General features: G+C 44.2%; 3 protein-coding genes across 8 annotated transcripts; 2 read left to right on the top strand and 1 right to left on the bottom strand.

The window, feature by feature from the left end:
- Positions 1 to 8206: 8206 nt before the first annotated feature.
- LOC139317437 (scaffold attachment factor B1-like) lies at positions 8207 to 42843 on the bottom strand. 4 transcript variants are annotated; one of them, XM_070944507.1, is made up of 21 exons: positions 42464 to 42843; positions 38813 to 38900; positions 37077 to 37141; positions 36773 to 36970; positions 35591 to 35653; positions 33264 to 33291; positions 31864 to 32323; positions 30214 to 30260; positions 28992 to 29092; positions 28161 to 28310; positions 27988 to 28067; positions 26296 to 26426; positions 25997 to 26088; positions 24339 to 24451; positions 22000 to 22296; positions 20521 to 20658; positions 18126 to 18168; positions 16299 to 16411; positions 11674 to 11786; positions 9351 to 9402; positions 8207 to 8596 (listed from the first exon to the last, which is right to left on the bottom strand). In XM_070944507.1, exons 1-21 carry the CDS (start codon positions 42707 to 42709, stop codon positions 8485 to 8487), a joined length of 2730 nt encoding a protein of 909 aa, XP_070800608.1. In that variant the 5' UTR covers positions 42710 to 42843; the 3' UTR covers positions 8207 to 8484. The 4 variants fall into 4 exon arrangements, with proteins under 4 accessions (XP_070800608.1, XP_070800601.1, XP_070800619.1 ...); XM_070944500.1 differs by having other exon boundaries at positions 31864 to 32380; XM_070944518.1 differs by lacking the exon at positions 42464 to 42843 and adding an exon at positions 39948 to 39995 and having other exon boundaries at positions 31864 to 32380.
- Positions 42844 to 46230: 3387 nt separating this feature from the next.
- On the top strand, positions 46231 to 103197 carry LOC139317461 (scaffold attachment factor B1-like). 3 transcript variants are annotated; one of them, XM_070944532.1, is made up of 21 exons: positions 46231 to 46614; positions 51621 to 51708; positions 53110 to 53174; positions 53275 to 53553; positions 58598 to 58660; positions 61500 to 61527; positions 62472 to 63051; positions 63624 to 63670; positions 64236 to 64336; positions 66889 to 67038; positions 68422 to 68525; positions 69585 to 69724; positions 70682 to 70773; positions 73178 to 73314; positions 78894 to 79184; positions 84268 to 84405; positions 84963 to 85002; positions 88873 to 88985; positions 90627 to 90730; positions 91478 to 91544; positions 103008 to 103197. In XM_070944532.1, the coding sequence occupies exons 1-21, from the start codon at positions 46417 to 46419 to the stop codon at positions 103045 to 103047; spliced, it is 2865 nt and encodes a 954-aa protein (XP_070800633.1). In that variant the 5' UTR covers positions 46231 to 46416; the 3' UTR covers positions 103048 to 103197. The 3 variants fall into 3 exon arrangements, with proteins under 3 accessions (XP_070800633.1, XP_070800630.1, XP_070800638.1); XM_070944529.1 differs by lacking the exon at positions 103008 to 103197 and adding an exon at positions 94385 to 94785; XM_070944537.1 differs by lacking the exons at positions 53275 to 53553; positions 103008 to 103197 and adding an exon at positions 94385 to 94785.
- Positions 103198 to 118983: 15786 nt separating this feature from the next.
- Positions 118984 to 119301, top strand: TINCR (TINCR ubiquitin domain containing). Its single transcript, XM_070931889.1, has one exon. It carries the CDS (start codon positions 118984 to 118986, stop codon positions 119299 to 119301), a length of 318 nt encoding a protein of 105 aa, XP_070787990.1.
- The last annotated feature ends 24496 nt before the right edge of the window (positions 119302 to 143797 follow it).

Below are 143797 nucleotides of genomic sequence, written 5' to 3' on the forward strand. Positions count from 1 at the left end.
CGAGGTCATGAGTGACCGTATTTAACGAGTCCCGATCCAGAAAGGGACGCAACTGGCGAATCAGGCGAACCTGATGTCTAAGAAGCCTTCATCCAGGGGTGGGATTTCAAAATTTTAGCAATTGGTTCTCGGCCTGGTTGCTGGGTGGGCATGGCCATGGTGGGCGGCCTCCTGCACTATAGTGGGAGGCACATTTTTTGCCCTCCCCAGGCTCCTGGGGTTTTTATCGAACCTCCAGGAGGGTGAAAACTGCCTCCCCTGGGCTCCGGAGGCCCTCTGGAGGCCAGAAATGGGCCCATTACCAGACTTCCAGAACTTCCGGGAGGCCTGTTCCCCCCCCCCCCCGAGCCTCCACTTACCTGGCATCCAAAATGGGCCGCATGGAGACTCCTGGAAGGGGAGGAATGGGGTGGGCCATCCAGTTCTTGCAGCTACTGGTTCGGGGAACCAGACATAATATTAGCATCCGGTTCACTCAAATCAGTCCGAACCGGCTGAATCCCATCCCTGCCTTCATCCTTTCAGAAAGCAAGGGGAGGCAGAGCATTTTGGGTATATAATGGTAAGGGAGGGTGGACTAAATTGGTAGCCCAATGGCAGTAAGTAATTTCAGTTGGTGCAGGGTTTTTCTCATGTCCCCTTGTCCTCCATCCAGCAGGTATAGCCTTAAAATCAAGTATTTTCCAACTTTTAGAGTGCTTTTTTAGATCAGTTTTTGGACTGCTTTCAAACCACGGCATAGGTAGTCCTCACTCAACGACCGCAATTGGGATCGGCACCTCCGTTGATGAGTAGTCATTAAGTGACTGCCCCGGACATCAAATAGAAAACACGGCAGGTTCTTAACCACAACTTCACATAAAGGCGAATTGTATTTTATTGCCAATTTTATTGCCAATTTCTCTGATACTGTGACGCTGCCACGGTCATTAAGTCTGAGGACTGGATTATAAAGCTATCTTTTCCAACATTGTAGTCATCACTAAACAGGGCAGTTATTAACTGAGGACTACGGGTATTACGATCTTGTAAATTGTCCGCTTCTTCATTTCAAATTGTATTTATTTATTTCCCGATTCCAGCAAGCAGCTTCGGCCCAGCCCCTTCGAATCTATAGATTCGCTCTAAATCCCATATATACTTCTGTGGTGAAACCGAAAAGTACATTGTGGATAACATTATGGCTAGGACATTCTAGAAAATAAAAGATGTTTTTGGAAAAATATTGCGATTGTAAAACCACGTTCCCGAAGTTGGAAAAACTAATACCGTGAATAAAATAAAAACGAATACACACAGACCCTAAGAATGACAAGGGAGTTGAAAACAGTGGGTCCTCCATCCTCAATTTACGACCACAATTGAACCCAAAATTTCTGCTGCTAAGTGAAACGGTTCTCAAGTGGGTTTTGCCCCATTTTACGACCTTTCCTGCCACAGTTGGTAAGTGAACCATTGCATTTTATGACTTTCTTGCCGCAGTTGAGTGAATCACTGCAGTTGTTAAGTGAGTCACACGGCTGTTAAGTGAATCTGGCTCCCCCCATTGACTTTGCTTGTGAGAAGGTTGTAAGAGGGGATCATGTGATCCCCGAGTCACTGCAACCATCATGAGTCAGTGGCCAAGCGTCTGAATTTTTATCACAGTCGTGTGAAAAATGGTCCCTTTTTTTCAGTGTCGTCGTAACTTCGGTCACTAAACAAACCGTTATAATTTGAGGACTACCTGTTGCCCTTTCCAACTGTCCATGTTCTCCGTTGCCTGCTCAGATATATTCGGTACCCGTTAAGTCGCTCCAATCTCTCACAACATGACAAATTTAAGCTGATACTGTTGTGGCAGACTGCCAGTCTTGGGGTAGGAGAGGAACTGGGCCCTGTTGGGCCACACCATGCCGTATGAACACAGATGCAGGTAGTCCTCGACTTACGACACCAATCGGTAGCTAAATTTTTGTTCGCAAGCAAGGCAGTTGTTAAGTGAGTCACGTCCAATTTTACCTTTTTTGTCAGTCATTGAGTGAATTTACTGCAGTTGTTAAGTGAATCATGCCATCGTTAAGCGAATCCAATATATTCCCCCCCCCCTCCCCGGTGACTTTGCTTATCGGAAGCTGACTGGGAAGGTCGCAAATGGCGATCACGTGATCCCGGGATGCTGCAGCTCTCGTAAACGCACACGGGTTACAAGGTAGTCCTTGACTTACGACAATTGAGCCCAACATCTCTGTTGTTAAGCCAAACTTTTGGGAAGTGAATTTTGGCCCATGATATGACCTTTCTTGCTGCGATTGTTAAGTGAACCACTGCAGTTGATTTAAGTCAGTAACTCAGTTGTTTAAGTGGATCTGGCTTTCCCATTGACTTTGTCAGGTCGCCAAAGGTGATCACACAGCAACGGTCGTAAGTAGGAACCAGTTGCCAAGCATTTGGATTTTGAATCGCATGATCATGGGGATGCTGCAACGGTCATAGAGTGTGAAAAACAGTCCTAAGTCACTTTTTCCAGTGCTGTTGTAACTTTGAACGGTCACTAAACGAACTGTTGTTAAGTCGAGGACTACCTGTAATTTTGAACCTTTGCTAAAGAATGATTATAAATTGTGGATTACCTGTATGCCTTAAGGACTACCTGACTCCTTAAAAGCCAAATTTATTATCTGTGTGACCAAGGCAATACAGGTAGTCCTCAACTTACGACCACAATCCAGCCCAAAATTTCTGTGGTTGAGCGAGACATTTAAGTGAGTTTTGCCCCATTTTACGACCTTTCTGGCCACGGATGTTAAGTGCAATCACTGCAATGGATAAATTAGTAACCTGATTATTGAGTGAAGCCGACTTTCCCACTGACTTTCCTTGTGAGGTCACAAAGGGGGAATCATGTGACCCCGGGACACAGCAATGGTCGTAAGTGTGAACCAGTTGCCAAGCGTCTGAATTTTGATCACATGATCATGGGGGTGCTACAAAGGTCGTTTTGTGTTAAAAAACGGTCGTAAAAGTCACATTTTTCAAGGCTGCTGTAACTTTGAACAGTCACTGTTGTAAATCGAGGACTACCTGTACCAACTTGCACACCAACTCCATGGCTGCAATCCTGACTGGGACTTCAAGTGCTGTAGCCTCAGTCTGAAAGAAAGCCAGCTCTCCTAAACATTAGAGAACTGACTTGCTTAAGGCAAGAAAAACCAAAGCCAACTACATAGCTGCAGGCTAGGTGGAACCTGGTTTAATGTCAGTAACTATGAGAGGGATCTTGGGAGTCCAGGTGGACAATCCCTTAACTATGAGCCAGCCGTGTGATGCAGCTGCCAAAAAAGCCAACACAATCCTTAGGCTGCAGAAACAAAGAGGGATAGAATCAAGATCACGTGAAGTGTTAAGACCACTTTATAAGGCCTTAAGAAGACCACACCTGGAATACAGCATCAGTTTTGGTCACCACGATGTAAAAAAGATGTGGAGACTCTAGAACCGTGATGGCGAACCTATGGCACACGTGCCACAGGTGGCACACGGAGCCATATCGGTGGGCACGCGAGCTCAGCTCCGGCGTGCATGCACACGCTAGCCAGCTGATTTTCAGGCCTTCTGGGCCCACTGGAAGTAGGAAAATGGGCCGTTTCCGGCCTCCGGAGGGCCTCCAGGGGGGTGGGGAAGGCTATTTTCGCCCTCCACAGGCTCCTAGAAAGGCTCTGGAGCCTGGGGAGAGCAAAAAATGGGCCCACCGTGCCATCGTGGGCACGCACGCACCAAAAGCGGGGGGAGTGCAGGGGGGTCACACACATATGCGTGGGGGGGTGGGACGCATAGAATTATGGGTGTGGGCACACACATGTGCAACCCCCCTGCACTCCCCCGGCTTTTGGCACATGATGGCAAAAAGGTTAGCCATCGCTGCTCTAGAAAGAGTGCAGAGAAAAGCAACAAAGATGATTAGGGGACTGGAGGCTAAAACATATGAAGAACGGTTGCTGGAATTGGGAATGGCTAGTCTGATGAAAAGAAGGACCAGGGGAGACATGATAGCAGTCTTCCAATATCTCAGGGGCTGCCCCAAAGAAGAGGGAGTCAAGCTATTCTCCAAAGCACCTGAAGGCAGGACAAGAAGCAATGGGTGGAAACTAATCAAGCAGAGAAGCAACCTGGAATTAAGGAGAAACTAACTTCCTAAGAGTGAGAAGAATTAACCAGTGGAACAGCTTGCCACCAGAAGTTGCGGGTGCTCCAACAGTGAGATTTTAAAGATGGACAGTCAGTTATCTGAAATGGTACTATAGGGTCTCCTGCTTGAGCGGGGCGGGGGGGGGGGGGTTAGACTAGAAGACCTCCAAGGTCCCTTCCAAATCTATGTTCTATATTCTAATTCTGTTATATTCTTACATCCCAAAGGGGGAAAAAAACCCTGAACCTATTGTGATTCAATGTAATACAGGTATACAAAAGGATGAAGGCTATTGCTGAGCACATTGTAAGCCGCCCTGAGTCTTCGGAGAAGGGCGGCATATAAATCAAATTAAAAAAATAAAAATAAAAAATTGTATGGGATACCATGAAAGCGTACTTGAGAGGAGTAGCGATATCGTATATGGCGTTCAAAAATAAGGAAGAAAGGAAAGTTAGAGAGGCTTATAATAGGAAGCTAGAAGAAGCAGATAGTAAACTACAAAAAAACCCGGGAGACGAGGTGGCCAAACAAAAATGGATGATGGCAAGGCATAATCTCAATATTCTGGATCAGGAGGAGTTGGCGCAAAAAATCAAGAGAATAAAACACTACCACTTTGAGAACGCCAATAAGTCTGGAAGGTGGCTGGCGTACAGATTAAAAAAAGAACAGGAAAAAAAAAATCAAATTCTTACATTAGAAGACTCCAGTGGTGATATTTTGACAAAAGAAGAGGGTAAGTTAGAAAGAGCGAGAGAATTTTATGAAGCCTTATATAAAGAGGAAGCGATCGACCCAGACAAAACTGAACAATACCTGCTGAATCTAGTTCTGATGGGTTTGTTCTATTAAAGAGGCCATTATGTCAAAATTGAAGAGCCCTCTCTCTCAACGGCAGGGGAGGGATACGACATTATCTATCTCCGGTCTACAACACGGTCCTTTCAGCAGTTCCAAAAAGGCTCCACACCCATTTCTACTATTCAGGTGACACAGACAAAAACTCCAAGCAGCCTCAACAACTCTCTAAAAGAGGTCTTCAAACTTAGCAGCTTTAAGACTTCTGGACTTCAACTCCCAGAATTCTCCAGGCAGCTATGCTTGGCTATGAATTCTGGGAGTTGAAGTCCACAAGTCTTAAAGCTGCCACGTTTGAAGACCTCTGGTCTAAAAGGATGCAAAGGACCAGCTTTGTCTGCAAGGAGTATAAATCCTTCCGTTCCCCACCGTCCAGTCAGAGCTGAAGAAGCTCCTTGGCTGAGAAGCGAAACGTCTTCAAAGAAAACCCAGAAAGTCCAGTTGCCTCTTGAAAAAAAAAGCACCTTTGGGATACCTGAAGGTAAATGAATGCACGGAAGATCCTGGGGGTTAGGAGCATTGGGCCACGGGGGGCAATTTGGGGAACAGGGCCCAGTGGTCTTTTTGCGTGGCAGTGGTGGGGCTAGGTTAGTGATTTGGGCTCCTAATCCAGGCCCAACTCCGGTCACGTGCCACAGTTCAGAGTGGCCTAGATTGGAGAAGAAAGAATTTATTTTGCAGGGTCCAATCTGGGTTGGTCATTGAGACCAGAGATTTAGTCTTTTGGACTCATCAGTCAACAGGAGTGCCGATTTACCCGTTTATGAAGTACAGGTAGTCCTCGACTTACAACAGTTTGTTTAGTGACTGGTCGAGGTCACAGCAGCACTGAAAATAGTAACTTATGACTGTTTTTTCACACTTCTGACCACTGCAGCATCCCTGTGGTGACATGATCAAAATTCAGATGATTGGTAACGGATTCATATTTACGACGGCTGCCGTGTCCCAGAGTCACGGGATCCCCTTTTGTGACCTTCTGACAAGCAAAGATAACGAGGAAGTCAGATTCACTTAACAGCCATGTTACCAGCCTAACAACTTCAAGCAATTCACTTAACAACTGTGGCAAGGGAGGTTGTACAACGGGGCAAAATTCACTTAACAACTTTTCACTTAACCACAGGAATTTGGGGCTGAATTGTGGTCGTAACTGAAGGACTTCAGGTAGTCCTTGACTTACAACAGTTCGCTTAGTGACCGTTCGAGGTCGTAACGCCACTGAAAAAAGTGACATCACATTTTTTCACCTACAACACTTAACAACGTCCCCATGGTTACATGATTAAAATTCAAATCAAATTGCCAAGTGGTTCATATTTATGACGGTTGCAGTGTCCTGGGGTCATGCGATTTCCTTCTGCGACCTTCTGGCAAGCAAACTCCATGGGCAAGCCAGATTCACTTAAGGACCGTGATTTGTCCACTTAATGCAATGATTCACTTAACAACTCTGGCAAGGAAAGTCGTAAAATGGGGCAAAACTCGCTTAACGAATGTTTCACCTCACAACATAAAGATTTTGGGCTCAATTGTGGTCGTAACTCGAGGACTACCTGTTATCTGTACTTAGGAGGCGAGGGTTTGACAGCACAAGGAAACAACAGTCAAAGATTTAATAGCAAGCCACCAACACCCCATTTTTCCTCAGCTGAAATAGCTCCCTTCTGCTGCCACGAGAAGGGAAAAAATTAGCGACTGGATCACTGGACACGAGGCATGTCAAGAGCGCATTTTTGTTTCAATCTGCAGAGCAAGAGACCTTTGTGTTCCTCAGCTATACTAGGAGGTTTCCAAAGCAATACAGAAATGCGAACTTCAAAGCTACCTGAGCGGTAACTTGCTCTTAACCGCCAGAGGTGTTCCATTTTGGTGACATTTAAGACTTGTGGACTTCAACTCCCAGAATTCTGGGAATTGAAGGCGGACAGGTCTTGAAAGTGGCCACCGTCTGTACAAATCCCTTTCCTGGGAGTCTGTAGAGATTGTCAGTCATCCAGGCCATGGTTATCCATCCCAAAGGTGCTTTTTTTAGGAGGCAATTGGACTTCCCTGTTTTTCGTTTGAAGATGTTTCGCTTCTCCTCCAAGAAGCTTCTTCAGCTCTGGCAGGATAGTGGGGAAGGGAAGGATTTATATTCCTTGCAGACAGCTTTGTCATTTGCATCTTTTAAAGGGGCGTTGAGGCCACTTGTAGGTTTATCTGTGTCCTCAGGCCAGGGGTGAAATGTAAAATTTCACCCCTGCCCTGCCTGGTGGCTCAGCAGACTGATAGCATTGTGATTAACACCAGCTGTCTGCAATTACTGGAAGTTCGAATCTCACCAGGCTCAAGGTTGACTCAGCCTTCCATCCTTTCTAAGGTAGGTAAATTGAGGACCCAGTTTGTGGGGGCAATAAGCTGACTTTGTATAAATATACAAAAAAGTATGGAGGCTATTGCTTAATGCATTGTAAGCCGCCCTGAGTCTCCGGAGAAGGGCGGCATATAAATCAAATTAAAAAAAAAAATGTTACTGCCGGTTCTGTGGGCGTGGCTTGGTGATGGTGGTGGTTAATGTGACTGAGTGGGCGTGGCCAACTTTTTATTTTTTAACTTTTAAAACCATTTTTTCTACCACTTCTTCGGCCGAAGAGGTTGTTTAAAAAAAAAAATGCTTTTAAAAGCATTTTTTCTACAACCTCTTCGGCCAGAGGTTGTAAAAAAAAAATGCTTTTAAAAATAAATAATCTGATAATCGCGCGGCTCAGCTGGGCATGGTGGTGGTGGTGGGGACGCAGGGATTTTTGCTACTGGTTCTCCGAACCACCCGCCGCCATTGCTATCGGATCGGGTGATCCGGTCAAAACTGGGAGCATTTCATCCCTGCCTCAGGATCAGGAAAAAATTGCAGACTACAGGAACCAGGAACATCACTCAGGTGACCTTGAGGACACATATAAACCTACAAGTGGCCTCAATGACTCTCTCAAAGAATGCAAATGACCAGTATAAATCCTTCCATCCTCCACCATCCAGTCAGAGCTGAAGAAGCTTCTGGGATGAGAAGTGAAACGTCTTCAAAGAAAAAACAAGAAAGTCCAGTTGCCCTCTTTTGAAAAAGCACCTTTGGGACTTTTCCCGGGTGGTGATTTAGGCAGGCCGCTTCCTGAAGAGCCCTCAGAAGCAGTATCCGGGTGATTGTAAATTGTACTTTTTTTTCCTTTATTTATAGAAAATGGAATGCCTCGTAAAAGAAACACGTTTTCTTTGAAAGGATGAGCGTGTGCGGCAGCACCTACAGAAACACGTTACAAAAAAAAAAAAAAAATGAATGGCTTCACATACTGAGCTAGGAAGTGAAACAATGAAGGTTAACTTAAGAGTCACAGTCAGTGGTACACTGAGTCGTAGTGTCGAGTATCTTTGTCCCTCGTCTTGGTTGCCATTTGTACAGTTAAAAACAATAAAAACATTCAATAGTGACAGCTGAACCGGGGATCGTTGGGTCGGTTTCCCCTCTCTTGTCCAGCAAAGCCCTCTCCCTGGGCAGTCTGTTCCTGCCGGCCACCTGGGATGAATCCTTGTCTGGAAAAGAGAGAGACAGAGAGAAAGAGAGACCACCATGAGAAGGGGAGGACCGCAGGCCAGGAGCCCTGTTCCCATCCCCAGCTGCGCTCCATCCTCCTTCCTCTTTTGCAAGGAATTATCCACTCTGGTTGCAGCCCTGAATTGTTCAGGCCAGGTGAACTTTGCTGCACCAGTTTCCTAACCTCGCCAACTTTTAACAGCCAGGATGGGTGGACTTTTAATTCCCAGAAAGGATGTGTGAATTCCCAGAATTCGACAGCCAGAATTGTGTGTGGGCTTCAACTCCCAGAATTTCCCAGATGAGATGAGTGGATGTCAACGCCTAAAATTCTCCAGCTGGGATGTGTGTGTGACTTCAATTCCCTAGCTAGTATCCAACTTGGGGGAATTCTGGGAGTTGAACATCGTTCGGTCCCAAAGTTGAGAAACGTTGGCCTGGACAGTCCCTCCCTTCCCTCCAAGGAAAGGCAAGGAAAAAAATAAAGTGATCCAGGACCCTAAGGTTGAATTGGAAGGAAAACACGGATCTAAAACGTAGAAAAGGGGCCCGTAGGGTGCTCTTAAAAGCGCAGCTAGATAATGCAACATTTAAAAAACCCTCCAAACGGCGTGCTGGGAGAGGAAGGGCCGGTTTGGGAAGCAGAGGGGGAGACTGCTGTATAAAAAAACCATTTAGGTTTGCTATTAGGTCAAATGCATAATGAGAAAAGGTTAACCTTACTCTGAATTCAGAAGGCTGAAGGCTTCTTACCCAGACATTCCACCTCGCGGCATTATGTGGCCACGCCGTTCTCTGCCCCCACCTAGAAAAGATGGGAGTAATTCACACTTGCAGGTCTGAATCGCTCTGAAACTATCTGTCATGTTTCCTCCACTCTAGATTCCTCCATTCTAGATTCGAACAGAAAGGAAAAGGAACTCTTGGAAGGAGAGCAATTCTGAATTTGTGGGGTCCTTGGTGCTCTCTGCCCTTGTAACGGGACTAGGGGGTGACATGATAGCAGTGTTCCAGTATTTGAGGGACTGCCACAAAGGAGAGGGGGTCAAATTATTCTCCAAAGCACCTGAAGGCCAGACAAGGAGCAATGGATAGAAAGTAATGAAGGGAAGAAGCAACTTTGAACTAAGGGGAAATTTCCTAATAGCGCTAACAACTTGCCTCCAGAAATTGTTGGTGCTTCATCACTGGAGGTTTTCAAGAAGACACTGGACAGCCATTTGTCCAGAATGGAATAGGTAGGGCAGTGATGGCTAACCTTTTTGACATTGCGTGTCAAAAGCGAGGAGAGCACTGGGGGCTCACATGCATGCGTGCCCACACCCAAAATTCTATGCGCCTCCCCTGCGCATGCATGTGCACCCGCTTGTGCTCCCCCCACTTTTGGCACGCGATGGCCTGGTGGGCCCGTTTTTCATCCTCCGCAGGCTCCAGAGCCTTCCAGCCTGTGCAGCTGGCACTTGAGTCAGACAATGAGGAGGCTGGAGAAGATGTGGTTCCAGAGGCAGGGATTCAGCCAGGGCCTTCAGAACCTCCAGAAGCTCCTATAAGTGAAGAGGAAGAAGAGGAGGAGCCTCTTCTCGATGCACAGGCACGCAGAGCTGCCAAAAGGCAGGAGTGGCTCCTCAGGAGGAGGTCTCCTCGAGAGTAAGGCTTGGGGCCAATTGGCCACTCCCTTAGCTTATTTAAGGAAGGACGACAACTGAGGCAATTTGCAGGAAACAACTTCGTTCATATTCCTTTGTGTCTGGATCTTAGTGCTCTTATCAGTTTCCTGCAAATGGCTTCTGGGCTTTCTGCCAACCATAGTAAGATTAAGATTATTTATTCTTTGGATTCTGGCAGGCTGTTAAGAAAGTTAATTAACAGCCTTTGTTTTTTAAAAAAAACTCCTGATTTTATTTTAGTAAACTAAGGTTTGTACAGACTGTGTGTGTGCTGCGTTCTTTGGGGTCCGTAGCTGGGGCAGAACAACCTATCAGACTTTGGGAACACAGTTTCTTCCTTCATAAGAACCCATCTAAATAGCAATCCCAAAAGCTGTTTGAGCTGCAGCACCGACTGATCTCTCCTTCTGCCCAAATGGAAGAGCCCTAACATCAACTACAGAAGGAACAGACACAGGGATCTTTCTGTGCCCCCACAACAGGCTTGGCTGCCCTGGGACTGGACAGCTGAAAGGGCAGAATATCTGGACATTAGCCAGGGGACACTAAGCCCTATTCAAACAAGGACACACACACACACACACACACAAAAAGTGGGGGGAAAGATTGGTCAGCTCAACGTTCAAGAAATGACTCTCCATTTCTTCAAATCATCCTTCGTCACTCCATTCGTTTCAAAAACAGTAAGCCTGAAGGAAAGTCCTTAAAAAAAAAAATTGTGGAAATTGTAGGAGACCATACAGGCCGTCCTTGACTTATAACCGTTCGTTTTGTAATGAAGTTACAACAGCCCTGGAAGTTACAACAGCCACTGCAAAATGTGACTTGCGACCGTTTCCCCCCCCCACACATCCCTGTGGTCATGTGATCAAAATCTGGATACTTGGCAACTGGCATGTATTGATGATGGTCGCAGTGCCCCGTGTGTGTGTGTGTGTGTGTGTGTGTGTGTGTGTGTGTGTGTGTGTGTGTGTGTGTGTGACATGATCCCCTTTTGTGACCTTTCCAATAAGCAAAGTCAGTGGGGAAGCCAGATTCACTTCACAACCGGGTTGGTAACTTAAAAACGGCAGTGATTCGCTGAACAGCTGTGGCAAGAAAAGTCATAACAGGAGGCAAAACTCACTCAACAACTGTCTTGCTCATTAATGGAAATTTTGGGCTCAGTTGTGGCTATAATTCGAGGACTACCTGTAATCTGAAGAATGGAGAAAGCTTAGAGCAGGGGTCTAAACCAGAGCAGACCCCTGGCTTAGAGGATAAATAAATAAGTAGACATATAAATATTTTTCTCCCTGGCGTTTCTCTTCTGTACAGAATAGGATCCTAGAAGGTTCAACCTTGTCCTATGTCCTATCCCCAAAGCCCCAAAGGAAAACCACAGCTGTGAAGGGAACAAAATGAATTACCTCGCCATCGCTCATGTTCACGTCCTGGTGGGCCCCCATCATCGTTGCTTGGCCAGGAGCGATCAGGGTGGCCTTCAAATTTTCTAATGTGATCCCCCCAGTCACGTCCATCTCTGAAAGGTAAAGGAGTTTAGGAGGCTGTAAAAACTACCCACAGAAGAGAGAGCTTATATGGTAAATGTTTAAAAATACCGTATTTTTCGGAGTATAAGACGCACCGGGGTATCAGCCGATGTTACCGTATCAAAACATTTATTTGGATGAGCCAAACTCCCCCCCCCCCCATTGTTAGGACTGCTGAACGCTAAAGAAGCAGCTGTCTTCTCTGCAACATTCTCACTGAATTTACAAATGCAAAAAAAAGTGTTGCTTTTCAGAAGGCTGTCCAGAAAAGTTCAGTTGAAATCTCCTGCTGAAGTTCCCATGATGGTCCATGGTGAGGGAGGCCAGCCCTGACTCCCCTGCCTTCTGGTTAAGACCTGGTTCTGCCAACTGGCCTGAAAGGAAGTGTGTGTGTGTGTGTGTGTGTGTGTGTGTGTGTGTGTGTGTGTGTGTAAAAGTGTCATGCTACCCCTGGAGTGGTTGGGGAGTTGAAGGCGCTTCACTCAGCCTTTTAACTGTTCTTTTTAACCCTGTTTTAATCTGGTTTTGAACTTTGTTTTGAATTATGGCCTTTACGACACGTTACTGTTTTATTTGTAAACTCCCCAGAATCAAGGAAATATGATGGGTGATGGAGAAATTTCATTAATACATAAACAAACCAGCAATAGGAAATGTCGCTTAATAGAATAGAACAGAATTCTTTATTGGCCGAGTGTGATTGGATACACAAGGAATTTGTCTTTGGTGCTCTCAGTGTACATAAAAGAAAAGACGTTCGTCAAGAATCATAAGGTACAACACTTAATGATAGTCACAGGGTACAAATAAGCAATCAAATCATACTAGGAAACAGTCAATATAAATTATAAGGATACAAGCAACAAAGTTATAGTTAATGTCCACTTGCTTAGCAACTGTTTGAAGTTTCAACGGACCCTTGAAGAGCTACCGTATTTCTTCAAAAATATGACCAGGTCTTATTTTCTTTTGACCCCCGAAAAAAAGGCTAGGCTTTCTTTTCGAGGGGTGTCTTAATTTCCATCCCACACGCCTGACTTGGCCACTGGTCCGCTTCTTTCGCATCCGAAAAGAGCGAGCGTTGTGACCCATGTGCCTTGCGCACCCTTGCCTACCTGTAACGGTCACTCCAGCTACCGGTAGCAGTCCACCCCAAAAAGCCTGCTGTCGTCCACTCCGGCAAGCCTGGCCGTGCATGCGCTTAAATAGGGCCAACTTTGTGGGGTAGGGTTTAATTTTAACGCATGCGCACAAAACAGTGCTGGGCCTTTTATTTGTGGGCGGGTCGTGTTTTAGGAGAAACACGATATTTTATGACCCGTTTTGGAATTTCAAAGGCTGCATTCAATTCTGTGGTCACATGACTGCATTTTAGGGATTTGGCAAGGCTCACCTTTATTCCCCCGGCTGCAGCATTCTTCAGTCACATGACAGGGACTTACAATGTTTTCTGCCAGTTTCTAGTCTTTTCTAGCAAGAAATGCCCACAGGGAATACATTGATTCACTTAATCACTCCCAACGGTAGTTATGCCTGGTCCTGGGGAGATTGGGCCATCCTACTGCTCCTGTGGTCATATGAACCTACCTGGGTGCTTGGCAACCTGTTTGCACTTAAACCTGTTTGCCAAGTGCAGCCCGCGATCATCGTCTGCTAACTTTCCTGATGGATTCCACAGAAAGTCAATGGGGAAGCCAGCAGGGAAGGTTGTAGATCACTGGGGTAAGTCTCCTCCACTCTCAACCCCCCACCCCCCCGGGGCCCTGAGCACTCACATCACCCTGGAGGGGGTCACCCTATTCTCCGAAGGCAGGACAAGAGGGAACGAGCCTTGGTAATACAGTGGTCTAAAGCACCCTGTTATTAAGACCAGTTGCCTGCAATTACTGCAGGTTCGAATCTCGCCAGGCTCAAGGTTGACTCAGCCTTCCATCCTTTCTAAGGTAGGTAAATTGAGGACCCAGTTTGTGGGGGCAATAAGCTGACTTTGTATAAATATACAAAAGGATGAAGGCTATTGCTTAGCGCATTGTAAGCCGCCCTGAGTCTCTGGAGAAGGGCGGCATATAAATCAAATTAAAAAACAAACAAACAACAGATGGCAATTCCTCAAGGGGCGAATCAATCTAGAATTAAGGAAACATTTCCTGACAGAAAAAACGAGCCTGGATAGCTCTGCAGACAAAGGCACTGTAATTTAACACCAGCTGTCTGCAATTAAAGTAAGTTCGAATCTCACCAGGCTCAAGGTTGACTCAGCCTTCCATCCTTTCTAAGGTAGGTAAATTGAGGACCCAGTTTGTGGGGGCAATAAGCTGACTTTGTATAAATATACAAAAGTCTGAAGGCTATTGCTTAACGCACTGTAAGCTGCCCTGAGTCTCCAGAGAAGGGTGGCATATAAATCAAATAAAAATAAAAAATTAACCAGTGGAACCGCTTGCTCTAGAAGTTGTAGGTAATTCAGCACTGGAGGTTTTCAAGAAAAGATTGGACAGCCATTTGTCTGAAATAGCCTAGGGCAGTGGTGGCAAACCATTTATTTACCAAGTGCCGAAGAACGCGCTTCGCGCGCTGGCGTGCCATCCGCAGTAACGGATGTGCTGCCTGCGCAATCTCACCATCTGCGCATAGCTTTTGTGTGCGCAATGCACGTCCACAAACGCTCTCTGCGCATGCGTGCACCAGTCATAGTGCTCATGCGCAGGAGAGCTCCGGAGACCAGCTGGGTCCCCTGAACTGCGCACCGGAGGCTTGAACACCAGCTGGGGCGCACACGCATATGCAGTTTCAGGTGAGCTTGGCGACGGCTCTGCGTGCCACTTCCGGCACGCGTGCCATAGGTTCGCCAACACGGGTCTAGGGTTTCCTGCCTGTGGAGAAGGTTGGACTAGAACACCTCTAAGGTTCCTTCCAATTCTATTATTCTGTTAAACTCTCACCCACCTTCCTCAACCCCTGCGGGCACCTCTTATGTCCTCCACCAACCCACATGGAACATTTTGTATATCTTCAACAACCCCCCGCCCCCCCAACAGCAGCCACTTACCTATCTGAAGGCCTGGGACTTGCAACTTCCTGTCAGCTTCCTCACTGGCTGTGGGAAACTGGCAGGAAGTTGCCTAACCTAACGACCGAGGGGTTCTGTTAGGATGTGGTTTGAGCCTAACAAGTTGTCCAGGCAATATATGTGTACTGTAACTTTAATCTGTAAATGTATTATGTGGCTTTAAAGTTTTCTTGCTGATTTATTGTAATGCTGAGTCATGCTGTAATTAGGTAATGACTGGTTGTGAGAGTATTTAAGCAAGGTATTGCAACGTGTTCAGTTGCTGCTATGATATGCTGCCATTGTGTATGGAGCTGATGTGATATGCTGCCATAGTGAGGAGTTGCTAACATTCTGCTAATCATCGTTGGATGGATCTGTTACCATCGTGGTTTGTGAACCAGAGTGAGTTTGTTATTCTAACCAACTGCTCTCTGTTTGGTAAGAAGATATCTGTAACTACTGGACTGATTTAACTGGCAAAGACTTGGAATTTGTTTAAAGACTATGAGACTGTTATTTCTACTATAAAAGTAAGCTTTTGATAAACCAGTTTGCATATCTCTTATTCATTGTTCTCAGCAACGTTTCCTTGTGCTGGTTGGTAACACAACAATATCCTTAACAGGTTCAATTAACAAAGGGACTGCAGGGATTGATCCTTTGCTAAATGATACAGTTGTACTTATGACCAGACCGCTTAACAAAGGAAATTCTAGTCTCGACTGCTGTTGTACGTCAAGGACTCCTTGCACCTATATTCTGCTTGTAACTTAATGTTGTGATCCGCCAGCAGCCTGCGGAGCTGGCAGCAGAGTCAGACAGTGAGGAGGCTAGGAGGAACCTGGGCCAGTCCTGGAGTCTGGGGAAGGCCCATATGAGGGCTCTGCGTCGGAGGCAGAGATGGGGCCAGGGCCATCTGGGACTGATGCACGGACTCTGGAGCCCCCAGAGTCAGACAGCAGAGAGGCAGAGGAACAGGAAGAGTCTGTTCCTAGTGCACGCATGCGCAGAGCTGCCAGAAGGCAAGAGCAGCTAAAGCAAAAGGGACAACTCGGGAGTAAGACCAGGAGATGACTGGGCCCTCCCATAAGGCTTAAAAGGGAAACAAAGGCACTTGGGGCCTTTTGCAGGAAAGCAACGTTGCTAACTCTGTTTCCAGTCGGCATCTCTTGTTTGTTTCTGAACTCTGTGGGGCTTTGCCAAGTAAGGCCTTTGGCAGGGTGTCAAAGAAGATAAAGGTTGGTGATTATCCCGATGGACTTCTTCCGAAGGACTTGTTTTGCAACTAATTAGGACTCAGCTGGGAATGAACGTAATTCTTAGCTGTTACAATAGAATAGGTTTGTTTGGGACTAATTGTATCTTGTAATGACTCAGTAAGCCTAGGTCACAATATTTAACTGGTTTCTGGACTCCACCATTTGAATGCAATCACCCGCAAGCCACTCACCGGGACTGTGGAGGTATTCTCCGCCCCTCGTTCATGCGCCTGTCCGACCCATAGCCGCCCCAGCCGTCTCTGGAGTGGCGATCTGGATCCCTGTGGCGTTCCTCTGCATAGTGCTGAAAGAAGGGAAGGAGACAAGAACAGCAATGATCCAACAGGTATATGGAGGTGTCAGAATATTCATGACTGGGAAGACATAGTAACAAGGTCAGCCAATGAACAGGCATGGCAACAGATCAGCCAATGGGAGCTGAATTGGAAACTGAAACTGGAAGGAGCCTGGGCGTGGCTCTGCAGCTTTAAGCTCTGTGCTCTGAGTCTAGCAAACAAATCTGGCCTTGTCTGCCCCTCTGAACTGAACTGAACTAATCTCTCCCCTCTAGAACCACTCTAGGTATTGTACATTTATTCATGTGTTATTATGTATATAAAGAAGTTAATGAATCTTGCTGAATCAAGTTATCTGTGTGTGCTTTCTGGATTTGATTTTTGCAACAAACTCTGACAGGAGGAATACCAGGTGGGGTGCAGCCAAAGATTTTTGAAGCCACGCAGCAAGTTCCTTACTATAAGGAGAAGATAAAAGGCAGGGAAGCGGCACAAAGGCTGTGTAGCAGGTATTTCAACAAGCTTTTTTTTTTGCCTGGTGGCTCATTTGTTCCTAAAGGAAACACGAGAAGCTTACAAGCCACTGAACTAAGAACATAGCCTGAAGCATTGGGACTTTTAAAAAGGTTTTAGAGCTTTCAAAAGCTGCAAAGCACTGCTTTCTCGAAAGTGCTCCAGAGTGTTAAGAAATTCTAGAACCAGATATTTATGTTGGTTCAGAAAATTTTGAAAAATGTGTATAAGATTGAAACTTGAAGCTTTTTTTTTTTTTTTTAAGGAATGACAGATTACACAGAATCATAGGATTCTGGAAAAGACCTCAGAGGTCTTCTAGAACAATCCCCCGTTCAAGGCAGGAGATGTTATACCATCCCAAAATAACAGTATAACAGAGTTGGAAGGGACCTTGGAAGTTTTCCAGACCAACCCCTTCCCCAGTCAAGCAGAAAACCCTATACAATTTCAGACAAATGATTGTCCAATCTCTTCTTAAAAACCTCCATTCCGCACCATCCAGTCAGAGCTGAAGAAGTTTCCTGGATGAGAAGTGAAAAGTGAAATAAGAAAGTCCAGTTGCCTCTCGAAAAAGCGCCTTTGGGACAACCATGATCTGGATGGCTGAGAATCTCCTTAGACATTGAGCTATGCACTTTGAGATGAACACCCTTCGAATGGTGTGGGAGTATGAACGGATTTCCAGAAAAACTGCAGACCAGAGGAGCCATTTGCACTTCAGTTTGAGAGGCAGACAACACAGACTCATCCCCAACAGCCTGCTCCTGTGTTCAATAATGAAGGGACACAGGGCAGAAAACATCTTGCAGAAAGCACAGCTCCACAACACAGTCCTTTCAGCAGTTCCACAGCCATTTGCACTACTCTGGTGACCCTGAGGACACAGATAAACCTCCCAAGTGGCCTCAAAGACTCCCTAAAAGAAGGCACTGCCTGTAAGGAATATAGATCCTTCCATTCCCCACCATCCAGTCAGAGCTGAAGAAGCTTCTTGGATGAGAAGTGAAACGTCTTCAAGGTAAAACAAAGTAAGTCCAATTGCCTCTTGAAAAAAAGCATATTTGGGACAACCATGACCTGGATGGCTGAGAATCTCCATAGAGCTCCCTCTATGGGAGGTAGCTCCTGAAGGTAAGTCATTTCATTGATTGATTGTTCTCAGTGTCAAGCTTTCATCCTATCAAATGCACAATGAATGTGACTCACCTGCCTCTCTCGGTCTCCCATCATCCCCCGTGACCCTTCTCTCCTGGGAAAAAAATACAGCCATGTCAAATTTTTGACCTGGATTGATCCCCAATAAATTGGCATTAGCAATGGAAATTGTGGTCCCATTTCTGGTTTTAAGCTGAGGACTCTCTGTATTTCAAATATTCAGGAGCAGAGTTAGGGCTGGGGTGACAAATATTTTTTTCCAAAAATTATGCTGAACAGGAATCCCTCGTGGAGAAAAAAAAGATTGTCTGAACTTCGCCTGAACAGTACTCTGCTTCTAAACATTTGAAATACAAAGAGTTGGAATATTATATTAAATTATATATTCTGAGCTGAGAATATTATATATTAATATCCACGTGGTCTGCTAGGCCCTTTAACCAGAACCCTTTTCTCTCTCCAAGTCCTTAGCAACTGAGGAAAGAATTTCTTCTTCTAGATAAAGGGATCTCCAAATTCAGCAACTTTTAAGACTTGTGGACTTTAACTCCCAGAATTCCTCAGCCAGCCATGTTGAAGGGAATGATACCAAACAGAATCCAATAAAAGGGTTAATACACTGCACCTCCTCAGGGAGAGGGGGAATAGATCCATGCAGTTAATTTAACAACTTCTGTCTTTAAAAAATCATGTTCATTATAACACGTTAGGGTGTGAATTGTCACTTTCTTAAGTGGCAGGCAAGCAGCAGATTTATGGGGAAGGAAAGAGGATTAAGAGACCAGCAGCTGGACAGAGGAATGGCTCAGGGATGGAGGAAAGGAGAAAGCTAATGTGGTTGAACCCTCAAATCCTTTTTGTGATAAACTTAAACCAGGTGTGTCCAACCTGCAGCCCACTGGAAAGCTAGTAATGAACCTCACAAGATAATAAAAAATATAGAAAAATAAAGGAAGTTTGTTATTGATATACATTAACTACCACATTTTTCGGACTATAAGACGCACTGGAGTATAAGACGCACCTTAGTTTTTGGGGAAGAAAATAAGAAAAAAACTGATTGGGGGTGGATCAGCCTCCTGGAATACCCCCAATCAGTTGTTCCCAGAGGTGAACTTTAGCAACAGGTTTGTTGTTTGTGAGCTCTGCACCTTGCTTTTTTCCCAGCCTCTCAAATGGAGGTTTCAGAGGCTTTTTTCAGCCTCTGAAACCTTTGTTTCAGAGACTGGGCGGGGCTACATTCGGTGTATAAAACGCACCCAAATTTTCACCCTCTTTTAGGGGGGGAAAAGGTGCATCTTATACTCTGAAAAATACGGTAGTTTATATATTTTATGTGGCCCCAGATAAGTCCTTTTCACTCAGTGTGGCTCAGGTAAGCCCAAAGATTGGACAACCATGAACTCAAAACTGTTGTTTTGATAATGAAACCAAATGGAGAGACTACAGGTAGTCCTTGACTTACAACAGTTCATTTAGTGACCGTTCAAAGTTACAATGGCACTGAAAAAAGTTGACTTAGGACCGTTTTTCAGTTACAACCTTTATGATATCCCCATGATCATGTGATCAAAATTCAGATGCTTGGCAACTGACTCATATTTATGACGGTTGTAGTGTCCCCGGGGTCATGCGATCCCCTTTTACGACTTTCTGACAAGTGAGGTTAATGGGGAAGCCAGATTCACTTGACAACCGTGTCACTCACTTATCAACAGCTGTGGCTGGAAAGGTCGTAAAATGGGGCAAAACTCACTTAACAAATGTCTTACTTAACAAAGGAAATTTTGAATTGTTGTAAGTTGTGGTTGTAAGTTGAGGACTACCTATATATAATGCTTTCTCCCTATCTATCAAAAGCAGAACAGGTAAAAAAGGTGACAATATTTATATAAGATTAAATTTCAATTTGTGAACTCCTAACTTAGGGTCAAGTGGGTTGTTAAAGGACATTTACCTCAATTTAAACATAATAAGGGTAGTCCTTGACTTATGACATAATTGAGTTTGGAATGAAACAGGTCACATGATTGTAACTTGTTTTTATGACCTTTGTTATTGCGGTTGTTAAGTGAATGTGGTGAAGGTCATGAAGCGAATCTGTTTTATCCAATGAGCATTTTTTTTTTTTTACTGGAAACACTGAAAACCAGCAAAAATCCCCCTTGAAATTTACGGTCACATGACTGGGAATGCTGCAAACAGCCGCAATGACCAGTCAGTCGCCAAGTGGCCTAAATGAGATCACAGGACCATGGGGTGCGTGGTCTCTGTGGTTGTGAGAACTTTTGAAATTGGCATGATGTACCTTTTGCGAGGGTCAATAGTAACCTGGAACGGTCGTAAAGTGAGGACTACCCGTGATCCACTCTTCTGCAGGTACACTTGAGGTTGAACAAAAAACTCCCCCCAACAGGAAAACAAAACGTTTCGGTCGCTGGCTTACCTGTCTAGAGGATGGCCCTGGTACCGTCCGCGTTCCCTGTGATCAAAGTCATGGAACCGATCCTGGCGGCCGAAATCGGAGCGGTGACGATCGTCCATTGGCATCCGCTTGGCTTCTGGCCAGTAGGGATCATCCCTCCTGCAAGCAACATGGAGGTCAAGAGACCAGCTTAAAAAAACTTTCCCCCTGATCTCCTCTAAGTTGCTGCTGGATGCAATATAAGGGGGTGAAACCTGATTCACAATAAAGGAGAATGTTTGTAGCTCAAGGTTGAAATGAGGGGGTCCTTGGTGCTCTCTGAGCTTGGTTACTTTTTTGGCAGATGTTTCATTACCCGAACTAGGTAACATCATCAGTGTTAGAAGGGAGTGAAGTTTGTGGAGAGGAGGAGAAAAGGACTGTGGGGTCCTTGGTGCCCTCTGAGCTTCCTTGTTTCCTTGCAGACATTTCATGACCTAATAAGGTAACATCGTTGGTGCTAGAAGGGAGTGAGGTTTGCAGAGTGGAGGGGGAGGAGGATTGTGTGGTCCTTGGTGCTCTCTGACCTTGCTTGTTTTGTTGCAGATGTTTCGTGACCCATTTAGGGAACTTCATTAGTGCCAGAAAAAGAGCAAACCCCACATTCCCTTCTAGCACTGATGATGTTACCTGTTGTGGCTCCGTTACCAGAGCCTGTGTCATCGGCAGGAGAGGACTCAGAGAGTGAAGGGGAAGAGTTGGCAAGGCCTCCCTCTCGAGGAGCCTCCTCTCTGGCAATACCTTCGGTGTCCACCGAAGGGCAAGAGATAGGGCCGGGGCCAAGCATGTCCACGCACCCACAGATGGACAGTGATGAGGGTAATGAGTCTTGGCTGGACCCACGCCAGCGTCGCAGAGATAAGCGCGCGCAACAGAAGAAAGGGCGTGCCCGAGATTAGGCTGAGTCACTGGACCACACCCCACAGGATATAAAAGGGAGTGTGGTGGCCAGTCAAACCTTGTGACGAACAAAGCTGAAAGCTTCCACGCCATTCTGCATTGCCGGACATTTGCTTTAAGACTGGATTATCTCTGGACTTGATTGTAATTATTGAGCTGCTTTCCTTTGATGTATCAGAAGTGGGGAGAAGTTATCTCTCCTCTTTGTAAATAATAAACTCTTGGCAGGCAGCCAGTAGGTTGTTGCCAAGTTCCATTATCATAAGGAAAAGGATTTTGCCGGCTGGTTTGGTCTTTAACTCCTGAACGTCTGTTGGTGTGTGCGCGTGGGGTTGGGGACAGAACATTACCTAGTTGGGTCATGAAAGGTCTACAAGAAAACAACCAAGCTTGGAGAGCACCAAGGACACCACGGTCCTCCTCCTCTCTACAAACCCCATCCCCTTCTTGCATTGATGATATTACCTAGTTGGGGGATGAAACGTCTGCAAGAAAACAACCAAGCTCAGAGGGTGCCAAGGACCCCTCGCCTGACCCACAGTTGCAAATGCGACTTTTCACCTGCCATCCATGTCATACGGCCTCCGCAGGGCCACGCGCCTCTCCTTGTCGTAGCGCAGCTGCTCATGCTGCCGCCGCAGTTCCTCTCTCTCCCGCTGGATCCGTTCCTGCTCTCGTCTCCGCTCGTGCTCAATGTACATCCGCTCTCTCTCCAGCCGCTCCCGCTCCATCTGCTCCCGCTCCAGGCGCGCCCGTTCAAACTCCAGCTTCTCGCGGGTGATCTCCAACCTCTTCCGCTCCTCCTGCTCCCAGATGGCTTGCAAACGCAAGCGCTGTCTTTCTCGACGATCACCGGTGCTGTGAGGCAGAGAAAGACGGTTGGCTCTGGACGGCAGGCTGTTTCTGCCTTTCGGCTCCTACTGTCACCTTTCCCCGTTGAAGGAGCCTGGTGGCGCAGCAGACTAAAGCACTGTTATTAACATCAAGCTGTCTGCAATTACGGTAAGTTCAAAGCTCACCAGGCTCAAGGTTGACTCAGCCTTCCATCCTTTCAAAGGCAGGTAAAATGAGAACCCAGTTTGTGGGGGCAATAAGCTGACTTTGTATAAATATACAAAAGTATGAAGGCTATTGCTTAACGCATTGTAAGCCGCCCTGAGTCTCCGGAGAAGGGCGGCATATAAATAAATAAATAAATAAATAAAACGGAATGAGCAAGTGAGCAAGCCCAGCCTCCCATTTGGCCAGTTTCCTGACGCTGAACTGGCTGGGGAGAAAGAAATGTCACTTCCACTCTCACAAAGATAGTTACACAAAGCCAGTTTGGTATAGTAGTGAAGGTACTAGATTAGAAATCAGGAGGAAGTAAGCTCTGTTCCCACCTTAGGTGTGAAAGCCGGCTGGGTGACGTTGAGGCAATCACTAGGTGGTGAGTTCTAGTTCCACCTTAGACAGCAAAACTGGCTGGTTTCATGTTGGGCCAATCACCAGGAGACTGGGAGTTCTGGTCCCACCTTAGGCATGTAAGCTGACTGGGTGACTTTGGGCCAATCACCAGGAGACTGGGAGTTCTGGTCCCGCCTTAGGCATGAAACCTAACTGGGTGACTTTGGGCCAATCACCAGAAGATGGTGAGTTTTAGTCTGCCTTAGGCATTAAAGTTGGCTGAGTGACTTTGGCTAGTCACCCTTCTCTGCCCAACCCACTTCACAGGATGGTTGTTGTGGGGAAGATAAGAGAAAGAAGGAGTATTATGTATGTTCACCGCCTTGAATTGCCTATAAGTAAAATCTAAAAATAAACACAGCACAACGGCAAGGAGACCCAAGTTCTGTACCTCCTTGATTAATTATTCTTATTACAATTGTTTATATTAACCTTTTGCTTAAGTACAACAATACAAAAGGTAGGTCTTTTAATATTAGTATTACTATTAATATTAATTAATTAATATTAATATCAAAAGATCAGTCTTCTCTAAATTGAGGTTCTCCCAATGTACTGGCCTACAGATAGTCTTCGACTTATGATTGCAATTGAGCCTGCAATTCTGGTCCCAAGTCAATATGGTTAGGCGAGTCACCCACATGACTGCAAGCCCCGTTTTATAACTTTTGTGCAAGTGAACGTGGTGGTTGCAAAGCGAACACTGCGGTTAAGTGTACCAATTTGCCATGGAATGTTTTTGGCAGAAACTGGAAGCAAGTTTTGGCAAAAAAAAAAAAAAAAAAGTCACAAATCATGACCATTGAGCGCTGCACGTGACTGTAAATGCAGGTGAGTTGCAGAGCACTCAAAATGAGGTCATGTGACCGTGAGGAGGGAACTGGGCCTTTGGAACCTCAGATACGGTTCATAAGTTACTTTTGGGAATCTGTCATAACTTTGAATAGCCATCAAGTGACCAGTTGTAAGGATTACCTGTACAATGGTCATTCCCTATCAGCACAATGGCTAGATACGATAGGAACCAAAGGTGCTTTTTCAAAAGGCAACTGACTTTCTTTGTTTTTCTCTGAAGATGTTTCACTTCTCATCCAAGAAGCTTCTTTAGTTCTGACTGAATGGTGGGGAATGGAAGGATTTATAGTCCTTGCGGTCCTTAAATCGCTCCGTTCGCTGCCATTCAGTGAGACCGGAAGAAGCTTCTTGGATGAGAAGCAAAACATTTTCAAGGAAAAAAACAAAGAAAGTCCAGTTGTCTCTTGAAAAAAGCACCTTTGGGACAACCATGACCTGGATGACTGAAAATCTCCCCAGACATTTAGGATAGGAAGTTTGTTTTACCCAAAATAAAGAAGGCTGTAAATATGACACAGGTTAAAAAAAAAAACAAAAAAAGGCAAAGAACGTGAACACAACCACAGATTGAGCCCCTTCCTTTAGCCTGCAGGTCTCACCGGTGCTGATCTTCATTCGGTCGCTTGTCTCTGGTTTTGTTGAATGGCACGGAGCCCTGTCGCTCTCGGCTCTTTTCTCTGCTCTCTGACTTGCGATCCTGACTTTTCTCGCTCTGTATTTCAAGACACAGCACAAAGTTGCAACTTGTCTAACTCATTAAAGGAAGGGTCACGTTTGAAAAGGAAAAGGAAGGAAGATCAAGCCAAGGGCCATTTCAGTCTTGGCTCTAGAGGTGGCCCTGCCTCTCTGCAACACATTGTTTCTTGTCTACTTCTGCTACTTTGGAGAATAGGTTGATCCCCTCTTCTTTATGGCAGCCCCTCAAATGTTGGAAGACTGCTATCATATCATCCCTGGTCCTTCTTTTCATACCCAATTCCTGCAACCATTCTTCGTATGTTTTCTTTGAGAATCAGGATTATACAATAAATATATATAATATTATATATATATATATAATAAATGTTTGTGTGTGGGTATATATACACACACAAAAAAATGCAGTATGCTCCCTCCCACATACTGGGATAGACCAGGTGTCTCGATAGAAAAACACTTAATCTTTCCCCTGGCTCAAGCTGATGAAGGGAGGAGAACTTGTGGCTCAGAGGTTAATACAACTGCCTAACATGCAGACATCCCAAGTTCAAATCCAAGTAAGGGTATGGGTAGCTGATGAAAGCTAAATAGCTTGAAACAGATGTATACTATCCCTTTATTTATCAGCAAAATATAAATTTTGCTGATAAATAAATTTATCTATATAAATTTATCTAAAATAAATTTATATATATAATTATTATTATTATTAAATCTTTTTGTTTGCTGGGCATAAAGATTTTGAGTCCACCTTAAGACTTACCGGTAATAATCAAAATCAACTTCAATAAAGAATCTTAAAGGTTTCACATTGATTTTCCCATTTGCAATATGCAGGGTGAAAGGATGTTTACTTCTTAGTATCAAGTTTCCAAAAGACAAAGATGGAAAGACACACTTAATTCCCCACAATAGATGGCAAAAGTGATGGGGTTGGCCGAGATGGCAAAATCGACCATTTGAATGAAAGAGAAAAGAATTTGTATGTTTTTTTGTTTCCATTTGGAAACCACTGATGGATTTTGTACTCGAATCTGAAAAAAACCCTGAAACTCTAATTTTAGCTTTTTATGATTTAGAATGATGTTGTTGTTATAGGCTTGAAGTATTTAGAAAGGAAAAGTAAAAGGCTGAGGCTGTAATTGTTTTGTTTTTTAATTCCACTGTACTTTAAAAAGCTCCTTTTTTTTGTTCTTTCTTATCTCCTTTTCCATCTTTCTCTCCTTTTAACTTTTGTGTTTTACCTTACAGTAACCTTTAATGAAACTTTCTGGAATGAGAAAAAAAGTTTCCAGGCGTCAAAGTAGACAGTCGGATTTCAATTATCCAATGATTTTTATTTCATTGGTTAAGGTTTTTATAAGTGGCCAATGAGCGCCTCTAAAATAAAGATTAAGGGGAAAAAAGTCTTGATGTTTCAGTAATTCTGTATAGCAAATGAAGGTGAAATCCAGCGATATAAAACTTCTCAAGGATAAAACTGTCCTATTTCCTTCCCTTGCTTTAAGAAAATCCAGTAAATAGCAATTGTGACAAGGAAAGCTAACGATTCACTTACTCTTTCTTTTGATCGTGATGTGGTCTTCACCCTAATAACTGGTTCACCCTTGGACTTGTCCATTATCACGGTTCTTTCTGTCCCTTTGCTCCCTACGCAAAAGCAAAGAGATTGGATGCCAGCAATGAATGGCTGAGGGCAGCGTTTCTTGCTAACTTTTAGATGGGTGGACTTCAACTCCCAGAATTCCCCAGCCAGCCCAGAACTTTAGATGTTGAAGTCTACCCATCTTTAACTTGCCAAGGTTGAAAAACGCTGACTTAGGGGTCTTCCCCCCACCCGCACCAGCAATAAATTACCTGATTTGGAAGTCTTAGATTTTTCGGCAGATCCAGATTTCTGCTCTTCTTTCCCCTTTTCGTCTTTTTCATCTGCTTTGTTACTATCTTCTTTTGAATCAGCTTTTTCATTCTTTTTCGCACTGGAAGCTCTGAAAAAGCAGTTAAGTTCACAATGTTTAGAGCGGACCTGGGTATTTTAATTAATTAATATATATTCTGCCTTTATTATTTTGTTTATAAATAACTCAAAAGCAGCTAACACACCTAATACTCTTCCCTCCTCCTATTTTCCTCACAACAACTCCGTGAGGTGGGTTGGGCCGACTATGACTGCCACACTATCCCTGCAGTCACGATTGGAATTTGGGCGCTTGGCAACCGGCTCACACTGACAACTGTGGCAGCATCCTGTGGTCACATGAGCAAAATCTGCATCCTTCCCAGCTGCCTTCCGACAAGCAAAATCAATGGGGGAAACCGGGGCGCACTTATCGATTTAGGGTAAAAATGGTCATAAAATTGATTTTGGTCACACGACTTGTTTAATGATCCCCATTGCTTAGTAACTGAAATTCTGGTTCCAATGGTGATTCTAAGTTGAGAACTACTTACAAAGAGGATAACCTAGACCAGTGTTTCTCAATCTTGGCAAGTTGAAGACCTGTGGATTTCTACTTCCACAACTCCTCAGCCAGCCATGTTGGCTGGGGAATTCTGGGAGTTGGAAGTCCACATGTCTTTAAATTGCCACAGTTGAGAAACACTGACCTAGAGACATATAAGGTCCACTCCCAAGCCAATGAGGGGCAAGATATATTTTGTATCAATGGTAGACAATATTTGAAAGTAGCTCAGGCAGACACCTCCGTAATTCACAGCACTATAAGGGGGAGAATAAACAGCAGTATGAAATAACAGAATAACAGAGTTGACAGGGACCTGGGTGGTCTTCCTGTTCAAGCAGGAAACCCTATAATACCATTTCAGAAAAATGGTTGTCTAATCTCTTCTTAAGAACCTCCAGTGATGAAACTCTCACAACTTCCGAAGGCAACTTCTGTTCCATGAGTTGATTTTTATTTATTTATTTTATTTATATTTAAATATTTATATACCGCCCTTCTCCCGAAGGACTCAGGGCGGTGTTGTTCTCACTGTCAGAAAATTTCTCCTTATTTCCAGGTTGAATCTCTCCTTGATCAGTTTCCATCCATTATTCCTTGTTTGGCCTTCAGGTGCTTTGGACTCCCTCTTCTTTGTGGCAGCCCCTGAGATATTGGAAGACTGCTATCATGTCTCCCCTAGTCCTTCTTTTCATTAAACTAGACATACCCAATTCCTGCAACCGTTCTTCATATGTTTTAGCCTCCAGTCCCCTCATCATCTTCGTTGCTCTTCTCTGCACTCTTTCCAGAATCTCAACATCTTTTTTATAGTGTGGTGACCAAAACTGGATGCAGTATTCCAAGTGTGGACTTAACAAGTGCATTGACTCTTATCTGATGCCAATTTGCCTTGAATATTAGATCATCAGATTCTTGTGAGTAGATAGCATGAAATAAACTCGCAATGCTTTTGAACTCTAAGCTGGTGCCTGATTTCCTGCGCCTGACAGTGATTTCTGAGGAGAGTGGGGGAGAGGAGTAAACTGCCCACATTACTACGAGCACATCTAATAAACGGAAAAGCAAAGCAGGCTGCAGAACTTACCTATCCCCAGAGGATGTTTCAGTCTTCCCCTCGCCGTCCTTTTTATCCAGAAGCTTCCTCGTTGGAGGTTCATTCTTTGCCTGAAATTATATTGGATCATCAGAAAAAAATGAAGCAATGGCTTATTTTCCCACCAGTCTGAGGGCTCAAGGAAGGAGGGAGGCCCCACTTACTCTTTCCACTGAGATTATTTTGCCGTGCAGCTCTGTCTTGTGGCAATGGGCAATGCATTTGGTAGTTTCTTCAGCTGTGGACATTGTCACAAAACCGTAACAGCGAGCCCCCGGGCTACGAGCGTTGGTCACCACTTTGGCACCAACCACCTAGATAAGAGAAACCACACACGGTCTCGGGAACTGATGGCTGAAGATCCATTGCCTTCTAAGATCAAGCATCAGACCAGTGATGGTGAACCTATGATGTACGTGTCACAGGGGACATGCCATGCCATTTTCTGGTGACAGGCAAGGTCTCCTGACTCTCTGGAATTGTGCGAGAAGGCCTTGCTCGCGCAGCCTCTGAAAACTGAACAAGCGTTGTCACGTTATTTTCTCAAGGCACCCTTGCACGACTTCTGAGTCGATCTGGAAAGTCCAGAGAGGTCCGGAGGGGCCTCTTTTGCTTTGGGTGAGGGTGAAGCGTATGATACACCAGCAGAGCAAAGGTGAACATTTTCCGAATTTTTGACACACTGAATTCAAAAGATTTACAGTCACTGAACTAACCCTACCAGCTGGAAGGAACAGAGACAATAATTTCACTTTGTCAGTCAGCCCCTCCCCACAATTTTCTTCCCCACTGCCAATCTGTGGAGCCAAAACATTGCGGACCGCTGCTGTAAAGCATTATGGGGCAGTATGTAAGACCAAATGCTGTTTATATGGCTATAATAGAGGACATGAACTGGTGTTACACCAAAGCCCTTGTGTTAGAAGGGAGATAAAAGGAACTTGAAACCAAACTGATCATCTTTGGACTTAAGGAATAAATAAAAACAGCCTTACTTTCCCATATTTGCTAAAGAGGTTCTTCAGGTCCGTTGCTCGGGTACTGGAAGCAAGGCCGCTGACCCAGAAGTTCCGACCGGTGCTAGTGCTACTGTGACCTAGTTGGAAACAGAAAAAGAAAGCGTGTGACAAGGTGCAAGGTGGGCAGTCCAGCCAGTCTCACTGCTGCCCACCCTTTGAAAAGGATGCAACTCCTGAAAAATATCTTTTTTATGTTCCACTAAAAACTCTGTTCTCAACCCAAGGGGATTGGCTTGCCCCACCCATGCTAGCAGAAGGGGCATGCTGTTGATCAAAAAAACCCAGCCGGCAGGATCCAGAAGGGCCTTTTCTGCCATGGCTCCCACCTTCTGGAACATCATGTCCCTCGAGGTGAGATTTGTCCCCACCATCTTCGCTTTTCAGAAGAGCCTTTAGACCTGGCTCTGGGCCGTCTCACTCTGGATGTGATTTAGAGAAGACTCCTACCTCTACCCCATTGTCTGTTGTTTCCTTCCTTAGCTGTTTTTTTTTATTTTAGTGTTAATATCTATCATTTTGTTTTCTATTGTGGTTTTTATCTTATAAGTCACTAGATGGTAAAATGGACAGCATATACATTTAATATATAAGAGCCGTGGTGATACAGTAGGTTGAATGCAGTATTGCAGGTTAACTCTGTATTTCCACTGTTAGGAGTTCGATCCAGACCAGCTCAAGGTTGACTCAGCCTTCCATCCTTCCAAGGTTGGTAAAATGAGGACCCAGATTGTTGGGGGCAACATGCTGATTCTGTAAAACCACTTAAGAGAGGGCTGTAAAGCACTGTAAAGCAGTATGTAAGTCTAAGTGCTACTGCTAATAAACGCCTGAAAATATGGAAATAGTCATACTTGAGGCCTAGTATCATAATTTCAACTGCAGCCAGCATCTGCTGACGAATGCCGTCGAAGGAGATATTTGCAAAAGATGTCTGAAATTACTGCCTTTGGCATGCCAGCATTCATCAGTCTTTGTCATCTGTAGCACAGTATCCACCATCGCAAAATGTCATCATGCTAATCGATAAACAATGCTTATTATTTTTTAACTAACAAAAATCCTGTAGGATTTCATCTCAATAATTAGCATCAGCTGAGGTCATGAGTAAACCCATCCAACATTTAAATGTCCTCTCCCCAGTAATGGTTATGTGTTAGGTGGACGAGATATAAGTTTTTATACAAAGTAACACAAATACCTTTTTCCTCTTTTGAAGGTTGTTTGGGGTCTTTGGATTCCTCAGAACTAAGAACAAAAAAGAGAAAGGAAAACTCAGTCAAGAGTTTGTAAGATATTTTAAAAATTCATTAGAATCGAAATACCTACCCGATTTAAACATGAATCAATGAATTAAAAAAGCAGTCTTATAGTACTCACAATTTAATCTTAGAAACAATTTTTAAAATAAAAATTAAAAAAAAAAAAGGTTCCAAAACAATGTTTAATGCACAAGAAAGGGAAAAAGCAAAACCTAAAAGATTTTTTTTTTTAAAGGTAGCAAGGAATTATAGTGGGCTTGCGGGCCAAATTGAAGAAACACCCTAACCTAACTTCTTACAGACCAGCTATCTATCTACATAGATTGTATATAGGTATATATAAAAAAAGGAAAAAGGCAGCATTTGGTCTAGAATGGAGAAATGTAAGGTACCAGCCCGTATTACCCATGGATTAATAAAACTGTTAAGCGCTAGCAGGATTAATTAACTCATTACTTACACAACTGAAAAAGAGGGGAAGGTTAACATTCTGAGGAACTGGAGAAAAATAAACAGATGCAACAATATTTTTTTAAAAATTCCCTCTCTGATTCAAAGAGGACGAGGGGGTATAATATGTTCCACTGACTGACAGGAATCGTTATTTTCACCTTTATTACTGCCTCGAAGTACTAAAAGTACATAGCTGCAGTCCTTCATTTCAGTAGTAGTCGTATTTAGCGTAATTTACCTGTTTTAAGTACAGACAGTCCTCGACTTATCTCAACTGAGCCCAAAATTTATGTTGCTAAACTGAGACTCACTTTCTTAAGTGAGTTTTACTCCATTTTCTGAGTTTCTTGCCACAGTTGTTAAGTGAATCACTACAGTGCTTAAGCTAGGGACCCGGTTGTTAAGTGAATCTCGCTTCCCCATTGACTTTGCTTGCCGGAAGTTCGCAAAAAGGGATCACGCAGCATGCTGCAACCGTCATAAATAGGAGTCAGTTGCCAAGCGGCAGAAATTTTGATCATGTGACCATGGGGATGCGGCAACTGTCGTGTGAATAACGGTCGTAAGTCACTTTTTTCAGTGCCAATGTAACTTTGAACAGTCACTAATTGAATTGTTGTAAGTCAAGGACTACCTGTCCTGTAATATAACCAGAAATTGTACCATGTTGCCCTTATGATGTTCTGAATTGGGTCCAGGTGAAACATTTTTAAAAAAGATTTTATTACACTCTAAGGTGTGTATGCGTGCAGGTGTACCTCTGTAACAATCCCTCCTTTCCTATGTAGGCAAATCTATTCTAGAATTGTCCTGGCATTCCACCCTGTGGATCAGATGTATCCAGTCTTGATCGTGGACATGAAAAAAAAAATGCCACCGAGAAAAGTAGCAATGAAAAGCTCTAAATTATTGCATCTATATAGTCTTCCTCTGTTGTGGAAAGCGTTAACCACTCCATCCATACAGTTTTCTAGATAGCGGCTTACCTGTTAAATTATATCAAGGCTCACAGGATTATAAATCTGGGTATCGTACTGGCTGGTACCTTACTCTGGCTCTTTGGATGGATGCTATACTGGCATAGCGGATCAGGGATTGGCATTTTCCTTTTGTTGCTAAAACGGAGAGAAACAAACCTCGTGTTCTGATCACCACCCTCTGGGGCAGAGGACTCTCTAGTGGCAGAGGGCTCCTCCTCAACATTAGCCTTCACTTCCATCTTCTCGGCCTCTGGACTAACCACTTGAGGACCTGTGTCCGATTCCGCGGTTTCCTCACTACAGGCTTCCAGAGTTTGGGCTTCTTTGCTACTCTCACCACCTCCACCTCCACCTTCACTCCTGCTCTCTACCGCTAAAGAGTCCGAGTCCGGTTTGTCTTCCTCAACTGTCTGTTCGCTTGGCTCCCCTTTCTCTACCACTAAGAGCTTTTCTTCGTCCTCTTGGTTCTTGGCCTCAGCCGGGCCTGATTGGCTGTCTGTATCTACAAGGTCTTCGTCCGACTGGGTGCCGGCAGCCAGCGCGTCTTCCTCTTCTTCCTTTTTGCCCAGGGACGGTTCATTTGCTTCCTGCGCCTGCTCCGATTCGGATGCATCTTCTTTAAGGAATTCAGATTTACAAGTGTCACCCAAAATGTCGAGCATTTTCTCATTTTCTATAGATTTAACAGGAATAGAATGGCACAAGGTTTAATCACCGGGGAAACATAGCAAAGACATATGCGGAACGGGCATGGCTGCCAGTCTAACAGTATGGTTATAGCTACACAGAAACTGGAAAAAACGCTTTCGGTATTACCACATTCAAATGCCTAAAACTAAGACATAATTTTAAAAAGATCATACGCTATGAAGGAAAAAAAAAACCAAAACCAACCCTGATCTTATCAGTTTAACAAAAAAAAAACCTTCTGGCTCAATTCTTGAGAGATCTTCAAGAGGTTCTTTCTTCCAGAATTCCAAGAGGCTTAAACAGAATGCATCAAGAACACACATTTCCATTTCAAACTCTGAATTTCTTTCTTTCGTTTTGGTTTAAAGCATGGTGGTCCAACAGGAAAACTGGAAGGTCTTCTGATGATGCATGAACATGTAACTCCAAGAAAGTAAATAGCATTTTTTATGGAATTTCCACGTAGAACCTCTCTTCTTGCTTCTTCTGTTTAGCTTGCAACTCACAACGTTTCCCTATGGCAACTTTTAAGCTAGCCTTTCTGCGCTACTGATCACACATATCACATACTACAATCTGCTCTATAGGATTTGCTTTTATATTCGACATTAACTTTCTTCTAGTGTATCTGTGAAGCTAGAGAGGACTTTAAAAAAAATTTTTCCCCCAGGTCTAGGAAAAAAAGCACTTTAGTGGCAGGCATGAATTCACAGAGTTGGAATCACAATTGCATTTCAGATATTTACACACTAGAGAATTACGTGGGTAATTAATTAATCAATTAATACAACTAAGAAAGTGCAAGAACTGGCCCCTTACCTCCGCTGCACTTTTTTAAAAAATAGAAGAAATTAACAGAAAAATACCTGGTTCTGAATGATGCTCTTCCAAATCCTGTAGCAAAAACAGGAAAGGAAAAATATTAAATTTGGGGGGGGGGGGGGGAGAGAGAGAGAGGAAATAATTGATTCTACATTCATATTGTGATTTCAAGGTCTATCTAGAAAAAAGCATGAGATTAAATTATTGTAATCTGCTCCTCACGCCTGATTCCTTTACGGCAAATCCCATCCTGAACAAGGTTATTTTGTGAAATTGTTAAGTACTTTTGTTAAGCACCTAGGATTTAAAAATAGTTGTTAAATGTTCAAAACATGTAGTAACAGGATTCTATAGATATTTTTTTTAATCCACATATACTGGAAAATATTCAGAGATACTAAAAGCACAATTGCAAGGGAGGAAGGAGGCAGAAAGACAACAGAACAAGCCAACAAGAACTGAAAACAACAAAAGGCCAGTGTCATGCAGCTGAGAGGCGTGCTCTCTGTGGGAGCCCCTGCCCTGTGGAACGAACTGCCCCCGGAAATACGTAAGATCTCCGACCTCCGGGTGTTTCGCTGCGCACTGAAGACCCTGTTGTTCCGCCAGGCCGGACTATCAACATAATAATTTTAAATTGGGGTATTTAAATTTTTTTGGGTTTTAAATCTGAGCCAATTTATTTAATTATTTTAAATTTTACATTGCTGTTTTGTCTCTGTTTTTAAATAGGCTGTACACCGCCCTGAGTCCTTCGGGAGAAGGGCGGTATAGAAATAAAATTATTATTATTATTATTATTATTATTATTATTATTATTATTATTATTATTATTATTATTATTATATGAGTCTAATAAAGGGGAAAACGGGTCACCAAAAAAGAGTCTGTGATCCAGAAGTACCAATGTTTGTCAAGAAGACTATCATTCACAATAAACTGGGAACACCGTAACAGAATAACAGAGTTGGAAGGGACCTTGGAGGTCTTCTAGTCCAACCCTAGCAAAGGGAAAAATACCTAACAAAAACAAAACTGGAATCAAATGATTCAAAATTATTTGTTTGATGTGTTCAAGCCTACTCAGAGGCTCAGAGGCTGCCAGCCACTTGTTGGGAATGTTTAATTAATGAATATAAGGTTGGATCTATGATCTAATGGCTTCTTTCAAATCCTAGATTCCTTAAAAAAAAACAAAAAAAACCAGCCACATCCATATGATATTTTTCACCTTGCACTCAGTTATGAATATTTACAAAACCCTAAACCAGTGTTCCTCAAGTGTGGCAACTTGAAGATGGATAAACTTCAACTCTCACAGTTGAATTCCACAGCCAGCGTTTCTGGGAGTTGAAGTCCACCGATCTTAAAGCTGCCAAGGTTGAGAAACACTTTTCTAAGCCATTTAGGACTCTTAAAAATAGGCTAAGTTCCTGCTGTTATTTTTAAAAGGAATAGTTAGGTCACAGTATGTCAATACTGTAATGTATCTAAGGAAGCTAAATCTCAAGGGCTGAAACCAGCATCTTGTTCAATTCCCAGAACATCACCTGTTTACAGGCATTTCTTTTCCAAACACAAAGTTTCTCAGCCATAGGCTATCAAGCTTCTTGAAAAGCAAAGGACTTTTAAATCCATTTCTGCCTATGCAAACAGCAACACAGAACCTGCGGGACGCTCTTTCTTCTGATATTTATACCTCATCTTTTTGTGAAAAAAGGGTAGTATAATCAAGATCAAAGTAGTCATAGAAAAAAAGATGTCTCTAAGACAAAACTCAGTCCAAAAATTTAAGAAGTCAACAAACCCCCCACCCCACAAAAATAGCGCAAGTTTATTGAAAGTGAAATTCTGCAAATGTCTGCCATAAGAAAGCTCTTTTAGCTATCTAGCCCAACAAAACAGTTATGGAATTGGGAAGGATTTTATGAAGGGAGTAACTGTCTCCTCAGCCCTCAGAATTAGAGTTTCATGGTATTAAAATTTATTCCCATAAGCAGTAGGGTTGGGCTGGATAAAAATGGGTTGAAATCTGAACTGTGTGAAGGAACGTTGGCGTACCTGTCTGATTTGACCCTGTAAAAATAGAAATACAGCAGCATGACTCCTAAAAAAATGTGAGCAAGGAAAGCAAAACCACACCATAACTGACAACTGTGAGGGATTATTATGTTCCATTGATTAGAGATAGCCAACACAACTGCTCTTTCTTCTAGGAGAGAGAGAGGGCTAAAGAATTTGGGCTTGGCTTGGGAGACACGGCTAGAAGGCAAATTAACTCGGTTGCCAAAAAAATTAAAAAAAAAAAAATTGCTGGTTGAATGGTTACAACACATTTCCCAAGCCCATGTGAGGAGAGCCAGCAGGTTACCTTGACTTCAGCCAAGTCAGGTGAAGCAGCCTCTAACTGGTCATCAAGTTCGTCACCATTCTCCTGACAAGATAAATAATGAACACAGATGCGCCTTTCAAAAGCTGATCATCTTTTTGTAGAGGCAAAATCCATCAGAAGAATATGAATGTTTGTGCCCCACTACTATAAACATTTACTGCAAACAGCAACTCACTGAAGAAGTAACAAATTTTAATGACACACGTATCTAGTACCAAGTGTCGCTTCCCAGGGACACTCAGCCTGTGTAACATCAGAGGAGTCCTGTGAACATTCCAACTGCTGAAGGGAAGGCATCAGAAATAGCATAGGACGGAGGAGTGAAAGTGGGGGTATGCAGCTAATCTTTGCATTTATTTACATTATATCCTGCAGAAAAACAATGCCCATGTTAAAATACGGGGGACTGAATTTCATTCATTCATTCATAGTCAGTCACAGGTAGTCCTCGACTTACAAGTTTGTTTAGTGACCATTCAGTTACAACGGCATTAGGAACAAAAAAATTACTTATATTTTTTCACACTTAGGACGTTTTGCAGAATCCCCATGATCATTTGGACGCTTGGCAACTGACAGGTATTTATGACCGTTGCAGTATCCGGGATCATGTGATCGCTTTTTGCAACCTTTTGACAAGCAAAGTCAATGGGAAAGCCAGATTCACTTAACAACTGGGTTGCTAACTTATCAACTGCAGTGATTCGCTCAACAACGGTGAGGCTGTAAAATGTGGAAAACTCACTTAACAAATGTCTTACTGAACAACAGAAATTTTGGACTCAACTGTGATTGTAAGTTGAAGACTACCTGTAGTTAGTTATAAAACTTATTGGCCCCCATCTTACCACATAGGGACTCTGGGCGGCTTACAATCATAAAAGATAAATATCTATCTATATATAGTCAGATATGTCAATACAAGCCAAATGCTATGATCCAATTAAAGATGGAGAAGGGCGGGGGCAGGATGGGGCGGGGAGGAGGTGGGATCAGTTGTCAAATCGATCCACCACCTCCACTGTGATGCTTCTCCATTGGAGCCCCAAGCTAATTGGCAGAGCCAGGTTTTTATATTGGTTTTGAGTGAGTCAGCCTTAATCTTTGCAGGCACATCTCTGGCATGATATAAATAATCAAATATGCCCCCCGATGATCTACCTCACTTTCCATCAGCTGCTCTGGAAGTTCTTTCATTTCCATATCAATGTTGTCTTTATCAGGATCCAGAATGCTTTCAGAGCGGTAGTCATCTGCACAGTCCACAGCGCTGCTGTTATCTATTTCGGCTTCATCCAGCACGCTGATGTCCATCATGTCGATATCCTGCAAGTTGTCTGAGCTTGCTTCAACATCCTTCTATAGTTGAGGTGGAATGAAAAGAAAAAGGGAAACCAATTCTTACTGTGACTTGAAAGAAACTTTTAAAAGAAACAATGCATTTATCTTCCCCTCCCCCCCATACCTGTCCATCTCTGGAATTTTCTTCTAATCCATTGTCCTCGCCCCCTTCTTCTTCTGATTTACGCCCTAAAAGAATAAAGTTTTAATATACTGCTAGAAAGTTTAACAACAAAATCAAGAGTCCTCAGAAACAGAATACTAAAGTCTAAGCCAGTGATAACAGACGGGTAAAATGGTTGCCAATTTCATTAAGGAAAAAAAAACAAAGCAGAATTTTTAAATACTCCAAGCCTGAGATTTTTATATCACACATCAATGTATCATACAAATGAAACTCTTATTGCCAGAGAATGTCAATTTTATTATGTAGCCCAAGTGCAAATAAATGCCTCTAGTTTGGCAAAATATACCGAGGTCCAGAATCCTGAAGAGTAAAACTCTACTCCAAAATATAGATTCTGAACACCACTAGTTTGAAGCAGAAAACATGCATTAAGAATTAAAATTTAAGAGAAAATTTTTATATAATGTTTTATAGATGGCATTTGGATCCCAAAAAGTTAGCTTGTATGTACCCAAACCTACAACCCAAATGTTGGAGATGTGATTGTGTTGATGTTTTCATGTTTGGTGGACTTGTAAAAAAGTTAAAGCATTTTGGATAAAAATATGGTGGATTATTCAAAATATTTTTTTAAAAAAGGATAAAGTTTACTCCACAGTTGTTTTTGTTAGGTAAAATAACAGATTGTACGGCTATAGAGACTAATTTGATTCTGAACTTAATAACTGCAGCAAGACTCTTGGTGGCGCAGTACTGGAAGAAGGAAGATTTACCTACTATTCAAGAATGGACATTAAAAGTAGTAAATTTAGCAGAAATGGCAAAAATTTCAGCATATCTAAAGGACCATTCAAATGAGAAATATATGTTAGAATGGAGAAGATGGATTGATTATATTCAAGGCAAATATTGGACTAAAAAATTTCAAATAGCTTATGAATGATCAAAGAGATTTTATAAAGTACTTAAATTTAGTTTAGTAAAAGGGGAGTTAAAAGTTCAAGAGGGGGATAGGAGGCTATAGATAATTAGCTTGTTAGCTTATGATTGTTAAATGTTATACCCTGTATTTTGCTCTGGGAAGTGGGGGGGGGGGGAGGGAGGGGAAGGGGAGGGTTGGAAGGGGAGGGTTGGAAGGGGAGGAGGGAGGGGGAAGGGGAAATGTCTGTAAAACTTTTTAAAACTTTTCAATAAAAAAAAATATTTTTAATGCGATTACTTTTAAAAAAAGTATGCAAACTGGAAGTTGGCTGACCACTGTTTCTTAACTCAGAATTCTCATCACTGACTTTAAAAGAAAAAAACAAAACAAAGGATGCTACAGATTAGCTATGCTAACAGCAAATTCTGGTGATGAATATTAAAATAACTAGACCCAAGATGGAGCTGCTAAGAAAGTGATCTGCAAGCTCTCATTAACCCAGAGATTGAAGAACCATAAAAAGGGAACTTCTAAAAATATCAAAGGACGTCACAATTCCCCCAATTACTCAGAAGATTAAATATGTCCAGGAACCATGCATTAAAATGTCAAGTAAGAGAAAGAAAATGATTTCTGTTAGTGGCAAGAATATATGACAAAGCCATGTAGTGTGCAGATTCCACTTTTTATTTTATTTATCTAGCATCAAGCTGCATATTTGTTTTTTAAATGAACACCTGCAGGTTTGCAATCTGAACATGTACAGTATATGTGCACATGTAATTCAATTTTAATGAAAAACTATTTGTACCTTTCAAAGATCTTTTGGGGGTCTTCTTGCTAGTGTTGTCTGAGGCCAGGGGAACCTCATCAGGATTTCCCCCTTCTTCTTCAATGGCCTGTCAGGAGGAAACACTGTGAGGTTTTATAGCAAGAGAAACTGGTTTCTGAATTGCCCAGAAAAAAAAAAGGCAGCCTTCTCTGCTCTACGTCCCCAATTTCCTCTGTTCACAGTGGATACCTGAACCTATCTCCGTTTTACTTCTCTTCTCTCATAGTCTGATTTATTATTTTCCTATTCCATATTTGCCTCTGTTAATTTTTCATTCTTATCCCTGCTGACATTATCTAAATCTTCTCTTCCTCTAAACTACGGTACTTCAATTATTTCTGCCAGGCCACCTTTTCTTATTGTAATACTCCCACTTCTGCTTAAGATATATGCTTTCCATTTGCCTTTTTGTCTTCCCCTAATTTTTCCCTCATATTGCCATGAGTGCTTTACAAGCCATTTTAGAAAAGCAGTATATATTTTCCAAACAAGCAAATAACTTTATTGTAAAATCTAATACAGTAGTTCTCAACCTTTTATTCACCATGGACTCCCTTTAAATACCTTGGACCCAAGACCTAACTCAAGATTTAAATTATAACATTTCATCAAGCCTTGGCTGTGATTACATCACAGCTCCCCAGACCACAGGTTGAGAACCCCTGGACTAATGTCTCAACTCACCTAATTTCCCCTACCCATTTCTCTTATTGTTCATCAAACCCTCATCCTTGCTTATTGTTGCTAGAATCTCATTATTCCTTTTTCTGGACTTCAATTCCAGCCATCATTTCCCACATAAATTATTTCTAGTCCTATCTTTCTTATTTCCCTCACCTAGCAGTCCCTCCTCTGCAGAATGCTCTGGCTTTCCTTCTCCCTTTCCACTTCCAAAGTCACATTTTCCATTTATATCTTCACTGTCAATAATTTGTCTCCTTTATCTCAAAACCTTATTCTGCTGAATCTGACCAAACACCCAACAACAAGTGATCACATATTAATAGTTGCTGTTCCACAGGGATGTATTAAAAGGAGGGATAAATAGCTACTGAAAGCAACAGGATCAGAATATATTTAAACTACAGCAAAACAAATATCAAATAGAGCATACATTTTTATTCATTCCATTCTCTTTAGGATCCATTCTTTAACTATTGTTACTTATTGCTGTTGCTAATTTCAATGGAGCCAGTTGAATCAATCACCATCCTTGGTTCCCAGTGTTTCCTTTTAGCCTAAGATTTAGAGATAACGTACTCTGAAATTAATATTCAGTGATGACAGAATGCCTCTGATTCTGGAGGCTAGTGAACAGTAATTTCTGAAACCTTCATATAAATAATATAGCCTTATGAAGAGCAATGAATTCAGGAAGCCTATGTCTTAGCTTACTAGACTTTTAGTTGTTCCTGTTAGCCTTTTCTTCCATGAATGTCACAGTACCAGAATGCAAGTTCATCCACCGAAATTAAATGATGCAAAATTAAAGGCACAGAGAAAGACCCAAATTCACAGAAATTAAGGCTATTACAGTGGAGAGCATAACCACTTCCAAATGCCAGTTGCTGAAAATAAGAGCTAGAAAGTGCTAAACATTTGTATCCTACTGGTAGTCTTCCCAGAGACTTTGCAAAAAACAGGATGCCAGATAACAAGAGCCTTTTGCTTGATCCAGCTGATCTCTCCTTAGGGAGATTTATCATGATTACAAAATTGGTCTCCTATATGCACTGCCAATCCTACCATACATCATTAACTGCTAGGTACAAGAGAAGGCTATGTCCCAAAGGTCTTTTTCAAGAGGCAACTGGACTTTCCAGTTTTTTCTTTGAAGACGTTTCATTTAACTTCTTCAGCTCTGACTAGATGGAGGGGAATAGACTCAGGTGACTACTCAGATAACTTCCAGGTGGCCTCAACAACTCAAAGAATGCAAATGACCAGCTGTCTGGAATGAGTATAAATCCTTCCATTCCCCACTATCCAGTCAGAGGTGAAGCAGCTTTTTTGGATGAGAAATGAAATGTCTTCAAAGAAAAAATCCAAAAGTTCAGTTGCCTCTTGAAAAAAAGCGCCTTCGGGACAACCATGACCTGGATGACTGAGAAAATCCACAGACATTAAGAGAAGGCTATGATGCACAGGGCTTTCCAACAGAATAAAGGGTGCTGAACCAAAAGGACTTGTGTTAGTTACATTCCCACTGAGTTCTCCCTACCCATCTTGACTTCCCTTCAAATCACTTCCCTCTTTTGATTTCAACACCCCATCCAGATCCAGTGATTTTGGATTAGATGCTAACCATCATTCCCAGTGGAAAAGGCTGAGAGATGGGGATGCAGCCCCTCTTTAGAAGATAAGGCTAGCTCAAACCTTGTCCTCCTGTGGATTCAATTCTCAACGTCCCTTAAACCTGGCTGACAGGTGGTGCAATCTGTCATCTCTGGAAGACCAGCAAGTTGGGGCAAGGCTGCCTTGAATGCTGCCCTCCAGAGAGAATGAGCTCAACCTCAGAAAAGTGGCTAATAATGGAAGTTGTACCAAAGATACCTTTGGGACAACCATGACCTGGATGACTGCTATCTCCATAGAAAATGGGAGTTGTGGAGGGCCACCAATTGCTGTGAGGCTGCCTGAGTCCCCTTCCCTCCGGTGAGACGGGGCTTCAGTTCCCATCCTCCTCCTAACTGGTACATGGGAACTGTAATCTGTCATGTCTGGAAAGCTACTTTAAATCCTTCTTTCTAGTGCTTGTCTCAATTTCTATCCCCACCCCCAAGGCTGGCTGTTGGGAGTTGTATTCTATGGAAAACTGCCTTAAATCCTGCCCCCTAGAGACATAGCACTTCAATCCCCATCATCCCCAAGGCTGGCTGATGTGAGTTGTAATCCCTGGAAGGCTGCCTTAAATTATGCTGCCCAGAGGCAACACTTCAACCCGCCCCCCATCATCCCCAAGGCTGGCTGATGGGACCTGTAATCTGTGGAATGCTGCCTTAAATCCTTCCTCCCTCCACTCAGCATTTCAACCCCCATCATCCACCAGGCTGGCTGATGGGAGTTGTAATCCCTGGAAGGCTGCCTCCACAGAGACAGCACTTCAATCCCCATCATCCCAAGGCTGTTTGATGGGAGTTGTAATCCCTTGAAGGCTGCCTCCAACAGAGACAGCACTTCAATCCCCATCATCCCAAGGCTGTTTGATGGGAGTTGTAATCCCTGGAAGGCTGCCTCCAGAGAGGCAGCACTTCAACCCCCATCATCCCCAAGGCTGGCTGATGGGAGTTGTAATCCCTGGAAAGCTGCCTCCACAGAGGCAGCACTTCAACCCCCATCATCCCCAAGGCTGGCTGATGGGAGTTGTAGTCCCTGGAAGGCTGCCTCCACAGCACTTCAACTCCCATCATCCCCAAGGCTGCTTGATGGGAATTGTAATCCCTGGAAGGCTGCCTCCACAGAGACAGCACTTCAACCCCCATCATCCCCAAGGCTGGCTGATGGGAGTTGTAATCCCCGGAAGGCTGCCTCTAGCGAACCCCCACTTCACGACGCTGCCGGGATGGGCCTTGTAGTCCTCGGCCCCGAGCTTCCCCCGCTCCTTTCCCGCGCGGCGGCCGAGAAGCTCACGCTTTGCAGCCGCTCGAGGAGGACGCTCTTGTTGCCGCCCGTGTCCAGGTTGCGGCGCTTCAGCTCGGCCCGGAGGTCGATCACCCGCAGGTCGCTCAGGCGCCGCCGAGGGGTCGAGGACGCGGCGGGGGTCGTCCCGGAGCCGCCCGCTGAAGGAGTCGCCAGCCCCGCCGCTGTTGTTGCCGCCGCCACCGCCGCCTCGTCTTCACCAACGGGCCCGGCCGGCCCTTGCGCTTCCTCCGCCATCCGCGAGAGCTTCCAGGCGCCGCTTTTCCTCACATGAAGCGACCGAAACAAATCGCGAGGCAATAATCACGGCGCCGGAGCAAAAAAAAAACAAAACTATACGGCTTCCCTTGTTTTTTGTTTTTTTTTTCCCCCTCGCCGCAACCGCCCCCCCCTCTACGGCCCGGTTCTTTCTCCCCCTCAGACAAAATGGCGGGAAGGCCTAACACCGAGAGACAAGCACGGCCTCGGGAGAGGGGCGCTCAAACTGCGCCTGCGCGGAAGGAAGGGAGGGAGGGGGAGGAAGAGATGACTGAAGAGGAAGAGGAACAACCTGCGCACGCGCGGCAGGCCGAAACTCGCTGGCCTCGCGGAGTCGGGAAGAGTGCGCGCACAGGAGCCAGGGAGGGAGGGAGGGAGCGCGCGGAACTCGGCGCGCACGCGCGAGCGAGAACCCAGCGTCCCTTCCACCCCCCTTTAACTATAGAGCTAAGCGAGTTAAGAGCAGAGTTTCCCCATCCTGGCTGGGGAATTCTGGGAGTTGAAGTCCACGTGCTTTAAAGTTGCCAAGTTTCAAGAAACATTGAATTCAAGGGACTCACTGAACCTCCACGTTTCTTGCGGTGGGGATTTTTCATTTAGTGACCGCTCAGTTACAACGGCACTGAAAAAAGTGACTTATGACTATTTTTCACACTTAGGCTGTTGCAACATTCCCCCCCCCATGGTCATGTGATTTACATTTGGATGCTTGGTGACTGATTCATATTTATGACGGTTGCAGACAGTGTCCTGGGGTTGTGTGATCCCTTTTGCGACTTTCTGATGAGCAAAGTCTTTGGGGATGCCAGATTTACTTAACAACTGCAGTCAGAAAGGATGCAAAATGAGGCAAAACGCACTTAACTGTCTCAGCTCCCAGTTGAAATAATGAGCTCAATTGTGGTCATAAATCAAGGACTACCTGAACTTTGGAGTGCTAGGATTTCGAATTTCCTAAGGCTTTTTCTACTTTATTTGTTTAAATATCTGGAGATTCTCAGTCATCCAGGTCATGGTTGTCCCATGTCAAATTTTTTTTACTACTGGTTCTGTGGGCGTGGCTTGGTGGGCGTGGACAGGGAAGGATACTGGAAAATCTCCATTCCCTACCCACACACCCACCTATCATTCAGCCATGGTGGCACAGTGCTTAGAATACAGTATTGCAGGGTGACTCTGCCCACTGCCTGGAGTTCAATCCTGACCAGCTCAAGGTTGACTCAGCCTTGAGGTTGGTAAAATGAGGACCCAGATTGTTGGGGAAAATATGCTGACTCTGTAAACTGCTTAGAGAAAGGGCCGTAAAGCACTCTGAACGGGTAGACTGCTTCAAGTGCTATTGCTAGAGTGCTAAATGCTGAGGTCTCCCACAGGTACAAGGTGAGAAAAATCATTTTATATTATTATGAGAGCTCAAACATATCGGGTTTGGAATGTGTTGTTCAATTGGCCAGCTTCATTTGAGTCATCAAACATCTATAGAGCATGCTCAGCAACTATTCATATACCATGTAAACGTTCAGAGCATCCCACAATATTCTTAGCATGATCTGTTAATGCCTAATTGCATATTCAGGAAGTGTGTTTCCCACATTATAATGATTTTTCAGGTTATTAAAGTTAAACTTTTGGGCATTTCTCATGTCTGGCTGTTTTGAAGTGGTTCTTATCAGAAATCAGATTCTTGCTTTGTTGCTTCAAAGATACTAGAAACATTAATCAAAGCTGCTCCTTGTTACTGAAAACAGTTACAGGTAGTCCTTGACTTATGACTACAATGGAGCCAACATTTCCATTGCTAAACAAGTCAGGTAAGTGAATTTTGCCCCATTTTACGACCTGTCTTGCCACAGTTATGTGAATCACTGCAGTTGTTAAGTTAGTAACATGATTGTTAAGTGAATCTGGTTTCCCCATTGACTTTGCTTGTCAAAAGGGGATCCCATTGTCCTGGGACACTGCAACCGTCATAAATACATGCCAGTTGTCAAGTGTCCAAATTTTGACCACGAGACCACAGGGATACTATAATGGTCATGTGAAAAACAGTCATAAGTCACTGTTGTAACTTTGAAGGGTCACTAAATGAAGTCGAGGACTACTTGCGTTCAGACAGACCCTCTTCTCCTGCCCCCATCAGTTTTATTTGCAAGGGAAAGTTTTCTTAGTGGTTTTTTATTGTTTTTATTGTTTTTTAACCTGTAAAAATGAAGTGTTTTACTACTGTGTGTGACCAACCATACGCTAAATAAATAAATAAAATGCAAGGGAAAAAAGTCTTAAATGATAACATATTCATGTGGAAAAAAGCAAGATTTTAGACCTGGGCAGGAAAAACTGAAGGTACAAGTAAAAATGAGGCAAAACCTGGCTCAAAAACAGTAACTGTGAGAGGGATTGTTGGAAGAAATATCCTTCTGGGTTCAGTTCCAATGGGGGAAAAGACACTGGATTCATGGAAGTTGCTTGGAAAGAAGGTTTATTGATGAACAGGATCACATGGCTTGAGTTCCTGAGCAGAAAAAGGGCAGAGATGCTGAGAGTGCCTGGGTTTTATGCTCTGTTAGGCTTTGAATTTGAGCTTGTATTCTGATTGGTTATCAGACTCCCATGGACAACTTTGTAAGCTGTCTGTGTCCCAGGCTTGGTTGAGCCTTGCTGGGTGATGATGTAATGAAAGGGTTTTGAGCAATTCCTATTAAGGCTCTGCTATAAACAAAGGTGGGGTGAGTTTCTGCCTCCCTTTTAGGGGAAATATTCTGCCCTTTTAATATTTCCTAAAACATTTTCCTAGGAGAGGGGTAGGTGCTAACTTCCTATAGGACCTTGGATTCCTAGTGGACGATCATTTAAATTTTTAACGTGAGTCAGCAGCGTGTGGCAGCAACCAAAAAAGCTAATACAATCCTTGGTTGTATAAGCAGAGACATAGAATCAAAATCAAAATTATTAATTCCGCTTTATAAAGCCTTCGTAAGGCCACACCTGGAATACTATATCCAGTTTTGGTCACATTACAAAAAAAGATGTTGAAAGTTTGGAAAAAGTGCAAAAAATAGCAAACTATGATTTAAGGGCCTGGAGACTAAATCACATGAAGAACGGTTGCAGGATTTTGAATCTGGCTAGTCTAGAGAAAAGAAGGCTATTTGCGCATTTTTAAAATTCTATTTTTAGTCAGCACCATTCCCTATTCAGGCAAGGACGTGGGAGAGAAAAAAAAAACGCGCGCACGCGCACATAGACGCGTTCTCGGCTCCCTATATTTAGTCGCCTCCAAGGCGGCCCAAGCTAATGCTCAAGGCGCATGCGCTCCCAGGCTCTCTTTCGTTGCTCCGCTTTTTCGCTTTTTCTTCCGCCGTTCCCCCCCCACCACGTCTCTCGCGCGCTCGCTCGCGCGCCCCCGCCCGCCTCTTTTCCCCCCAATTAGGGCCGTGTTAAAAGCAGAACGCACATGCGCAGCGATCCTTCACCAGGCCAGTCCTGCGCGTGCGCAGAAAGAGCAAGCTCGCCCGCCATTTTATGCGTGCCGGGAGCGCTCGCGCGCCCCTCATAGACGTTACCGTTTACAGAAATTTGTTTTTTTTTTTTAAAAAAAAAAAAATTTCGGGGGGTGGGGCTTCATTCGGTATTTCTTTTTTTTTTTTTGAGAGCCAAAATTTTGCGCGAGAAGCCTGTCTTCCCTTATGGCGGCGGAGAATCAGGCCGGGCTCGCCGCAGAAGCGACGGTTTCCCTCAGCGGTGGCGACTCGGAAAGCTTCGGAGGCGGGATGACCCGGAGGCGCCTGAGCGACCTGAGGGTGATCGATCTGAGGGCCGAGCTGAAGCAGCGCAACCTGGACACGGGAGGCAACAAGAGCGTCCTTCTCGAGCGGCTCCGAAAGGTAAGAAGAGCGCGGAGCCTTCTCGGGTAGGGTTGGCGGGGCCGAAGGGGTTAAATCCTCTGCGCATGCGCCGCAGCGCAACTTTCGCCTCCGGGATTTGGCGAAACGTAGACTCTATAAAAACTGAAGAGTCGCCCTCGGAATCGCGCATTGAGGGATCCCTGCGAAACTCGAGGCTGCTGCTTGAATCCTCATCAGTTCCTGAGAATTGCCTGGTAACTGTAACTATTTTCAGGGGAATTATGCCAACAATGTATGGTGGTGTAACTGAAATATTTATCTTTTAACAAATGGAATGGAAGCCCAGTTCAAGTTACGTTTTCAAAACGATTAATAACCCCAATGTATGATGGCTTGCCTTCAGCATTTGTGGGTGCTCCATCACTAAAGGTTTTTAAGAAGCCATTTACGGGATCTGAGATGATATTCAGGGTCTCCTGCTTGAGGGGGGGAGGTTGGACTAGAAGACCTCCAAGGTCCCTTCCAACTCTATTATTCTGACAGCTAAGGGAGCTACATAAGTCTCCCAACCTATTATGGTTTCTGGAGAGGGAAAGATTCAAATCCAGCTGGATCTCAGGGAGAGGCAGTCTGTGTAATCTTCTTAACAAAGAGTACAGGACAGGAGGCCTTTGATATTGCCGCCGCCTGTGTCTCTGTGTGTGTTTTTTCTGGTTTTCCTTTCTAATTGGCAGCTTTGGGCTTTCCTGGTGGTCTCCCATCCAAGCACTAAGAAGGTCAATCCTACTTAGCTTTTGGTGGGGAGACTCAGCTAATGTCTGCTCCCTGCTTCAACTAAAGTGGCTGTATACACCTAACATTCTGTAACAAAAGTAAGGAAATCATATTATGGCAGGTGTGTTCAACCTTGGCAGCTGTAAGACTTGTGGACTTCAACTCCCAGAATTCCCCAGCCAACGTTGGTTAGGGAATTCTGGGAGTTGAAGTCCACAAGTCTTAAAAAGTTGCCAAGGTTGGACACACCTATATTAATGGTTAATGGGTGATATGATTCTGGCTGCTGGTTGAATTATAACAATTCTGTTTCTTGCATTTGGCTACATTATGTTTTGATTCTCCTCGACTACCTCTTTTCAATTGCTGCAGTCGCAGCAAAAACAAAAAAAGTGACCCTTGAACAGTGGCCTGTTAGCTTTTCTAGTTTGTGGTAGCTGAAACCTAGTAGCAATTCTGGGAGATAAGCAGTGTAACATTTGAAATATCACCTGGTGCTTACATTTTTCTTCCTATCCTTTTTATTTGAAGATTTGTAACTTGACAGATTCCGATAATGAACAACATAGTAATAATCTTAAAACCGTGGTAGGTCAGGGAAAAAATTCTCAAATGAAATCTTTTTCAGGATTCTTTCCATTCTCTTGTTTCACATCTGAATATTGATCTTGTAGATAAGAATCAGCAGGGAAAAAAATGCCATAATAAATCAGTCTTTAAAACAGGCATGTCCAACCTGCAGTTCATGGGTCGCATGTGGCAAATAATGTGACCCCACAAGGTATTTATAAAAAATAGAAAAAAAATAAAGATATGCATCCTAAGACAATTCCTCCTCACTCAGTGCGGCCCAAGCAAGACAAAAGGTTGGACATCCATGCTTTAAAATAGTGGTCCTCAACTCCTGGACTGTGAACTGGTCCTGATCTGTGGACTGTTGGGAACTGGGCTGCATAAGCGGCGGGCAAATGTGAAGCTTCATTTGCACTGGCACTGGAGCTAGGATGCGCAAATGAAACCATCATCATACCCTCCCCACCGCTGCCAGTCCGAACCCAGAAAGGGTGGAAATTTTGGGCTCAATTGAGGTTGTAAGTTGAGGACCACCTGTATATATTGAAGAGGTCTAAGGTATCTCTCATTAGGAAAAGGTTTATAGCTAAGAATATAGTTATTAGGAAAGAGAACAAAAATGATTAGGGGACTGGAGGCTAAAACATAGGATGTACGGTTGCAGGAACCTGGGTATGTCTAGTTTAATGAAAAGAAGGACTAGAGGTGACATGATAGCAGCCTTCCAATATCTCAGAGGCTGCCCCAAAGAAGAGGGAGTCAAGCTATTATCCAAAGCACTTGAGGGCAGGACAAGAAGCAATGGGTGGAAACTAATCATGGAGAGAAGCAACTTAGAACTAAGGAGAAATTTCCTGACAGTGAGAACAATTAATCAGTGGGAACAATTTGCCTCCAGAAGTTGTAAATGCTCCAACACTGAAGGTTTTAAAGAAGATGTTGGATAATCATTTGTCTGAAGTGGTGTAGGGTTTCCTGCTTCAGCTGGGGGTTGGACTAGAAGACCTCCAAGGTCCCTTCCAACTCTGTTATTCTATTCTATTCTATTCTATTCTATTCTATTCTATTCTATTCTATTCTGAGAATTTAAAATGTCACCATCCTCGTGTGTGGAGGGTTTATATGTTGAATACTGTGTGGTTTTGGTTGCTGTGCTTGAAAAATTATATAACTGGAGAACATGTGACCAGAATAGCCAGAAAAATTATGGGCTCAGGCTTTTCCATCTATAATAAAAGATTTAGAATACTTTAGCTTGGTTGGGTAGAAGAAAGGAAATGATTGAGGTGTTTAAAATCATGCAAAAGATTGAGAAAAGATTTAACCTAGACTCCTTTGTACAATTTATCTGTGGAGTTTATTATTGTGGATTATGATGATAGCTACTCACAGAATATAGCTTGAAAAGTGGATTGGATACATTTCTGGAAGAGAGGACAGTACAGGTAGTCCTCGACTTATGAAAAACAAATGAGCCCAATATTTCTGTTTCTAAGTGAGACATTTGTTGTCAGTTTTGTCCCATTTTACGACTTCTCTTGCCACAGTTGTTAAGTGAATCACTGCAGTTGATAAGTTGGTAACATAACTGTTGAGTGAATCTGGCTTCTGCACTGACTTTGGAAAAGGGAATCACATGACCTTGGGAATGTCAAGGTTCCAAGTAACAGACCCAACACAATCAAAACTCTGAGGCCTAGGAGTTCCTCAAAGTACAGATTTATTAGGCATGTCATATTGGCACATCTGGTGAAAACCCAATTCTAAAGGTCCTACCCAAATTAAAAGTCAAAGTTCTCCCAGGAGAAAGAATTTTATTTTGGCTACAAGTCCCCAGTTATCTATATTCCACCCCCTTCCTGTTCCCACAGCTCCAAGCAGTGTAGCTGTGGCAGCCCTGAAGATGCTCGAGAAATGGCTTCAGGATTGACAGGGACACAGCAACGGTCATAAGTATGAGCCAGATGCCAAGCATCTGCATTTTGATCACATCCTAGAGATGCTGCAAAAGTCGTATGTGAAAAATGGTCATAAGTCCCTTTGTAACTTTGAGCGGTCACTAAATGAACTGTTGTAAGCTGAGGACTACCTATATATCAGGGTATTCGTCTTCAAGGTTCAGTATTACCTCTGGGCTGAGAATGTGTCTCTATGCCAGTTGCAGAGCATTGAAAGGGAACTAGGGAAATGTCTCTATCTGCTGCTTGCCTGCAGGCATCAGGCTCTCTAGCCTGAGGAAGTACCAGCTGGACTGAGATGTGTGTTGGCCTGATGCAGCCGAACGGTTCTTGTCATGCTTGGTGCTAGAGATGTAGGCTTGTTTGCCTCCCTAGGTAGAAGGGAGAGCTGCCTCTAGGAAGCAAATAAATAGAAATACAGGCAGCCCTCGACTTAAACAACAGTTCTTTTAGTGACTGTATAGTTACAAAGGTACTGAAAAAAGTGACTTATGACCACCGTTGCAGCATCCCTATGGTCACGTGATTTACATTCGGATGCTTGACAGATGACTCACATTAATGACGGTTGCAGTCTCCCAGGGTCATGGGATCACCCTTTTGCGACCTTCCGACAAGCAAAGTCAATGGGGAAGCCAGATTCGCTTAGGAACCGTGTAACTCACTTAACAGCTTCAGTGATTACCTTAAGAAAGGTGGCAAGAAAGGTCATAAAGTGGGGCAAAGCTCACTTAATGTCTCACTTACCAACATAAATTTTGGCCTCAACTGTAGGTCATAAGTTGAGGACTACCTGTAGTCTGAGCCATGTTGGGTTAGGCCAGAAGTCTATCTTAGTCCCAACTTTCTCTTTTGCAAATCAACAACAGCTGTGCATGTCTGTCAGCCGATTGTGGAGGCAGAAAATGTCATGCAGGCTTTTCTCTATGAACTTATAGAGGCCACACTTTAGGTGCCATTCCCTGTTTTCCTTCTGTCCATATGACATGAGATAAAATTCCCACAACACTTGTCTTATGCCCTAGGTCAGGGGTGTCAAACTCAAGGCCTAGGGGCCAGATCTGGCCCATGGGGCTACCCTGCAAACAGCAAAGGACTGGCCCGCAGTGCCTCTGCTAGCGAAAACGGAGCTCAGGAGGGCTGTGCGGCCCTTCCGAGCTCCGTTTTTGCTGGCAGAGGGTTGCAGGAGGCCATTGCAGCTGAAAACAGAGCTCGGGAGCCTGTTTTTGCTGGCAGAGCGCTCGGGCCACCACAGGTGCCCCCAACACAAGTGACGTCAAGCTGGCCACGCCCACCCTGGCCCCCCAAGATCGAACACATCCCTGAGGTAGCCCTCAATGAAATCAACTTTGACAACCTAGGGCCTACGTAGTAAGGTTGTATTACTATTATCCTACTCATCTTTCCTATTACCGTTAGCATCTTATGACTATCACTTTGTTCTTTGTATCTTATGACTTACACTGATTGCTTTTATTTAGTATCCTATGACTATCACTGAGTGTTGTATCTTATAGTTTATGATGATTGTATTTTATGATTATGATAATGATTTATCTCTTTTACTTGTATGTACACTTATGCACTGGAGTGAAATTCCTTGTGTGTCCAATCACACTTGGCCAATAAAGGGTTCTGTTCTATTCTAAGTCAATGGCCATCATGAATGGAACCCTGTGGTATTTTCTGCCAAATTCAATACTGTCTGTTTACCATGCTGACTTTGTCTCTTTGTAACAGGCTATTGAGGAAGAAGGAGGACACCCTGATGAGATTCCAGTGGTGTCTGAAATAATCCCCAAGAAAGTGCCAAAAAGAAGCAGTAAAGGTATGCAAGGAAATAGATAAAGGTGAAGGGTTAAATTGGTTAATAGACATCAAAGGTATGTAGAGTGCACTGTTCCTAAGGAGGAAAAATACAGGGTGTATCCTGCAAGTAAGAAAAACCCAAGGCAAACAGAGGTATACACAGGAGACCTGAAGGGTATAATAAAGGGTTAACTCTTGAGTGGTTCACTGCAAGTGAGGTTAGAGTAGATAGTGTTAGGTATGAACCCCATAATTACCAAGAGATATTGTCCAAGGTCATTGCCTAAGGAACAACGAGATAAATGGAGGAAGCCAAAGTTAAAGAGAATGATAGGCAGGCAGATAAACCAAACTGAGGAAACTGAAGAGAGAAAGTAACAGTATCCAGCCAAGAGATGGTAAACAGGATGTAATGGAAATTAATGAGACAGAGTGTACAGAGTCAGGGGTCGTTCCAGCAGTTATAGTAGTAAATGTACTCGTAGCGTGTGTAGCAATGAGAGTAGGAACTGAAGCTGGAGGCAAGTCCATAATGGAAACAGAGCATCCTGAATATGGTAAAGCATTCAGCTGTTCACCTTTAAATGGGAGGAGTGTCAGGGTAATGATGATTTAAAGCTGACCAGCCCTTTAAGACTGAGGATGAGTCATCAGGGTTATTGCCCTTTAAGAAGCTGCCTATATAAGGGAGGCCATTTGAGGGCATCTCTCTCCTTGTGTATCACACTCCTCGTCGCGTGTATATGCATTGTAGTCCTCTGTGTAGAGTTGAAGAAGACTGATTGATTGCCTGGCTTTACTTAGCACGTGTATGTGTGTGTGTGTATATGTATGTATGTCTTGTATATGAACCACAGTTTGAAAGACCCCCGTGTACTGTATTTTGCTCCTGGGTTGTAGTCACGCTGTAAACACTCTGACATGTTGTAACTTTGAACAGTAACTAAACGGTAACTAAATGAACTGTTGTAAGTTGAGGACTACTTGTAGACAGATACAGTAGATAGATGGATGGATGGTAGGTAGGTAGATAAAGTATGTATGTATGTATGTAGGTAGGTAGATGATAGATAGATAGATAGATAGATAGATAGATAGATAGATAGATAGATAGATAGATATGGGAGTGGTGCGATGGCCTAGAGGTGGAGCTCTCGCCTCACAATCAGGAGGATGTGAGTTTGATCCTAGGTAGAGGGCAGATACTTCTCTCGGCACAGGAAGAGCATCTGGCCAGTAAACACTCAGTTCCATTCCGTTGCCCAGACTGCACCACACAAGGGATTATGGGATCATTAAAAAGAGATGATGACAGATGTGGAGATAAGATAGATAGATAGATAGATAGATAGATAGATAGATAGATAGATAGATAGAATTGTTTGTGTGTGTATTTGCTCAAGGATTCTGTTCTTTTTAGGGCGGAGGCTTGAGGAAGAAGGAGTAGAGGACAACGGCCTTGAAGACGAATCCGGAGATGGACAGGTACTGCGAACAAACATAGGCTACCAGATGCCCCGTAAGACTTCTACGTCGGAACCCCAGCAACTATTATATATGTGGCTTTTTTTTTTTCTTTTTGCAGGAGGATATTGATGCAAGTTTGGATAACTTGCAGGATATTGACATGATGGATATTAGTGTGTTAGATGAAGCAGTCATAGATAACAGCAGTGGTGTAGACTGCCGAGAGGATAGCAGTGCTGATAGTAGACTTGACTCCCTCTTTGACAGTAAGGAGAGTGCTGATGCAGAAAGGCGAGGACTTCCAGAGCAGCTGACAGGAGGTGCTCTGGCTAACATGGAGGCAGCCCTATCCTTAACAGACATGCCAGAAGAATCCAGAGAAATACCAGTAGCCATGGTATGCACCTTCTTTGGGAGCAGATTTATTCGCCATCCTTTTAAACGTTTCATTTTTCATTTTTTCGTTTTCTTCCTCCCCTCCCCTTGAAAGGACGTAAATGACCCAGGATTGAAAAAATAAGCTCCCTTCTTATCCCCTCCACCTTTACGTGTGTGTGTGTGTGTGTGTATGAATCCATAACCATGGCATTCTTCTTTGCAGCTTCTAGTTTTTCAGTGCATGCTTTGTTTAGAAGCCCCAGAAAGTTTTATTAATGAAATGCTGCGTGCATGCGTGTCCCCTCCCCCGTGTGTGTGTTTCCATTCACTCATTTTCATGTGTGTAGAAGAAGGTGGATAGGGATGCTTAGCTCACTGCCGCGACTCGTGAGTCAGTGGAAGGGAAATCTTGGTCTTGCAACCATATTAGTTGTGTTTTCAAAAACTAATAAATGTTTTGGTTTGGAATGGTGGTGGCAAAATAATACGTGAGTGAAAGTTCAGTTACTAAACGTGCTTTTTTTGCAAATGATGTGTGAATAGATTCTAAAGTACCGGGAGTCCTTGACTTGCAACAGTTCGTTTAGTGACCATTCAAAGTTACAACGGCACTGAAAAAAGTGACTTGTGACCATTTTTCACAGTTACAATCTTTGCAACATCCCCATGATTGTATGATAAAAGTTCAGACACTTGGCAACATACTTATGACCGTTGCAACGTCCCGTGGTCATATGATCACCTTTTGCGACCTTCTGGCCAGCAAAGTCAATGGGGAAGCGAGATTCACTTAGCAACAGAGGTTATTAACTTTATCAACTGTAGTGATTCACTTAACAACTATGGCAAGAAAGGTCGTAAAATGGAACAAAACTCATTTAACAAAGTCTCACTTAACAACAAATTTTGGGCTCAGTTGTGATTGTAAGTCAAGGACTATCTGTATGTTTGTTTTACAGGTAGTCCTTGATTTACCACCATACTTGAGAGCAGAATTTCCGTTGCTAAGCCCAGCCGGTTAAGTGACTGGCGCCCAATTTTATGACCCTTTTGCCTTGGTTGTTAAATGAATCATGCCGTCCTTAGGCAAATTTGGCCTCCCCCACTGACTTTATTTTTTGGAAGATGGCTGTGAAGGTCACAAATGGTGATCCCATGATCCCACCATCAAAAATGCATGCCGGTTGCCAAGTATTCGAATTTTAATCATGTGGGGATGTTGTGCTCATTAGATGTGAGAATCAGTTGTAAATCACGGTTTTTGGTATCATAACTTTGGTTTGCTAAACAAATGGTTGTAAATTGAGGACTACCTGCAATTGGGATGTTCAATTCTGTGACTGTAGCCTTTTAACTAGATTGAAATTGTGGGGCAGGGAAGGATCAAGAGCCAGCCTGAACTGTTGAATGCAAATTTGTGTCATGGGTAGGGTGGAATGGATTTTAAATTCCTCTTTGCAAACCTCCATCCCTGCCAATGAAAAGAATTATTTAGGTTTGACTTAGGTGTGAATCTAGCCAATAGTTTATTCAGCGCACAAAAAGGATGAAGCAAATCACACTTTAGCATAACCTCCAACTTTTATTTTGATGAAAAACCCACTTGGGCTGACTTCTGAAGCCGTGAATTTTAAACTTGCCTTCTGGACAATTCGGGAATTGGAAGCTTTATGAGGACTGTTGGGCATTCTGGATAATTTATGAGAATGTTCTTTCCCCCCCCCCCCCCTAGTGTTCTTTTGATCCTGTGATAGAAGCACAGGACTCAATTGTGACAAAGCAGGGCGTCTCATGAAGACCTGAGTCCCGTCTCGGTTGAAACAGGACTTTTCCTGCTTTCAACCTTAGCCTTCTCCCTTTTCTAAAAGCCACAGCCATCCCCAGGCCTAAAGAAAAAAAAAAAATCCAAAGCCTCAAATCTTCCCTGGTTCTCTCCTATATTAGTTTCCTCAGTTCAGTGTTTGTCAACCTTGGTAGCTTTAGGACATGGGGACTTCAACTCCCAGAATTCCCCAGCTAGCCATGTTTTGGGAGTTGAAGTCCGCACATGCTAAAGGACTTTTGCCATTGTGTGCCAAAAGCGGGGGAATTGCGGGGGGGGGGGGTCGCGTGCACGTGCTCACACCCATAATTCAATGCCCCCCCCCCCGCCCCAGTGCTCCAGTAGTCCGGTAGCCCATTTTTCGCCCTCCCCTGGCTCCAGAGGCTTTCTTGGAGCCTGGGGAGGGCGAAAATGGCTTCTCCCCCCCCACCCCCCAGAGGCCCTCCAGAGACCGGAAACGGCCTGTTTTCCAACTTCCAGTGGGACCGAAAGGCCTGAAAATCAGCTGGCCGGCACATGCATGTGTGCTGGAGCTGAGCTAGGGCAATGCTCGCATGCCCATAGGTTCACCATCACGGTCCTAAAATCTCCAATGTTGAGAAATACTGCCTTAGTCAGAAAGCTTGAAAATGCACCAAAATGAACGACTGTTAAGAGAAACTGGCTGTCCTGGGCTAACAGATAATGCCCCGATTCTCCTTTCTTCCTTCAGCTCCTTATACAGGCAGTCCTCGACTTACAACCACAATTGAGCCCCCAACGTATGTTGCTAAGGGAGACATTTGCTAAGTGAGTTTTGCCCCATTTTGGCGATCTTTCTCGCCACAGTTGGGAAGCGAATCGCCGCAGGGGTTGAGTCAGTCACGTGGTTAAGTGAATCTGGCTTCCCCTTTGACTTCGCCAGTCAGAAGGTCTCAAAAGGTGATCACATGACCCCGGGACGCTGCCACGGGTCATAAATACGAGTCAGTTGCCAAGCGTCTTTTGAGTTTTGATCATGTGACCTTGGGGGAATGCTGCCACGCAACGGTCCCAAGGCCCCTTTTTTAAGCACCGCTGTAACTGAACAGTTACCAAGTGAACGGTTTTAAGTCGAGGCGTACCTGCATGCAATCTTGTCCTCTGGGCAGATGTAAGAAAATAGGGGCCCACTTCATGGAGAAGACTTCCACGGATGGCTGGGCCATCGAACACGCTGGGCGGGAACAAGTCCCTGAGGCCCTGTTGTTGCAAGTTAATAAATCTCTCTTAACGTTGGATACGAAGGGCTGCAATTAGGTGCGTTCTTTTCCAACTCGGCTCTCCCGCCTTCCCGCTCCACGTTAGCAAGCAGAAAGCAAGCAGCAATTTGCTTAAGATGTTTTCACAATCAAGGGGCGTTACGTAGGGCTGGGCTGCGCTTCAGAGCTGAAGCCACCAACAGATTTCGGAGTCGATGGAGATTCTCCCAAGGATGCTTTTTTCAAGAGGCAACTGGACTTTCTTGTTTTTTTTCTTTGAAGACGTTTCGCTTCTCATCCAAGAAGCTTCTTCAGCTCTGACTGGATGGTGGGGAATGGAAGGATTTGTATTCCTTGCAGACAGCTGGACACTTGCATCCTTTTAGAGAGTCGTTGAGGCCACTTGGAGATTCATCTGTGTCCTCAGGGTCACCTGAGTGGTGCAAATGGGTGTGGAGCCTCCTTGGAACTGCTGAAAGGACCGTGTTGTAGACTTGAGAGAGATGATGTTGTATCCCTCCCCCTCCGTTGAGAGAGGGCTGTTCAATTTTGACATAGATGGCTCCTTTGACCCCTCTTTCAAACCAGCTGTCCTCTCTGTCTGAAATGTGGACTTTGTTGTCTTCAAAAGAATGGACTTTAATCTTTTAAATGCAGACAGACTGCTAAATCTAGGCCTGATGGGTTTTTTCTCCTCTGTTGTGCCCTTTATGGAGACATTTAGTGAGATTCTCATTCATCCAGATCACGGTTGTCTCAAAGGTGCTTTTTCACGCAGAGCTGAAGAAGCTTCTTGGATGAGAAGCAAAAGAAAAACCAGAAAGTCCAGTTGCCTCTTGGTGGGGGGGGGGGGAAGCACCTTTGAGGCAGATTTTGGCGTGCAGGTGGCTGGGTGCGCCACACCTCTTGGTGAATCGGTAAGAAGGTCGCCTGAGGTTAGGCTACTGGATGAACTCGGGAAAAGATGCCGCTTCTGCAAGAGGAAGCTTGAGTGCCTGCGCTGTTTCGGCTTTAGGATCCAAAATCCAGGACAGGCAGTCCTCGACTTAACGACCACAATGGAGCCCCAAATTTCTCTTGTTAAGCGAGACGTTGGTTCAATGGATTTTTGCCCCATTGTACGCCTTGCCACATTCGTTAAGCGAATCACGGCAGCCGTGAAGTTAAGTAACACCGTCGTTAAGTGAACGTGGCTTCCCCTCTTGGCTTTGCTTGTCAGAAGGTTGCAGATGCTGAACACATGACCCCCAAGGCACTGCAACCGTCGTAAGTGAGAACCCGTCTGCCAAGCGTTGGAATTTCGATCACGTGGTTGCCACAAAGGTCGTAACTATGAAAAATGGCCATAAGTCACCTTTTTCCAGTGCCGGTTGTAACTTTGAATGGTCATTAAATTAACTGTTTTAAGTCGAGGACCTCCTGTATATACACAGGGACGTGTATCCCTGTTGATGGTGTTTGGCTTATCGTTTCTAGATCAGGCCGAACCAACAGATATCTCCATGCGTGTTTCTGATGTGCTTCGCGACTCAAGTCTCTGAGCTGTTGGCATGCTTTTGAGTGTTTGGCGTGTTGCCTTGTTGCTTTTGGCTTGTATAAAGGGCAATCCAACCTGTATAAAAATGATAGAGATCCTCTTTCCAGCCTCACGTTCACTAAGGATGGTGGATTCTGTAAGTTCCAGCAATCGTGATTGGCCTGGCCTAGGATCTCTGATTCCCAGACAGTTTGAAACCTGGTAGGAATGCGAAAGGAAAACGACAGCATCAACCATTGAAGCATCCCCATCAAAAGACAGTTCTCATTTTGTCCCATCATGTTTTATTTCTTTTCCGCTCCATTTATTTTATATATTTATTATTTGAGAAAGCGAGCAGATTTGTGTGGTGGCTACCAATCATGTTGGGGGGGGGGGAATAATGGATCGAGGAGAGAGTGACCGATTTCCGGGCCTGACATTAGTGAAAGAATGTCGAACTTTTCGGGAAATGTGATGATTTTTTTTTTTAAATCTCTTTCAGGAAGAGACTGAAGAGGCTAGTAACACCATAGATCTATCATCTGCTGATTTTGCAAGCCTGAAGGTATTTGAACTTTAGAAAGAAGTTAATAATATAAGCAAAGAGGTTTGACGCTGTTTTTCAGTTCTCTGTTCTTCCTACAGGGAAAAAAATCCTGTACTGTTGCAAAACTGCTTTTTTTTTTTTTTGGTTAGAACAAGAAAGTGTTATGTTCTAAGCCAGGTTATGTTCACACTGTGGTTTATGCAAGCTTCCATCAGATTTAGCTGCTTTGTCCTCCATTCCTGGCACGAATGTGGCTATAGGAATATTTGGGAGTTTGCAACAGTGCTATGAGTTTGGAATTTTTTCCTTGGAGAAAAATTTAGATTTTTTTACTTCTACATCAGAACTGGAGTTCTGTTGCAATTGGGTATTGAAGAAACGTTGGAAATTTCCTGCCTAAATAAGAATTGTGAGTATGTATTTAAATTGTATTTGGGCACCTGTACAGGCAGTCCTCGACTTAGAACCACAATTGAGCCCAAAATTCCTGTTGTTAAGTGAGCGTTGCCCCATTTTACAATCTCTCTTGCCACTGTTGTTAAGTGAATTACCACAGCTTATAAATTAGTAACCCGGTTGTTAAGTGTATCTCTTCCCCATTGACTTTGCTTGTCAGAAGGTCACAAAGCGTGATCACATGACCCCGGGACACTGCACCCGTCATAACTATGAGTTGCCAAGCATCCGAATTTTGTTCACATGACCATGGGGATGCTGCAACAGTCGTAAGTGTGAAAAACGGTCCTAAGTCCCCTTTTTCGGTGCTGTTGTAACTTTGAACGGTCACTAAACGAATGGTTATAAATTGAGGACAACCTATATTCAGAAATCTTCACAGCCTCCTTGACAGAAACATTTCCAGGTGCCCCAAACAATTCTTTTGACTTGCAAGTTATCAAAAAGCAACCTTGAAATTAAGTAGCCAATAGCAAAAAATGTTTGGGTTTCATTAAAGCAATACTCCACTTACGAGTGCAATTGGGACTGGGATTTGGTTGCTATGCGATGTCATTCAGCGAGTGACCACACCTGGTTTTACCACCATTTTTACCATGTTGTTAAGTGAATCATCTGGTTGTTAAGGGAATCGCTCGGTCATTAAGCAAATCTGGCTTCCCCAGTCGACTCGGCTTTTCAGAAGCTGGCTGGGAAGGGCGCAATCATGTGACTGAAAGATGCAACAGCCATCATGATTGTGAGCTGGATGTCAAACATAGTACGATGGTCATAACTAGGAGGATGACTTGTAAATACCATTTATTGATGTAGTGTAGAACAGAGCCCCCCCCAACCTTTTGGCCACCAGGGACCGGTTTCCGTGGGGGGAGGTTTTTCCATGGACCGGAGGGGGCGTAGTTTCACGTGTTGCTGTTCTGTCCCCGTACCATCACACACCCAACCAGCCAGCCAAGGGTTAAATAAACTCTTCAAACACACAACGTCAGTGATAAGGAACTTGGCAGCAACTCCGTGGCTGCCTGCCAAGAGCTTTTACTCCGATAACACAGACAAAAATACACACAGTTTGAATAGTCCAGTTTGTAATTAAATCCATGGCAAATAAGTGTTGTGTCCGAAGGTGCAAGTGCCTCGCCAGAGATTAGCTTTGTCCGTCACAGAATCCGAATGGCCACCACACTCCCTTTTATAGCCTGTGGGGTGTGGTCCAGTGACTCAGCTTAATCTCTGGCACGCCTCCTTTTCTGCTGCTCATGCTTGTCTCTCCGACGCTGGCGTGGGTCCAACCACAATGTTTCTTCGTCACTATCCAAAACACCTGACTCCTGGCCAATCTCTTCTCCTTCGGGAGACACCTGAGGCATTGCCAGAGAGGAGGGTCCTGGAGAGGGAGGCCTGGCCGTCTTCTCTCCTTCATGTTCGGAGCCTTCTTCCTCCGATAAGATAGGCTTGGAGGACGGAGCCACAACAGTTGCTTGCATCCCACGGATGGGGCTTTGCTTGTTTGCACAGCCCGGTTTCTGGCATGCCACACCCCGGTGCCCGTCCACAGACCGGGGGTTGGGGGACCCCTGGTGTAGAAGGAAAATGGTGAGCCAGGGTAAGCATCGCGCTCAAGCTGAGAGATGTAACTTCTGCCTCCAGGCCATCACTGAATTAGCATGAAGGCAGGGATTAAAATCAGGAGACTAATTTTACCGACAGGTAGTCCTCAATTGACAGTTCATTTAGTGACTGTTCGAAGTTACAGCATCCCTGAAAAAAATGACTCGTAACCGTTTTTCATACTTACAACTACTGCAGCATCCCCATGGTCACATGGTCAACATTCACACGCTTGGTTCATAGTTATGACAGTTGCAGTGTCTCGGGGTCACATGATCCCCTTTTGCTACTTTCTGATAAGCGAAATCACTGGGGAAGCCAGATTTACTGAACACCCACGTTACTAAACTGAGCCACTGCAGTGATTCACTTAACAACTGTTTTGCTTAGCAACAGAAATTTGGGGCTGAATTGTGGCCGTAAGTCGAGGACTACCTGTATTAGTAGCTCAGGGTTGAACTGTGAGGTCCTTGGTAACTTTAACCTCCTAGTCTTCTTTTGCAGATTCTTTGGTGCTCTCTGAGCTTGATGGTTTTCTTGCAGATGTTTAATTGCCCAATTAGGTAACATCATCAGTGCTGGAAGGGAATGGGGGGGGGTATCTCCCTTCTATCACTGATGACGTTATCTAGTTTGGTAATCAAACATCTGCAAGAAAACCACCAAGCTCAGAGAGCACCAAGGGTCCTGCAACAGAAGACTAGGTGGGTAAGATACAAAAATATAAATAATCGAATAATCCCATGTGCCAGAGGAGCCCTGACACCCCCTTTTTTTTTGTGATTCTTAATAGGAGCTTGACGAGTTTCCTTTGGAATCAGGTACTGTATTTCAAAAACCTTCTGCCCCTCCTGTGCATTTTCCACTAGGTCTTGCACACCAGTCCCTTTAGTTACTCTCTCTTTGGTTTTTATCCCATAAGTAGCTGTAGTCCATTATTCTAACTTGGTGCACGGTCCAGAACGCCTCCAAAGGAAAAGCCACAGAGATTGGAAATCTGGCCATATCACCAGATCTGCGGGAGCACCTTCGATTCTTATCGCACAATAATCATCAGACTTCTGAGATGATAATTTTGCTTAAGATCCCTTCACCGGGGAGCAGGCCGGGCCCCGCATATAAAGGAGCCGTTAAGACGTGCCAAGCAGATCCTGTGATATCGCTCAGGGCTTTGGGACGGTAGCTTTGGCTAGAGAGGTGCAGTTGAATAATGTCAAAGCAGGGATCAAATCTTTTTAAGTGGCTACGCAAAGACTTGAAGACGGAAGGTCACGGAAGGCCTTCCGCTTTGCTTTCTGGACTCCAAACGTATTTCGAACCACTTCCGAAGTTCTTCCGGTGTTCACATGTGGACTTAGTCGCCTTAAAAGAATATTGGTAAAATCCGCAAGCCAAACAGTCGAAAAGCACTGATCCCCGTCCGCACAAGCACACCACACCGCCGCGCTTGGAAGCCAGTCTCGGCAAGAATTGGAAAGGCGTCGCAGTTGTGTGAAGACAGCCAAGGATCACGCCGGGAAGCGTTGTGCATAAAGGTTATTCTTCCTTCTCTCTTTCAGGCCCTGCTCTGATAGCCATGTTAGACTGCAGTTGGTTTTAAGGCGTGTGAATGTGGTTGGCCCAGAGGGTTTTCCAATCTCTGTGTTAGCCTTTAAGCCCTACGCTCTTGGTGTTAGTCGGGCAGCCATGCCCGTCCGGCATTTGTCTTTGCTATGTTTCCCTGGTGATTAAACCTTGTGCCATTCTATTCCTGTTAAATCCATAGAAAATGAGAAAGTGCTCGACATTTTGGGTGACACTTGTAAATCTGAGCCCCTTAAAGAAGACACTTCCGAAGCTGAGCAGGCGCAGGAAACGAATAATTCATGGCCGGGCAAACAGGAAGCCGTGGAGGAGGAGGAGGAGGAGGAGGAGGAGGAAGAAGAAGAAGAAGGAGGAGGAGAAGAAGAAGACATGTTGGCCGCCGCCTCTCCCACCCACTCGGACGAAGACCTTGTAGATACAGACAGCCAATCAGGCCCAGCTGAGGCCAAGAACCAGCAGGATGATGCAAAGCTCTTAGTGGTAGAGAAAGGGGAGCCGAGCGAGCAGACAGTTGAGGAAGACAAACCGGACTCGGACTCTTTAGCGGTAGAGAGCAGGAGTGGAGGTGGAGGTGGAGGTGGTGAGAGTAGCAAAGAAGCCCAAACTCTGGAAGCCTGTAGTGAGGAAACCGCGGAATCGGACACAGGTCCTCAAGTGGTTAGTCCAGAGGCCGAGAAGATGGAAGTGAAGGCTAATGTTGAGGAGGAGCCCTCTGCCACTAGAGAGTCCTCTGCCCCAGAGGGTGGTGATCAGAACACGAGGTTTGTTTCTCTCCGTTTTAGACCAGATGCTGTCTTTTTTTCTCGCCCGTTGGTTATTTATGAATGCCAAAAATGTGCTGTGATGCCTTCCAGTGAAACCCCCCACCCCCACTGCTGAGGGCCCCAACGAGACGATAGCTTATCCTTCGACGTAGATTTTCTCTGTTTTTTTTTTTTATTTTAAGTTGTCTTTACACAGTTTGTTTCCATAGGAGAACGTTTGGCTGTTCTTTTTTTTCTTAAAGCATTTAAAGATATCTATCTATTTATACATATATATATAATCATCTCCATCTTCCAAAAGGTTGCATTCTTAACTTCGTATTCCTGATTAGCAGTTAGTTCTCTGGTGGTCAACGGAGACCTTCCTTTGGGGTTTTTTATTTTTTTATTTTTTTTTAAAAAAAGACCCACTGTGCCCCTTCCCTAGTCAAGGTCAATTCTTTTTTCGTTTTGGTTTTTCTCTGGTAGGTATTTGATCATAGTACCCATTGTCATGCCTGTTCATTTTCCAGATGGCTTTTTTCTGGTTGAATAATGTTCTTATCTTTTTTTTTCTTTCTCGTCTTTAGCTCAAATGAGGATGCAGAGGCTAAAAGTGCTTCCAAAGATGAGAAGGGTAGGTTTATGACCATATATATATATATGCATATAGCTACAGGTAGTCCTCAACTTGCAACCATTCGTTTAGGGACCATTTGAAGTTAAAAGGTCCTTAAAAATGATGAATAGAACAAAACTAGAATAGAATTAGGGATAGGAATAGAACTTTATTAATAGTCACTTTAAATATACACTAATCAGCATACATTAAAATGAAATTTCGTTGCATTCAGTTCTCAAAAGATAACCATTATTCAGTTCTCAAAAGATAACCATACACACACAGTTATGACACACAGAAACACCACAGTCTACTTCAGATGTGTACATGTACATGATGAGAAAAAGGAATCCTGAGAGTTTACCAGACAGATGGCCTAGGGAACAAAACTGTTACAGAATCTGATAGTCCTGTTCGAAATACTTCAAAACCTCCTCCCAGAGGGGAGCAATAGAAACAGACCGTGAAGTGCGTGTGTGGAAATCTGCTTAATATTTGGGAGGGATTTTTCAACCCAGAGTGTGTTGTCATGTTTGATGTCTCCTCTCCTCTCCCCTCCCTCCCCCACCCCCAAATATAGGTCGCTCCACTCCTAGCTCTGGCAGAAATCTGTGGGTCAGTGGTCTTTCCTCTTCGACCAGAGCGACTGATCTGAAGAACCTGTTTAGCAAATATGGCAAGGTAGGTGTCAGGGTTCCAAGTAACACCCCCAACGAAAGAAGACTCAGAGGCTAGAATTTCCTCAAAGTTGCATTTTATTAGAGATGTCCTATTGGCAGGTGACTAGAAGTAAAATGGTATGCTAAAGCTTTTTGTCAGCTCAATATTGCCAGATAAAAGTTTTGATTAAAGTAATAATTTTAAATTTGGGAAGAGAAAAAAGAGGACCTTACATAAGGGTTGTTTTTGGCCACTGTTGCTCCATATTTTTATTTAAGTGTGGTTTTTTGGGGGGGGTATTATTCATCTGCCTTTGGTACAGACGGATGCTCACTGACAGATTTATGTGATACTTGCAAAGTTACTCCCTTGCAAATTGTGTCCTGAGAAGTTAACCCGTTAATCTAGTTCAGTCACTGAACTCCAAATTCCATGCTACAAAACCAAGAAGGAATTACAAAATTTATTATCTAACATATAGGGGGCATCAAGAGGTCAAAAAAAAAGTGTCCTTCCTGTCAATTTTAAAGTTTGCCAATAAAATACTTTTTAATATTTTTGGGGGGGCGGGTATGTGTGCTATGGTCCATGGCGGGGGTGGGTTGCTACCGGTTCACCCCGGTTCGGTCGAACCGGTAGTGGTGGCGGGGGGAGGCTCCGTCCACCCGCCCAGACGTCATCAAAAACGCTCTGCACATGTGCATAAGCATTGCGCGCTCAGCGAGCATATGTGCCCACGTGCTCCCAATAGCGAACCGGTAGCGCCAGGATTTGAATCTCACTACTGGTCCATGGAGTTCTGAAGAATCGGACACGACTTAGTGACTGAACAGCCACAAATGTCTACAAGCAGTGGATGGCTCCACACATGATACAAAACCATAATGTGACTTGCTGTATGGAGTAAACACAACACACTGAATGGGTTATGTCTTAGAAAACAGGATTTAAAGCAGGGGTGAAATCCAGCAGGTTCTGACAGGTTCTGGAGAACCGGTAGCGGAAATTTTAAGTAGTTCGGAGAACCGGCAGATACCACCTCTGGGTGGCCCCAGAGTGGGGTGGGATTGGAGATTTTGCAATATCCTTCCTCTGCCATGCCCATCAAGCCACGGCCACCAAGCCACGGCCACAGAACCGGTAGTAAAAAAAAATTGGATTTCACCACTGATTTAAAGCCTAGTTGATTGTCATGGTTTAGTTAATAAGCCATGGCTAAATAAAGATAAGATAACCTTTATGGTCACTTTTTTCTGTGAACACACTGGCATACATTAAAAAATGAAATTGTGATGCCTGCTCTCAAAACAAACAAACAAACATAGATACATATCCATACCTATACATGCCCCATACATATACATATTCCCCTCCCTCTCTCTCTGTGTGTGTGTGTGTGTGTGTCACACACACAGACACACGCCTACATACATACACAAATATATTAATCACAGACCATTTAAAACAAAAGTCTCCAACCTCAGCAACTTTAAGATTTGTGGACCTCAGCTTCCAGAATTCCACAGCCAGCATGGCTGATTGAGGAATTCTGGGAATTGAAGTCCACAAGTCTTAAAGTTGCCAATGTTGGACACCCCTGATTAAGAATACGTAGCGGAAAAAAGAGTCCCGAGAGTTAACAAAGTTGATACTATATGGTACAAAACTATTACAGAATCTAACTATTCTGCTTTGGATACTGCCAAGCCTCCTCCCAGAAGGTATCTAAAAAGGTTACATCACCTTTTTTAGATACTTTTGGCCTGGATGATTGAGTCTTCATTTACATGTTAAATCTCCGTGAGCCGTGGTGGCGCAGTGGTTATTGCAGGCTACTTCTGCTGACTGCCGGTTGCCAGCAATTTGGCAGTTCGATCCTGACCGGCTCAAGGTTGATTTTTTTTTAAATTATTCATATTTCTATGCTGCCCACTCTCCAAGGACTCTGGGTGGCTTACACCAAAGACAGTATACTAAATAGCATATTTTAATGTAAATTTTAATTTGTTCTTAACCTGGGGTTTTAAATTTGTCTTGGGCTAAACTGATTTAATTCGATTTTACTTCTGCTCTTAAATTTTTGTATTCTATGTGTTTTATCTTGTGTCTGTTCACCGCCCTGAGTCCTTCGGGAGTAGGGCGGTATATAAATCAAATAAAATGAAAAAATGAAATGAAATTAATTGCCCCCAACAATCTGGGTCCTCATTTTACCCACCTCGGAAGGATGGAAGGCTGAGTCAACCTTGAGCCGGTGAGATTTGATCCGCTGATCTGCTGAACTAGCAGTCAGCTGAAGTAGCTGCAGTACTGCACTCTAACCACTGCGCCACCTCGGCGTCCATCTCAGCCGTCCATCCTTCCTAGGTCGGTAAAATGAGGACCCAGATTATTGAAAGGGCAAGAGGCTGACTCTAAACCGCTTAGAGAGGGCTGCAAAGCACGTATGAAGCGGTATATACATCTAAGTGCTATTGCTATCTCCCAGAAGGTAACAAACAAACAAACAACAGCTAGTAGTGTTTAGATGTGTAAACCCATTTCTCATCTTCTTCATTTCTCTCTCTTTGAAGGTGGTAGGTGCAAAAGTAGTCACAAACGCCCGCAGCCCCGGGGCCCGCTGTTATGGCTTCGTCACCATGGCTTCGTCTGAGGAAGCCACCAAGTGCATCAGCCACCTCCACAGGACAGAGCTGCACGGGAAGATGATTTCTGTGGAAAGAGTGAGTGTTTTCATCAGCGATGAAATCCAAATGTGCAAGTCGTTCTCGACTTACGACCGTAATTGAGCCCAACATTTTTGCTGCTTAAAGGGAGACGTTGGTTAAGTGAATCTTGCCCCAGTTTGCGACCTTTCTTGCCGCAGTTGTTAAGGGAATCGCTGCAGCGATTAAATTGGTAACCCGGTTGTTAAGTGAATATGGCATCCCCACTGACTTTGCTCGTCAGAAGGTCGCAAAAGTTGATCACGTGACCTGGGGACGCTGCAGTCATAAATATGAGTCAGCTGCCAAGCATCTGAACTTAGTTTGCATGACCATGGGGATGCCGTAACCGTCTTAAGTGTGCAAAATGGTCATACGTCACTTTTTTCAGTGCTGTTGTAACTGAACAGTCACTAAATGAACTGTTGTAAATCGAGGACTTACTTTATTCCCATCCAGGAGAGGAACCAACATCAGTCCCAGCCAGGAAAGGGACACGCAGTAGATAAGATGGCAATGATAGGAAAGAGACTGGAAGGTCCAGAAATGGGTCCATCAGCCCTAGGTAGCATATGAAGCCTGGTCACGGTGATGACTTCTTAACCAGCCACAACAAAATAGTCTTCCCTACCTGAGATCTTTCAGATTCTTTGGGACTTCAATTCCCAGAATTCTCTCTGTTATGCCAATGAGGAACTCTGGGAGTGTTGGTCCCAACCTATTTGGAGGTAATCTGGTTGAGGAAGTCTGGTCTAAGTGATTACTTTGATCCAGCCCTACCAGCAGAACATTGGTGAAATGTTACTCTGCTGAATTATTGATAAAGAGAATATTTGTAGCTCAGGGTTATTATTTTTTTGCAGATGTTTTCATGACCCAACTACGTAACATCATCAGTGCTAAAAGGCAGTGGGGTTTGTGGAGAGGAGGAGTGGGGGAGTGTTCTTGGTGCTGTCTAAGCTTGGTTGTTTTCTTGCAGTTGTTTCATGATCCAAGTAGGGATCAACATCATCAGTGCCAGAAGAGAGGGAATCTCACGCTCCCTTTTAGCACTGATGGTGTTACCTAGTTGGATCACGAAACATCTTCAGGAAAACAACCTAATTTAGAGAGCACCAAGGACCCCCCCACAGTCTGCTAAATTATTCTGCATACATTTTAGCACACATTAAGATCAAAGGAAACATCCCGGAGAAGAATTTAAACCTCCCCCTATTCCTCCACCTCTTAGGTTTGATTTTCCTTATGGAACATTTGGAGATGATTGCACTGTGCTTTTCTTTTCCCCCGCCTCATCCTGCTTGCGATTCAGAACAGGGAGGGTTGCTTGCTGTTTGATTTTGCTCCCGCTCTTCTAAACCAGACCCCCCCCAATCACTCCTTTTCCTTGTCTGATTCCAGGCCAAAAACGAACCTGCTGGGAAAAAACCGTTACCCGAGAAGAAAGAAAGTGAAAGCAAGAAGGAAAAAGACAGGCGGCATTCTTCCGACTCCAAATCAGAAAAGTAATAAACCAGGACTTTTTTTGCTTCATCGTTCAGGCGGCTCTCTTCTAAAGAGAGCCAGCCTTTTCATCTCGGCTTGTTCAAACGGTTATGGTTTTAAGGTGCTAACCAGGCTTTGTCAGTAAGGCCATGGGGATAAACTGGAATTGGGCCGCATTACAAGTAGTCCTCGACTTAGGACCACAACTGAGCCCAAAATTTCTATTGTTAAGCGAGACATTTGTTAAGTGAGTTTTGCCCCATTTTACGACCTTTCTTGCCTCTGTTGTTAAGTGAATCACTGCAGTTGATAAATTAGTAATCCGGTGGTCATGTGAATCTGGCTTCCCCCATTGACTTTGCTTGTCGGAAGGTCGCGAAAGGGGATCATGTGACCCTGGGATATTGCGACTGTCTTAACTATGAATCAGTTGCCAAGCGTCTGAATTTTGATGGCATGTGACCTTGGGGATGGTGCAGCGGTCGTAACTGTGAAAAACAGTCATAAGTCACTTTTTTTCAGTGCAGTTGTAACTTTGACTTACAATAGTTCATTTAGTGACCATTCAGAGTTACAGCGGCACTGAAAAAAGTGACTTATGACCATTTTCCACACTTAAGACTGTCGCAGCAACCCCAAGGTCATGTGATCAAAATTTAGACACTTGGCTACTGACTCATATTAATGACGGTTGCACTGTCCACGTGATTCCCTTTTGTGACCTTCTGCCAAGTAAAGTCAATGGGGAAACTAGATTCACTTTAACAAATGTGTTACTAACTTAACTGCAGTTGAGTCACTTAACAACTGTGGCAAGAAAGATGGTAAAATGGTACAAAACTCACTTAGCAACAGAACTTCTGGGCTCAATTGTGGTCGTAAGTTGAGGACTACTTGTATGAGGGAGATTGGGTTGGTATCCTTCGTGCTGTTTTTCAGATTTAGATCTGAATGCCACCTTTACTGTACTTTGGCAAGTCATCACCTGGTGCTCTTTTCCTCCTGAGATCAAAGTGATGAATTTCAATTTACGACGTATGACAGATAGAGCTTCAGCTGCTGTTTTGATCTGTTTGTAGGTCTCTCAACCTTAAGGAAGAAAAAACTGACAAGAATGAAGACCCTCAAAGAGTGGAAGAGAGCGGAGATGAAAAGAAAGATAAAGGAACAGAAGAGCAGAAAAATGGGTCATCTGGACGTTCGCGATCTGTTAAATCAGGTAATGAAAACTTTCGGTGGAATATGGTTTCAGGGCTGATGGTGAGCTGATTCCTTCATGTGAATGTCCTAGTGGACAATCATTTAAATATGAGCCAGCTGTGTGCTGCAGCTGCCAAAAAAGCCAATACAGTTCTAGACAGATAAAATAAACGGATAGAATCGAGATCACATGAAGTGTTGATACCACTTTATAAAGCCTTGGTGAGGCCACCCTTGGAAGAGTGCATCCAGTTTTGGTCGCCACGATGTAAAAAAGATGTGGAGACTCTGGAAAGAGTGAAGGGAAGAGCAACAAAGATGATTAGGGGACTTGAGGCTAAGACATATAAAGGACGGTTGCTGGAATTGGGTATGTCTAGTTTAATGAAAAGGTGTGACATGGTAGCAGAACCAGGTGTGACATGATAGCAGTATTCCAATATCTCAGGGGCTGCCACAGAAAAAAAAGGGTCAAGCTATTCTCCAAAGCACCTGAGGGCAGGAGAAGAAGCAATGGATGGAAACTAATCAAAGAGAGAGACAACCTAGAACTAAGGAGAAAATTCCTGACAGTTAGAACAATTAATCAGTGGAACAACTTGCCTCCAGAACTTGTGGACACTGGAAGTTTTTAAGAAGAGATTGGATAACCATTTGTCTGAAATGGTATAGGTTTCCTGCCTAAGCAGGGGGTTGGACTAGAAGACCTCCAAGGTTCCCTTCCAACCCTGTTATTCTATTCTAATGTGTTCTTTTGCATTTGAAATCTTTTATCTGCCCGATGGACACTTCTGGAGATCCAAAGTGTCTCCTTGGGTAGCGTTTCTCAAGCTCGGCAACTTCAAAATGCCGGGCCTTCAGTTCCCAGAATTCCCCAGCCGGTGAAGTCCACAAATGCATGAATTTCTGGAAACTGAAATTGTCACGTTGTCATCTGAAAAGTTGAGAAACACGGTATCATTTTGTGCCACTCTAGGAAGCCGAGGAACCGAACGGACAGTTGTTATGGATAAATCCAAAGGGGAGCCGGTGATTAGCGTGAAAACTGCATCCACCTCCAAAGAGAGAGTAAGTCTTTGGTTTTACTTCTGGTCTGCGAAACAAGACAAGCTGGAAAGGGTCAAGACCACGTCCATTATTGCCGCCTTCCTAGCTGATGAAATTTGGGTCCAGAGGTTAACTTTTCAAGCATCGTTTATTATAATTCTGCTTTTTAAGCTGAGGCAGGGAAGTAGATTTCCATCAAAACTGGTGAAATGATAATATATTTATTTACTTATTAAATTTGTCTGTCTCTACCAAGCGACAGTGTTGTAATTAAGATAAACCTAAAATAAGCTCCCACCTCCTCCCACATGCATCTTCCTCCCTTCTTTGCCATCTTGGTTAATTTTAAAAGTCAATGTTGGCATTAATATTACTATGTTTTATCATTTGTATTGATTGTAAGCTGCCTAGAGTCACCCTTAGGCAAGATGGGTGGCACATAAGTTTACTAAGTAAATAAATAAATAGATAAATAGAATAAAACAATTACAGGATTAAAAGGTCAGACATTAAAAGCTAATATATGTTTTTGAATTGTGAGCTGCCCGGAGTCACTTGCTGAGATGGGCGGCTATAGAAATCAGATAGATGGATGGATGGATGGATGGACGGAGAGACGGATAAGTGGTCCTTGATACTCTCTGAGCTTGCTTGTTTTCTTGCAGATGTTTCATTATCCAAACTAGGTAACATCATCAGTGTTAAAAGGGAGTGTGGGATTTGATCTTTTCTGGCACTGATGATGTTCCTTAGTTGGATCATTATCTAGTTTGGGTCAAGAAAACAAGCAAGCTCAGAGAGTACCAAGGAACCCTCATGTCAACCCTGAGCTACAAATATTCACCTTTATTAGACAGACAGACAGATAGATCAAACTTTGCCATTACCATTAAAATGGATAAAACGAACTAATGCATAGATGGGATGGAGGTGAGTTATTGCACTAGGCTACTAACCACCTTCAAAATGTCCCTATAAGGGCCCCAGGCTAATTGCCAAAGGTTTTAAGGCTCTTAAAAGGGGGTAGGGTGAATCTCATGGGAGGGGGGGGGCACGATATTCCGGAGGATGGGAGCCATAGCAGAAAAGGCCCTTCTGGACTCCACCAGCTGCAATTCCTTGGCAGACGGGATCCGGATCATGCCCCTTCTGCCAGAGCAGTTGGGATAGGCCATAATTCCAGGACTTGTTTTCTTGGCTCCAGATTATGGGAGCCCACCAAAATGTGAAGGTCACCCCATCTAAAGTGGGCTGCTCATTTTGAGCAGGGAGGCCAGCGGAGGGCCAGGGAGCAGTCATGAACCCTATGTTTACTGCCTTCATGAATTATGGGAGCACCACCGATGGATTTTACCCCATAGAATTTGGGCAGCTCCTCTATAAACGCTGAAAGGCACTGAGCGTCAGGCTCCAAACCAAGAATAGCACGTGGTCATTCTTCCAAGCCGAGTTTTTTATTGTTTCATGCCTCTGGGCAAAATCTTGCCAGACTGAAGCCTCTATTCTACATCTACAAACAAGGGTGTCCAATCTCTTAAGATTTGTGGACTTCCAACTCCCAGAATTCCCTAGCCAGCATGGCTGGCTGGGGAATTGTGGGAGTTGAAGTCCACAAGTCTTACAAGTTGCCAAGATTGTCTACCGCTGATCTACAATATACTCTGAGAACTGCTTGGGAGGGGTCTGTAGAGATTCTCAGTCCTCCAGGTCATGGTTGCCTCAAAGGTGTTTTTTCAGGAGGCAACTGGACTTTCTTGTTTTTTTCCTTGAAGACGTTTTGCTTCTCATCCAAGAAGCTTGTTGAAGAAACATCTTCGAAAGAAAAAACTAGAAAGTCCAATTGCCTCCTGAAAATACACTTTTGGGACAACCATGACCTGGATGGTTGACAATTTCCATAGACTTTTAGCTGTACAATTTGGGATGAACACCCTTGGAATGGTGTGGGAGTTAGGAATGGATTTCCAGAGGAAAAAGTGCAGATTACAGGAACCATTTGCACTACTCAGGTGACCCTGAGGACACAGATAAACCTCCAAGTGCTTCAAGGACCCTCTAAAAGGATGCAAGTGTCCAGCTGTCTGCAAGGAATATAAATCCTTCCATTCCCTACCATCCAATCAGAGCTGAAGAAGCTTCTTGGATGAGAAGTGAAACGTCTTCAAAAGAAACAACAAGAAAGTCTAGTGGCCTCCTAAAAAAACACCTTTGGGACTATTAGGGCGGGGCTGTCTTTACCCTCTTTCTCTCACACGTAATATCTGGATTTTCCTCTGGGACACCCTCCTTCCCACTTGGGGATCCAGCTCCTTGCTGCCTCCCATCCCTCTTGAACCTGCAGTGCTTGGGCGTTGAAGGCCCCGAGAGTAAAAAACGCATGCGCTACATGGCTACTCTAGCCACCTTCTTTTCTGCTTCGCTTCAGAGCACCAAAAGCCAGGACCGCAAGTCGGAGAGCAAAGAGAAGCAAGACATCCTGTCATTTGATAAAATCAAGGAGCAGCGCGAGCGAGAACGCCAGAGGCAACGCGAGCGAGAGATCCGAGAGACAGAACGGAGGAGGTGGGTTGAGGTTGGCTCCCTCGCCACGTTCCGACCCCCACTCTTATTTTTCTTTTTTCTTTTGGAAAGAACATTCTTCTTTCCAAAAATCACAAACCTTTAAACATTAGCCTAATTTCACATCTTGGCATGCCAAACACTTGCCATTACGTAGAATCCTTGACTTGCGACCATTTGCTTAGTGACCATTCCAAGTTAAACAGCACTGAAAAAAGTGACATGACCAGTTTTCACACTTTGGGATTGTTGCAGGAGCCCTACTGTAAGGCCCGGCCTCTCTCCCTTATTCAAGAAAGTGAAGACTCTTGAAACTTGGCATTTCGAAAGGAACCTTTTATTGAACGGGGGGGGGGGGGGGGGTGATAGCAGGGCGAAAAGAAAGCAGGCTCTGAGGTCCCCTCAGGCCGTACAGTTAGAATAAAGGAATTAGAAACCCCTCCCAACAGTCCAATGTGGATTCAGCCAATCCGCAGGTGTGAAGATGTTATTGTACTGGCCGCTCTGAGAAAAGATAAGGGAACTTTTGCAGGGTTGTTAAGGAATTCGCAGAGTAACCCTTGAGTAGCAAGGGTGTGCCCCTGAAAGCGATTGAGAGTAAGTACGAATAAAACACAGTCAACACACAGATACACTGAGTTGTGTTTACTTTTAGGAAATAGTAATAAGGCACAGTCCAATAAACAGTCCAGGTCATACACAGATAAAGCAGTAGATAGTAAAACAATAGTCCAGGGATGTTCCAATAACGAAGTCTTCTTACCAGTCGTCGCAGTCATACACAATAAACACAATAAACAGTAGCAAACACAGCAAAGAGCAGTAATGACCAGCAAAGAGAAACGAACCATGTTTCACGCGCCCTCTTAAGGACATTGGCCTCAGAGCTAACCAATCAGGACACAGTATGATGCAATACAGCAATACAGTCTTAAAGCTATATTGAGGGTTTATATATTGCCGACCCAACAAGTTAGGTAATTATCATTTCCTAACAGGGTTATCCGATGAATCCCACATGGCCCTCCCTCCCCTTACATTCCCCAAAAGGTGCAAAAATGCCAGGGCACTTAGGCGCCAGGCTAAAGATTATAAATCAGTAAATTGCATGATGCAGGATACATAGGGAAGAAAGCAATAAGTAAAGAAAGTGATTAAAAATCCCACCTTTCCCTGAAGAATGGCATATACACGAATCTGACACCCAAGGTCATGTGATCAAAATACAGACACTTTTTTTTAAAAAAAATTTGATTTATATGCCGCCCTTCTCCGGAGACTCAGGGCGGCTTACAGTGCGTTAAGCAATAGCCTTCATTCTTTTGTATATTTTATACAAACTCAGCTTATTGCCCCCACAATCTGGGTCCTCATTTCACCTACCTTTGAAAGGATGGAAGGCTGAGTCAACCTTGAGCCTTGGAGAGATTCGAACCAGCAGAAATTGCAGGCAGCTGTGTTAATAACAGGGTGCACTAAACCACTGTACTATCAAGGCTCTTGGCAAGTGGCTCATATTTATGACGGTTGCAGTGTACTTGCGGACTTCTACTCCCACTTCTACTTCTATGCTGGCTGGGGAATCCTGGGAGTTGAAGTCCACAACTCTTAAAAGTGGCCAAGGTTAGACACCCCTGCGAACAAACAACCTGTTTGAAACCAGCCATTCGCCTGGTGAGCTGTCAGTTGGGCTGTCTGCCGGTGATCCTTTCTTTTGATCACTTTGATCTCCTCTCAAGAGTCCTTGAAAAAAAGGACTTTGCTGAGGTCGCCATTCCTGGCTCACTTCAAAAATGGAGGAGAGACTTGCCTTCTGTTACCTGTATAGCAGGTAACAAGCCGAGGTGGCGCAGTGGTTAGAGTGCAGTACTGCAGGCTACTTCAGCTGACTGCTAGCTGCAGTTCAGCAGTTCAAATCTCACCAGGCTCAAGGTTGACTCAGCCTTCCGTCCTTCTGAGGTGGGTAAAATGAGGACCCAGATTGTTGGGGGCAATAGGCTGACTCTAAACAGCTTAGAGAGGGCTGTAAAAGCACTGTGAAACAGTATATAAATCGAAGTGATATTGCTATAGCGCTGGACCGGTTTTTCAAAACCCTTTTTGTTTTTCATCCTGCGTCCTTGTCGTAGCTCAGCAGGCTCCCGTCCCACGCTGAGCTCTTTCCCCCCACTTCTTTGAAACCCTCCTGCCTCCCTGCCACAGCCAGAGTGGATTATCCTGGCATGAATCTGCGGTCTGTTGACATGATCTATTATGCAGCTGTCACTTTCCTCCCCGGCTCTGCTCTCTGTTTGGGCGTAATTCAGTTGCTGAGTGAAATCTTCCATGTTTCTCTCCTTGTTCCAAGCAGATATTTTAAAGGGCTTTTTATTATGTAGGCGCACGGTGCGTTTTCCCACTGAATGGGTCGTACGTCAGCAGGCTGATGGAGCGCTTTCTCTTGATTAAATGTTGTCAGGGGTCTTTTTTTTTCCCCTGCATGTGACACGTAATTATTAATATTGGAAGAAGCCTTTCCCACTCTTTCTCGCTCTCTCTCCATGACCTGCATATTCCCTTCCGAATTTGCAACTCCCCATTCATTTGACATACTCACTTCACTTCCACATTCTCTTCTTTCGTTTCTCCTAATCAAGGCAGGTGGGTTCAGCGTGCTGCATTTTTAATTTTTTTTTCATTTTATTTATATCACACCTTTATTATATTTACAAATATCTCAAGGTGCTTAACCTATGCTACACACCTTCCTTCTCCTATTTTCCCCACAACAACAACCCTGTGAGGTGGGTTGGACTGAGAGCGACTGACCCAAAGTTACCCAGCCAGCTTTCAGATCTAAGGTGGGATTAGAACTCACAGTCTCCTGCTGATTGGCCCAAAGCTGCCCAGCCGGCTTTCATGCCTAAGGCAGGATTAGAATTCACCGTCTCCTGGTGATTGGCCATCCTAGCTGGCTTTCATGCCTAAGGCCGGAGTAGAATTCACTGTCTGTTCGTAATTGGCCCAAACTCACCCAGCCAGCTTTCATGCCTAAGGTGGGACTAGAACTCCCCATCTCCTGGTGATTGGCCATCCTAGCTGGCTTTCATGCCTAAGGCGGGACTAGAACTCACTGTCTGCTGGTAATTGGCCCAAAGTCACCTAATCAGCTTTCATGCCTAAGGCAGGACTAGAACTCGCCGGCCCAAAGTCACCCAATAGCTGTCATGGCTAAAGCAGGACTTGAACTCACAATTCCCTGCTTTGACCCTGGGATGCTGCAATCTTCATAAATATGAGCCAGTTGCCAAGTGTCTGAATTTTGATCACTTGACCATAGGGATGCTGCAACGGTCATAAGTGTGACTGAATAATCATAAGTCACTTTTCAATGCCTTTGTAACTTCAAACAGTCACTAAACAAACGGTTGTAAGCTGCAGACTACCTGTGTTAACATTTAAGTCTTAAAATGTCCTCTATCCTCTGGTATGTTTCACTGAGTGCACAGAGAGTGCCCCCTGAGTTGAGATTGTGGCAAGAAAAGTGTTAAAAGCTTAAAAGCAGATCTGCTCTTCCTAGGATGATTGCAATGGTATGTCTGAAGCATTTGCCCTAAGAATACAAAATAAAAATAAAATTTTATAATCCAGCAGGATAAACCAGTAAATGTAAAGCTATTGTCAATTAATATAATTTCTTCTACAAGCAAAGCTAATTAAAATTAATGCTTTAAAAGTTGCTGAAGCCGGCGACAATTTAGATTCACATGTCTTTTCTCCTCCTTTTCTGTTAAAAGGAAAAAAAAAATTCCTTCGTAATATAGTCCTAGATTACAATGGAGCAATGTGAAAAAGCAATACCAGCCATGCCATTAAACAAAATTAAATCTAAACGGCCGCAACATAAATGCTTCTTAACATTATATCTAGCTAATTGCTTTTTAGTAAGACTTGGAATTTCTCCACGATCAGATGCAGGAGCCATAAACAAATCAATTTCATACTTTTAATTGGGGGGGAAAAAAAGCAATGTTTCTTTATCTTTACTTATCTTTACTCCCAAGGCCTTGCCTGGTTTTAGATTCAGAGCAACCTCTCACAACATAGAAGGCCTCAGTCGTTGTCCTCCAGAATGGTTTGTCAACATCTCACGTTCCAGCCATGGCTAGAGTTTAGATTCTTGAAAATAAGCTTGGATTTAGCTCCTATCACTTTGGAGCAGAACTTAAGACTTGTGGGCTTCAACTCCCAGAATTCCTCAGCCAGCCGTGCTGGCTAGGGAATTCTGGGAGTTGAAGTCCTCAAGTCTTAAAGCAGCCAAGTTTGGAGACCTGTTCTTTAGAGCAAGAGTTTCTGGTTCATTAAATTTGGTATTTTCCAAGCTCTGTGCTTGAGCGTGCTTGGTTCTTCTTTGGAGCTACCTTAATGCACGAATTTTGTTCAGATCGACTCTGAAACAGATCAAATCAATCCGGATCTTAGCAGATCCTATTCTCGTCCCACGTTCGTTGTTTCTTCAGCACCCAAAATGTGTTGAATTAATTGAACTGTTTCGGATCATTTTGTCTCGGCTCTATAATTAATCCTCGATTTACAACCACAATTGGGAGTGGAATTTTGGTCGCTAACTGATGTGGTTGTTAAGTGAACCACACCTGATTTTATGAACTTTTTTTTGCCACAGTCGTTAAGTGAATCATTGTAGTTAAGCAAATCACACGGCCATTGAGCAAATCCAGCTTCCCCCCATGGTTTTTACTTGTTGGAAGCTCCCTGGGAAGGTTGCCAATGGCAATCACGTGACCTCAGATGCTGCAACCGTTGTAGATACATGCCGGTTGCCAAGCGCCCGAATTTTGATCATGTGAACATGGGGACGCTGTGACAGTTGTAAGTGTGAGGATGATCATAAGTCACTTTTTTTTCAGCTTTAACTCCGAGTAGTTGTAAGTCAGGGACTAGTCCTGTTCTGTTCTTGGGGTATGGTCCTTTGCATGTCACTCAAGGCCAAATGTAGACTTTAAATCTGAGAAAGTGCGAATACAGGTAGTCCTTGACTTACGACCAAAACTGAGCCCAAAATTTATGTTGCTCAGCAAGACATTTGATAAATGAGTTTTTACCTGATTTTACGACCCTCCTTGCCGCAGTTGTTAAGTGAATCACTCCAGTTGTTAAGTCAGTAACACGGTTGTTAAGTGAATCTGGCTCCCCTGTTGACTTTACTGGTCAGAAGGTCACAAAAGGGGATCCCATGACCTTAGGACACTGCAACCGTCATAAATGTGAGTCAGTTGCCAAGCATCCGAATTTTGATCACGTGACCACAGGGCTGCTGCAACAGTGATAAGTGTGAAAAATGGTCATAAGTCACTTTTTTCCAGTGCCGTTGTAACTTTAACAGTACTAAGCAAACTGTTGTAAGTCGAGGACTACCTGTACTCTGCTACAAGCCCACTGCAGAGGCGATGGTATCATCCAGAGAGGAGGGACCAGTTCCCATCGTTCCCCGCCGATATCTGAAAGCCAACAATTTGGGGAACGCTAACCCTCAGCCTTGCCGTCTTCCCCATGCAAACCGCCTCTCCCATTTGTGAACGCAGGGAACGGGAGCGGAAGGAGCGGGACCAGCACTCACAGGAGACCACCGAGTGGGACGAAAGGCAGCGGCTGCAAAGGGAGCGGGAGCGGCTGCACTTCCAGAGGCAACGGCTGGAGCGGGAGCGGATGGAGCGGGAACGGCTGGAGCGGGAGCGGATGCGCATCGAGCACGAGCGGCGGAGGGAGCAGGAGCGCATCCACTGGGAGCGGGAGGAGTTACGGCGGCAGCACGAGCAGCTGCGCTACGAGCAGGACCGCCGATCGTCCTTGCGGAGACCTTACAACGACGAACGGTGAGAGAGAGAGAGTCCGCTTGTAAGGCGGGAGGGCCAACATGGTGCCTGGCTGGTCTTCATTTCATTTCATTTCATTTTATTAGATTTCTATACCGCCCTACTCCCGAAGGACTCAGGGCGGTGCACAGCCAAACAATAAAAACACATACAATACAAAATTTAAAAATAGAATAAAATCAAATTAAATAATTTTGGCCCCGACAAATTTAAAACCCCAAACTTTTAAAACCAATTTAAAATTGAATATATAAATACTAAAAGATATTTAAAATTTTAAAAATCTTTTATAAAAGAGGGGGAAATTTAGGCCAGGCCGGCCTGGTGAAATAGTAAGGTCTTTAAGGCGCGGCGGAAGGTGCGCAGATCCGGGATCCTCCGTATCTCTGGGGGGAGCTCGTTCCAGATAGTAGGTGCCCCCACAGAGAAGGCTCTCCCCCTGGGGGCCGCCAGTCGGCATTGTTTGGCTGACGGCACCCGGAGGAGCCCCTCTCTATGGGAGCGTACCGGCCGGTGGGAGGCTATTGGTGGTAGTAGGCGGTCCCGCAAGTACCCGGGTCCTAAGCCATGGAGCGCTTTAAAGGTGGTAACCAAAACCTTGAAGTGCACCCAGAAGACCACCGGGAGCCAGTGCAGCTCGCGCAGGAGAGGTGTTACATGGGAACGCCATGTCGCTCCCATAACCACCTGCGCGGCCGCACTCTGCGCCAGTTGGAACCTCTGAGTGCTCCTCAAGGGGAGCCCCATGTAGAGAGCGTTGCAATAGTCCAGGCGGGAGGTGACAAGGGCATGAGTGACCGTGCGTAACGAGTCCCGATCCAGAAAGGGACGCAACTGGCGAATCAGGCGAACCTGATGAAAAATCCTGCCATTTAAGTTAGACTCGGAGCTTCTATAACTGCCTGTGTGCTTTTGTAAGCTTTTTGCCTTGTGGACATTTTGTTCCCCGCTCTTTCTGGTCAAATGGTAGTACAGTGGTCTAAGGCACCCTGTTATTAAGCTGGTTATTAAGACCAGATGCCTGCAATTACTGCAGGTTCGAATCTCGCCAAGGCTCAAGGTTGACTCAGCCTTCCATCCTTTCTAAGGTAGGTAAATTGAAGACCCAGTTTGTGGGGGCAATAAGCTGACTTTGTATAAATATACAAAAGGATGAAGGCTATTGCTTAGCGCATTGTAAGCTGCCCTGAGTCTCCGGAGAAGGGCGGCATATAAATCAAATTTAAAAAAAAAAAAATGCTGCATCTGTTGGCCCTAACATTATTAACCAAAAAAGCCAACACAGTCCTAGGTTGCATTAACAGAGGGATAGAATCAAGAACCCGTGAAGTGTTAGTACTGCTTTATAATGTCTTGGTAAGGCCACACTTAGAATATTGCATCCAGTTTTGATCGCCATGATGTAAAAAAAGATATTGAGACTCTGGAAAGAGTGCAGAGAAGAGCAACCAAGATGATTAGGGGACTGGAGGCTAAAACATATGAAGAACGGTTGCAGGAATTGTCTAGTCTAGTCAAAAGAAGGAGTAAGGGTGACATGATGGCAGTCTTCCAATATTTATGGGGCTGCCACAAAGAAGAGGGGGGCACCTATTCTCCAAAGCACCTGAAGTCAGAATAAGAAGCAATGGGTGGAAACTAATCGAGAGATGCAACCTAGAAATAAGGAGACATTTCCTGACAGTGAGAACAATCAGTGAAAGAACTTGCCCCCCAGAATTTGTGGGTGCACCATCATTGGAGTCTATAGAGATTCTCAGTCATCCAGGTCATAGTTGTTCCAAAGGTGCTTTTTTCTTCTTCTTTTTTTATTGAAAAGTTTTACAAAAAACTTCCCCCCATGTTCCCCCCACCCTTTCCCCCCCCCTCATCCCCCCCTCCCCCCCAGACTTCCCAGAGCAAAATACAAGGTATTTCATTTAATCAATCATAAACTAGATTAATCTGCTTATCCTCAAAGTACTAACCCCCCCCCCCCGAAACCTTAACTCCACTATAGATAACCTAATACTTCTAATACTAACATTCATTCATACGCTATTTGATATTTTCTTGTCTGATACTTATTTTGAATATAATCAATCCATCTTCTCCATTCTGATACGTATCTTTCTTGCGTGTGGTCCTTCAAATACGCTGAGATTTTCGCCATTTCTGCTAGGTTTGTTACTTTCAATATCCACTCTTCAATAGTAGGCAAAGAGTCCTTCTTCCAATATTGAGCTACCAACAGCCTAGCTGCTGATATTAAGTTCAAAGTCAATTTAGTCTCTGATACTGTGCAGTCCGTAGTTATGCCCAATAGAAACAAACCAAAGGTGTTTTTTTTTCAAGAGGCAACTGGACCTTCCTGTTTTTTATTTTGAAAACATTTCGCTTCTCATCCAAGAAGCTTCTTCAGCTCTGACTGAATGGTGAGGAATGAGAGGATTTATATTCCTTGCAGACAGCTGGTCATTTGCATCCTTTTGGAGGGTTCTTGAAGCACTTAGAGGTTGATCTGTGTCCTCAGGGTCACCTGAGCGGTGCTCCTGGTTTCTGTAGTCTGCACTTTTTCCTCTGGAAATCCATTCCTAACTCCCACACCATTCCAAGGGTGTTCTTCCCAAATTGTATAGCTAAAAGTCTGTCGAGATTCTCAGTCATCCAGGTGATGGTTGTCCCAAAGATTCTTTTTTTTCCAGAGGCAACTGGACTTTCTTGTTTTTTCTTTGAAGACGTTCAAGAAGCTGAAGAAGCTTCTTGGATGAGAAGCGAAACGTCTTCAAATAAAAAAAAAAAGGAAGTCCAGTTGCCTCTTGAAAAAACACCTTTGGGACGTCTATCACTGGAGGCTTTTAAGAAGAGACTGGACAGCTGTTTGTCTGGAATGGCTTGAGCAGAGGGTTGGACTAGAAGACCTCCAAGGTCCCTTCCAACTCTCTTATTCTGTATGAAAGCTGATTGGATGACTTTGAGCCAGTCCCTCTCTCTCAGCCCAACCCACCTCACAGAGAGAAAAAGGAAAGAGTATTACGTACATTTGCTGTCTCGAGTTACTCAAAAGGGCTAATAAAGGCTAAACATCTAATAAATGTACAATAAATAAAGCAGGGTCGAGCTGAGGATTTTGTACAATTCCTGCATGATAAAGTCGCTCAGATTCGGGAAGGCCTGGACTCCGACTGGGTGAGTCCAGGGAAGGAGACTGGGGCAGGTCTTGAGAATGTTATCTGGGAAGGGTTTGATCCTGTGACTCCCAAGGATGTGGACAGGATTCTGGGCAGGATTAGTGCTGCCACATGTTTATTGGACCCGTGTCCCTCCTGGTTGGTACTGGCCTCCCGGGAGGTTACACGAGGCTGGCTCCAGGGGATTATAAATGCTTCTTTGAGTGAGGGTGCCTTTCCCGCCGCCTTGAAAGAGGCAGTGGTGAGGCCCCTCCTCAAGAAGCCATCCCTGGACCCGGCTATTTTAGCTAATTATCGTCCGGTCTCTAACCTTCGCTTTGTGGCAAAGGTTGTTGAGAGTGTGGTGGCATGACAACTTCCCCGGTACCTGGATGAAGCTACTTATTTGGACCCGTACCAGTCAGGCTTCAGGCAGGGGTACAGCACGGAAACGGCATTGGTCGTGTTGGTGGATGATCTCTGGAGGGCTCGGGACAGGGGTTGCTCCTCTGTCCTGGTCCTATTAGATCTCTCAGCGGCTTTTGATACCATCGACCATGGTATCATGCTGCAGCGGTTGAGGGGGTTGAGAATAGGAGGCACTGTGCTACGGTGGTTCTCCTCCTTCCTCTCCGACCGCTCGCAGTTTGTGTTGATAGGGAGGCAGAGGTCGATCTCAAGATGCCTCGATTGGGGGGTGCCGCAAGGGTCTGTACTCTTGCCCCTTCTGTTCAACATTTATGTGAAGCCGCTGGGTGAGATCATCCGTGGTTTTGGGGTGAGAGTCCATCAGTACGCTGATGACACTCAGCTGTACATCTCCACCCCAGACCACTCCAGTGATGCCCTTGATGTGATGTCCCACTGCCTGGAGGCCGTGCGGGTCTGGATGGGGAGAAATAGGCTCAGGCTCAATCCAGCCAAGACCAAGTGGCTGTGGCTTCTGGCGCCCCGATATAGTCAGCTGGTGCCATTGCTGACTATTGGGGGTGAATCTCTGCCCTCCACAGTGAGGGCTTACAATCTGGGCATCCTCCTGGATGCACGGCTGTCTTTAGAAGAGCATATGACGGCTGTGGCCAGGGGGGCTTTTTATCAGGTTCGCCTGATCCGCCAGTTGTGACCCTTTCTGGATTGGGATGCCTTGCACATGGTCACTCATGCCCTTGTCAACTCCCGGCTGGACTATTGTAATGCTCTCTACATGGGGCTCCCCTTGAAGAGCACTCGGAGGCTCCAGCTGGTCCAGAATGCGGCTGCGCGGGTAGTTATGGGCGCGACCCATTACGCCCATGTAACACCTCTCCTGCATGAGCTGCACTGGCTCCCAGTGGTCTTCCGGGTGCGATTCAAGGTGTTGGTTACCACCTTTAAAGCGCTCCATGGTTTAGGGCCTGGGTACCTCCGAGACCAACTTCTGCCACCAATAGCCTCCCACCGGCCAGTTCGCTCCCACAGAGAGGGGCTCCTCAGAGTGCCATTGGCCAAGTTATGTTGGCTGGCGACACCCAGGGGGAGGGCCTTCTCTGTGGGAGCCCCAGCCCTTTGGAACGAACTGCCCCCGGAAATACGTAAGATTTCTGATCTCTGTGTATTTCGCTGCTCTCTTAAAACCCTACTGTTCTGCCAGGCTGGGCTATCTTTGGGAATGATTTTAAATTGGGTGTTTTAATTAGGTTTTAATTCTGAGCCAAAATTATTTATTACTTTTAATTGGTTTTTAAATCGATGTATATATATTACGTTTTAATTGGCTGTATACCGCCCCGAGTCCTTCGGGAGGAGGGCGGTATAGAAATTAAATTATAAATAAATCAAATAAATATAAATCAAATAAATAAATAAATCCATATATAAATAAATTGCTGAAACGGTAACCCAGGTCTGTCCGGAACCGGAGCGCTGATAACTTGTTGAATCCGGACTCTTTGCAGGCGTGACGATGGCTACTGGCAGGAACCAAAGCGGATGGCCATGGATGACCGATACCATTCGGACTTCAGCCGGCAAGATCGCTTCCACAGCTTCAACCACAGACATCGTGGCCGATACCATGATCACTTTGGAGACAGGTAGGTAACTCAAAGCTTTCAAAACACAAACTGAACCAGGGACAAGTTTGCGAGCTAACCCTGAAGCCGTTTGACCCATGGTTTCCAAAGTCCTGCGGAGAATTAAAAATGACTGACGCATCCAAGAGCATCAAGGTGGCCATACATTTATTAAACCCTCATCTCTTCACGGTCCTCCTGGCACGTGTATTGGGGAGGTGAAAATCACTAGGATTGGTTCCAATTGATGTTAACCAGTGGTGGGTTGCTACGGGTTCTCCCCGGATCGGGTGAACCGGTGGCAGCTGTGGGAGGCCCCGTCCGGACGCTTCTGCGCACACGAGCAAACCGGTAGCAAACTTAATCGAAACCCACTATTGGTGTTAACCATCATTCATCGACAAGGTAGAGAATACAGGCATCTGCACCTTTATAAAGATACCTATTTATACTTTTTCTGCACAGGATCAAGGCGGCTGGAATCATCTAAACTTCATAATTATTTTAATTTCTGATAAATATATATATATATATATATATATATACGTGTGGCGGATAATTTCCTTTTCTCCTTCTAGGAGAGAAAGTTCAAGAATGGCGCCAGACCGAGATGGACAGGTACGCTTGGCTTGATCGATGGTGTGAATTGTTAAATTTAATCTCTGCCTCTTGCTGGAAAACTGCCCAGTTTTTAAGAGTTTAGGATTCGCAATTTCTAAAGGGCAGATCTGAAGTCAAAGGTGGACGATAGGAGCTCGCTCAAACTCTGTCCATCGTCCATCAAAGGAAGGGAGAGTCAAGGCCACACCCATCATTCCCAAGATTGTCTTTTGAACAAGCCAATTTTACAGGCAGTCCTTGACTTACGACGGTTCAATTAGTGACCGTTCAATGTTATGACGGCACTGAAAAAAGCAACTTACGACCATTCTTCACACTTAACAACCATTGCAGCAGCTCCATGATCCCATGGTCAAAATTCAGGCCCTTGGCAACTGACTCATAGTTATGACAGTTGCAGTGTCCCGAGGTCACGTGATCCCCTTTTGCCACCTTCTGACCAGCAAAATCAACAGGGAAGCCGGATTTGCTTAACAACCGTGTGACTGACTTAATGACTCCAGCAATTCACTTAACAATCGTGGCAAGAAATAGCAATAGCACTTAGACTTATATACCGCTTCACAGTGCTTTATAGCCCTCTAAGCGCTTTACAGAGTCAGCCTCTTGCCCTTCCAACAATCTGGATCCTCATTTTCCCAAACTCGGAAGAATGGGAGGCTGAGTCAACCTTGAGCCTGGTGAGATTTGATCTGCCAAACTGCTGGCAGCCAGTGATCAATAGAAGTAGCCTGCACTCTAACCACTGTGCCACTTTGTTGTAAAATGGGGCAAAATTCACTTAAGTGTCTCACTTAGCAATGGAAATTGCAGGATCACCGGCCTCCCACTGCCCAGTGTGCTCACACAGGACTGCCCTCTGGATGCCGTCGGCCAGACGATGTCGGCTGGCGGTCCCCAGGATGAGGGCGTTCTCTGTGGCTGCACCGACCCTCTGGAATGGGTTACCCACCAGGCTCCGGACGGCCCCCGACCTCCACAGTTTCTGCGCCGACCTGAAGACATGGCTTTTTCAGCAAATTCCCTGATCTGCCACGAGAGTTTTAATTGTTTGGGGATTTAAATTGGCCTGTTTTACCATTATTTTATTGTTCTGCTGTTTTTATTCTGTGAGCCGCATCGAGTCCTACGGGAGAAGGGCGGCATATAAATTTGATAAAATAAATAAATGAATGAATGAATGAATGAATGAATGAATGAATGAATGAATGAATGTTGGACTCTATTGTGGTTGTAAGTCGAGGACTACCTCTGTTTCGTTTTTAGACGCCCACCTCTGAGTTCATGTGGGCTGCTCTCCTGCATGGTCTTTTTCACATACTCTCCCATCGCCCACATGGGAATGCAAATTAGCCATTAAAAATTGGACCATGAAATTAGATGCTTCCTCATCCAAAGTCAGGTTTTGTTTAATACAGACACTCGCTTTCTGCGGCGGTTAAACTCAAAGTGGATTTGCTACAGATGTAAGGGTGACAGGATCGCAATTTATTTCAAACTGAGCAACCATAGAGGTTTTCTTTTTTTAATAATGTTTTTGATAGAGGAGCTGGCTTCTGCGTTCAGCTTCATGGTCCACTGATGAGCGCCTCAAAGACATAGCTAGACATTTAGCAATAGCATTTAGGTTTATATACACCACCCCATGTTGCGTTACAGCACTCTCTGGGTGGTTTACAATGTAGAAGCATTATTTGCATATTGCCCACAACAATCTGGTTCCCCACTTTACTGACCTCGGAAGGATGGAACGCTGAGTCAACCCTGAGCCAGTCAGGATTGAACTTCTGGCAGTGGGCAGAGTTACCTGCAATGCTCCATTCTCACTACTGCGCTACCCTGGCTCTTCCACTAAACTAATGATTGTAAATTAAGGAGAAGAGAGAGAGAGAGAGAGAGAGAGAGAGAGAGAGAGAGAGAGAGAGAGAGAGAGAGATAGATAGATAGATAGATAGATAGATAGATAGATACGGTAGATAGATACAATAGGTAGGTAGATAGATAGATTACATACATAGGTAGGTAGGTAGATAGATAGATAGATAGATAGATAGATAGATAGATAGATACGGTAGATAGATACGGTAGATAGATACAATAGGTAGGTAGATAGATAGATTACATAGATAGGTAGGTAGGTAGATAGATAGATAGATACGGTAGATAAATACAATAGGTAGGTAGGTAGGTAGGTAGATAGATAGATGATAGATAGATAGATGATAGATAGATAGATACGGTAGATAGATACAATAGATAGGTAGATAGATTAGATAGATAGGTAGGTAGATACGGTAGATAAATACAATAGGTAGGTAGGTAGATAGATACATAGATAGATAGATGATAGATGTACAGATAGAAAGATGGAGTTAGATAAATAGATGATAGATAGACAGATAAGAGAAGAGAGGTAGAGAGATAGAAATAGAAAATAGATAAAAGAGATGAAGAGATGAGAGAGAGAGAGATGGATAGATACAGGGATAGAGAAATAGAGAAGAGAGATGATGGAAAAGAGAAATGAGAGAGAGATGGATGGATAGATAGAAAGAGATAGATAAGAGAGATTAGATAAAAGAGAGAGAGAGAAATATAGGCAGGCAGGCAGGCAGACATATCGATATCCACTACATCACCATCACTAGCACCAGATGCAGCAGTGCCAAGTGAGAGCAACCTCAAGAAGAAGGAATAGGAGAAACTGGAGAAGTATCAGGGCCTGAAGGAGGAAATGGGGATGATGTGGAAAGTAAAGGCCAAATTGGTCCCAGTGGGTGGAAGAAACTAATAATAAGAAACTAATACTAGTAATATTAATCATAATACATTAGCAATAGCACCTAGACCAGTGATGGCTAACCTTTTTGCCGTCGCGTCCCAAAAGCGGGCAGAGTGGGGGGGGGGGATTGCACACACATGTGCCCACAACCATAATTCAATGCGCCTCGTCCTCCCACGCATGCACATGTGACCCCCCCACTCTCCCCCTGCTTTTGGCACGTGATGGCACAGTGGGCCCGGTAGGCCCATTTTTTGCCCTCCCCAGGCTCCAGAGGCTTTCTAGGAGCCTGGGGAGGGCGAAAACAGCCTTCCCCATCTCCCCGGAGACCCTGTGGAGGCCCGGAAACAGCCCATTTCCTGACTTCTGGTGGGCCCAGAAGGCCCGAAAATCAGCTGGCCAGCGCGCACATGCGTGCTGGACTGAGGTAGGGCAACGCTTGTGTGCCCACAGATATGGCTCCGTGTGCCACCTGCGGCACCCGTGACATAGGTTTGCCATCACGGACCTAGACTTCATATACCGCTTCACAGTGCTTTTACAGCCCTCTCTAAGCGGTTTACAGAGTCAGCCTATTGTCCCCCCCAACAATCTGGGTCCTCATTTTACTGACCTCGGAAGGATGGAAGGCTGAGTCAACCTTGAGCCTGGTGAGATTCGAACTGCCAAATTTTAGGCAGCCGGCAGTCAGCAGAAGTTAGCCTGCAATACTACATTCTGACCACTGCGCTACCACGGCTCATAATCATAATACATTAGCAATAGCACTTAGACTTAGATACCGCTTCACAGTTCTTTACAGACCTCTACGCCGTTTACAGGGTCAGCCTATTGCCCCGCCCCCACAAATCTGGGTCCCCATTTTACCAACTTTGGGAAGACGGAAGGCTGAGTCAACCTCGAGCCCCATCAGGATCGAACTCTGGGCTGTGGGCAGAGTCAGCCTGCAATGCTTCACTTTAACCATTGGGCCACCAGGGCTCAGAGCTGTCCCCTTAACCCCCTTAACAGAGCTGTCATTTTAACATGTGAACATTTAGCGTTGAGAAGCTTTGTAACCTGATTTTGTGGCTTATCTCTTTCAGCACTATCCTGACGAGAGGCACGGTGGCCCCGATCGCCATTCCCGGGACAGCTGGGCGGGTTACGGGTCAGAGCGGAGGCTGAGCAGAGGCCGAGGTTTACCTCCCCAATCCCGGTGAGTTGATTTAAAGAGGAAGAGGCGCCTTTCATCCATGTTTTTTGGAGAAAGAAAGAGGGAGGTACACGCATACAGGTAATCCTCGACTTACGACTTCCCCCACCCCCTCTTGACTTTGCCTGTTGGAAGCTTGGCTGGGAAGGTTATAAATGGGGATCCTATGACCTTGGGATAGTTCAACCGTCATAAATACATGCCAGTTGCCGAGCGTCAGAATTTTGATCATGCACCCAGGGGGATGCTGCATCTGTCATAAGTGTAAAAAAACAGAAATAAATCAATCTTTTTGGTGCCGTTGTTAACTTCAAACTGTCACTAAACGAACCATCGTACGTCGAGGACTACCTGTTTATGCCGACCTAGGTTTTGGCTCTCTGGATAGGGTGTGCTGGGGATGGAGACTGAACCATTGAGGAGATAAACATTGACTTGACTATTCCAGAGCTGGCGTGGCCAGCCAAAAGATCAATTCATTGTGAATTCAAATACGAGGAATCAGGGCAGGGAGAATGTACACATTCCCTTCAGTGTGGTTGGTGCTGAAGGAGCCACACCCTCCCTAGCCATTACAGGAGAGTCCTCAACTTATGGCCACAAAGGAGACCCAAATTTCCATTTCCAAGCAAGACAGTTATTAAGTCAGTGTTTTATGACCTTTCTTGCCATGGGTGTATTTTTTGGACTATAAAAAATAATTTTTGGCCTTGCGCGTCCGGTTTTTGCCCTCCCCAGCTCCCAGGAGCACTCTGCAGGCCTCGCAAACCCTCTGCGTGTCCCATTTTTGTGAAAAATGGGCCTGTTTTTAGGAAAACGGGACACGCAGAGGGTTTGGGAGGCCTGCAGAGTGCTCCTGGGGGCTGGGGAGGGCAAAAATGCTACACGTGGGGGGTTTGGGAGTCAACAAATGGGCCTGTTGTTGGTGAAAACAGGACACACGGGGAGGGGTTTTGGGAGGCCAAAAATGGTTGTATTTGGTGTATAAGATGCACCATTTCCACCCTCTTTTAGGGGTGGAAGTGCGTCTTATACTCCGAAAAGTACAGTAAGTCGATCAGTGCCCTGGTTTAAAGTTAGTAAAACGGTTGGTAAGAAGCGTTGTAAATGGAGGACCTCCTGTAAATCCCAACACCTCTAAAAGGGCACCTACCTATGGAGAAGTTCCACTGGGGGGGGCAATATTTGTGTTTTTTTTTTTTAAAGCAAGACTGTACCAGCATTTCCTAGATATTTTTTCTTGCCAAGAGCCAAGAAATGTATGTATGTCGATCCATAATATAAAACGATGACAGTAATGATAATAATTTAAATGGATGTTTGCCCCACACGTTAAACCCAAACCTATGAAATGAAATTGTAGCTTAGTGCACTGTGTGAAGTTAAATTGCCCAGACCCACATTCTGTGTTGTTGGTTATATTGATGGGAAACAATCTCTCTCTCTCTCTCCCTCACACATCTATCTATTTCTCACTATCTCTGTCCGTCTATCCATCTATCTATCTAATCTGCCCATCTCAGTTAATGACTCGGGGGCAACTTGCATGTCAAAAAAATACACTATAATTAAAAGAATTAAAGCATTTTTGAAAACTGGCAAGAGATCAAAAAAACCTGCTATTTCCTCCCCATCCTCTTCCAGGGAAGGGAGACACTGGGGAGATCACGGCCGAAAGCTGGAGGGGCATCAAGATCGTTCCTGGACAGGGAGTGCAGACAGAGAGATGGACCATGATCGATGGCAAGGTAAAAGCCCGGCTTTCTTCCTAGATGGAGTTGGACAATGTTTGATTTGGCGGCGCCCCCTGCCTGTGATGAAAGGATTTGGCCTATTCTTGATAAGGCAGCTCCTGTACCAATAGAAGAGAATATTTGTAGCTCAGGGTTGAACCGTGGAGTCCTTGGTGATCTCTGAGCTTAGTTGTTTTCTTGCAGACATTTCATTACCAGACTAGGTAACATCATCAGTGCTAGAAGGGAGTTGGGGTTTGGTATATAATAGCCTAATCAAGGAAGCATCAAGAATACTCCCATCAATGCTGACAGGGCAAGTCACCTGTATATAAACTGAGAGCAAACCCCACTCCCTTCTAGCATTGATGTGCTACCTAGTTGGGTAATGTCTGCAAGAAAATAACCAAGCTCAGAGAGCACCAAGGACCACACAGTCCTCCCCTCCACCTCCTCCTCCTCCTCCTCCTCCTCCTCCTCCTCCTCTCCACAAACCCCACTTTCTTCTAGCACTGATGATATAACTTAGATGGGTCATGAAATGTCTCCCAAGAAAACACCAAGCTCAGAGTTGTGTTTTTTGTTTTCCATTTTGTTCTCAAAATGCCAGGCCCTGTCTTTGGGTCAGACACAACTGGTGGAGCCCCATATTTGGTGTGTGCACATGTCACAACTTTAAACCCTGATGGTTTTACAAATAACATTCTTCAATAACAATAGGTGGATGTGTATGCCACAGTAAACTCTATTTTGGCTTGTTAGGCGGAGAGCGGAATGTTCCTAGCCAGACCGGGCCCGGCCATGTAATGAACAGAGGAGACATACCGGGGTGAGTATCAATAAAAGATCCCTTTATTTCTTTTCCTGTCTCCCCACTTTTATCTCACATCCTTTCCCCAAGAAGCCTTCTTGAAGAAAGCTCATTTCTGCATGCAGCCAGAAAAAGGTAAATTCCCACCACCCCCATACAGAAGTACAACCAAGATGTGCCGCACCCCCACCCCTCATATGTTTTGTGCCAAAGTATTATTATGGGGGTGCTGTAGGTAGTCCTCGACTTACCATTCCCTTAGTGACTTTCTGAAGTTACGACAGCACTGAAAGAAGTGACTTATGACCATTTTCACACACGTTATAGCATCCCCATGGTCACAGGATCAAAATTTGGATGATTAGCAACTGGTTCATAATTATGACAATTGCAGAGTCCCGGGATGATGTGGTCCCCTTTTGCGACCTTCTGATAAGCCACGTCAATGGGGAAGCTGGATTCACTTAACAACCATGTTACTTACTTAATAACTGCAAGGATTCCCTTAACAACTGTGGCAAGAAAGGTCGTAAAATGGGCCGAAACTCACTTAACAATTGTCTTGCTTAGCAGTGGAAATTTTGGGCTCAGTTGTGGTCCTAGGTCGAGGACTACCTGAATAGGAAAATTATAGGGGTTGCTTAGTGGTTTTGCCCTAAAAACCTTCAGGGTCCCTCTCAACCTTGCTAGGTTTCTCTGAATGCAAACTAGTAGCTCATGAATGATGATTTGTCTGATACGGTACACTTCATATGTTTTGGCCTCCAGTAAGGTCTCCTGCTTAAGCAGGGGGTTGGAGTAGAAGACCTCCAAGGCCCCTTCCATCTCTGTTATTCTGTCATTCCGTAATTCTATTATTTTGTTATGATTGGGCACAGTGAATATTAATATATCCTATTTGAGGGTGGAAAGATTTTTCCATTCTCAAACTGCCCATCATTTAACTCTGATGACCTGGCTTTCATTTACACTGGTACAGTTTATTTTATTACATACCAAACAGGCTATAAAACAATGTCATTTTTTTTTTAAACTGGAAAAAGAAGGGCGATGGTTAACCCAGAATTTTGGAGGATGAGGATCCAGGATGAGAGAAAAGCATCTTTAAGTGAGACAGAGATTCAAATTTGGCAATAGTGGGTTTTTTGGGATGCAAGATTGCTTAGGAAATACATCACTTAAAAATCATCCTGAAATTTATTAAATCATCCCATTCTCATTGCAACTTGAAATTACTTTTTAAAGAGATCTGGTAGCGCAGCAGACTAAAGCACTGTTATTAACATCAGCTGCCTGCAATTACTGCAAGTTCAAATCTCCCCAGGCTCAAGGTTGACTCAGCCTTCCATCCTTTCTAAGGTAGGTAAAATGAGGACCCAGATTGTGGGGGCAATAAGCTGAGTTTGTATAAAATATACAAAAGTATGAAGGCTATTGCTTAACACATTGTAAGCCGCCCTGAGTCTCCGGAGAAGGGTGGCATATAAATTAAATAAAAAAAAAATGCTTTGTGGTTTTAATCTCAGCAAATGGGCCCATCCAGCTGCCTGTCTAGGGCATGAATTGGCTCCCTGATGTGCTCCAAATGTTTTGAAGTTAGCTTAGGGATGTGCAGTCTGGGATGTACAAAATGCTTCATTCCAGTGAGAGAAGATTTCTAACACTGGGCGCTATGTAACAACATGAAATTCAATGGTGAAAAAAGTAAGATTCTACATTCTAAAACCCAAATGCACAGGTATAGGATAGGTTGTACCTGGCTCAATAGTAGTAACTGTGAGAGGGATCTTGGAGTCCTAGTGGACGACCATTTAAATATGAGCCAGCAGTGTGTAGCAGCTGCCAAAAAAGCCAACACAGTTCTAGGCTGCATCAACAGAGGGAGAGAATCAAGATCACGTGAAGTGTTAGTACCACTTTATAATGCCTTAGTGGCTAAGACGCTGAGCTTGTCGATCGAAAGGTCAGCAGTTCAGCAGTTCGAATCCCTAGTGCCGCATAACAGGGTGAGCTCCCGTTACTAGTCCCAGCTTCTGCCAACCTAACAGTTCGAAAGCATGTAAAAAATGCAAGTAGAAAAATAGGGACCACCTTTGGTGGGAAGGGAACAGCGCTCTGTGTGCCTTTGGCGTTTGGTCATGCCGGCCATATGACCACGGAGACATCTTCGGACAGTGGCTCTTCGGCTTTGAAACGGAGATGAGCACTGCCCCCTAGAGTCGGGAATGGCTAGCACATATGTGTGAGGGGAACCTTTACCTTTACCTTTACCTTTAAGGCCACACTTGGAATACTGTATCTAGTTTTGGTCGCCACGGTATAAAAAGGATGTTGAGACTCTGGGAAGAGTGCAGAGAAGAGCAACAAAGATGATTAGGGGACTGGAGGCTAAAACATATGAAGAACAGTTGCAGGAATTCTGTATGTTTAGTCTAGACTAGAACTCGCCATATCCTGGTGATTGGCCCAAAGTCACCCAACCAACTTAAGGCAGAACTAGAACTCACCGTCTCCTGTTGATTGGCCGAAAGTCACCCTGTTGGCTTCCACAGCTAAGGCAGCATTAGGATTCCCCATCTCCTAATGATTGACTAAGAGTCACCCAGCCAGTTAAAAGTCACCCAGCTTCCATATCTAAGGTGGGACTAGAACTCCTCATCTCCTGGCGTTTGGCTCAGAGTCACCCAGGCAGCTTCCATAACTAGGTTCAGGACTAAAACTCCCCATCTCCACTGTTTCAAGCCTGGTCCCTTTGCTGCTAGACCGAACTGTCAATCCATCCTTAAAGCTAAAGGAACGTGAGAGAAACTTCAGAACTAAAGAAGTTCTTTTTTTTTTTTTTTTTTTTGTCCACACAGGCGTGGAGAATTTGCACAAGACGGATCGCAGAACCCAGTCGCGCAAGCACCCAGTATGCCAGGCGGTTTTGCAAGTCAGGATAGAACAACTCCGCCGGGCGACCCGCGTTTCGCTCGCCGTTATTGAAGATTTTTTCCCCTCCCTTTTCCATCACAACTCTTTGGCCACTCTGTGGAATTTTGCTCCCCTGGTTATGGCCTTGAACTGTTGTTGCTGAAACAGAAGCCCACCACAGTAGCTTGCAGATGATGTGAACTTAACCGTGGTTTTTTTTTTTTTCTCTCTGTGTGTGTATGTGTGTTTCCTCCCCTTCCCGGCTCTGGGTTCTTACCGGGACACCATTCAGTTGTTTCGCAGGAAACATTCCATTTTCCACAAATAATAAATCTTACTGTATTGAGCTGATGGGAAAATCTTTGGGGCAGATTGGGGGAGCCGATAAACTCGAATAACCTTATCCGTGTTTTCCGTGAAAATAAAATTTTCCGTGAAGGATGGGTGAATACAGGTAGTCCTTGACTTACAACTACAATGGAGCCGGAAATTTCTGTCACTACGCAAGATGTTAAGTGAGTTTTGCCCCGTTTTACGACCTACCTTGCCACATTTGTTAAGGGAATCACTGCAGTTTGTTAAGATTAGTCACAGTTCTTAAGTGGATCTGGCATCCCCAATGACTTTGTTTAGTTAGAAGGTCGCAAAAGCCAAGCCTCTGAATTTTGAGCATGTGACGGTGGCGATGCTGCAACGGTTGTAAGTGTAAAAAAAAAATGGTCTTAAGTCACTTTTTTCAATGTTTTTGTAACTTCAAATGGTTGCAAGTTGAGGACTATCTGTATTCGGTTTGGCCAGCGTTCAATCTTCCTTTGGCATGCTGGATAAGCTGCTTAGGTGTTAGTGAGTGGGCACCGTACCCAGAAAAAAAAAAAGATAAAAAATTTACAGTTTGAAAGGGAATGGGGAAAAAGCAAAAGGCAAGATTGATTTGGGGGGGCGGGGGGGGGCGTGTTTCTTAAACTTGGCAATTTTAAAGTGGGTGGACTTCAACTCCCAGAATACCCTAGTCAGGGTGCTTTACCATGTATGGACTTCAACTCCCAGAATTCTCCTGGCAGCATGTTTCAAGGTGGGTTGACATAAACTTCCAGAATTCCTAAACTGACATGTTTTAAGATGCGTGGACTTCAACTCCCAGAATTCCCCAGCCAGCTTCCTTTAAGACAGGCGGACTTCAACTCCCAGAATTCCCCAGCTGGCATGCTGGGAGTTGAAGTCCACCCATCTTAAAGTGGGCAGGTTTGAAAATTAACGTTCTTTCAAAAAGCAGAACGAGAAGCCCAGCCTGCTACAAAGAGAAGCCTTTGCTTCCAGCGATGTCCTCATTTGAAGGATCCCCCTGAAGTCCTCAGGGGTCACGTCGGAAAGAAAATTGAGTGGCTGAAACAGACAGAGGAGGTTGCCTGCAGAAGAAAAAGAACAAAGCGTTTAGAAACTTGACTGGGTGGCAAGGAAGCACCTCACCAATTTGAATGGGTGCCTTTTTGCAATTGTGGAAAGACAGTTGGAACTTCAGAAGTCATCTAGTCCAACCCCCTCGGTTTGATGCTTGGCCTGTAGGTCCAGACAGCGTAGACCCGATCCAGATCCCATTTATTAAGCTGCAGGGATGGGAATCTGAGAAATTAACCTTGTCTGTTTACAGCTACCACTTTTGCCCCCTGGAACACCAGTTATTGCTGCCATATTGATTTTTTTGACCTCCCCATGGTCATCTAATCGAAGATATCTCCCCCTCCCGCACAAGCCACGTTTAAAAAAAAGCTCTGAACCCCTGATTCTCCCCCCAGGCCCTGGTTTAGAGCAGCAGCCCCCAACCCTTTGGACACCAGGAACGGTTCCGTGGAGAGACGTTTTTCCATGGACTAGAGGAGGCGTGGTTTCACATGCTGCCTGCATCCCACGGATGGGGCTTCGCTTGTTGGCGTGGCCCGGTTTCTGGCATGCTGTATGCCAGTATATGGACTGGGCATTGGGGACTCCTTATTTAGAGCAGGGATCTCCAACCGTGGCAACTTTGTGGACTTCAGCTCCCAGAATTCCTCAGCCAGCTTTGCTTGTGGACTTCAGCTCCCAGAATTCCCCAGCCAGCTTTGCTTGTGGACTTCAGCTCCCAGAATTCCTCAGCCAGCTTTGCTTGTGGACTTCAGCTCCCAGAATTCCTCAGCCAGCTTTGCTTGTGGACTTCAGCTCCCAGAATTCCTCAGCCAGCTTTGCTTGTGGACTTCAGCTCCCAGAATTCCTCAGCCAGCTTTGCTTGTGGACTTCAGCTCCCAGAATTCCCCAGCCAGCTTTGCTTGTGGACTTCAGCTCCCAGAATTCTGGGAGCTGAAGTCCACAAGCCTTAAAGTTGCCAAGGTTGGAGACCCTGGTGTAGAGTATTTATCCACATCCTATGTGCTTTATCGTCAATTTTAATGATATCTTTTATCCTGATGTACGGGTGGTACTTTTGTAAAAATGCATTATACGGTTGCATTTATGGTGTTTGGCACCCAAATCATTGTAGAGTTAGTCAACCTTACAAATTTCTTAAGCAAGTAGAAATATAAGAACTTAAAGCCAGGATGGTACCCCTGAGAGCATCAAGACCAACCCCTTTCTCTGCTTAGAGGTTAGTTTAGGAACTCTGATAGTTGTCCAACTGCAGTTTGAATGCAACCAGTCAGCATCTCTCTGGGGCTTTGCATTGTCCGACAGCTCTTTGTGAGAGGTTTTTTTCTAATATCCCTCCTGGTGACTTAAATCCCTTACAGGTAGTCCTCGATTTACAACCGTTCCATTTAGTAACCGTTCGGAGTTACAATGGCACTGAAAAAAGTGCCTTATGACTGTTTTCCACACACGGCTGTTGCAGCATCCCTGTGGTCACGTGATCAACATTCAGACCCCCCCCCTCCCCTGGCAGTTCATATTTATGACGATTGCAGTGTCCCGGTGTCTTGTGATCCTCTTTTTGTGACCTTCTGACAAGCAAAGTCAACGTGAAAGCTAGATTCACTTAACTGGGTGACTAACTTAACAACTGCAGTGATTTGACGTGACAATTGCGGCAAGAAAGGTCGTAAAATGGGGTAAAGTTCGCTTAACTGCTGTCTCGCTTAGCAACAGAAAATTTGGGGCTCAGTTGCGAGCACTACCTGTATTGCTTGGCCTTCCCTCTTGAGATTATTTTTTCTCAAAATTAAACCTTCCCATTTTCTCTTCTTCTAAATTTCCTGATTGTCCTTTCCGTCTATTTAACGTTCTGAAGAATCTGAAGATTATTCCGATTATTTTTTAACTGGGAAGAATTAAGACTCAACGACTACGAATTGCTAGATCTCTGCTGTTCTATTATTTTTTTAAAATTAGTGTGGAACAAGCTACCATAGATCATAAAAAAGCAGAATATGCAGCAGTTAAAATATGAGTCTCGGCTGACCAAAATTAAGACTAAACCTTCCTGAGGTTGGTGGTGGTTGAATTTGGGAATTTTTGCATTAAAATAGATGTCCTGCCATTAAACAATGCTTTTCTCCTTCTGAAACGCCCAATGAATCTACTTTCAGTTGCAAAATGCAAAATCTGAGATTGGATGACCTCATCTCTGCTTTTCAACGTCTCTCATTGGTCGGCGTCTCAACTCCTGCGATTCTTTAACCAGCCACCAGATGGCAGTAGGGATTAACCAATGGAGCCTCTTGCTTTCCTCCCCCCCCTTTTTTTTTTGCCCCTAAATCAACTTTAATTTTTCTTTTCTTTTTCTTTTTGGAATGTATAGAATAATTTAATTCTCTCCACCTCCAGTCAATTTGCAACCTAAGCTACTTCAGGGGGCCTCGGTGAGATGGGAGGCCTAGAAGTCTAATAATAAATAAATGAAATAAAATGTATGACCGAAAACGTCCCCATTCAAAAATGCTTTTTTTTAAAAAAGGATGATGAATGTCAAGTATCACCTAAATTCCACAATTCCTTTTCTCTGGTCACAGAAGAAGTAAAAAAAATGTTTTTTTTCTCTCAATCTTTTTCCTTGTTATATTAAACATTTACATTCTGTTGGCTCCTTTTAGAGGTTTTGAGGCGCTTCATGCATCTCATCCTCACAAGAACCCTGCGAGGTGGGACACTATCCTGTTTCCCCTATATATAGATTCCTGCTTCAACTGGCAGAAGAACGGAGAAAAATCCATTTTTTAGGTACCATTTTCCTAATAATCCAGCTTTGATTCTCTATGATGATGTTTCTAGTTTGAATGAGCAGTGGATTTTAGTTGATTTAAACCAGTGTTTCTCAACCTTGGCCACTTTAAAAAGTGTGGACTTCAATTCCCAGAATTCCCTAGCCCAGCATAGCTGATTGGGGAATTCTGGGAGCTGAAGTCCAAACCTCAGCATAGTTGACTGGGGAATTCTGGGAGCTGAAGTTCACACCTCAGCATGGCTGACTGGGGAATTATGGGAGCTGAAGTCCACACCTCAGCATGGCTGACTGGGGAATTCTGGGGGGCTGAAGTCCACACCTCAGCATGGCTGACTGGGGAATTCTGGGGGCTGAACTCCACACCTCAGCATTGACTGGGGAATTCTGGGGGCTGAAGTCCACACCTCAGCATGGCTGACTGGGGAATTCTGGGGGCTGAAGTCCACACCTCAGCATGGCTGACTGGGGAATTCTGGGGGCTGAAATCCACACCTCAGCATGGCTGACTGGGGAATTCTGGGGGCTGAAGTCCACACCTCAGCATAGCTGACTGGGGAATTCTGGGAGCTGAAGTCCATACCTCTTAAAAGCTGCCATGGTTGAAAATTCCAAAATGGTGCAAATCCACATCTAAAGCCTCCCAAAGCTCTGTCAGCAATTCTCTGATCCAGAGAATAACACACACACAGACTGGTTCACACAACATGTTGTCGGCAATGTCCCCAAGGGAGTCAATCTGATAAAAGCAACATTCAACTCCCATAATTCTCCTGCTAGCATTTGTGGACTTCAACTCCCATAATTCCCCAGCCAGCGTGGCAAAGGTTGAGTAATAATTGCCTACATAATTAGTGGAAAGGAAAAGGAGTCATAATTGGGCATTTCCAAGCTGGCTGGGAACTTCTGATCATGTTTTTATTGAAGTTTTAAAATACGGAGATAATAAACTAATACAAACGAAGAAAAACATATAAAGGAGAAAAAGTGAAAAAAGAGGGGAAAATGGGGGAGGGGAAAAGAGAAATATATATTCAATAAAAAAAGAATTAAAAAATGAAATTACTTCCTTCTTTGTCAAAACAAGTACAAATATTTTCAATATCTCAACACCATGTCTAATATTTCAACCAAAATCTATCTCATATCTCATTTTTATCTATTGGCAAATAATAAAGCTTCAATTTTCAATCTTAATCAGCAAAAGTCCATTAATTTCTGTCAGAAATAATCACGTTTCTCTAGCTTTCTCTCTCTCCATCCATCCATCCATCTATCTGAATATTTCTGATACTTCTTAATGAACTTTTGCTGATTAAGATTGAAAGCTGAAGCTTTATTATATAAACTTTGAACAAGCAAATCAATTTCATATTTCTTTTTCCTTTTGCACAATGCCCTCTCATTTTCTCTAAAAATGCACAGGAAAAAAAATTGTCTTTAACGAAGTATAACTTCTCCAAAAAATCTTATTTCCAGCCAATCTGACTTCTTAGTCCCTTTGAAAATTTTCCAAAATCAACATTCTAATCATCCTTAATTCCAAGTAGGAAAAGTTTTTTTTAAAGTCTTAAACTTGCATAAATCTTCTTTTGCTGCTGCTGCTGGTTGAAGGAAAATCGCCCAGTGTAATAAAATTTGTCCTTCTGGAGGTTCTTAATGTCTTAAAAACACAATTTACACGGTATTTCAAATAAAAGTGATTAAGTGAGGAAATCGGGGAATTCAGTGTCCTTTTGAAACACTCTGAACCAGCTTGAGCAAAACTGTCTCTCCCAGAGCTCTAAAATATACAAAAATCCCCGTTTTTAGAGTCTGGATACAGGAAACATCTGTAAAGAGCACTCTGGGCCCATCTCAAGTCCTCATCTTTATCCAGAGAGGAATTCAGTTCCTTCCCACTGTGATTGTCAGCTCCACGAAAAGCAAAGCTGTCTTAAGTAATATTGTACTGCAAACTAAGGCATACAAAACCTTTGCTAGACCAATTCTCAAATACAGCTCATGTCCTTGGAACCTGCACTGCATATCAGACATTAATACAATTGAGCGAGTCCAGAGGTATTTCACAAGAAGAGTCCTCCACTCCTCTGCCTTATGCCACCAGGCTTGAAATTTTGGGTTTAGACAATTTAGAGCTACGCCGCCTTTGGTCTGACCTAAGCGTAGTACACAAAATTATCTGCTACAACGTCCTACCTGTCAATGACTACTTCAGCTTCAACTGCAATAATACACGAGCGCACAATAGATACAAACTCAAGGTAAAACGCTCCAAACTCGATTGCAGAAAATACGATTTCAGCAACAGAGTGGTCAATGCCTGGAATGCACTACCTGACTCTGTGGTTTCTTCCCCAAACTCCCTGTTGTAGCTCCGTTACTGGAGCCTGTGTCATCGTCAAGAGAGGACTCAGAGAGTGAAGGGGAGGAGTTGGCAAGGCCTCCCTCTCCAGGACCCTCCTCTCTGGCAATGCCTTCGGTGTCCGCCGAAGGGCAAGAGATAGGGCCAGGGCCAAGCACCTCCACGCAGCCACAGATGGACAGTGATGAGGGTAATGAGTCTTGGCTGGACCCACGCCAGCGTCGCAGAGATAAGCGCGTGCAACAGAAGAAAGGGCATGCCCGAGATTAGGCTGAGTCACTGGACCACACCCCACAGGATATAAAAGGGAGCATGGTGGCCAGTCAAACCTTGTGACGAACAAAGCTGAAAGCTTCCACGCCATTCTGCATTGCCGGACTTTTGCTTTAAGACTTGACGGGATTATCTCTGGACTTGATTGTAATTATTGAGCTGCTTTCCTTTGATGTATCGGAAGTGGGGAGAAGTTATCTCTCCTCTTTGTAAATAATAAACTCTTGGCAGGCAGCCACTAGGTTGTTGCCAAGTTCCGTTATCATAAGGAAAAGGATTTTGCCGGCTGGTTTGGTCTTTAGCTCCTGAACGTCTGTTGGTGTGTCTGCGTGGGGTTGGGGACAGAACACCCCCAAAACTTTAACCTTAAGACTGTCCACTGTTGACCTCACCCCATTCCTAAGAGGTCTGTAAGGGGTGTGCATAAGTGCACCAGCGTGCCTACCGTCCCTGTCCTACTGTCCCCATTTATTCGTATCCATTTCCTGTATTCGTAATCATATTTATACGTATATCTGTTATATTACACGTGTTTGACAAAATAAAATAAATAAAAAATAAAATAAAAATAAATAGTCCACCATTCCTTCCCTGGAAGTACTGACTGGGGAATTCTGGGAATTGAAGTCCGCACATCTTAAAGTTGCCAAAGTTGAGAAACACTAATGTGGAGAAATTAAAGAAAAATAAAACGAAGGCCATCTGTAGATACGGACTCCCTTGATTGCTTATACAGCTAGTTCTCGACCACAATTGAGCCCCCAATTTCCATTGCCTAAGCGAGAGAGTTGTTGAGTGAGTTCAGTCTCATTTTATGACTTTCCTTGCCACAGTTGCTAAGCAAATTGCTGTAGTTCTTCAATTTAGTAACACGTTATTAAGTGAATCTAGCTTCCCCATTGATTTTGCTTCTCAGAAGGTCGCAAAAGGGGTGAAATCACGTCAGAATCCAGCAGGTTCTGACAGGTTCTGGAGAACCGGTAGCGGAAATTTTTAGTAGTTCGGAGAACTGGCAAATACCACCTCTGGCTGGCCCCAGAGTGGGGTGGGAATGGAGATTTTGCAGTATCCTTCCCCCTGGAGTGGGGTGGGAATGGAGATTTTGCAGTATCCTTCCCCTGCCACGCCCACCAAGCCACACCACGCCCACCAAGCCACACCCACAGAACCAGGTAGTAAAAAAATTGTATTTCACCACTGGATCACATGATCCCGGGACACTGCAACCGTCATAAATATGAGCCAGTTGGTTTTTTTTTTTGATCACCTGACCATGGGGATGTCGCCATGGTCGTAAGTTTGAAAAACGGTCGTAAGTCCCTTTTTTTTCCAGTGGCGTTGCAGCTTGGAAAGGTCTCTAAATGAACTGTTGTAGAACTACCTGTAACCTGTTTTAAAGTACAGGATTTTTTAAAAATTTATGGGTGGGTTTTTAAAAATAAGGGTGGAAAGGTGTTTTCGTTTTGTTATTCGGTTCTTTTCAAGCTTTTTTTTTTAACACGGCCATGTTGGAAAAGCTGTTGCAAGACATCCTAAATCTGCAAATAGGCCAAGCTTTGGCATAAACGTGCTTAGCATAACATGGGAAGGAACAGAGCGAAGAAATTTATAGGGACTCCTGTTTGGCTTCCCTTCAATACGTATTTCTGAGTAGGCTTGCAGAGAAGGGTTTTTTTTTTTTTTTTGGAGTGGTGTGTATGTGTGACTGTCTCTTTGCTTGTTTATCTCCCCTATTTCTAAACAGCCTTTCAGATCCACCGTCTTGCCAGAGCCGCCGACGGTAGTCGCAGCAAACACAACAGCGTGTTTAAACCTTTCCTTTGTTGCCATCAAGTACTGCTTGCAGACAGTTGAAAAGAAGCCAGCGACGGGGAAATGCCACTAAAATGCAAGAACAGCCTGAGCACGGCTGAAGCGCCAGGAAAGCAAAGGGAGGCGGCTGCATTAAACAGAAAAACAGAAAAAGTCTCTCTCTCTCTCTCTCTCTCTCTCTCTGTGGGAGGAGCCAGCAAGTCAGGGAGGTGGGGCTTGCATGCCAGGGGGAGGGACTTCAAAAATTTTAGCAAGGGGTTGTCTGCCTGGTTGCTGAATGGGCATGGCCATGGTGGGAGTGGCCTAATTGGTCTCCTCGGGCTCCAGAGGCTTTTCTCAAGCCTCTGGGAAGGCGAAAATGGCCTCCCCAGGCTCCGGAGGCCCTTCCGGTAGGCCCACTTTTCGCCCTCCCCAAGCCTCCGCGCGTGCCTGCACTCATTTGTGATCTTATTTTGGAGGGGGGTGCAGACCTGGCAGGTATTACAGAGACCTGGTTGGGCCACGAGGTGGGGGGTTCCCTCATTGAAATGTGCCCACCAGGTTTCTGTGCATTTCACCAGCCAAGGGCTCAGGGGAGGGGTGGGGGAGTGATGGCGATTATTAGGGAAAGTCTTAGTCCGAGGGAGACCACTGTTCCTCAGATAGCCGGATGTGAGTCCCTCCTCGTGAAGTGGGGCCGTGGGAGGCAAATGGATTTGCTGACTACGTACCTGGCTCCCTGCCACATGGCAGCGACCCTGCCCGAGCTGCTCGACGTTATTGCCGGGGTGGTGGTTGATACCCCCAGACTTATTATCATGGGGGATTTCAACCTGCCATCTGCAGGTGAGGTGTCAGAGGTGGCTCGGGAGTTCATGGCTTCCATGGCGGCCATCGACCTGACCCAATTAGTTCAGGGCTCCACTCACACAGGGGACACACTCTGGACTTGATTTTTGTCTCTGGTCAGTGGTTGAATGTTCTCGGTAGAGGGGATTTAGACATTAAACCCTTGTCATGGACAGATCATTCTCTTCTTTGCTTGGACTTTCCTGCTGCTTCCCCCCGCCGCAGGGAGACGGAGCCAATTAAATGGTTCCGTCCCAGGCACCTGATGGATCCCAAAAGGTTCCTGACGGAGCTTGGGCCATTTCCTGAGACCCTGGCACACGACTCCAACTGGTCCAGAATGGGGCGCAACTCGTTGTGCCCACGTGACACCCCTCCTGCGCGAGCTGCACTGGCTCCCAGTGGTCTTCCGGGTGCGATTCAAGGTGTTGGTTACCACCTTTAAAGCGCTCCATGGCATTGGACCTGGATACCTTCGAAACCGTCTTCTGCCACCAGTAGCCTCCCACCGGCCAGTCCGCTCCCACAGAGAGGGTCTCCTCAGGGTGCCATCGGCCAAATTATGTCGGCTGGCGACACCCAGGGAGAGGGCCTTCTCTGTGGGAGCCCCTGCCCTTTGGAATGAACTGCCCCCAGAAATTCGTAAAATCTCTGATCTCCGTGTATTTCGCTGTGCCCTCAAAACCTTGTTGTTCCGCCAGGCTGGGCTATCAATGTAAAGATTTTAATTGGTTTTAAATGGGATTTTAAATTTGGGGTTTTATAAATTGGGCCTATTATTTAATAATTTTAATTATTTTTAAATTTTGTCTGTCTTTGTGCTTTTAATCAGGCTGCACACCGCCCTGAGTCCTTCGGGAATAAGGGCGGTATAGAAATAAAATTAATAATAATAATAATAATAATTACATCCAAAACGGGCCGTGTGGGGACTCCTGGGAGGGGCGGGGTGGGGTGGGTGGGGCCAGCCAGGAGTGGGATTTGGGGGTTCTCTGAATTGCACCGAATCTTAGCTAGAGGTTCGCTCGAACCCCTGCGAACCCCCAGCAGCCCACCCTTAGAAGGGACCTGACCGATTGAAAAGGTGGAGCTTGCTTATATAAATACACGTAGTCCTCGACTTCCGACCACACTTGAGCCCAAATGTTATGTTGCTGAGTGAAACATTTCTTTAAGGGAGTTTTGCCCCATTTTACGACCTTTCTTGCCACAGTTGTTAAGTGAATCACCTTCAATTGATAAGTTAGTAACCTGGTTGTTAAGTGAATCTGGCTTCCCCATTGACTTTGCTTGTCAGAAGGTCGCAAAAGGGGATCACGTGATCTTGGGATACCGCAACGGTCATAAATACAAACCAGTTGCCAAGCGTCTGAATTTTGATCACATGATTATGGGGATGCTGCAAAGGTCGTAACTGTGAACAACATTCATTAGTCACATTTTTCAGTGCCGTTTTAACTTTGAATGGTCACTAGATGAACTGTTGTAAGTAGAGGACTATCTGTATAGCTAGTCCTCATCTTACAACCATTCGTTTAGAGACTGTTTGAAGTTACAAAAAAAAGTGACTTACAACCATTTTCACACTTACGACCGTTGCAGCATCCCACGAGATCAAAATTCAGATGCTTGGCAACTGCTTCGTATTTATGACCAGTGTCCTGGAGTCAGCTGATCATCTTTTGCGAACTTGTGACGAGCAAAGTCAAACGGGGGAACCCTATCCATTTAACCGCCGTGGGACTAACTTAACATTCGCAGTGATTCGCTTAACAACCGCGGCAAGAAAGGTCGTAAAGTGAGCCAAAACTCCCTTTTACAACTGTCTCGCTTAGCATCAGAAATCTTGAGCTCAGTTGCGGTCGTAAGTCGAGGACGGGCCTGTATTGAAGATATGTCTCCTACAGTTCCTCATAGCTAACGTAGCAACTACTCTGGTGGTTGTTGTGGAACAATGCTTCCGCCCCTCCATCTCTCCTATTCCCTAGCTTTAAATCTGGAATATTTTCCTGCGGAGCAGATGCTTCCTCCCTCAGCCCTGCTTCCCCCAATTACCGCACTTCCGAAGGTTTGACCTAACGTTCATTATTTTTAGTCTTCGATACCAAAGGGATTCGAAATCAAAAATCTCACTTGAAGGTCTGCCAAGCTTCTCGGGCTGAGCAAAGCGCATCTTGGCTTCCGTCTCTTGCAAGATTTCGCTCTCCTAGAGCCGGCAGGGGCTCTAAGGATCATCTAGTCCAGGGGGTCCCCAACCTTTCGGACCTCAGGGACCACTAAATTCATCCTTTTAAATCCCACGGACCACTAATACGATCTGCCTAATGACTGGATGGGCGGGCGTGGCCAGGTGGTCATGTGACTGGGTGGGCGTGGCCAGCATGATGTCACTCACGTCGAGGGGCGCCTCGACGGCCTCTACTCGCCCGTCCCAGCCACTCCTCACCTGCCCACCTGGGTTCCTTAGGGCCCCAACAGGAAGCAGTTGTTGGAGCTAAGCAGCCACCACGAGAAAGAGTTGGCAAAACAGCTGGCTCAGTTTAAATTGGATCTGGCCGAAAAGGAGGCTCAGCAGAAGCACCTCACTGAGGACTAGGAGCATAGGCTTTTCCAAGCAGAGGGAAGACCTGCGGGAGTGCAAGGCCAGGTACTGGCGCCTGGAGGCTCAGCGGGCTGAAAGTCAGCCAGTTCCATGCCATGAGGCAGTCCCACTGGAACGAGGCCCTCCAGCTCTTTGCCAACAGCGGCACTTCCCTCCAGCCTTTGCCCAAAAACCCCTTACCAGGAGACTGAAACAGACCCCAAGTCGGAATTTCTGCCCCCCTCCAACCCGCACAAAAAGACCCCAAAGGGGGAGACTCTTTGCAGCAACACAAACGTTCATTGCACATTGCCGGCCCAGGGGCCGTAGTTTGAGGACCCCTGATTTAGTGCAATATTAAAAATGCAATTTTTTTGTTCCCTCCTGCACCAACCTGGCAGGCAAAACAGGGCACGGGGGTGCCATGCGAGCCTCCCCCCCGTGCACCCCGTTCCCCTGCACATGCACACACATGTCCCCCACATGCACCCCACCCCATGCCCATGCGTGGCAGAGACCCGAAAACCAGCTGGCCGCCAGGAGGTGTGCGCATATGTGCAGTGCAGCTGGGCTGGGGCGACGGCTGGCGTGCCTGCAGAAAGAGTTCTGCGTGTTCAACAATGGCGGAGTTTCTGATGTGAAAAACGGCCCTATGTTATTTTTTCCCCAGTGCCGTTGTAAATTCAAACGGTCACTAAATGAACCATTGTAAGTCAAGGACAACCTGTATGTAGACATCTCTCTCTGGTTTTCTGTTTTTTTTTCCTGCTGAACACAAATATTTCAAGGCTGTAGCGCTCAGTTGTATCTTTTTTATTGGCCGTCACGGATGCCGGATCCTGTGAACTTACTTAATGCAAGGTGGGGGTAAGACTAAATGACCTCTAAAATCCCACCAAATGTTGAAAAGCTTATGATTTTAAGCTCCCCATCTGTCTGGCAGGCGAGTCTTAAAAATTGCAGTTTCGGGTTATCGTGAGCATAAGAAAGGGCTTAAGATCCCAGAGGGAGGTTCTCTCTTGGCTACCCTCCTTTCTCACAACAACAGATCCCTCCGATTAACCTGCATGAACCAGCAGGACGCTTCGGCCTCCATCTTTTGTTTCGATCCAAAAAAAAAAGGAATCTCTGGGAATCAAAGGATGGGAGTTGACAAATGCCGGAATGAAAACCTTTGCCTTTTTTTTTTATATGTCCTTCACGCCGTTCTTCATGCATTTTTGTCTCCAGGCGTTTGCTCGTCTTAGTTGCTCTTCTTTGCACTTTTTCCAAAGTCTCAACATCATTTTTGTAATGTGGGGACCAAAACTGGATGCAGTTATTCCAGGTGTGGCCTTACTCAGTGGTGGGATTCAAATAATTTTAACAACCGGTTCTCTGCCCTAATGATTTCTTCCAACAACCAGTTCACCAAACTGCTCAGAAAGTTAACAACCGGTTCTCCCGAAGTGGTGCGAATTGGCTGAATCCCACCACTAAGGTCTTACTAAGGATTTATATAGCGGTACTAAGACTTCACCCGATTTTGATTCTGTGCCTCTGTTTATACAACCAAGGATTGCATTAGCTTTTTTGACTGCTGTCGCACATGGCTGGCTCATGTTGTGTGATCTTCCACTAGGACCCCAAAGTCCCTTTCACATTTATTATTTTTGAGCCAGGTTTCGCCTTGTACCTTTGGTTTTTACTGCCCAGGTGTAAAACCTAGCTTTTTGAATAGAGTAGAGTAGAGTAGAGTGGTGTGGAGTGGAGTGGAGTGGAATAGAATAGAAAAAGAATAGAATAGAATAGAATAGAATAGAATAGAATAGAATAGAATAGAATAGAATAGAATAGAATAACAGAGTTGGGAGGGACCTTGGAGGTCTTCTAGTCCAACCCCTTGCTTAGGCAGGAAACCCTACACCACGTCAGACAAATGGTTGTCCAATCTCTTCTTAAAAACGTCCAGTGTTGGAGCATTCGCAACTTCTGGAGGCAAGTTGTTCCACTGATTAATTGTTCTCACTGTCAGGAAATTTCTCCTTAGTTCTCAGTTGCTTCTCTCCTTGATTAGTTTCCACCCATTGTTTCTTGTCCTGCCTTCAGGACAAGAAGAACGGTTGCAGGAATTAAGTATGTCTAGTTTGATGAAAAGAAGGACTTGAGGTGACATGATATCAGTCTTCCAATATCTCAGGGGCTGCCACAAAGAAGAGGGAGTCAAGCTATTTTCCAGAGCATCTGGCAGTGGTGGGATTCTATCGGTTTGGACTGGTTCGGGTGAACTGTTAGCTCTGACTTTCAGCTGTGAGCGAACCGGTTCGCTCCGATTTCGAACTGGGCCCGCCCGCCCACCCCTGCATTATACTCACCTATATTTCCGTTTCCGAAGCCCAGCTGATCAGCGCGGCAGAATGGATTGCTGCGCTTCAGCTGTTATCCTTGCCGGCAGCAATGCGGAAGGTGAGTTTTCTCCAAACTGTGCATGTGCGCGCTTAGCGAACCGTTTGTTAAACCAGTAGGATCCCACCAGTGGTGAAATCTAAAATTTGTTACTACCGGTTCTGTGGGCATGGCTTGGTGGTGGTGGTGGGTAATGTGACTGGGTGGGCGTGGCCAATTTTTTTTCTTTTAAAACCATTTTTTCTACAATCTCTTCAGTGAAGAGGTTGAAAAAAAAATGCTTTCAAAAGGCTCTGACGATCCCAGCTGAGTTGCCTGATCGGCAGAGGCTTTTATTTCTTTTAAATGCCTCTGACGATCAGGCAACTCAGCTGGGATCATCAGAGGCTTTTAAAAGCATTTTAAAAAATGCTTTTAAAAGCCTTTGACGATCCCAGCTGAGCCGCGCGATCATCAGAGGCTTTTTTTTTAAAAAGCATTTTTTCGGCCAAAGAGGTTGTAGAAAAAATGCTTTTAACAGTTAAAAAAAAAGCCTCTGATGATTGTGAGGCTCAGCTGGGCATGGTGGGGGGCAGGGATTTTTGCTACCAGTTCTCCACCCACCTCCATCACTACCGGATCGGGTGATCCGATCCGAACTGGGAGCATTTCACCCCTGGATCCCATCCACCCCTGACCTGAAGGCAAAACAAGAAGCAATGGATGGAAACTAACCAAGGAGAGAAGCAACCTAGAAATAAGGGGAAATTTCCTGACAGTGAGAACAATTAGCCAGTGGAACGACTTGCCTCCAGAAGTTGTAAATGCTCCATCTCTGGAAGGTTTTGAAGAAGAGACTGGGCAGCCATTTATCAAGGATGGAATAAAGTCTCCTGCTTGAGCAGAGGGTTGGGCTAGATAACCTCCAAGGTCCCTTCCAATTCTGTCATTCTGTGAAATCACTGTTGATAATAAGGTTGGGAAAGGAGGGAGGAAAGGAAGAAAGGGTCGTTCGCCTACCCTTCCATCCCCCACCAGCAGCCTGACCGTCGATTCCACCTGCCCCAAATAAATAAAATCCACTTTGGACTGTCTTAAGATTTCCTGAGTGCAAAATTCCTTCTGGGGTTCTTGAGAAGCTTATCGGCTTGGATGCCGGAGAATAAACTAAGCTGGAGTCGTTTGACGTAGATTTCCGAAGGCGGCTTGCCGAGAAGATGAAATTTTTATTTCTTCTTGCCAATTTGCAACTCGTTGGCCTCGGAAGGGAAGGAAGATTAATCACAATTTCGCCTCCCTCCCGCTCTAACCTGGTATGGCGTCTTCCAGATGTTTGGGGATTACCGGGCACAGAACGCCCACCAAGCAGGACCAGGCAGAGTCTATGTTTTCTTCCTAATCCTCGTTTGCAGCTGTCTCCCAGCTTTTGGGGAGGCATAACGGCCTCACACAGGGCAAAACTGCACGGCGTAGCTTCGCTTTGCAAATCGCCAGTTCCACCCGCTTTGCGGGAGAAATTCCTTTTTCTCCTGCTTATTTTCAACCTGTGGATACACAGTCACCTTTTTAAAAAATATTGGAAGTTAAATGCATGGAGCAGTGTTGACGAACCTTTGCGGCACCAAGTGCCGAAACGGGAGCATGCGCGGGTGTTGGAAATGAATTCAACCAACAAGCATGGGTTGATGAAAACAAAGAGATTTTATTAAAAGAAAATAATAAAAGCTACTTTGCAAAATAGGGTGGGTATATCCCAGCAGATCTCAACAGAGGAGTTTAAACCAGGAAGCCACATCTAAAATTTCAAAAGCATTACATTTTATAGTTCCCTATCCTGACGGCCCATTTCCCTCCTCCTTTGGACTTATTGGACAGGTCCTCCGGGGTTTCAACTAATTCAAGATGCCTCAAAGGAATACATTATCTCTCTCTTTGTTTTCTCAGATTACTTTCTCTTCAGCACCTCCCGTACCTCTCTGTACCTGTCCATTGCACATCTACATAGCATCTCTCAGTTTTAAGGAATGTCTCCATGCACCCTCAGCAGGCCCCTCTCTTATGCCAAAGAACAGAATAATGCCCACATGTCCTTCTCCAAGCATATGCACCATAGACATGGGAGAAAAGTTCCACAAAGCATATATTGTAAAATTCAGTCATATTTAGATCTTAATGCAGGAAGGATACAATTGATTTCATACATATGTTTTTACAGAGGTACATGTATTATAAATGCTTAACAAATAAATGTTTAAATGGAAAATACTTTTGTAGCAGCATAACATATATTGTACAATAGAATAACAAGTTTCTATTCAATTATTACTATTCCCTTCGTTACTATTTTATTTTTGAATTCCCTAATATCCTATATGGGAGGGTGGGGAAGTGCTGGAAACCGGAAGAGCAGTTCCCTGGGGTGCACACATGCACCGGGAAGCTGAACTTCCCATTTCTGGTGGGTGCATGTGCACCGATCACCTGGTCCTCCAGTTTCTGGTGCACATGTGTGTGCGAAGACCAGCTGGCCAGTGCATATGTGCATGCTGGAAACTCAGTGCTCTTCTGGTTTCCGGCAGTCCCACACGCGGAAAGACTATGCATGCTGGAACCCTGAAGAGCAACGGGAGACGGCTGGTGTGCCCGGAGAGATGGCTCTGTGTGCCACTTCTGGCACGTGTGCCATAGGTTCGCCATCACGGGCATAGAGTATAAGAACAATGATGGCTAACCTTTTTTTTCTCGGGTGCCGAAAGCACACTCATGTGTGCGACAGTGCCTGCACGCGAGCCCACACCCATAATGCAATGCCTCCCATGTGCCCTGCCCCCCTTCCGCATGCATGCGCCTCCCCATGTTTCCCTGCCCCCCTGCACATGCGTGTGTGACTCCCCCACCCCCCGCTGTCCCCCTCTCCACACATGCATGTGTCCCCTGGCCTATTTTTGGTCCCTGGAGGCCATGTGGAGGCCTGTTAGGTCCAAAATGTGGCGGGGGGGCACACGCCACATCCCCCTGACCCCCTGTGCATTTATTTATTTATTTATTTATTTATTTATTTATTTATTTATTTATTTATTTATTTATTTATTTATTTATTTATACTTATATGCCGCCCTTCTCCTGAGGGACTCAGGGCGGCTTACAGAAGTTAAGACAATGAAAGCAATAAAAAATAACTACATAAGCGATGTCAGCACTTCAACCTGCATTTACTCTAGTGCTGACATAAGAAGGAGAAGAGGGGGCAGCTGGCAAGAGGACGCTTGACATTTCACCTACTTATTTTCCCTGAAGATAATATCCCCTAGGAGATGAGATGGGAGGGGGGACATTCCTGGGAGCTGAAGTAGTAGATATGGGGAGAGTGATTTGGAAGAAGGCCAATGAGACGCAGAGAATTGGGGAACGGAAAGGGAAGGTTTGGGGTCAGGAAGTCAGAGTTGGCTACGCCACGATCGGGGGCAGATTGTCGTGCTTAATAAAATGAAAGATTTCTTCAAAGACTCTCTGTTTGGAAATGCAATTTATTTTATTCGAGACGATATCGAAACCTGACAAGCAATTCAGTCCCTCCCCGTTGCACATGCGCTCGTGTCTCTGCAGACCAGTCAGTTGGCTGGCGGGAGGCATGTGCACATATGCAGTGGAGCTGACCTAGGGCGACGGCTCGCGTGCCCTCAGAGCGTGCCACCTGTGGCACCCGTGCCATAGGTTCGCCATCATGGGTATAGAACATAGAAGACCCTATACCAGAGGTGTCAAACTCAAGGCCTGCGGGCCGGATCCGGTGTGAGGGGTGGTGTCAGACTTTCAGTAGAGAGCTGGCTTTCTGCCATGGCTTCGGAACCTTGCCGCCACTCCGTCCAAACATCTGGCAGGGAGCTGGAGGGCTGGAGGTTTGCCAGTTTGGCTTGGAAAGTTGTGAGTCTTGTCCGTCTGTCAGACTTCGATGCTATCTCAAAATAAATGCATTTCCAAACTGCCAATCTTTAAGGAAATCTTCTCTTTATTTGAGTACAGCAACCGGATCATGACTCGTGCGGACAAGACTGACCTTTTGCCCCCCAATCCCTCCCTTTCCGATCCCCAATTCTCTGCTTCTCATTCCAAGTCATTCTCCTGACTTCTTGTCTCGTCATTTCACAGGAATGTCCCCCCGCCTTCCCTTCCATGGAGACCGAGCTTCAAAGGGATTTAGCAGGCAAAAGTCCAGGGCTTATCTTCCTTTCTATGTCAGCGGTAAGACACTGACAGGTGGTTAGATTTGGCCCACCGGGCTGGCCTAAAAACAGCAAAGGACCGGCCCATGGTGCACTCTGCTAGCGAAAATGGAGCTCGGGGGGTGGGGGGCTGCGTGCAGCCACCTTGTACCACTTTTTGGGCTGCGACGGTCTCCTGCAGCCCTCTGCCAGTGAAAATGGAGCTTGGGGGGGTGGAGGGGGAAACTGTGTGCGGCGTTCCTTTTTTTGCTGGCAGAGGGCTAGCAAAACAAAGTAAAAACAAAACAAAAGAAGAAATTTGAGCATGCAAGAGGGGACAGGAAAAGAGAAAGGGAAAGAAGGAAAGAAAAAGAAGGAAAGATGGGAAGAGAGCAAAGAAGGAGAGATAAAGAAAGAGGGAAAGGAAGAAGAAAGAGGAATGAAGAGGGAAGGAAAAAGAAAAGGAAGGAAGGAAGGAAGGAAGGAAGGAAGGAAGGAAGGAAGGAAGGAAGGAAGATTATAATGAGAGAGGGGGCCCTCCGATGTCAAACACAACCCTGATGCGGCCCTGAAAGAAATTGAGTTTGACTCCCCTGCCCTCTACCATTTCAGACAAATGGTTGTCCAATCTTTTCTTAAAAACTTCCAGTGTTGGAGCATTTAATTTTTTTTTTTTTAATTTGATTTATATGCCGCCCTTCTCCGGAGACTCAGGGCAGCTTACAATGTGCTCAGCAGTTTACAACTTCTGGTGGCAAGTTGTTCCACGGATTAATTGCTCAGTCAGAAAATTTCTCCTTAGTTCTAGATTGCTTCTCTCCTTAGTTTCCATCCGTTGCTTCTTAACAGAATAAGAGAATAACAGAGTTGGAAGGGACCTTGGAGGTCTTCTATTCCAACCCCCTGCTCGAGCAGGAGAGCCTATACCCGTGATGGCGAACCTATGGCACGCGTGACACAGGTGGCATGTGGAGCCATATCTGTGGGCACGCAAGCGTTGCCTAGCTCAGCTCCAGCACGCATTCGCGTGCCAACCAGCTGATTTTCGGGCCTTTCAGTCCCACAGGAAGTGGGGAAATGGGCTGTTTCCAGCTTCCGGATGGCCTCCAGTGGGGGTGGGGAAGGCCGTTTTCGCCCTCCCCAGGCTCCTAGAAAGGCTCTGGAGCCTGGGGAGTGCGAAAAACGGACTACCAGGCCCATCGTGCCATTGTGTGCCAAAAGCGGGGGGGGGAAGCGCTGGGGGTCACGCACGCATGCGCGGGGGGTGCAAGGCGCAGGGGTGCATTGAATTATGGGTTTGGGCACACAGATGCGCTCCTCCTGCTTTTGGCACGTGACGGCAAAATGGTTAGCCATCACTGGCCTATACTACAGTATTATGACAAGCGAAGTCAACGGGGGACGCCAGATTCGCTTAACAACCGTGTTACTAACTTAACATCTACAGCGATTCACTTAACAACTGTGGCGAGAAAGGTCGCAAAACGGGACACCGCTGACTTAAGAACCGTCCTGTTTAAAAATGGAAATTTTGAGCTCAGTCGTGGTCATAAATCAAGGATGATCTGTACGGGGAGTCCTCAATTTTCAACCAGAATTGGGATTTGACTGTCCACTGTTAAGCAAGGCTTAACAATGCTGGGTGGGAAGCCAATCCCAGGTCTGCAGGTGCAGCAAATGTGACAAATACGAGCCAGTTGCCGAGTGCCAATATTTTGATCACGTGATGATGGGGATGCTGCGACGGTCGTAAGTACGAGGAGTGATCGTCAGTCACATTTTTTCGGTGCTATCGTAATTTCAAAGGTCGCTAAATGGATGTTTGTAAGTCAAGGACTATCGGTAAATGTGAATTCCTTCTTCTTGTTTGAAAATACAGTAGTCCTCGACTTACAACAGTTCATTTAGTGACTGTTCAAAGTTACAACGGCGCTGAAAAAAATGACTTGTGACCCGTTTTTCATACTTACGACTGTTGCAGCCATCCCCATGGTCATGTGATCAAAATTTGTACGCTTCGCAACCGACTCACATTTATTTATTTATTTATTTATTTATTTATTTATTTATTTATTTATTTATTTATTTATTATATTTCTATACCGCCTTTCTCCCGTAGGACTCAAGGCGGTGTACAGTCAAGAAAAATATAGATACACAAACATCATAAAATTGCTAATTAAAATTATTACTTAGTTTGGTCAATTAAATAAAACCCAGAATTAGATAACATTTTAAAAAATCATTCACATGTTCATATGTTTAGCCCCACATATTTATGACGGCGACAGTGTCCCAAGGTTACGCGATCCCCTTTTGTGACCAGCAAAGTCAATGAGGGAAGCCAGATTCACTTAACAACCATACTCACTTAACAACTGCGGTGAATTCCCTTAACCGCTGTGGCAAGAAAGGGGGCAAAATGGGGGCACAACTCACTTAACAAATTTCTCGCCAAGCAATGTAAATTTTGGACTCAAATTGCAGTCGTAAGTCGAGGACTCCCTGTGAGGGGAAAAAAAAATCAAATCAAATAAACTTTTTTTCCTTTGCAAGACAACAGACTGCCCGAGCCTTAAAATCCTAAGCTTGCTGGTAGGATGATTTTAATTCACAGCTCTTACAAATAGAATGAGCTTATGACGTTTGAAATCTCTCTTTATTTTACAGTCTTTCTGCTTTAAATCTGTTTTTATCTCCAGAAGAGGGTTTTAAAGATGATTAAGGAGAAAAGATCTTTTCTCCATACAATGTTGTAATAGGAAATCTTAAGAGGATTGGGGCAGGATTGGATTCGGCGGCTACGTCGACGCTATTCTGAAATTCTTTGAGGCTGACAATGCGCTTAAAGCCGGACAATTAAAGAGCTCTAATTTGGACGCGGTTAGTTTTAACTACCTCCCTTCCGCCCTTTGGCACGTTGTTGTGCGAATGCAGTACTTTACATGAGTTCCAGTGGTGGGATTCAAATAATTTAACTACCGATTCTCCCGAACCGGCTGAATCCCACCACTGATGAATTCAGGATCCAGTGGTAGACTTTACAGCCATATACATATAGCCATATACTCATTATAATGAGCCGAGATGGCGCAGTGGTTAGAGTGCAGTACTGCAGCTACTTCAGCTGACTGCTAGTTCAGCAGATCAGCGGATCAAATCTCACCGGCTCAAGGTTGACTCAGCCTTCCATCCTTCCGAGGTGGGTAAAATGAGGACCCAGATCGTTAGGGGGCAATATGCTATTTAGCATACTGTCTTTGGTGTAAGCCGCCCAGAGTCCTCGGAGAGTGGAAGGCATACAAATATGACAAATAAATAAATATACAGTAGTGGCCAAAATTGTGGAAACCTTTTGGAAAAAGTCTATTTTTGAGGTTTGATGGCTAATAATAACACCACTTTTTTGGGGGGGAGTAATACCATAAAATTATATTATCAATGGAAAGACAATTTAATCAAGAATGTTAATGCAACGAAGTTTGTTCAATTATCTGTGTTCTGTGAAAAGTTACAGCCAAATAACCAGAAAAAGGTAGCACAATTTGCTTAGGTTGATATCAGGTAGCTTTCCTTCATCAGATTTGCTTAACGACAGTGTGAATTGCTGTGATTGTCTTAGCAGCTGTGGCACAAAAGATTGTTAAATCGGGCGTGGCTCACTTAACAACCCCTTTTGTTTAACAAGGGAAATTCTTGACCCAATTGTGATCATAAGTTGAGGACTGCCTGTAGCTAACCATATAGCTAAACAACTTGTTAAAATTTTGGTTTTTATGTTTGCATATCATGCAAAAATGAGTTTTATTTCTGGGTGTGGATGAGATGTGGGACCCCAGTCCTGTGAGCCAGGATAATGTTTCTTAACCTCGGCAACTTTAAGATGTGTGGACTTCAACTCCCAGAATTACCTAGCCATCGTGCTGACTGGGGAATTCTGGGAGAAGAAGTCTACAAATGGGGAATTCAGGGAATTAAAAATTAACAAATTCTGGCTGAGAAATTCTGGGAGTTGAAGTCCACAAATGCTGGTTGAGGAATTCTGGGATTTGAAGTCCACAAATGCTGCCTGGAAATTCTGGGAATTAAAAATCCTCAAATGTTGTCTGGGGAATTCTGGGAGTTGAAATCCACAAATACTACCTGGGGAATTCTGGGTGTTGAAGTCCACACATCCTGCCTAGGGAATTCTGGGAGTTGAAGTCCACAAATGCTGCCGGGAAATTCTGGGAATGAAAAATCCACAATGCTGGCTGAGGAATTCTGGGATTTGAAGTCCACAAATGCTGGCTGGAAATTCTGGGAATTAAAAATTCACAAATGCTGCCTGGGGAATTCTGGGAGTTGAAGCCCACCCATCTTAAAGTAGCCAAGGTTGAGAAACACTACTCAGCATCACCATATATATTTATGCAGGAAGTGAGGGCAACTAAAGGGGGCTTGTCTCCAATATGCTAGGCTAGGGGACTTGTGGAAAAGAAGAGAAATATTGGAGACAAATATATATGGTAATTTGTCTCCAATATTTCCCTCCTTTTCCACAAATCCCCCACCCCGGCATTCCCTAATCCTACAAACCCCCTTAAGTTTCCCTCACATTCTGCATCTGCATCCACAACATCCTACACATCTTGGTTGATTGAATCATTGGTTCTTTCTGTTCTCTTGGGGCTCAGCTTGTTGTAAGAACTCAATCCTTTGGTAGCTTCTGGGTGTTTTGGTTTTTTTTGCAATTGCTGAAATTAAAGCAGGGGTCTCCAACCTTGGCAACTTTATGACTTGTGGACTTCAACTCCCAAAATTCCTCAGCCAGCATTTGTGGACTTCAACTCCCAGAATTCCCCAGTCAGCATTTGTGGATTTTTAATTCCCAGAATTCCCCAGTCAGCATTTGTGGACTTCAAATCACAGAATTCCCCAGACAGCATTTGTGGATTTTTAATTCCCAGAATTCCCCAGTCAGCATTTATGCACTTCAAATTAGAAATTTTATGATGTTTATATTTTTCTTGACTGTACATCGCCTTGAGTCCTACGGGAGAAAGGCGGTATAGAAATATAATAAATAAATAAATAAATAAATAAATAAATAAATAAATAAATAAATCCCAGAATTCCCCAGGCAGGATTTGTGGATTTTTAATTTCCAGAATTTTCCAGTCAGCATTTGTGGACTTCAAATCCCAGAATTCCCCAGGCAGGATTTGTGGATTTTTAATTCCCAGAATTCCCCAGTCAGTATTTGTAGATTTTTAATTCCCAGAATTCCCCAGTCAGCATTTGTTGTCTTCAAATCACAGAATTCCCCAGACAGCATTTATGCACTTCAAATTAGAAATTTTATGATGTTTATATTTTTCTTGACTGTACACCGCCTTGAGTCCTACGGGAGAAAGGCGGTATAGAAATATAATAAATAAATAAATAAATAAATAAATAAATAAATAAATCCCAGAATTCCCCAGGCAGGATTTGTGGATTTTTAATTCCCAGAATTCCCCAGTCAGTATTTGTAGATTTTTAATTCCCAGAATTCCCCAGTCAGTATTTGTGGACTTCAAATCCCAGAATTCCTCAGGCAAGATTTGTGGACTTCAACTCCCAGAAATTCCCCAAACAGCATTTGTGGAAAGCTGGCTGAGGAATTCTGGGAGTTGAAGTCCACAAGTCGTAAAGTTGTCAAGGTTGGAGACCCCTGAATTAAAGCACGCCTGAATGAGATGACCTTGAGTTTTTTCCTTCCTTAAAAGAGAGGCTGAGATTTTTTTTTCCCCGGAGCACCCCCAAGAGGCGAAGGCAACGTGCTTCCTTGGAATGGGAAAAATGCAGCCGAGCATTTGCCGGGAACCGGTTGGGCCTGCCCTGCAGGGTGGTGTTCCTTCCTGAAACTCGGATCTCTCTGGAGTTTCTCCTCCTTTGCATTCAGCGGCTGGATGCTCCTGTCAGCTGCTCTCGCTGGAAGGACGGACTTTCGGGAGCTGTGGATGATGGAGACCCTACGCAGGAGCCTTTCCCGTTGGAAGAGGTACCACATCAAGGTCCACCTGGCCGAGGAGGACCAGCTGCTCCCGCTGACGGTGCGGCCGACGGATACCATGATGGACTTGAGAGCTTACTTGGTCCGGGAAGGCGTCACGTCTTGGAAAAAAAACTTCCACTACAATGCCCGTCAACTGGACGAGCACGAAACGGTCAAAGAGGCCAAGATCCAGAACGGTTCGGTGGTCTTGTTGGTTAGCGAGAAAAGGTAGTTTTTTGGGGGGAAGGGATGGAGCTTCTGAAAGAAAGTTTGAAAAAAAAAGGTGTGTTTGTGTGTGTGTGTGTGAGTTGTTGTTGTTGTTGTTGTTGTTGAAACAGACACCAGACAACCTCAGCAAGGTGATCGCATATCCGGGGATCCTGCCTACCTGCCTGCGTATTTGTTTATTTTTCTTAGCTGTCTGCCTGTTTGTCCATCCATCTATTCATTTCAGCCTAGCCAGACACCCCTCCTTTCATACCTGTGGGTGCCTGTCTGTGTGTCTGTCAATTATTTGTCTGTTTAGCTGTCTGTCTATGCAAACTTCCAATCCTCCAGCCAGCCAGCTTTCGGTCTGTACCTGTTGGTATCTGTCTATCTATCGACTGAGTTGTCCAGCATCATTCAATCAGTCTGTCTGTCGACCTATCACCATCCCTCTCTCCCTTCCCTCTCATCTCCATCATCACCATCAATCTTATTCATCCATCCATCAATCAATCAATCTATCATCTATCTCCATCCATCCATCCATCCTCGATCGATGTATCATCCATTTAACCATCTATCAAATATCTATTAGTGATCTTTACTGTTATCTATCTATCTCTCTATCTCTCTATCTCTCTATCTATCTCTGTCTATCTATCTCTACCTACCTACCTACCTACTGTATCTCTCTCTCTCTCTCTCTCTGTTGGTCTCTTTGTCTATCTCTACCTACCTACCTACCTACTGTATCTATCTATCTATCTATCTATCTATCTATCTATCTATCTATCTCTGTCTATCTCAACCTACCTACCTACTGTATCTACCTACCTAACCTACTGTATCTGTCTGTCTGTCTAACTGTCTATCTCTGTCTGTCTGTCTGTCTGTCAATCTATCTCTACCTACATACCTACCTACCGTATCTACCTACTCTATCTATCTATCTATCTATCTATCTATCTATCTATCTATCTATCTCTACCTACCTACCTACCTACCTACCTACTGTATCTACCTACCTACCTACCTACCATCTATCTATCTATCTATCTATCTATCTATCTATCTATCTATCTATCTATCTATCTATCTCTACCTACCTACCTACCTACCTACCTACCTACCTACCTACCTACTGTATCTGCCTACCTAGCTACAATCTATCTATCTATCTATCTATCTATCTATCTATCTATCTATCTATCTATCTATCTATCTATCTATCTATCTCTACCTACCTACCTACCTACCTACCTACCTACCTACTGTATCTACCTACCTACTGTATCTATCTATCTATTCACCTATCTGTCTGTCCGTCTGTCTCTTTTCAAAGTCACGTTATTGCTTATCTGCTTCCTAGCTCCCTTTCCCTTTACACAAAAATGGAAAAATCTGCAACAGATTGGCCACAATCTGATTCTGAGAAATATTATTATTGCAACCGGATGGAACTATGCATTAAAATGGGAAACCTGAAATGCCTCCCCTTGAAAAGGCCAAGGCTCCTGTGTTGCTGAGACAGACCAAAAACTGTATCCTGGGAGGGAGGCTCATCAATGCTTTTTGTGATGGGACTTTAGACTTCTGGGGGGAAGGGGGGGGTTGTGGAAAAATAATCTCCGGTTGTTACAGTTTTGAAAGCTGTGAATGTTGAGAAGGGCAAACAGGTTCAGGGGAAAAATATTTTGGACCCTGATTTGCCACCTGCGGCTTCTTGCCTCGTTGCCCTTCCTTAGAAAGATGCCAACGACAGCAAGGATGTGACCAATTTCCATAGTTAACACCTTTCTGTAATTTTGGTTTTGCAAATAAAATAACCCCAGGAAATTTGAGTAAGTTGTTTGCTATTCAAAGCATCTGTCGGGATGTTCGGAAAATTCAAAAGGCGGCTTCCATTCCACGTTGCAAACATTCCACCTCTGTCCTTTTTTAGGTGCACACATTAAAACGTGGCAGAATTATTAAGGGGCTGGTGGAAACCAGCGGAGCCATTTTGACTTTTTCGACCTTCCTGCCGATGCCCAAGTTTTGCAACATCTTGTCACGTTACAGGAGTGTCGGCAGGAAGGTCAAAAAAGTCAAAATGGTGGCTATTTTATTTTTTTTATTTTATTTCAAATTTATATACCGCACCTTCTCCCAAGGGACTCAGGGCGGTGTACAGCCAGATAAAAACATACAATACAAACATTAAGAACAATTAAAAGAATATATATTTAAAAGAATATATATTAATTTGGCCCCAGTTTATAACTGTGCAATCTTCTAAAAAGGGCAGACTCGCTGTATTTTTTCCTCATCTCCGTTGCAAAACTCTCCACTATTACGCATAATTATGCACGTAAAATTCCTAATTTGTCTGAATTTTGTACAGGGTTTCCTAATATACCTTTCCTTTGACACACACAGTTGGAAATAGGTCCTTTGATTGGGACGCCTCTTTGTTTTAAATAAATGCATTTATTTTCAATGCAAATGTCTGTTTTTGTTTTTTTTTAAGTGAATTCAGTTCAGTAACTCTTCATCTCTGCCAAGCTATGAGTGCTTCAGAGAATTGTACTTCCGATGAAATCTGCGGCAGATTAAAAACAAACAAACAAACAAACATCCTTGCATTGTTAAGTGAATTTAGGCTGTGCTGGATTCAGCGCCTGTGTTATATTTGTTTTAAGTTATTGTTATTTTCCCGTAAGATGTGAGAACTCGTTTGGTCTGTGGTTAAGGTGCTGACCTAGGAACTGGGAACTGGGGAGTTCCAGTGTCCGTGTTAGGCATGAAAGCCAACTCGGTGACTTTGGGCCAGTCACCAGGAGATTGGGAGTTCTAGTCCCACCTTAGGCATGAAAGCCAGATGAGTGATTTTGGGCCAATCATTAGGAGATGGTGAGTTCTAGTCCTGCTGTAGGCATGAAAGTAGGCTGGGTGACTTTGGGCCAATCACCAGGAGATGGTGAGTTCCAGTTTCCAGGTTAGGCATTGGACCCAACTGGGTGACTTTGGGCCAATCACCAGGAGATTGGGAGTTCTAGTCCCGCCTTAGGCATGAAAGCTGGGTGGATGACTTTGGGCCAATCACCAGGAGATGGTGAGTTCCAGTTTCGGGGTTAGGCATCAAAGCCAACTGGGTGACTTTGGGCCAATCACCAGGAGATTGGGAGTTCTAGTCCCACCTTAGGCATGAAAGCTGGATGGATGACTTTGGGCCAATCACCAGGAGATGGTGAGTTCCAGTTCTGGGTTAGGCATGAAAGCCGACTGGATGACTTTGGGCCAGTCATCAGGAGATGGTGAATTCTTGTCCTGCCATAGGCATGAAAGTAGGCTGGGTGACATTGGGCCAATCACCAGGAGATTGGGAGTTCTAGTCCCACTTTAGGCATGGAAGCCAGATGAGTGACTTTGGGCCAGTCATCAGGAGATGGTGAATTCTTGTCCTGCCATAGGCATGAAAGTAGGCTGGGTGACGTTGGGCCAATCACCAGGAGATTGGGAGTTCTAGTCCCACTTTAGGCATGAAAGCTGACTGGGTGACTTTGGGCCAATCTCCAGGAGAGAGTAAATTCTAGTCCCACTTTAGGCATGGAAGCCAGATGAGTGACTTTGGGCCAATCATTAGGAGATGGTGAGTTCTAGTCCTGCTGTAGGCATGAAAGTAAGCTAGGTGACTTTGGGCCAATCACCAGGAGATGATGACTTCTAGTCCCACCTTAGACGTCTGGTGATCCTTGGACTATCTACACTAGGGAGAATATACTTGACATATACTGTACATGCAGTAGTTTAACCTAGTGTCTTTTAACCTGGGCAACTTTAAGATATGTGGATCTGAACTCCAGAATTCCCCAACCAGCATGTCTGACTGGGGAATTCTGGGAGTAGAAGTCCACATATGTGTTGAAAAACCCTGGGTTAGGCAGAACAGAAAGCTCACCGCTAAAGAGGTTGATGCGAGGGGACACGGTTGATTTTTCTGTCTTAGATCCCCTCTTTTAATTTTTAATTCATTCATTTCATTTCATGAATTAATTCATTTTAATTCACGGGGGGGGGGGGGAAGCTTGCCCCGTGAGGTTAGGTTAGCCCCCATCCTTTCATTTTCCTTTAGCAAATGTAACTTTCATTTATTAGGAAGGAAAATCGCATTAGTCCTGCCAATTCTAGAGAAGCCCGATAGCTCCTTTCTAGACTCACACATTTTATTAAAAAAGAGAAATTTCCCTGTTTTTTTTTTTTATTATTATTAAAAGGTGAGAATTGAAAGCATGGGGTGGGCTTACCAGGTTCTTTCTGATTTGAGGAAGAAGGTTGAGCCAGCGATCAATTATCAAATGTTCAAAAATGGGAGATTTTAAAGGAGGACCAGGATGTATCAGTCAGTCAATGAATGAATGAATGAGTGAATGAATGAATGAATGAATGAATCAATCAATCAATTCCATCTCCAGGTAGTCCTCAACTTACAACAGTTTATTCAGTGACCGTTTGAAGTTACAACGGCACTGAAAAAAGCGACTTATGACCATATTTTAACAATGATGAGTGTTGCAGCATCCCCTTGGTCACATGATCAGATGCTTGGCAACTGTCTCATATTTACGACGGTTGCAGTGACTTCGGGTCATGCGATCACCTTATGCAACCTTCTGACGAGCAAAGTCAAGGGGGAAACCAGATTCCCTGATTCCATTTAACAACTGCAGTGACTCCCTTAACAACCGCGGCAAGAAAGTTCGTAAAACGGGGCAAAACATCCTGAACAAATTTCTCACTCGGCCACATAAATTTTGGGTTCCATTTTGGTCGTAGGTTAAGGATGAGCTCTGCGTATTTGTAAATATGCCCATCTACAGTTAGCTTGATTTTAGAATTCTTTTTTTTTTAATCAAAATACCATGAAAAAGGAGATAATCTATGGATTACCCATATGGAAAAAGCAAATTGGGAATAAGGTTGCCAGGTGTCCACTATTTGAGCGGACAGTCTGCTTTTTTCACATTATGTTCACTATTACAAAATAGTGGACATTTTTTTTATTCAAAAGCTTTATGATTGTATATTTTTTAATATTTCTTAACGTTGTACTGAAATTAAAGAATTATTCCTTAAACACAAAGAATTGATCAAAGCTGCGCAATCAAATAAAAAATATACACGACAGCAAAGTAAAATGTAATTTAATAGTTTACATATTATTATAATATATTTGATGTTTTGAATTTTAAGTAAAGTTTTGAAGGGATTATTTTAATACGTGTTAAAATGTTTGTAAGAAAATATATAATTTAAGTGTAAAATTATTTTTTTTTTACTACTTAACCCCCACCCCCACCCGGTTTGTCCACTATTTTTTGGAAGCAGACCTGGCAACCCTAATTGGGAATATTAAAACATACAAAAATACGATTTTTAGAAACCAAGAAAATTGATGGCAGAAAAAGATCATCAATTCTGCCTCTTGAGTGTGCTTGTTTTTAATTTATGTAATTTTTTTGTTTTAAATGATTATAGTAGTATGCATGTATTTTTTATTTTTTATTTTTCTCGGACGATAGACATATGTGAGGGGCTATCAGAGAGAGGGGGTGGGGTCAACCCCCTCAGAAGCAACGGATGGAAATTAACCAAGGAGAGAAGCAACCTAGAAATAAAGAGAAATTTCCTGACAGGGAGAGTGTGTTTGAAAGATCTCTTGGGAATTTTTTTTTTTAATATGCTCTGACATTCAATCAGAACAGAGCTGGAAGGGATCCTTGAGATCTTCTAATCCAACCCCTTCCTCAAGCAGGAGACCTTATACCATTTCAGACAAGTGGTTGTCCAGTCTCTTCTTAAAAACCTCCAGTGATGGAGCACCCAAAACTTCTGAAGGCAAGGAGTTCCACTGATTAGTTGTCCTCACTGTCAGGAAATTTCTCCTTAGTTCCAGGTTGCTTCTCTCCTTCATTAGTTTCCACCCATTTCTTCTTGTCCTTGTCAGGGTTCCCAAAGATGGCTTCCAAGGCTGACAATCTTACCTTCTGGTGCTTTGGAAAATAAGTTGAGCCCCTTTTCTTTGTGGCAACTCCTCAAATATTGGAAGACAGACAGATGGGTGCATGGATGGATCAATGGGTGGGTAGTTGGGTAGGTAGGTAGGTTGGTAGATAGATATGTAGATAGAGATAGATAGATAGATAAATAGATAGATAGATAGATAGATAGATAGATAGATAGATAGATAGATAGATAGATGGATGGATCAATGGGTGGTTGGTTGAGTGGTTGGGTAGGCAGGCAGGCAGGCAGATAGATAGATAGAGAGAGAGAGAGGTATAGATAGAGAGATAAATACATAGATAATAGACAGATATGTAGATAGATAGATATGTAGATAAATAGATAATAGGCAGACAGACAGATACATAGATAGATAGATATGTAAATAGATAAGTAGATAGATAGATAGATAGATAGATACACAGACAGACAGCTATGTAGATAGATAGATACATACATAGATAGATATGTAAGATAGATAGATAATAGATACGTAGATAGATATGTGATAAATAGATAATAGACATACAGACAGATACGTAGGTAGATAGACAGACAGACAGATACGTAGATAGATAGATACGTAGATAGATAGATATGTAAGATAGATAGATAGATAGATAATAGACAGACAAACAGATACTTAGATACGTAGATAGATATGTAAGATAGATAGATAGATAATAGACAGATACGTAGATAGATATGTAGATAAACAGATAATAGACATACAGACAGATACGTAGATAGATAGATATGTAAGATAGATAGATAGATAATAGACAGATACGTAGATTGATATATAGATAAATAGATAATAGACATACAGACAGATATGTAGATAGATAGACAGACAGACAGATACGTAGATAGATATATAGATAAATAGATAATAGACATACAGACAGATATGTAGATAGATAGATATGTAGATAAATAGATAATAGACAGACAGACAGATACATAGATAGATAGATATGTAAATAGATAAGTAGATAGATAGATAGATAGATACACAGACAGACAGCTATGTAGATAGATAGATACATAGATAGATATGTAAGATAGATAGATAGATAGATAATAGATACGTAGATAGATATGTAGATAAATAGATAATAGACATACAGACAGATACGTAGGTAGATAGACAGACAGACAGATACGTAGATAGATAGATACGTAGATAGATAGATATGTAAGATAGATAGATAGATAATAGACAGACAAACAAACAGATACTTAGATACGTAGATAGATATGTAAGATAGATAGATAGATAATAGACAGACAGATATGTAGATAGATATGTAGATAAATAGATAATAGACAGACAGACAGATATGTAGATAGATAGACAGACAGACAGCTACATAGATAGATACGTTATAAAGATAGATATGTAAGATAGATAGATAATAGACAGACCAACAGATACTTAGATACGTAGCTAGATAGACAGACAGCTACGTAGATAGATACATAGATAGATAGATATGTAAGATAGATAGATAGATAGATAATAGACAGATACGTAGATAGATATGTAGATAAATAGATAATAGATATACAGACAGATACGTAGATAGATAGACAGACAGATACGTAGATAGATAGATATGTAAGATAGATAGATAGATAATAGACAGATACGTAGATAGATATATAGATAAATAGATAATAGACATACAGACAGATATGTAGATAGATAGACAGACAGACAGATACGTAGATAGATAGATATGTAAGATAGATAGATAGATAGATAATAGACAGACAAACAGATACTTAGATAGATACGTAGATAGATATGTAAAATAAATAGATAATAGACAGATACGTAGATAGATATGTAGATAAATAGATAATAGACAGACAGACAGATATGTAGATAGATTGACAGACTGACAGACAGACAGCTACGTAGATAGATACGTTAGATAGATATGTAAGATAGATAGATAGATAATAGACAGACAAACAGATACTTAGATAGATACGTAGCTAGATAGAGATAGATATGTATAGATAGATAGTTAGATAGATAGACAGATAAATAGATAGATAGATAGATAGTAGACAGACAGACAGATTCCTTTGAAACTGCAGTAAATTCCCAGTCCTCATTGTTCTCAAATACTGGAAGGCTGCTATCCTGTCCCCCCAATCTTCCTTTCCTTTTAGACTAGCGAAACCCAAATCCTGCAGCCATTCTTCATCTGTTTTTACTCTCCAGGCCTTTAATCATCCTAGTTGCTCTTCCCTGCACTTTTTCCAAAATCTCAACATCTTTTTTCTTTTTCTTTTTTTGGTAATGGATACAGGATTCCTTTTCTTCTCACTTTCATCAGAAATCCCCGAATCTGTTTTTTGTCAGTCTCGGTTTATCTGTTCCCCCGCCCAGATGTTTGTGCACGATCCCTGCTATGCCACATTTGGATAAACAATAATTACCGTTCCGTGTGGACGACTTGCCCTCTGTGACTGTTTTTCTTCTGACTCAGCACTGAGACACATCCCATCTATCGAAAGGAACTTGTTTTTCTCGCGTTTCGGCTTCTGGAGTTGCAAGGATGCAACTCCGGGGGGTGGGGGCATTGAAGGAGTGGGGAGAGGAGATTTGGGAGGAGATTTCCACACACCCCAAAAAACCCCACCGTTTTGTGACCTATTTTTTTGGCTAAGGTTGTTTAGCAAATTGCGACAGTTCTTAAGTGAATCATGTGGTCATTAAGCGAATCTGGCTTCCCCCATTAGCTTTGCTTGTCGGAAGCTGGCTGGGAAGATCCCAATCGGCAATCATCCGGGGATCCTGCAAATTTGACCTCTTGCATTTCTTTAGAGATGTCTGAAAAAATCTGGGGTCCAAATCTTCGCCAATGAACTCCAGTTTTTCAAGCACCCCGAATTTCAGTTCAGTTTGAATGGAAGACCTCAGAAGAAATTTATCTATCTATCTATCTATCTATCTATCTATCTATCTATCTATCTATCTATCTATCTATCTATCCATCCATCCATCCATCCATCCATCCATCCATCCATTCATTCCCCATTCGCTGGTAAATTTAATACAGGTAGTCCTCAATTTACGACCACAATGGATCCCCAAAGTTTCTGTTGCTAAGTGAGTCGTTTGTTAAGTGAATTCTCCCCCCCCCTTTTATGATTTTTGTGGACACATTTCTTAAGTGAATCAATGCAGTTGTGAAGTGGGTGGTTAAGTGAATCTGGATTCCCTGTTGATTTTGCTGGTCACAAAGTCCGGAAAAGGGGATCGCGTGACCCTGGGGGGGGGACACTGCGACCGTCATAAGGATGAGTCAGTGGTCGAGCTTCTGAATTTTGATCCCCTGAACATGGGGATGCTGCAACGGTCGTAAGTGTGAAAACCGGTCATATGTCACTTTTTGCAGTGCCGTTGTAACTTCGAACGGTCGCTAAATGAACTGTTGTAAATCGAGGACTGCCTATATAAATGGCCCAAAGGAATTTTGGGTCTTTTTGGCTAAAGGTGCTTTTTCAAGACATCAAACATCAAAGACGAGCCCAGAATCGATAGGTACAAAATTCAGAAATTATTTGAAGCTTGCCGAAATTCATATAATCTTGGGACGGAGGGGAAATTTAAGAGAATTTCTCACACTTATGTCGCTGGTGCCATTGAAACAACCCCCTGTATTGTTGTTGTTGTTTTTGTACTGCAGGGTGATCTACTTTCCCTTTAATAATAGCAAGGCATTCAGAAGTGTTTTATTTGATTTATCCTCCGGGCAGAAATGCATCTGTTTGACTAAATGTTGCAAAATTTTGTTTTATGAGCTGTAACATTCTGCAAAAGTTAATGAACTAGTGCCAGAGTATCTGGCTTCCTTTTTGTCCTGTTTGCAATTATTTGCCGAGTTTATGTTATTACAATCATTGTAATAATTGTAATAAAAATAACGATCTCTCTGTCCATCCAACCATCCTCTCTCTTGGTGGATTTACCTACCTACGGTACCTACCTACGTACCCATCTTCTCATGGTTCCTCCATCTAATTGATCCCTCATCCATCCATCCATCCATCCTTCCTTCCATGTATGTTCTCTCTTGGTGGACCTACCTACTTTCTGATGATCTATCCATCTATTTCATCCATCCATCCATCCATCCATCCATCCATCCATCCATGTTCTCTCTTGGTGAACTTATGAACTTACCTATCTACCTTCTCATTAGAATCCATCTAATTGATCCATCCATCCATATATCTAACCATCCGTCCATCCATCCATCCATCCATCCATCCATCCATCCATCCATCCATCCATGTTCTCTCTTGATGAATTTACCTACCTATCTTCTAATGGTTAATCCATCTAATTGATCCATTCATCCATATATCTAACCATCCATTGATCCATCCATCCATCTGTCCGTCCATCCATCCATCCATTCATTCATTCATCCATCCATCCATCCTCTCTCTTGGTGGATGTACCTATCTACCCACCTTATTGCCCAACCATTTGATCCATCCATCCATCCAGCCAGCCAGCCACCTTCTCTTTGTGGACCTACCTATCTACCTACTTTCTGATGATCTATCCATCTATTTCATCCATCCATCCATCCATCCATCCACCCATCCATCCACCCACCCACATCCTTCCATCCATCCATCCATCCATCCATCCATCCATCCATCCATCATCCATGTTCTCTCTTGGTGAATTTACCTACCTACCTTCTAATGGTTATTCCATCTAATTGATCTATCCATCCATATATCTAACCATCCATTGATCCATCCATCCATCTGTCGTCCATCCATCCATCCATCCATCCATCCATCATCCATGTTCTCTCTTGGTGGACCTACCTACCTACCCACCTTATTGTCCATCCATTTGAACCGTCCATTCATTCATCCCTCCATCCATCTACCCACCCACTCACCAATAACCCCCTTGCTCTCTCTTGCTTCATCCGTCACCTATTCGCCATTTTCAGTAATGAAGTCAGTTATAATGAGCAGTTAAATAAGAAGAATGCACCATTCTTCCTCTTTTGCAGGAGAAAACTTTTTAAAGCAATAGTGAACCAATTTCGGATATTGATCCAAAAGCCATCCTTCTCTTTCCTGAATGGTGTCTTCCCCTTTGAAAGTGACTTTTGTTTTTCCACCTCCTACTTAGATTACTTTAAATTTTCTCTGGACTTTTTGTGGGTAGTGATTCTGTGACATGCTTCTTTTTTTAATTTTTTTTTTAAATTTTTGGAAGGTCAGCCTGAACATTAACTTCATTGTTCTCTAACTCTCTCCTGGATGATCTAATTTCAACAGCGATTAAGGCAAACGCTGCGACAGAGTCTTATTCAGTATTTAGATATATTTTTTTTCCAGAGAAAATTGGAGGAGAGGAAGGGAGCAGGGGATTGCAAGAGTGCCTGGGAAATTGTCACGGAACATTGAAAACGAAGATCATGTGACCGCAGCAGTGGCCAATAGCATCGAATCAGCTGTAACCCCCCCAAATTTCATTCTCTTGGGAGTCATGACAAGAGCCTGGTGGTGCAGCAGACTAATAGCTTGTTATTAACATTCAGCTGCCTGCAATTACTGCAAGTTCGAATCTCCCCAGGCTCAAGGTTGACTCAACCTTCCATCCTTTCTAAGGTAGGTAAATTGAGGACCCAGTTTGTGGGGGCAATAAGCTGACCTTGTATAAATATACAAAAGTATGAAGGCTATTGCTTAACGCATTGTAAACCGCCCTGAGTCTCTGGAGAAGGGTGGCATATAAATCAAATTAAAAAAAAAAAAAAGGGTGCCCAGGTTTGGGTGCATTCTGTAAGTTAACCCATTTGGGGTACCTTGCTTCAAAAATGTTTGCCCAACGATGCATTGTTTCGCCCAGTTAAAGGTCACAACAAGAATGTTAATAGTACAGGTAGTCCTTGACTTAGGACTACACTTGAGCCCAACATTTCTGTTGCTATGTGAGACAGTTGTTAAGTGAGTTTTGACCGATCTTACGACCTTTCTTGCCACAATTGTTAAGCGAATCGCTGCTGTTGTTAAGTCAGTAACACGGTTGTTAAGCGAATCTGGCTTCCCCATTGACTTCGCTTGTCAGAAGGTCGCAAAAGGGGATCATGTGACCCCCGGGACACTGCAATCATAAATGATAAATGATAAATCATAAATGTGAGTCAGTCGCCAAAGCATCCGAATTTTGATCACGTGCCATGGGGACAGTGCAACGGTCGTAAGCGTGACAAACTGTCAATAACGGTCACTAACTGAACTGTTGTAAGTTGAGGCCGACGTGTATTAAATACAATTTCTAGATGTCTTCAAGGGTCCCCCCATGAGCAGTGCATTGCAGTAGTCAAGACACATGACTGTAGGGCAGGGATCAGCAACCTGCGGCTCCGGAGCTGCATGTGGCTCTTTCACCCCTCTGCTGTGGCTCCCTGTCCCTCAAAATATGCGTCACAACCGCCAATGTGCGACACCCGCCGGCACGTGATTTATTGAGCTTTTCAACCTCCGGTAGGCCAACCATGGATAAATCCAAGAAAATAAAAGTTTCAGAAGAAAACAGAACGTTTAATTCAACTACGTATGCTAGTTTTGTGGCCGCTCAAGAAATAGTCAGGCACGGGAAGGGTTTTGTGGCTCCCGGTGTTTTCTTTTCTGTGGGAAATGGGTCCAAATGGCTTTTTGAGTGTTTAAGGTTGCAGACCCCTGCTGTAGGGAGTGCTGCAATGGTCATAAGTGTGAAAAATGGACATATTGCCCTTTGAATGGTCACTAAATGAATGGCTATAAGTCAAGGGCTACCTGTACTGTATGTCAGCGTTCCAGCGCTGACATATGAAAGGAGAGAAGAAGCTTGAACTTTTGCCTACTTAATTCCTTTGAAGATTCTGTTTCCTCGGAGATGGGATGAGGAGAGTGGCTTGGAAGATAGCCAATGAGACGCAGAGAATTGGGGATTGGAAAGGGAGGGTTTGGGGGGCAAAGGTCAGTGCTGACCGCGAAAGAGCCAGGGACAGATCACTATGCTCAATAAAGAGAAAATTTCCTCAAAGATCGGCAGTTTGGAAATTCATTTATTTTGAGATAGCATCGAAACCTGACACTGTACAGTTAGTCCTTGACTTACAACAGTTCTTTTAGTGACCATTCAAAGTTACAACGACACTGAAAACAGTGACTTAGGACCATTTTGCTCATCATGTGATCAAAATTCTGACGTTTGGCAACCGACTCATATTTATGACAGTTGCAGCGTCCCAAGGTCACGTGACTTCCTTTTACGACCTTCTGACAAGCAAAGTCAATTGGGGAAGCCAGATTCGCTCAACGGCCATTTTACTAATTCAACAAAGGCGATGATTGACTTAACCGCCGCGACAAGAAAATTCGTAACATGGGGCAAAGTCACTTTTAAGAAATGTTTTCACTTAGCAACCTAAACTTTGGGCCCCAACTGTGGTCGTAACTCGAGGACGACCTGTATCTAGATATAATTATGACCCTTTTAATTACGATACTTAATACTTTACTTTTGTGCCCGTTTATTGGGTCTTCAGGGACGTGGTGGCTCAGTGGCTAAGATGCTGAACTTGTCGATCGAAAGGTCGGCAGTTCGGCGGTTCGAATCCCTAGTGCCGCGTAACGGGGTGAGCTCCCATTACTTGTCCCAGCTTCTGCCAACCTAGCAGTTCGAAAGCAAGTAAAAAATGCAAGTAGAAAAAATAGGGACCTCCTTTGGTGGGAAGGTAACAGCGTTCCGTGCGCCTTTGGTGTTGAGTCATGCTGGCCACATGACCACGGAGACGTCTTCGGATAGCGCTGGCTCTTCGGCTTTGAAACGGAGATGAGCACCGCCCCCTAGAGTCGGGAACGACTAGCACATATGTGCGAGGGGAACCTTTACCTTTACCTTTATGGGGTCTTCCCTTTCTGTGGTGGGTTGGAGGTTTTAGAAACATTTTGTGACATCACAGCATTTGGACCAATAGCAGGACGAGCCCAGAAAAGGCCCAAACTTTCAGATCAAAGGAATTTCTGCAGCTGTTGGCTTTTGCTTGGTGGCGCAGCAGACTAAAGTGCTGTTAAGTAGCACCAGCTGCCTGCAATTACTGCGAGTTCAAATCTCACCAGGCTCAAGGTTGACTCAGCCTTCCATCCTTTCGAGGTAGGTAAAATGAGGACCTGGATTGTGGGGGCAATAAACTGACTTTGTATAAAAAAGAACACCGCTTAGGGGGTCCGAAAAGTATGAAGGCTATTGTTTAACACATTGTAAGCCGCCCTGAGTCTCCGGAGAAGGGCGGCGTATAAATCGAACCAATAAATAAATAAATAAGGACCAGAATCTCCCCTTTCCTGGAGTAATATCGGGGTGCTGCTGTCTGACCTCCTCTTTTTTTTTTGCAATTGCAGATGAAGCTTCCTTGGGGAGCAATTCCCAGCATGGTGCTATCATTCGGTGGGACGGAGTTTGTCGTGCTGACAGTCAAAAGGTGGAGGAAAAAAAAAATCCAGTTCCTTGAAACAGCTGGGAAGAATAGAAGGTAACAGATAACAGATTAAAAGAGTCGGAAGGGACCTTATAGGTCATCTAGTCCAACCCCCCGCATAAGCAGGAGACTCTACACCATTTCTGACAAACGCCAGTCCAAATGTACAATTTGGAAAAAGGTACAAATGGGAAGGCTTGTGGAGGGCAGCTGGGCCCATTTTACAGATGGCTTGACTGAGGCCTTTTCATTTGGGTCTCAAGGGGGGTGGTGGTATCCGCCACCCAAAAGGCGGCTTCAGTTGTGCTCAGTGCACACTGGGGTTTTTTTTTCCATCTTTTTTTTTTTCATCTCCTGCTCTCTGAACAAAACCTGTCAGGGTCACCGAATGACAAGGAATAATTACAGAGTGTTGAATTAATATCAGGGTGTAATTAACTTGTGGAAGTCATTGGTCCCGTGATTTTTGGAGGGAGCACAATGGGCTTTAAGGAGATCAGAATAGTTTGGGGAAGGATGAACTGTTATAGGTCACTCCTTCTCCTCTCCCTTCCCTTCCCTTCCCTTCCCTTCCCTTCCCTTCCCTCCCCTCCCCTTCCCTCCCCTCCCCTCCCCTCCCCTCCCCTCCCTTCCCTTCCCTTCCCTTCCTTTCCTTTCCTTTCCTTTCCTTTCCTTTCCTTTCCTTTCCTTTCCTTTCCCTTCCCTTCCCTTCCCTTCCCTTCCCTTCCTTTCCTTTCCTTTCCTTTCCTTTCCTTTCCTTTCCTTTCCTTTCCTTTCCTTTCCTTTCCCTTCCCTCCCCTCCCCTCCTTTCCTTTCCTTTCCTTTCCTTTCCTTTCCTTTCCTTTCCTTTCCTTTCCTTTCCTTTCCTTTCCTTTCCTTTCCTTTCCTTTCCTTTCCTTTCCTTTCCTTTCCCTTCCCTCCCCTCCCCTCCCCTCCCCTCCCTTTCCTTTCCTTTCCTTTCCTTTCCTTTCCTTTCCTTTCCTTTCCTTTCCTTTCCTTTCCTTTCCTTTCCTTTCCTCCCCTCCCCTCCCCTCCCTTCCTTCCCTTCCCTTCCTTCCCTTCCCTCCCTTCCCTCCCTCACCACAGTACAAAAAAATGATATTGAGACTTTGGAAAAAATGTCAAGAAGAGCAACTAATTTGGGGTTTGGGGTTGGCTACTCTAGTGAAGAGAAGGTCTAGGGGTGGATATGATAGCAGTTTTCCAGTATCTGAGGGGCTGCCCCAAAGAAGAGGGGGGTCAAATTATTCTCCAAAGCACCAGAAGGCAGGAGAAGAAACAATGGATGGAAACCAATCAAGGAGAGAAGCAACCTGGAATTAAGAAGAAACTTCCTAACAGTGAGGACAATTAACCAGTGGAACAGCTTGCCACCAGAAGTTGTGGAAGCTCCAACACTGGAAGTTTTTAAAAAGAGACTGGACAGTCACTTGTCTAAAATACAGTAGTATAGGATCTCCTGCTTGAACAGAGGGCTGGACTAGAAGACCTCCAAGGTCCCTTCCCACTCTATTTTGATTCTGATTCTTATTGTAAGTCAAGGGCTACTTGTGTCCTGTGTGTTCCCTTTTGCTAATTTTCACTGTTGCATTTTAGGAGGTGAGCCAGAAGAGGCTACCACCGCCACTGTCCACCCCTCCTGATTTCCAGATCTGGCTGTCCAGATTTCCTTCGGCATCGCAGCCGGAACCGCTGACCGAGCGATGAGGCTACAATAGGATGAGGGCATCAACCCAGCTGGATTTTTTTTTTGGTGCTTCCTACCACTCCCTCTTTGGAGTTTTCTGGTTTCAGCCGCGAGGGAGAAACAGGTTTTCAGGAGGAGGTTTGGCCCAGCCGCTGGTTTGAAAAGGAGAAATTCAGGCTTGCCGATGGGCGTGGGGAGGGTGAGCGAAGGAAAGTTTCGGTGTTCGGCAAGAGGCGAAACCACGTTTCTGAAGGTGTAACTTTCTTTCTTTTTTTGCAAAAAGTTTTTGATTTTTTAAACAAACACAACATAAAAACATCGTCCTTCCAAAACAATCACGGACAGTGTTTCGATCGGTTAAAATTCATTTCGTGCTCTCAAAGAATTATCACAGTGTCATTATATGACAAATGTTTTTTCCCTCTAGCAGAAAACAAATATTTAAACATTTTATCCAAATTTCATGACCAAATTTCATGATCCTGACCAAAATGGATTCCTGCAAAAAGACAAATTAGAGACAATATAAGAATAATTTTGGATACCTTAGAATATTATGAAGCTCATCCTGAAAAGCAGGATGGCTTTGATATTTCTAGATGCACCAAAAAGCCTTTGATAATGTGAATTGGCGATTTATGATGTTACAAATGGAGGAGATGGATGAGATTGGAAAGAAATTTCTTCAGGCAATTGAAGCTATATACTCTAAACAAAAGGCCAAGGTTATGATAAATGGAGAACTGTCTGATTTTATTGAAGGTGTAACTATTTCTTATGGAGGGAGCTTAATTTCGGGGTTAAATCTCCCCGTGCTCTGTGAACAGATCTCAGATATGGCTTTGGAGAGTGACTTTGGGTAGAAAAGGCCATCGTAGGCAAGCCCCGTCCTTTCTGAGAACCACGAGGACTGGAAACTTACTGCCATTCCAAATGAATTTATTTATTCAATTAATGTCTGTCTGTCTTCCAATATTTAAGGGGCTGCCACAAAGAAGAGGGGGGGGGGGGTTTCCACCTATTCTCCAAAGCACCAGAAAGCAATGAGAAGAAACAATGATAGAAACCAGGGGTGAAATTCAGCAGGTTCTGACAGGTTCTGAAGAACTGGTAGCGGAAATTTTTGAGCAGTTCGGAGAACCGGCAGCGGGAATTTTGAGTAGTTTGGAGAACTGGCAAATACTACCTCTGGCTGGACCCAGGGTAGGGTGGGAATGGAGATTTTTGCAATATACTTCCCCCAGGAGTGGGGAGGGAATGGGGATTTTGCAGTATTCTTCCCCTGGAGTGTGGTGGGAATGGAGATTTTGCAGTATCCTTCCCCAAGCCACACCATGCCCACCAAGCCACGCCCACAGAACCAGTAGTAAGAAATTTGGATTTCACCACTGATAGAAACTACAGCTGGTCTGTAGTTGAGCCCAAAATTTATGTGGCTTAAGCAAGACAATTGTTAATTAAATGTTGTCCCATTTTACTGGCCTTTCTTACCACAGTTGTTAAGTGAATCACTGCACTTGTTCAATTGGGAACACGATTGTTAAGTGAGTCTAGTTTCCCCGTTGCCTTTGCTTGCCGGAAGGGTCGCAAACGGGGATCGCGTGACCCCGGGACACTGATGACTGTCATAAATGTGAATCAGTTGTCAAGCATCCGAATACGTGAACACGGGAACGCTGCAATGGTCGTAAGTGTGAAAAAATGGTCATAAGTCTCTTTTTTCAGTGCCGTTGTAACTTTGAATGTCCACTAAGCGAACTGTTCTAAGTTGTAATCAAGGAGAGGAGCAATCTAAAACTAAGGAGGAATTTCCTGTCAGGGAGAACAATTAACCAGTGGAACAGCTTGCCACCAGAATTTCTGGGTGTTCCAACACTGGAAGTTTTTAAGAAGAGATTGGACAACTATTTGTCTGAAATGCTATATGCAGGGGTGAAATCCAGCAGGTTCTGACAAGCTCTGAAGAACCGGTAGCGGAAATTTTGAGTAGTTCAGAGAACCGGCAAATACCACCACTGGCTGGCTCCAGAGTAGGGTGGGAATGGAGATTTTGCAATACCCTTCCCTTGCCACGCCCACAGAACCGGTAGTAAAAAAATCTGGATTTCACCACAGGTATAGGGTCTCTTGGGGTTGGACTAGAAGACCTCCAAGGTCCCTTCCAACTCTGTTATTCTGTTAAGTGACTCTGGGAGGCTTATGAACATATAACGTGAAATATAACTCCTGGTTGGCAGGCAGACAGAGCCAGATTTAAACCTGGATAAGCAATCAGCTCTCAGATCTCGGAAAACTACTCCGGATTAAGTTTAGAATTAGATAGATTTGCATTTAATGCCCTCGGCCTGGAAAAGGGTCAACGTGAGCCATTTTGTGTCTTCTCTTACCAAACGCCTAAAATGGCATCAAGCTGGCTTCCTGTCTGAACCTTCTACTTCAGGACGAACCTTGGATGCATCTACGGGTAGTCCTCGACTTATGACCGCCTGTGTGCTGAAGGGACCTTAAGCAAAGTGACTTCTGACTGCCAGTTGGTGTTCATGGATGTCTTCAGCCTGTTTGTCTTACCTAGTGGCTCTTACCTTGTATGTTGTACCTGACTCCTGTCTTTCCTTAAATAAATCTGTATGAGAGAAAAACCTATTCCCAGAATGCACCCAGACATGCGTAATTGAAATAATATTTACAATATGCATATAAGAAAAATGCGCTAATTTATCCGGAAACCAGATAGCAGTAACTGTGAGAGGGATTGTTGGAGTTTTACTGGACAACCAATTAAACATGAAGAAGAATAGAATAGAATTATTGGCCAAGAGCCTTGGTGGCGCAGCAGACTAAAGTGCTGTTAAGTAGCACCAGCTGCCTGCAATTACTGCAAGTTCAAATCTCACCAGGCTCAAGGTTGACTCAGCCTTCCATCCTTCCGAGGTAGGTAAAATGAGGACCCGGATTGTGGGGGCAATAAGCTGACTTTGTATAAAAAAAAAGAACACCGCTTAGGGGGCCCCGAAAGCCCTACTAAGCAGGTATATACAAAAGTATGAAGGCTATTGCTTAACGCATTGTAAGCTGCCCTGAGTCTCCAGAGAAGGGCGGCGTAATAAATCGAACCAATAAATAAATAAATAAATAAATAATGTGATTGGACACACAAGGAATTTGTCTTTGGTGCATACGCTCTCGGAGTACATAAAAGAAAAGATACATTCGTCAAGAATCATAAGGTACAACATTTAACAATAGTCATAGGGAAACAGTCAATATAAATCTTAAGGATACCAGCAACAAAGTTATAGTCATATGGTCATAAGTGGGAGGAGATGGGTGATAGGAATGATGAGAAAATTAATAGTAATGCAGACTTATGAGCCCAACAGTGTGCGGTGGCAACCAAAAACCTCAATGCAATTCTATTTTAATGCATTAACAGAGGTCAAGGGAGGTACTAATACCACTCTATAAAGCCTTAGTAAGACCACACCTAGAGTACTGCGTCCAGTTTTGGTCACCACACTATAAAAAAGATGTTGACTTTAGAAAAAGTGCAGAGAAGAGCAACCAGGATGATGAGGGGACTGGAGGCTAAAACATACGATGAACGGTTGCAGGAACTGGGCATGGCTAGTCTAGTGAAGAGAAGGACCAGGGGAGACATGATAGCAGTCTTCCAATATTTGAGGGGCTGCCACAGGGAGGAGGGGGTCAAGCTATTTTCCAAAGCACCTGAAGGCCAGACAAGGAATAATGGATGGAAACTGACCAAGGAGAGTTTCAACCTAGAAATGAGGAGAAATTTTCTGACAGTGAGAACGATCAACCCATGGAACAGAAGTTGCCTTCGGAAGTTGTGGGAGCTTTATCACTGGAAGCTTTCAAGAAGAGACTGGACTGCCATCTGTCAGAAATGGCGTAGGGTCTCCTGCTTGGGTGAGGGCAATGATGGGTTGTCCCGGGTTCAGACTGGTTCGCAAGAACCAGTAGTAAAACCGGCAGGAGGCTCCGCCCACCGACCTGGACGTCAACAGGAAGCTTCTGCGTGGCCCCGTTGCGAACCTGTAGTAAAGGTAAGTAGAACCCATCCCTGGGTGAGGGGTTTGACTAGATGACCTACAAGGTCCCTTCCAACTCTGTTAATCTGACTACAAGAAACCATGGATGGAAGTGAATCAAGGAGAGAAGCAACCTGGAATTAAGGAGAAACATTGAGGACAATTAACCAGTGGAACAGCTTGCCACCAGAAGTTGTGGGAGCTTCATCCCTGGAAGCTTTCAAGAAGGGACTGGCCTGCCATCGGTCAGAAATGGTTTGAGGTCTCCTGGTTGGGCGGGGGGTTGGACTAGATGACCTACAAGGTCCCTGCCAACTCTGTTAATTTGTTAAATCTGTTAATAGATACGTGCTAGATTAGAAAGTGGAAAATGGAAGAAATTTTCTTTCTGCTGCCTCTGATTTTACTAAAAGAATTGTCGGATTGGATCGGCAATCCGGCTTCTCTTCATCTTAAAAGGCACGAAGGGAGCCATGGGAGGGGTTCAGCCTGGGTTGTGTGAAAAGGAGTTGGGGGTCCTTGAGAAAAGCATTAAACCAGAGCTAACTTGTGGGCAACGACTCTCTTGGGGTACACAGACAGGAGTCCAGTGTCCGGATCTTTGACCCTCCTGGTCAGATCTCCTTCTGGATTTCTGCGCTCTCTTCTCATTCAGTGACAGATAGTGGGTAGTCCTCCAATTACGACCACAATTGAGCCCAAAATTCCTATCACCAAGCGAGACAGTTGTTAAGTGAGTTTTTGCTCCATTTTATGATCATTCTGGCTACGGTTGTTAAGTGAATCACTGCTGTTGTTAAGTTAGTCACACGGTTGATAAGCGAATCGGGCTTCCCCATGGACTTTGCTGGTTGCAAGGTCGCAAAAGCAAATCCCAGGACAGTGTAACTATCATAAAAACAGGTAGTCCTCAACTTACGACCACAATTGAGCCCAAAAGTTACGTTGCTAAGGGAGAGATTTGTTATTTAACAAATATTTGCCCTGTTTTACAACTTTTTTTTTTGGCCACATTTGTTAAAACGAGTCACTGTACTTGTTCAATTAGTCCCACGGTTGTTAAGTGAATCTGATTTCCCCGTTGTCAGAAGGTCGTAAAAGGGGGATCACATGACTCTGGGACACTGTCGTCAAGCATCCGAATATAAATCACGTGAACACGGGGATACTACAACTGTCGTAAGTGTGAGAAACGGTCCCAAGTCCCGTGCTGTTGTAACTTTGAATGGTCACTAAACGAACGGTCGTAAGTCGAGGACCACCTGCATGAACCAAGCATCTGAATTTTGTCCCAAGTCAATTTTTTTCCCAGTGCAATTGTAAATTCAATCCATCGCTAGACAAATGGTTGTAAGAAAAGGACTGTCTGTATTTTGTGTTCTTATTTTCCAGGCTGCATTTTATCAATGCGCTGTAGCGAGTTTGTTTGTTTTTCGACAGCACGACAAATAAAACGGAGACACCGTTTCATTTTGCACAGCGAGTTTGATTCCGGCGTGATCAGAAATAGGAGAATAAATAAAATTTCTGTAGCGCTCAATTCTTTTCATCATGCAGGGCGCTTTAAATCAAGATCGTTCAAGCCTTTTCCTTTCATGGGCTCGGAAGAACCCGGTCTTCTCTCTACAGGTAGTCCCCGAGTTACGACCGCAACGGAGTCCCAAATTTCTATGGCTAAGCGAGACAGTTCTTAAGTGAATTTTGCCCCATTTTACGACCTTTCTTGCCATGGTTGTTAAGCGAATCACTGCAGCTGTTAAACTAGGAACATGGTTGTTAAGTGAATCTGGCTTTCCCATTGGCTTTGCTTGTCAGAAGGTCGCAAAAGGGGATCACGTGACCCCGGGAGACAGCAACGGTTGTAAGTATGAGTCAGTTGCCAAGCGTCTGAATTGTGATCACATGACCATGGGGACGCTGCATCGGTCGTAAGAGTGAGGACTGGTCACAAGTCACTTTTTCCCCAGCGGCGTTGTAAATTCAAGCAAGTCATTAAATGAACAGTCATAAGTCAAGGACTCCCAGTAACGGTTTTCAAATGTATTTATTTATTCCATTCGTTGAGCCACTAATCCGACGCCCGGCTTGTCTTTTTTCTCCATCCATCCCACCAAATTAGGATATCCTGGCATAATAAACTCTGCAGCTGGTAAGAAGAAAGCAATTTTATTTTCAGCCAAAGGCAAAATTGGTTTTCTATTTGTCCTCCCGTTCCCTGCCTGACGGTAAGCGGGAAAAGACCCCCGTGATTTTATTTAAAAAAATTGAGGATTTGAGCAAGCGAAGCAGGGAATTGTCGAGTAAAAAGATCTCCGGAGGACGTTAAGAAATTTCTTAAAGATAATTTACAGCCCCTAGGAATAATAATAATAACAATAACAACAGCCAGGATGATAATAATCCTTAATTGCAGTTAAAAGGAAAAATTAAAACAATATATGCGGTGAAGTCTGACGACTTTGCTATGGAAGGTCATTCTCTGAACACATTTTAAAGAGCGTTTAGGCCTCGTTTCTCCTTTGTGGCTGTTGTGGTTTATTGAGTACAGGTAGTCCTCAACCTACGAACACAAAATTTATGTTGCTAGGTGAGACATTTGTTAAGGGAGTTTTGCCCCGTTTTATGACTTTTCCTGTTGCAGTTGTTAAGTTAGTAACACAGTTATTAAGTGAATCCGGTTCCCCCGTTGACTTTGCTTGTCAGAAGGTTGCAGAGGCGGATCACATGACCACCGGGGCGCTGCAACTATCATAAACTTGAGTCAGTTGTCAAGCATCTGAATCAATGGTGGGATTCAGCCGGTTCGGGCCGGTTCGGGTGAATCGGTAGTTAAATTGCTAGTTGGCCCCTTCCTACCACTTCCCGCCCCATCCCTTCCAGGAGTCCCCACATACCCCATTTTGGCTCTCAGGTAAGTGCAGGGAGACCTCCTAGGCCCAAAATGGGGCACGGGGGAGGCATGGCCCCCCCATGGCCCATTTTCACTCCAAGGAGGCTTCAGGGAGGCTTACTAGGCCCATTTTTACTTCCCAGGAGGCTTCAGGGAGGCCTTCTAGGCCCAAAACGGGACATGTGTGTGTGTGTGTGTGTGGCATGGCCCACCCGGCCCGTTTTTGCTCCCAGGGGGGTACAGGAGGCCGAGTGCTGTCTGTCACACCCCCCTGGCCACGCCCACCATGGCCACGCCCACCCAGCCGGTTATTAGGGCAGAGCCTTGGTGGCGCAGCAGACTAAAGCACTGTTAAGATAACACCAGCTGCCTGCAATTACTTCAAGTTCGAATCTCACCAGGCTCAAGGTTGACTCAGCCTTCCATCCTTCTGAGGTAGGTAAAATGAGGACCCGGATTGTGGGGGCAATAAGCTGACTTTGTATAAAAAAGAACACCGCTGGGAGGGGCGAAAACCCTACTAAGCAGATATATATACAAAAGTATGAAGGCTATTGCTTAACGCATTGTAAGCCACCCTGAGTCTCCGGAAAAGGGCGGCAAATAAATCGAACCAATAAATAAATAAATAAATAAATAAATAAATAAATAAATAAATAAATAAATAAATAAACGAGTTGTTAAATTATTTGAATCCCACCACTGATCCGAATGTAAATCACGTGACTATGGGAATGCCGAAACATTCGTAACTGTGAAAAACGGTTGTAAGTCACTTTTTTCAGTGCCGTTGTAACTTTGAATGTTCACTAAGTGAACTTTTGCAAGTCGAGGAAAACCTCTACTGTATATAATACACACGTCCCGGACTGACAATTTGAGGGACAGAGCAGAAAGAAACGTCCACATTCCTCTTCACAACAAACCTGGCAGACAGAAAAGGCACCCCTCCTTCCATCCAACCCTCCATCCCTCCATCTTTCCATCCCCCACCCATCCACTTCTGTATGCACGCATGCATGCATGCACCCCTCCTTCCATCCATCATCCTTCCATCCTCCACCCATCCACTTCTGCATGCATGCATGCATTCATCCATGCATCCACCCACCTATGCATGCAGTCCATCCGTCCATCCATCCATCCACCCATCCATCCATCTGTATCCCCGCCCATCTCAAACAATTGACTCTGGGTTTGAACAATCCTAAAATCAATTAAACCAATGAAAATACCAAAAGGGGGAAAAAGAATTTTGCAGCTCTGGCTAGATTGCCCTCTCCCTCCCAGCCAGCGGTGAGATTCAGCCGGTTCGGGCTGGTTTC

This window comes from Pituophis catenifer, unplaced genomic scaffold (assembly GCF_029215685.1).
Source record: "Pituophis catenifer annectens isolate HBS135680 unplaced genomic scaffold, rPitCat1.0.hap2 SCAF_1, whole genome shotgun sequence".
In the NCBI taxonomy this organism is placed as follows: Eukaryota; Metazoa; Chordata; class Lepidosauria; order Squamata; family Colubridae; genus Pituophis; species Pituophis catenifer.

What these genes read in the sequence shown, in the direction of transcription:
- TINCR (XM_070931889.1), top strand. Translation starts at nt 118,984, where the DNA reads ATGCTCCTGTCAGCTGCTCTCGCTGGAAGGACGGACTTTCGGGAGCTG.
- LOC139317437 (XM_070944500.1), bottom strand. Translation starts at nt 42,709, where the DNA reads ATGGCGGAGGAAGCGCAAGGGCCGGCCGGGCCCGTTGGTGAAGACGAG. An exon ending in TGAACATGAGCGATGGCGAG is followed by an intron (nt 9,403 to 11,673) that starts GTAATTCATTTT and finishes CATCTTTTCTAG; the next exon opens with GTGGGGGCAGAGAACGGCGT. An exon ending in CCGCGAGGTGGAATGTCTGG is followed by an intron (nt 8,597 to 9,350) that starts GTAAGAAGCCTT and finishes TCTCTTTTCCAG; the next exon opens with ACAAGGATTCATCCCAGGTG.
- LOC139317461 (XM_070944529.1), top strand. Translation starts at nt 46,417, where the DNA reads ATGGCGGCGGAGAATCAGGCCGGGCTCGCCGCAGAAGCGACGGTTTCC. An exon ending in GAGAAATACCAGTAGCCATG is followed by an intron (nt 53,554 to 58,597) that starts GTATGCACCTTC and finishes AATCTCTTTCAG; the next exon opens with GAAGAGACTGAAGAGGCTAG. An exon ending in CATCCACCTCCAAAGAGAGA is followed by an intron (nt 70,774 to 73,177) that starts GTAAGTCTTTGG and finishes GCTTCGCTTCAG; the next exon opens with AGCACCAAAAGCCAGGACCG.